This window comes from Mytilus galloprovincialis, chromosome 6, assembly GCF_965363235.1.
Source record: "Mytilus galloprovincialis chromosome 6, xbMytGall1.hap1.1, whole genome shotgun sequence".
Lineage (NCBI taxonomy): Eukaryota > Metazoa > Mollusca > Bivalvia > Mytilida > Mytilidae > Mytilus > Mytilus galloprovincialis.
Genome location: NC_134843.1, coordinates 63,388,401 through 63,519,441, shown reverse-complemented (window position 1 = coordinate 63,519,441; position 131,041 = coordinate 63,388,401). Strand labels below are relative to the sequence as shown.

General features: G+C 32.8%; 3 protein-coding genes across 5 annotated transcripts; 2 read left to right on the top strand and 1 right to left on the bottom strand.

Annotated features, from left to right (window-relative positions):
- Positions 1 to 54,370: 54,370 nt before the first annotated feature.
- LOC143080080 (uncharacterized) lies at positions 54,371 to 69,493 on the top strand. 3 transcript variants are annotated; one of them, XM_076255755.1, is made up of 6 exons: positions 54,371 to 54,449; positions 54,984 to 55,409; positions 57,278 to 57,343; positions 60,162 to 60,248; positions 61,456 to 61,587; positions 69,018 to 69,493. In XM_076255755.1, exons 2-6 carry the CDS (start codon positions 55,053 to 55,055, stop codon positions 69,318 to 69,320), a joined length of 945 nt encoding a protein of 314 aa, XP_076111870.1. In that variant the 5' UTR covers positions 54,371 to 54,449; positions 54,984 to 55,052; the 3' UTR covers positions 69,321 to 69,493. The 3 variants fall into 3 exon arrangements, with proteins under 3 accessions (XP_076111870.1, XP_076111869.1, XP_076111868.1); XM_076255754.1 differs by having other exon boundaries at positions 54,418 to 54,515; XM_076255753.1 differs by having other exon boundaries at positions 54,441 to 54,545.
- Positions 69,494 to 84,313: 14,820 nt separating this feature from the next.
- Positions 84,314 to 96,506, bottom strand: LOC143078253 (uncharacterized). The gene is made up of 6 exons (XM_076253173.1): positions 96,456 to 96,506; positions 87,705 to 88,018; positions 86,600 to 86,665; positions 85,691 to 85,777; positions 85,066 to 85,197; positions 84,314 to 84,784 (listed from the first exon to the last, which is right to left on the bottom strand). The coding sequence occupies exons 2-6, from the start codon at positions 88,008 to 88,010 to the stop codon at positions 84,446 to 84,448; spliced, it is 930 nt and encodes a 309-aa protein (XP_076109288.1). The 5' UTR covers positions 88,011 to 88,018; positions 96,456 to 96,506; the 3' UTR covers positions 84,314 to 84,445.
- Positions 96,507 to 115,990: 19,484 nt separating this feature from the next.
- On the top strand, positions 115,991 to 129,852 carry LOC143078252 (uncharacterized). The gene is made up of 6 exons (XM_076253171.1): positions 115,991 to 116,050; positions 117,539 to 117,838; positions 123,325 to 123,390; positions 123,794 to 123,886; positions 126,261 to 126,389; positions 128,963 to 129,852. Exons 2-6 carry the CDS (start codon positions 117,542 to 117,544, stop codon positions 129,296 to 129,298), a joined length of 921 nt encoding a protein of 306 aa, XP_076109286.1. The 5' UTR covers positions 115,991 to 116,050; positions 117,539 to 117,541; the 3' UTR covers positions 129,299 to 129,852.
- The last annotated feature ends 1,189 nt before the right edge of the window (positions 129,853 to 131,041 follow it).

Genomic DNA, 131,041 nt, shown 5'->3' with positions numbered 1-131,041 from the left:
TTAATACGGAAAATTACGTTAAGGGACACCTTTGAACCTCTGTGGTGGCCAGACGGGCCCGGATCCCAGAAAAATATTTAAGTGGGGAATAGCCTGGGTCAATACCTTTAAAATGAGCTAGGTCCGGTTCGAAACTTTGCCGTTGGTATATGCCGAAAAGTACCGAATGTGTGTTTAATACGGAAAATTACGTTAAGGGACACCTTTGAACCTCTGTGGTGGCCAGACGGGCCCGGATCCCAGAAAAATATTTAAGTGGGGAATAGCCTGGGTCAATACCTTTAAAATGAGCTAGGTCCGGTTCGAAACTTTGCCGTTGGTATATGCCGAAAAGTACCGAATGTGTGTTTAATACGGAAAATTACGTTAAGGGACACCTTTGAACCTCTGTGGTGGCCAGACGGGCCCGGATCCCAGAAAAATATTTAAGTGGGGAATAGCCTGGGTCAATACCTTTAAAATGAGCTAGGTCCGGTTCGAAACTTTGCCGTTGGTATATGCCGAAAAGTACCGAATGTGTGTTTAATACGGAAAATTACGTTAAGGGACACCTTTGAACCTCTGTGGTGGCCAGACGGGCCCGGATCCCAGAAAAATATTTAAGTGGGGAATAGCCTGGGTCAATACCTTTAAAATGAGCTAGGTCCGGTTCGAAACTTTGCCGTTGGTATATGCCGAAAAGTACCGAATGTGTGTTTAATACGGAAAATTACGTTAAGGGACACCTTTGAACCTCTGTGGTGGCCAGACGGGCCCGGATCCCAGAAAAATATTTAAGTGGGGAATAGCCTGGGTCAATACCTTTAAAATGAGCTAGGTCCGGTTCGAAACTTTGCCGTTGGTATATGCCGAAAAGTACCGAATGTGTGTTTAATACGGAAAATTACGTTAAGGGACACCTTTGAACCTCTGTGGTGGCCAGACGGGCCCGGATCCCAGAAAAATATTTAAGTGGGGAATAGCCTGGGTCAATACCTTTAAAATGAGCTAGGTCCGGTTCGAAACTTTGCCGTTGGTATATGCCGAAAAGTACCGAATGTGTGTTTAATACGGAAAATTACGTTAAGGGACACCTTTGAACCTCTGTGGTGGCCAGACGGGCCCGGATCCCAGAAAAATATTTAAGTGGGGAATAGCCTGGGTCAATACCTTTAAAATGAGCTAGGTCCGGTTCGAAACTTTGCCGTTGGTATATGCCGAAAAGTACCGAATGTGTGTTTAATACGGAAAATTACGTTAAGGGACACCTTTGAACCTCTGTGGTGGCCAGACGGGCCCGGATCCCAGAAAAATATTTAAGTGGGGAATAGCCTGGGTCAATACCTTTAAAATGAGCTAGGTCCGGTTCGAAACTTTGCCGTTGGTATATGCCGAAAAGTACCGAATGTGTGTTTAATACGGAAAATTACGTTAAGGGACACCTTTGAACCTCTGTGGTGGCCAGACGGGCCCGGATCCCAGAAAAATATTTAAGTGGCGATCAGCTCGGGTCAATACCTTCAAACTGAGCTAGGTATGGTTCGGAACTTTGCCGTAGAGATAAGCCTAAGAATTCCTAAAGCATGTGTGGTTAATATGAAAAGTACGTTAAGGCACACCTTAGATTCCCTATAGTGGATAATCGCCTTCATTAGTACAACACCTCCAAATATAGATCAATTAAGATGGCTTCTAATAATACTATTAAAAAAGAACACGAATATAAAGTGTACGAAACTTGTATGGTAACCTTCTTTCATTGAAACAGGTTAAATTTAAAGTAGGGGACGGACACAGTTTTAAAACTTTAAAAGAAAAGAATGTTTAAAAAGGTGGACCGAGAAAAGTCTTAACTGTTGTCCTAAGTGCTAAACACTTTAGCCCAAAGGTATCGCATCAAGGATTTTACTGACGAAGAATAACAAGGTTCTTTTTATGAACCTTAATTTAAAAAGACGGTTCAGGATTTGAATCGCATTGGAAAGGTCTTGCGAAAACAAAACAGGTTTGGGGTGAAACAGGTCTTTGTTCGATGAAAAAGGTAACCTAAGTCCCTAAACTCTTGATTCAAACAATCAGATATATATATGGAGTACCAACCTTTTAGCAAGTATAGTCTTTGACAATTTGCCCAAGATTATAAAGGATACTTTCGTTATGCGAGTATTGTGGTGAAGGCTCTTAAACATCTGGGCTACGTCTTTATTAAATAATAAACCACTAACGGCTTTTAATCTCCCATCAGCATGTTTCGATATAATACACATCCTCAGACTCTCTAGATCTTCCTTGTTTTGCTCTTAAGCTTCTATTGACAACTAAAGTTTCAAGAGTTCATTAATGTTTTATGTGTCGAGTTTTTAATCTGATTTACCTCCAGTTCTTGGTGCAGAGTGGTCTTAAACTCATCTTCCTTTTTCTCGAGTTCTTTAATGGTTGTATCATATCCTTTCTCTAGTCATTTTATATCCCTCTACATCTGGTTACACGCGGATTGTAATTGTAATTTTAATTGTTTCCTATAGTATTTCAATTGACGCATGACTCGTCGTTTTGTTGCAGCATCCGTATTATTATTCGGAGATTTAATGTTAGTGATACAATTGTTGTTCATGTTTAATTCTTCAAGCAATTGACTCCTATTTATTTCTCAACTTCCATTAAGTCCAAATTTGTCTGTTCTGGAAACGCAACTTCATCAAGGTTTTCCTTCAGACAACAATTGTGACAAATACAATGTACAAACAAAAGTGTCCACAGATCACTGGTGCTCTTATCTGAAGTTCATCGGTGATGTAGTAGATCTTAAGTTTCAAGTAATTTGCCATTACGTAAGGGGGAATGAAAGTCCGTAAGAATCACAATACACTTTGCTGGTTGTCGTCTTAAACTAACACGTCCAATGGGTTCCAGGTCTCATAATGGAAGGGTTAAAAGGTCACCAAATACGTCTTGTAATTGTTAAATGTAATGTTCTGTCAATTGACTTGTTTCTTCGTTCCTTTGGCTTTCCTGGTGTGTTGACCATCATCCATTCGATATTAGCACATCTTGTAAGAAGCTCTACAAAGTTAACCATCATTTGACCACCACATGCATACCAATCTTTTTTTTTTGTTGACGTTGGTCGGAATTCCAAAAACGGATTGTCCATACAATAGTTTGATGTGTCAATTTTGTTTTGAATGTGAGATATGTCTTTGTAAAAGTCGTCGGTTTGAATTTAATATGCTTAACTATCAGTGTCGGTAAACAGTAGTCGAACTTTGTTCCCGTTGGTTTTACGCACAAAGTCCAAATGAATGTCGTACATTTAAAATCTTTAAAATGTCTAAGATGAATGCTCCTTAGTATACAGGCTTGTCAAACGTTAGTTTGGTTTTCTTTATGTTTACTACTACCATGGACTCGTTATACACCACGAATTGGTCACAGTTGGGTTTAGCTATTAGTTTTAACGGTTGCCTATCAGTAGTCATTAATATTATATTCACCCGTTAACGTGTCTTTTCCAGGGTATTTTCAAACATTGAGTTGTTCATCAGTTTAAAAAAATACTTTTCAGATACGATGCTGGCTATGATTCTAAGGTTAGTGTTCAGGTCAATGAAAATTTTAAGCCAAATTGATTGTTAAAATTTTGACAAACGATGCATTTTGGTTAATACCAACCCGTGGGAACAACACTGTTTCAAATTTCTAAAAAAAATGGTAAACACATGTTGTACATGAGCATAGTCAGCCACACTAATGTGTTCATTGTTAAGTCGGTCAGCAGATATTAGTTGTGTTTTCGTCATGTTGTAATGACCCTTCATGAAATCGTGAGATAAACATTTTTTTATCACTTATTCATTGTACTAACCAAATCACAACTTTCATACCTTAAATTTGGTTCAACTTTACATTCTTAGCTACCTATATAAGGTGTCGAACGAATTTATCATAAACCTACACGAATCAATGAAAAGCATTTCTTACCCATCCACTTTCTTAGAAAAAAAAATGTTCTTTTCATCAGTGTTGGGAATGCAATTCACTTCACCATCGGTAAACCCCAACGCCTTTACGAACAAGTGGGGTCATACCCTGTTAAGTAATGAAACACAATGGGAACAAAGATAGAAAATTGACAGTCTAAGTTACAATTTTTTATGTGCTGCACCACGATACTTACCTGTCAAGTGCTCGTGATCACGTACTTTGTCGTCATCTAATTCATCATCGCACATGTGACAATCTTAACTCGCTGTAAAACATTGGGGATCTTCTTCAGTCATCACCAGGTCTTTTTATCAATGTACATGTCTGCAATCTCCTTCATTATCTCTTCCATGCAAGCCACAAATCTTTTGATAATGTTTTCCACTGAGTACACTTTTGTTTCTTTGTATTCCCCATGAGCATACTTGACACGGTAGTAAAACCAGAGGGTGTATTTTGTTGGTTACCATCCGTGTAAGCTTTTAATTTGTCAGGTTGGCAAGTGTCTATCTGTTCTGAGCTACATTGCATGTCACCATAAATAACATAAGGAAATCGCATTTTACGTTTGTACTATGTTGTAAGATATTGTAAAGGTATCTTCTTCTGGAATCTCGATTTTCACTCCATTCCGATTATCACGATACACTAAATGTTCGTCTAAAAATCCTCACTTCAACAGTGGTTCATACATCTTCGACAAACACACTTTACCATTGTGGAATGACACTTGGGGACTGAACAAATGTGATAAACTTTTTATCCAACATTAATGTTGTTTAGTAGCATTGGTTAAATACAACATGTTTGTGTGAGTTCTATTCTTTCTGATGTTCTTTGAATTCTTAACGGGTACACTACACATTTTTTCTTAATAGTTGTTGTTTATTTCAACACCATACCGAAACACGTAAAGTATACATGGTAGTAATTAGCCTTTAAAATGTGGTCAATATGTTTCAAGGACATAACTAGCCCCTTCCCCTTTTTGTTCAACTCCTTTTCCTATTTTTTGTATTGACTCACTCGAAAAATGTACTTTTCTGATCCACCTCTTCATGATGTGATTTTGAGCTCACGTTAATAATGGCCTTCTTCTGTGCTAGTTTTACTGAAAGGCGTAGGTAAGACTTACACTTCAGGGACACAAATTATCCATATGAAGGTGTACTTCTACAATATGACTTACGTTCACTCACTTCCATCACGCATGCAAGTTACGATGCTTTCTTTTGCCTTTTCTATCATTACTGTTAGCTCAGTGTCTTAGTTGGTTGATTCAGTTATACTAACTTGAGTTGACCTAAAACGTGGACTGTCACCTGTTGCAAGGTTTGTTTTTACCAACTGTACTAGAAGCACCTTCGATGCCTACTTTAAGTTGTGTGCTTCTGAAATTTTACTAATCAAATGTATGTAAAGCACTTCGACTTGCCTTAAAAATAAATTAACAAATGGTCCAATGAGCACTGTAGTTCTTTTCTACCATCTTTCACCTTAATAACAGGTTCCTTAGCTATGTCTTGTTGAAATCTTTTTTCCTTTACCTAGATCTATAAGGTATACCAAGATTCTTTTAGTATTAATTCATTTTTAGTGAACACATCTCTATTGGGTAACACTTGATGCGTTTTGTCTTCAATAAGCTTTACCAACACTTCTTTTTGGGTTTATACTATATCCTTTTAACCCCAAATCCTTTGCCATTCGATGTAGTTAGTTTACCGTTATTTGTAAATGTCCAGTTGGTATTGTCTTTATAAACCTAGCGCAACCTCTTTATTATGTATATTATGTATATTAAATGACAATCTAGGCGGACCCGGTATATTTTTGTTTGTTAATGCCATTGTTCATTTAATAAATTAATACCTTACACACACATGTCTTTTATGATGATTTATTTTTCAATTTTACACCCCTAACCACCACTGGTATTTTTTTTAATATAATGTTTATTAGATGTGAAAAGGAAAACAAGGACACGTACTTCTACGCGGTTTTCTGTCTAATTAGGGTGTAGGCGATCGTACGTCTGATGAACGGTCCTTCCAACGTTCTCGTTTCGTACTACAAGACACTATAAGCCCACATCTTACTTGTTACCAACTTCCTTGACCTCAAGATTAGTAGGTAACTATCACAAAATATTTCATCCACACTTGTAGTGTCAATAATTTGGTTCACCTCGCTTGTTGGCAGGTCCTTCCATTTTTGTTTTTCCTTTTGTGATAAAGGTATTCAGATCAATGAATATAAGATGCCATCATAATCTTAATACTTATAAAAATATTTCTATATTCTGTTTATTTTTCGATTTAAAAAACATCACCCTGTACTCCTATTCAAATTATAACCCTAACACCCCTTACCCTTACACACCTTATCCTAAAACGTTAAACACCTTAGTAAACAGTTTTAAATCAGACTACTTTAACTTTTACACCATGACGCTAATTTACCTGTGTAATGTCATTACTTTTACTTACTGATATGACGTCACTTTCTTTTTCCCTGTCACCTTCTTCCTTTCACGTTCACTGTTAATTACTAAAATTGAAAGTGTGACAGCACTCTCTATTTTACACCACTGGTATGAACCCAGGCTATTCACTACTTTTTTATATAATCCTGAGCCATCTGCATTACAGTGGTTCCGAAATTCATATAACGTACTTTACTTACAAACCATATATTCGGAACTTCTTAGCATATCCTTACGGCAAAGTTCCGAGCTTTAATATTTTTCTGGGATCATGGCAATTCTGACCGCTATTGGGGTTTAAAGTTGTGCCTTAACATAATTTTCATAATAATCATGTCGGAAAATACGCGAAATACAAACATTTCGCTATGGTAACGTTGTAACCATAACGCTATAGTGAGTGACGTTATTGTATTATTCATAAGCTATCATGACGATTAAACGTATATAGAAAACACAACGCATTTATTGAGATTCTGTAACATTTATGGTACCGTGACTGACGTTAAAGGCAATACATGTCGGCAACAGAGCAGGAAGAATGTTCGTATATACAACCACCAGCCCAACTACCAAATGTATTTAGTAATATAAACCATAGATTACCTAAATTAGATTAGCCACATTTTGACGGGTATGTTTTGCAGTGGAGCACATTTTGGGACTTTTACGAATGTACTATACACTAAAATAGTAGCCTTACACCAATACAGAAATTTAGTTATCTGAAAGCCCAGCTTATAAGAACCGCCGCCCAAACCATAGCAGGATTTGCTCTTACATACGCCAATTATGAGACACCCGTTTGTTTGATAAGAGAGAGATTTTGAAACCCACACAAAATTTTTAATGCTTACATGAAATCACTCATGAGCTTACCCGCACCGACAAATGATGCATTTAGCTTGAGGTCTTACGGAGACAAACTTGAATCATATGTGCGAGGATTAGAGTCACTTTGTCAAACACCTGAGATGTATGGTTCGCTTTAGTTTTGGACAAGTTATCGATTGCCATAAGAAAATCTATTGCAAGAAAACGCGGGAGATATAACTTGATACTGAAAAATCTACGAAAAGAAATAACTAAAGAGATTGAAATACTTGAAGCTGGCGATGGAGTCATGAATTTAGACATATTGTACGCCACTGCACTTTTTATGGGTACGTAATCAAATTCATACAAGAGCAAATTCACAGACACACGTAAGAAGGTAAATACACATACATGTATATTTTGTTTAGCTTAGCACTGTCCGACGGAGTGCCCTGAAGTAACAGACGCAAACATAAGAAATCAAATTGTAAAACAGAAACAGTTATGCTTTAACTGTTAAGGGTCACACCAAGTGGCCGCCTGCCAGTCTACTGAACGATGCAAAAAGTGTAACGGAATACATCATACTAGTATATGTAAAGGAAAAGAGGTAATTCCAGGTGTGACACCGCAGCCTACAATACAACAGTCAGCAATCAACGTAGTTGGAACATCAAACGAGACTACAGTAATGTATTTATCATATCAGAGTCACGACATTCTTCTGAAAACAACAACTGCACCAGTTGTAAATAACGACCAAGAAGTAAAATGTAACATCTTATTTGACGAGGGAGCACAGCCTTCTTTTATTTTATAACTCAGAAATTAACTGATAAATTAGAAATAAATCCTACAGAAAGTAAGCATTTATTCGTCTGTGATTTGAGATTTATCCCAGAAGGTTCGCAACTAATTAGACACTGCAACAATACAGTTACAGACCGAAACAGGAGAAAAAGTCCATATCGACACACTCATTGTTACAGAGATTGCCGTTCCGATTTAAAACAAGATTTCACAGACTACAAGGAACTTGACACATTTAAACTTAAGTGCAGAACGTTTTGAAATTGACGACTACTACTGGTAAATTATCGAGGACAGAGTTATAAGAGGAAAAGGACCCATCGTTGTACAGTCAAAGTTCGGATGTGTGTTATCAGGACTAATAGATAGAAACATCAACCATCCGACAACATCTACAGCTATGGTAAACGTCATTAAAGACAAGAACACAGCGAAAAAGGAAAGTCCACGGCAAAGTTGCTATGGAAACATGACCGTTCAGATGATATACCTTCAGGTACGACCGTTGCCAAAAGAAGACCACAAGACAAATCACAATGGCTCGTACAAAGTAGATCATCCATTTGAGAAAATTTCCAAGAAGGTAAATTGCTACCTAGACGAACGAGCACATCCTCAACTGGTAGAGTCAAGACGCTAAATAGATACAGGAAAGAAACTTACTACGCATAAGGAAAATTATGCTGAGTGAAGCTACCGTATGTGGCAGAAAAAAAATCCATGAATGAACTTTAGTTGTGATCAGTTGAGAATAAGGAACTAGATTCTTTAATTTGAGATGGACATTAATTTAAATTTCTTTGATCTATATTGTGAACTTACATTTCCTTGTAATTATTCGTTACATACTTCAGTTTTCTCGGCCCCGAGAACGTCGGAAAAAACTCAAAGTACAAACATTATGCTATGGTAACGTTGTAACTATAACGTTATAGTGAGTGACGTTATTGTATTATTCATTACCTATCACTACAATTTAAACAAATATAGAAAACACAACGCATTAATTGAGATTCTTCAACAATCATACATGCGGAACTCCTAAGAATATCTTTACGGCAAAGTTTCGAACCTGTCCAAGCTCATTTCAAAGGTATTGACCTACTAGGCTATTCCCCATTTGAATATTTTTCTGGGATCCGGGCCCGTCTGGTCACCACAGAGGTTCGAAGTTGCCCATTTACGTATTTTTCATATCGACCACACATTCGGTACTCTTCGGTATATCCCTACGGCAAAGTTCCGAACCGGACCTAGCTCATTTTAAAGGTATTGACCCTAGCTATTCCCCACTTAAATAATTTTCTGGGATCCGGGCCCGTCTGGCCACCACAGAGGTTCAAAGGTGTCCCTTAACGTATTTTTCATATCGACCACACATTCGGTACTCTTCGGTATATCCCTACGGCAAAGTTCCGAACCGGACCTAGCTCATTTTAAAGGTATTGACCCTAGCTATTCCCCACTTAAATATTTTTCTGGGATCCGGGCCCGTCTGGCCACCACAGAGGTTCAAAGTTGCCCATTTACGTATTTTTCATATCGACCACACATTCGGTACTCTTCGGTATATCCCTACGGCAAAGTTCCGAACCGGACCTAGCTCATTTTAAAGGTATTGACCCTAGCTATTCCCCACTTAAATATTTTTCTGGGATCCGGGCCCGTCTGGCCACCACAGAGGTTCAAAGTTGCCCATTTACGTATTTTTCATATCGACCACACATTCGGTACTCTTCGGTATATCCCTACGGCAAAGTTCCGAACCGGACCTAGCTCATTTTAAAGGTATTGACCCTAGCTATTCCCCACTTAAATATTATTCTGGGATCCGGGCCCGTCTGGCCACCACAGAGGTTCAAAGTTGCCCATTTACGTATTTTTCATATCGACCACACATTCGGTACTCTTCGGTATATCCCTACGGCAAAGTTCCGAACCGGACCTAGCTCATTTTAAAGGTATTGACCCTAGCTATTCCCCACTTAAATATTTTTCTGGGATCCGGGCCCGTCTGGCCACCACAGAGGTTCAAAGTTGCCCATTTACGTATTTTTCATATCGACCACACATTCGGTACTCTTCGGTATATCCCTACGGCAAAGTTCCGAACCGGACCTAGCTCATTTTAAAGGTATTGACCCTAGCTATTCCCCACTTAAATATTTTTCTGGGATCCGGGCCCGTCTGGCCACCACAGAGGTTCAAAGTTGCCAATTTACGTATTTTTCATATCGACCACACATTCGGTACTCTTCGGTATATCCCTACGGCAAAGTTCCGAACCGGACCTAGCTCATTTTAAAGGTATTGACCCTAGCTATTCCCCACTTAAATATTTTTCTGGGATCCGGGCCCGTCTGGCCACCACAGAGGTTCAAAGTTGCCCATTTACGTATTTTTCATATCGACCACACATTCGGTACTCTTCGGTATATCCCTACGGCAAAGTTCCGAACCGGACCTAGCTCATTTTAAAGGTATTGACCCTAGCTATTCCCCACTTAAATATTTTTCTGGGATCCGGGCCCGTCTGGCCACCACAGAGGTTCAAAGTTGCCCATTTACGTATTTTTCATATCGACCACACATTCGGTACTCTTCGGTATATCCCTACGGCAAAGTTCCGAACCGGGCCTAGCTCATTTTAAAGGTATTGACCCTAGCTATTCCCCACTTAAATATTTTTCTGGGATCCGGGCCCGTCTGGCCACCACAGAGGTTCAAAGTTGCCCATTTACGTATTTTTCATATCGACCACACATTCGGTACTCTTCGGTATATCCCTACGGCAAAGTTCCGAACCGGACCTAGCTCATTTTAAAGGTATTGACCCGAGCTATTCCCCACTTAAATTTTTTTCTGGGATCCGGGCCCGTCTGGCCACCACAGAGGTTCAAAGTTGCCCATTTACGTATTTTTCATATCGACCACACATTCGGTACTCTTCGGTATATCCCTACGGCAAAGTTCCGAACCGGACCTAGCTCATTTTAAAGGTATTGACCCTAGCTATTCCCCACTTAAATATTTTTCTGGGATCCGGGCCCGTCTGGCCACCACAGAGGTTCAAAGTTGCCCATTTACGTATTTTCAATACCCATAACCCAGATCCTTTTAGTCACGTTTATATCTACACCTAATTTTATATACTACAAAGTCTATAATTTCGTTGAATTTAGGATATTGAAACACCAGGGGTCTCACCGTTATCTGAGTGGTCTCCCGTAGGTTTTCACTATATATTTATTTATTTATTTTTTGGCTTTCCATAGATATTTCTATTTATATTTCTTAATGTTTTTAGAGTGGCTGGCTTTAGTTTTAGTTTTATATATTTTATATTAAATTAAATCTTTGATGAATCTTTGATGTCGTTTTTATATAAAAATTCATATTACATAAAGACAAATATGTAATTAATATAAGGGTTTATATTCGAGGACAACGAGAATTTACGACAGCTTGAAGGGGTCATAAAACTATTTGCGGCGTAATTTTTCACTCCTGTTAACTATGAAAATCATACTTTTTAATGATTTTCAACTAAATTTTAATATTGAACCGACTGCTAGCAACCGGTTTGATATTGAATATCGAATATCGAATAACAAACCGGCAGCTAACTTCACATACATATGTTAAAAGTAATGAAATGCTTTTAAAATCATTACAAGCCGCGAAATTGTCGAATTCCGCTATTAAATTATATTTAACTAAGATTTAGCGATTTTTGGAACGTTGGAGTCTCATGCAATTTTTTGGTTTTTAGACATATCGTCAAAATTGGCTGCTGGAAAAAAGTGGCTGCTATCTTGATTGGCCGATAAAAGTGGCTGCCAGCTTGAGTCTGGTACAAATACCTTAAATAGTAAAACCCAAGACTATATTCAACTGCTATCACAACATAATGAATTACTTATTTCGTTGGTCAGAAACATGAATAGTGCCGATGATGTTAATAATGCGGTAAGGGAGATAAACCGTATTTTATATGACAGTGTTTTTGCTGTTTTTGTTAAAACTGTACAGAAACGTAGCACAACATATGTAAAACGTCATGATAACGATTGTTTTAACTAAAACTGTGCTTCTGCGAGACAAGTCTTTAACTCTGCTAGAAATGTTTACCAACGTCATCCAACTGATGCTAATCGACAGCATTATATGTTAGCCCGAAACAGATACAATCGAACAAAACGGTTGGCGGTAACCAACTATAAGCAAGCTAAAGGTCAGGAACTCTGCGAATTTGCCAAATCTGACCATCGATCATTTTGGTCGGCATTTAAACTAATGAATAAAAATAAATGTCTTGCTGACAGTGACTTACCTATAATCATTTCGAACAGTTACTTGGTGGAAACCCTCCTGATATCTGTGAAGAAGTTATAAATCTGATTGAAACTAACTCGTTTTTAAATGACATTGTTATAGATTCACTGGATACTGAAATATCCGAAGATGAAATTTGTCAGTCTATCTCTAAACTTAAAACTGGAAAAAGTGCGGGAAATGACTGTATTATTAATGAAATGTTTATTGCCGGGCCCAACTTTGTTGCTCCAATTTTGAAAATGCTTTTTAATTTCATATTCAATTGGGCAATTTTCCCTGATTTTTGAACAGAAGGCATCCTTATAACTGTTCCAAAAAGTGGAGACTTATCCGACTCAAATAATTACCGTCCTATAATTCTAGCTATATATACATGTATAGTTAGTGTGATGTAAACAATCTGTACATCTATTTTGACTAACAGATTGATTAATTGGGCCGATGACGAAGAAAAGCTTATTGACAATCAGTTCGGATTTCGACCAGGCCGATCAACTGTTGATGCCATATTCATTTTACATGGAATCATATCACACATATTACACCAGAAGTCTAAAGTTTTTGTGCTTTTGTTGATTTCCAAAAAGCCTTTGATAAGGTAATTCGGAGAATTCTCTGGTACAAGTTGTTACAAAGTGGGGTCAGTGGGAAATTTATAACAATTATTAAAGCAGTATATGAAACCGTGCGTCTACGAATAAAAACGAAAGACGGATTATCTGATGCGTTTGCAAATTTTATTGGGGTGAACCACTCTCTCCTCTCCTGTTCCTATTTTTCATTAACGATAAAATCAGTGATATACAAGTGGATAATAATGCTGACATATTCGAACTTAATGGTTATTTCAAATATTTGATATTATTTGCTGACGATACAGTTCTGCTAGCAGGGTCTCCCGATGCATTGCAAATTTTATTAGATAAACTTTCATTATACTGCAGGAAATGGAATCTAACTGTACATACGGACAAAAGAAAAATTGTTGTATTTCGAAATGGTTGGAAGCCCGTAACTGACCATTGATATTACGAAGGCCATGAACTTGAAATCGTCAAATCATATATATACCTTGGTATGCTGTTACATTTCAATGGTAAATTTGTTCAAACTCAAAAAAGAATCACACAACAAGGAGCTAGAGCTCTATCATCTTTGATCAACTCGATGAAAAGAGTATTCATTGGTCCAAGTCAACAGTGTTTTGTATTCAATAGTATGGTTGGATCCGTTCTGAACTATGCGTCCGAGGTGAGGGGATTTCATCGGGCCAACGATGTAGAATATGTTCATAATCGTTTTTGTCGATATATACTCATCTTACTCAAAATGTGAGAGACCTTTTGTTTAGCTTAGGTTTGAATTATATATGATTTAACCAAGATTTCATAAAAGTGTGATTTTACCTTATTATATCATGTTTCAACGATCAATATTATCAAAGCTGGTATGCTTATATTAATGCTTGTGCAAACCTGTCTATCTATAAATGTTTTCAATTAGATATTTGTATGGAGAATTATTTACAATATGATTTTAATACCAATATACTTACAAAACTACGTAGTGGAATCTTGAAATTATATTTAGAAACAGGTCCTATTACAATATTCCTAGAGACAATCGTATTTGTAGTTGTAAAATGAATAATATTGAAGATGAATGTTATTTTGTTTTGATTTGTCCTGATTATATAGCGCTTAGATGTATTATTTTGCCAAAGTATTATTGTTCATGGCCAAATAAATGAAAGTTATTTTTTCTGTTACAAGCTGGATCAAAAAGCTTAACTAAGAAACTATGTAATTATCCTAAAGCTGCATGGAAACAAAGATCGCAAATTATCAGTTAATATGTTGTACACATTATTATAAGTTATCTCTGCATTATTTAATTTATTTAATTGTTCTCTGTATTCTATCATATTTGTCATACATGTAACTATATGTTAGCGGCAATAAGTGAAATTAGGCATTAAGCTTAAATCCTAGGCAATAAGCTAACGCCTAGGCAGTAAGTATATTGCCTAAATCCTGAAAAATGTGTGCAGGCATTAAGTTTAATGCCAAAAATATAAATGAGAGTAAATAAAAGACATTTATTCATTTAAATAAAAAAATATATTTGTTACATAATATTATTTTGAGAACTGTTTTTCGAAACTGTCCTAAGATCGGTCCTATTAGATATTCTAAGGACAGAAATTAGGATAAAGTTAGGATCGACTTACAACATGGGCATGGACATCGAAGCTTTATCTTAGCTAGAAAGTCCTAAATATTGGCGTAAAAGAAAATAGCAAATGAAAACATTGAAATATTGTATGAAATTTAACCAACAACTTTAATTTAAAAAAAACGATGAATTATTAGAAAATAATTATTAGTTTTAGATTAAAGGGTAATAAATAATTCTGATATTATAATTGTACATTGTAAACTCTTTGAACTTGAACAAAACATAAGTAAAAAAATATAAATACATTTTATATTAGAATTGAACAAACTAACTGTTAATAGTCAAAATTAAAAATGTAATCGGTAAAATCATTATATGCTTTAAGGGGCGTATGACATTTGCGCCGATTTTGAATAAACCATTCTTTCATTTGCGCCGATTTCATTTTTTCATTTGCGCCGATTTCATATTTGCTCCTAATTGCATTTACAGTTTAAACAGATTAACATAGGTAAGTAAATACTGGCCATACAAGTCGGAAGGTCTGTACAAATGATCGCGAGAAAGGTATACTTTTTTCTACACACCTTTATCTTCAAGGTCTTTGCAATGATGTGTTTGCAATGTTTATAGATGACACTTTTAAGTGGTGTCCGAAATACTTTTTTTCCGTTATATAATTGACTACTAATTTAAGCCCTCGTAACAGCGAAAGGTGGACAGTGTCATGAACCAGAAGTGATGTGGAAAATAATTTGAGATTTCTGCCGTCAAGTACAAACTTTTGAATTCCTGTGTGGCCGAGGTTATGCATTTTGACTTTGAACAAGCAATGCATAACGCAATAATTGGTCGTTTTTATCTAGCTCATAACTGGTGGAGGAAAATCCAGTCTGTTGGGCTGAGTACAGAGTATAGAGACACACTAGGTGGCATTGGTAAATTGCTATCCAAATTGATTGACAATTCATAACATTTGTACAATTGGCTAACGGAAGAGGTCAATAATGATAATTGAAAAATAAAATTCACCTGTAGCTTACCTGTTAATTACCTGTAAAAAAAATCGGCGCAAATGAAAAAAATTAATCGGCGCAAATGAAAGAAAAAATCGGCGCAAATGAAATGCAGATCGGTGAAAATGCAAAACGCCGGCTTTAAGGGTACTAATTCGAAGTGTCACGGTTTCATATTTAAGAGTTCAAAGGCAAATCTCGTGCATCTTTCATATAAATACTGAATACTTCAATTATTTTATTTTATTACTGCAATTAACATACGTTTAAATATGAGAAAAAGAAAAACTCTTATTTTACCAATGCAACACTACAGACTTAGTTTCATCCTAAATATAAATAAAGAAGATGTGATATGAATACCAATGACACAACTGTCCACAACAGACCAGAAATAAAATCACTAATAAAATATGTTATTTATATTTAAACGCATCATTTTTATTAATTTAAAAATATGAAAACTTGATAGAAATTTGTGTGAAAATCACTTTGTTATAATAAAAAAGAAAACTTACCTATCCAATAAAAAAAATTAGATTAGTGTGAGCAAAAAATCATATCTTAGTTTTGTCTACTTTCGACCAATTTAAACCAGCTCTCATCCTTTTTTAATTGTATACAATCTCTTTCAAATCGTTTTATTATTTTGTAATATACCACAACAACATGAAAAAGTATGAGTTAATTCTGTTTTTTAACTGTTAAAATTACTAAACATGATAAAAAAAATTAACTAAATTTGAAGATCTGTCAAATGAATGTATATTTATACATGTAATATTAGAAATAATTAAGAAACGACTTTATATCAAGAATAAATCACCAAATATGCATAAATGCGAGAGTTTACTTGTTGCCTAAAATTATGTTCGGAAATAGAATGAATAATCATCATCAGATTTCAGGAAATAAGCTTAATGCCTGAATATTTCAGGCAATAACTTAATGCCTAGGCGTTAGCTTATTGCCTAGGATTTAAGGTTAATGCCTAATTTCACTTATTGCCGCTAACATATATACCGTGTATTATGCTAAAGCAATGTTGTTGCTAATGCAATAAAGATTCATTTATTCAATGAGAGTACTCTTTACATCTTGTGTCATATTGATTAGTTTTTGGTTTTAGTATAAATAGCGTTGTGAAATTTAGGAAAAGCAGTCATCTTTTTGGAAACATAAACTTGAACTACTAAAGTCTATTATACTGGATCTGTAAGACTGTCAATCAGTCTACTAGTTGACTTTGTAGTGTTGAGACAAAATTTATCTCTGACTTACATTTAACTTTAGCTATTACTATTTTTAGAATTATTATATTTTTGAGACTTTTACCTTTTGATTTTGAGATTAAGTTCATTTTATGATTTAGAAGTTTTGGCATTTATTTTATATTTTACATTGTAAGAGAAAATTTTTGTACTGGGACTAGATATCTAGATTTTATACTTAGTACTGTAATTAGATTATTATTATTTGGCATTGTTTACTACTTGATTGTTATCATCATTCATCATTCATCAAATTGTTATCGTTAATTAAATTATGAAAACCTAGTTATGCCAATCTGAACATTAAGTCTAGCGATGGTTCGAATACATAAGAGTTAGCTCCCCCTTATCTGACAGTGCACTCGACCCTTGGTGACAGATGGATAGAAGTTATGAACCGCCATTTGATTTCGGTATTTTTTGTACATTAGGATTGGTTGTTTTTCATAAAATATGCTGAATTTCAAGGAAAAGATACTAAATTTGTGTACGCTATGCTTTAGAATGCAAATATTTTTTTTCTTCATTTAAATCAGAAGTAATGCAACGTCAATTGCAATTCGTCATCATAAATGCCTTTATATAAGTAATTTTGTATGAAGTATGAATATGTATACACTTAAGTTTTTGTTGAATAGGAATGCAATCATTTCTTTATTTTAATGAGACTTATTGATTGCCATTTGATGTTATTACTTTTTTTGCATTATAAATGATTATAATTGGTTGGTTTTCACAAAACAAAATTAATATCAAAGGAAATATACTAAAAGTCTTTCGCATTGTTTAAACATTAACAAATAACAAATACTTCTTTTTATAAAAAAAAAATCCAGTTATGCTATTTGTAAGAAGTTATTTTAAAGCCCTCATGATAAATTTTTTTTTATGAGAATTTTATGATAATTAAGACAAAAATACTGAAAAAAACACCGAAATTTGCAATAAACGATCATTTCATTTCATGTTCCAGAGCATTTTTAGCACTCGATTTTCTGGTTTGAAAATATATAACCTAAATAAAAACTAAAACCACCATTCTTTTATATTAAAATTTAAATTTAGTTTTATCTGCATATTTCTCTCCTTTTCAAATTCTGAAAACTTTGCTGAATAATTATCAAAAACTATATTGAGCTTTTGTATTTTCCATGGCGCCATTTTAATTAAATGAAACGACACCAAGATTCCGTAATTTGTATTAGTTCAAAATTTGACGTAGTAGAGTTCAATCCGTCAAAAAGGTCAATCGGTCAGATCCGTCCTATCAGTCAAAATATCTATACTATAAGTATGACGGATTGGTGACGCGAACTTGACTGATCGGTAACTGATCAATGACCGCTGATTGATCGCTAAAATAGTAACACCTAAGGTTGCAAGTACTGTAGGAACAACAAAATTATTTATTTTGTAAAAAATATTTCCGTTCTTTATTACTGTATACCTTACAACAGAATTATTTTCATTTACCTGTGTACATTATTCTATTTGGCGGCATTTTGTTCAAGGTTATGGTTGTCTTTCCGAAATCGTTTAAAATCTCACCCCTTATTTTTTATTGATTTTGTATTTACATTGTGTCACAGATCAAATTTATTCGTTCGGTGTATCTTCACTTGTTTGTGTTAATATGTCTTTTGATTGAGTTAAGCCATTTCAATTGATATTTTATCGTGTGTCTTTCTATGTTGTGATGGTACACTATTGTTTCAGGTAAGGGTGAAGGTTGGTATCTATTAAAATGTTGAAACCCGCTGCATTTGTTTGCACCTGTTCTAAGTCAGGAACCTGATGTTCAGTGGTTGTTGTTTGTTGATGTGGTTCATACAAGAATACATAGTTTATGTTACTTTTGTACAGTATGCAATAATTAAAGTGTTTAAATAGCTTCTTCGCGCAAAACAGTCATTAATCTGTTCGGAATTTGCACTAATCTGCTCAGAATTTGATGCGACTGTCATACAAGTGAGAGATTTAGCGCTAAAAAACCAGGCTCAATCCACCATTTTCTACATTTGAAAATGTCTGTACCAAGTCAGGAATATGACAGTTGTTGTCCATTAATTTGATGTGTTTTGTCATTTGATTTTGTCATTTGATTAGGGACTTTCAGTTTGAGTTTTCCCGGAGTTCAGTATTTTTGTGATTTTACTTTTTTTCCGGTGACAAGTATTTATTTTATACCCTCAGTTATACAATACGCAACAATGTTTTAAAAAATGACGGTTTACATTGAAACAAGGGAGATAATTTGCTACTACCCATTTACAAAACAAACCTTCCAGTTCCACATGTACCAATGAGAATTCATTGCAATGGTCATAATACAGAATGTTAAATTATCCACAGATCTGACATCTCTGTCAAGATCAAATGTAATGAATCAAAAAAATACCTTGTATGGTTTATGAGTTACATTATCATCTTATTTCAAACATTCCAGGGGAGTTAACTCCTATAAGTATCACTAAGAACTAAATGTATTTTAGTTACGACAGGTAGCAACTAACAATTTGGAATATGAAAAATCTGCTCAGTATTTTTTTACCGTTTCTTGAAAAAGCTAGCTTATAAGTAAGAACATGACTTTGACCTCATTTTCTATTTTATAAACCTTTGTCTCCGAATTGATAGACCCTAGGTCTCTTCATTTTTATAGATTTGTACACGTCATATATATTGAATTCAATACACCACTAAGAGACATAACTCTCACATTTGGTCTAAGGTACACTTTGGTATATTTATTCCGAATATGTTGTGGATATAACAAACAATGAGGCAAAATCAAAATGTCTGTGTTTTCAGGATTGTGAAGATGTAACGATAATTAAAAACGTGTACGGTTACACAACTCTTACAAAAGTCGTCACCTAAAAAGAGTCAGTTTCAAACGCACAATAACTTCTTTAATGATATAGCTTGATAATGTTTTGTTTATGTTGTGCTTTCATATGCACTTTATATATTAAATATACCAACCATCAAACTTTTTTTTATATTTGACGCGACATAAATCGATATTGCACGAAATATTACTTTGTTGTTATATTTGACAGATAAAGACAACATGAAGTATCCTAGTTGCAGTATAATATATTTTTACAGATTATCGTTGATCATCACAACGAGATTGATTTTCTCGCTTCAGCCGGTACGGCGAAAGTGAGAAAAGCAATAGAGTTGGAATGACCAATGATAAAATTGAGAATGGAAATGGGGAATTTGTCAAAGAGACAACAACCCGACCAAATAAAAAACAACAGCAGAGGGTCACCAACAGGTCTTCAATGTAGCGAGAAATTCCCGCACCCGGAGGCGTCCTTCAGCTGGCCCCTAAACAAATATATACTAGTCCAGTGATAATGAACGCCATACTAATTTCCAAATTGATAAACTGTTTATCGCTATTTTACATATGACTACGTTGTCAATTTCAACGCCACGTTCCCCCTTAGTTTCAAGCGATAATTTTTCATATCACTCGACTCCGATGAGAAAGGAAATCATCAGTCAGCAAGACCAAAGGACAATTTCGTAAAATAGCGATAAATATGTACAGTTGTCACTTATTCAGACGTACTTATAAACATAATTATTTCTGTGACTGTATCTTACATTAATTTGTAGGATCCTTTACTATAGATAATTTAGCTGATCTGTAAAAATAAGATCTTCATGCCTTATATATCATGTACTGTAATACGACGCTAGATTAAAACTGACGTGGAAAGGTAACATCCGGCCACCGAAAGCTTCATTTTTATGAAGCCCAGGTTGTCGTGTGGTCTAGCGCACCGGTTGCAGTGCAGGCGATTTAGTGTGACGATATCTCAGTAGCATGAGTTCGAAACCCGGCGAGGGAAGAACACAAAATTTACAAATCTAACATTGTTGGGTTGATGTTTAGACGAGTTGTATATATATATATAATATGAAAAAATGAAGTTTTACTCATCAATTGAAATCTGGTTGAGATTTGCTACTACCTAATTTTTGAATTAGGAGAGTCATAAAAAAATTCAAAGGCTTAAAAGATCTGTGGACCTGGTTGGTCCTAAGGATAAGAAAATAGTTTAATTCGTTTGTATCCGTCCTTGTTGTTTGCCTATAGAAAGCACACATCATATCAATTACCATGGGTACTTTTGAGAGATTTCAAATACATCTTACAAATAACAATACTTTAACAAATAAAAAGATGTGATTTGACGCAACCACCCAGAAGCTGTCTAGGATTAGTACTTTTAAAAGTCTGCATTAACGATACATTAAGTACATGTAGTAGACGATAAAAGTACACATAAAATACCTTTAAATGCCAATGACTTAATCTGAATGTTGTCACGGAAATAACATAGAAAAAAATATGTACAACTGATATTGTTTAATTGATTACATGTTCTGTAACACATTTGTGAATAATAACGTTGTTTACTTTGTCTGCAACTTTTGTTAAAAAGTACAATGTCTGAAGTGTTTTTTTATTTAATAATCTAAATATTGTAGTAATGAAAAGGGACATATTACTTTTATATATTTTGCTATTTGAATCTTTCTCGATGCATGTATAAGTTTGTGATGACGACTAATTGACGTTATCAAATTTGTTTGTGTTGACTGAATTCTTCAATTCAGCTTCACTATAGCCAACACGAACTTGTAGGTGTTACCAATGTCTTAGATTTATTCTGCATAATATCCCATCTACTAGAACAGGGTTTTCTGTCAGTTTGTAAGAAAAGAAATTGAAGATTCATCAAAATAAAAATACTGAATGAACGTTGTAAAAAGTATAGAGTGTTTTGTGCAGAATGAAAATTAATGCTTAGGTTTAAACACATTAATGATCGAGCATTTGCACCATGGATTGAATCGTTTGGTTTTTATTATATATCTCTGTACTAAAATAATAAAAGGCTGTTTTGCTCGCTCGAGAGGTACGGTTGAACAAAAAAAGCAAGGTATTTATATCAAATTTAACTAGAAAATCTGAAATTGGAGTCAGAATTTCCTGTTCTGAATTTGTGTATAATTGAAAGAATAATAGGGAATGAGAGTTTGTTTCCAAGTCACCACAATGACAGTTTGGAGAGTCTACTAAATTCCGAAGAAACAGATGAGAATTTAATGAACTCTAGTTCATTCTTAAGCGAGCTTGAAGAATCAATACATTTCTTACATAGTAATGGTAGGGACTTTACTATATATATTTTGAGTACAAATTTGTTTCTTAAAAATTGAAAGAGTATATAGTAAATATACTAAATATATATAGTAAAGTCCCTACCATTACTATGTAAGAAATGGATTGATTAGGACAAGTTCTTCAAGCTCGCTTAAGAATGAACTAGAGTTCATTAAATTCTCATCTGCTTCTACGGAATTTAGTAGACTCTCCAAACTGTCGTTGTGGTGACTTGGAAACAAATTCTCGTTCCCTATTATTCTTTCAATTATATCATGTATATACAAATTTAAAACAGGAACTTCTGACTCCAATTTCAGATTTTCTAGTTAAATTTGATATGAATACCTTGCTTTTAAATTTTATTTATCCCGGGATGAACAAGGGTGGGGTGTTATTTACACCAGGGTAATTAACCAATCAGATTGCAGTATTTTTGCTGCATTATAAATAATATTTGTTATATCTTTATTCTCATAAAGCCAATGCATTACATCAGTACAGAGATAACAACAATAGCTATTTACAATATATACACAAAAAAGGAGAGAGGTTACAAAAGTCACTAGCCAGAGGACAAACAAAAGTATTAATATTTTTTGATAAATAAACAAAGTTTCTTCAGGACTGGTTTTCGTGTACTCGACATAAGTTCCGAAAATTTAAATGTATAATGTCGTTGTACAAAATAGGAGGATAAATACTCTGTACGTTTTTGATCGAAAAAAGTACATTCAAATATATAGTGATATTCGTCTTCAATTTGTCAATTTTTACATAGATGGCAAACACGGTTTTCTCTCAAAACGTTTTGCCACCTTCCTGTTTCAATCGGCAATTTGTTATTGGTCGTTCGCAATCGACAAAGAACAACGGCATCTTTAAAGTCCAAAATATTTAAATATTCCTCATATTCCCATTTTTTCTTTAAAATTTTGTAGTTTATAGCTTTTGACGAATTTTGAATTAGCGAACTCCAATTCTGAAGAAACTGGTCTAACAATCTTTGCTTTATAATAGTTTTTAACCAATCTTTATCTATAAAATTTTGTGTTTCCCATATATATGAGAAACCACAATCTTGAAATATTTTTTTGACAACAAAATCCATTTAGTCTGCATGTTAAAATGAGCATTCATATGGCGAGAAAATTGATACAATATAAAAGAAAACTTTCCTTGTTTGCAAATTTGCCCAAAATAGTACTGCTCGAACTTTTATATCTATGTCAACCGGATGAAGAATTGAGATCAAACGAACCACACGTTGATTAAATTTGTTTTATACAATGGGTGCAGAAAGGGTTAATTGACGAAGAATAAGAGAAACATGTTTATTGCAACTATATGTAAAATAGTAATTTGCACGTAGCTTGAGGTGTGCAGTTGTAGGCATATACATATAAGTTCTGGGAGTAGTTCTGGCCATTTTCGTGTCCTATTTTGTGGTAAAGTACATATCAAATTATGCAATGTCCTAATTAACCTCTCGCAGACACTATTAATAAGGTAATGTTTTCGTTTTCAGTACACCATACATATCGCATAGTTCGTGTATGACTTTTTTCTCAAAGCTCCTGCCCTGGTCACTGTGTATTCTCTGTGTAATTCCAAATCTTATTATTCACTCTTTTAGCAAAATATTCGCAACAGTTTTAGCTTTCTGATTTCTTGTTGGTATAGCCTGTGTAAATTTGTTATATACATCGGTCAAAACTAAGACATTTTCGAATCAACCAGTTCTTTTTTCCAATAGTGTGAAATCTGTAGCTAATATTTCGAGCGGTTTCTTGGCAATTATTGATGAAAACGTTGTCTGTACCTTTCGCCCTAATTTTCCAACTTTGCATATTTCACAAGTGTCGCAATAATCAACACTGACACTATCGGTGTACATATTTTACGAGGCCAATACATGTAACACCTGGTTTCTAACAGTGAGAAGGATCTTTCAAATCCTTGATGACCCATGTCATTATGCCCGGATTTTAATACTCTTTGTTTCAGTGTTGACGGTAAGAGAAGTTGTCTATTGTCTTTAGTTTCTCTATTGATAACCCCATCTTTTTCTTTGAGATATTTTATATTACTGACAAGTCGATGTACTTCCTTCGATTCTCGTGAAAGTGGTTTCTTTCTAATTTTCATATTTTTCAGAAAAACAATCATAACAAAACAACATCCAATAGAGGACAATATATATACGTTGTTTTAACTAGTTTTCAGTGTCTATTGCTTGTTCTTGTGTAATATAAAAATATGGACTGAGGAGATGTGGTATGACTGCCAATGATACAGCTATCTACCAAAGATCAAATGAAGTGGATGAAAGCAATTATACGCAACCGTACGGCCTTTAGAAATGGTGAAATCCATACCGCATAGTATGCTGTTAAAGGTCCCGACATGAAAAATATGTAACAATTCTATTGCGAAAACTAACGGCCTAATTTATATCAAAACAATTACGAAAACTAACGGCCTCAATCATATCAAAATAATTACGAAAAACAAATATAACAGACATGAACCAGCGACTACCACTGAACTACAGGCTCCTGACTTGGCACAAGCACATACAGAATGCGGTGTGGTTAAACATGTTTGAAGGCGCAAAATATCCCCAAGCCTAGGACAGTGATGTAACAAAACAACACAAGAACGAACTATAAAATTCAGTTGAAAAGGGCTTAACTTATCAGATCGATACAAAGCAGTAAAACATCTAAAAAAAAAACCACAGACCTGACGTGGCAGGATATTTATACATCCCTCACAACAACAAAAACAATGTGAAAGTAAAGAACTGAGAGTACTCGCAGTTACTGACAGCTTATAACAACTAAGAAAAAGTACTGAAGTACTGAACATCGGATGACCGCAAGTTCTGATGGATGGTCACAGGCACTTGTCACAGAAAATAAATCATATCTCTATACCAGAAAGCTAGGTTACCTAAAGGTACATAGACATATTTTGTTTCTGAGACAAGTTCCTGTGTGGATGATGAATAAATGACAGGGAATTCGACCTCACCGTAATAATTATTATATTGAGGTTATATAATCATTTGTTATCAGTATTATCTGGTTTGTTGTTATATATTATATACAAATTTGTATAACAATTATATATATATAGCAGATCTATTCGTCCGCATGCGTTAACACAGCTTTAACACAAATTTTCGGTATTCATGATTTGTTACTGATAGATATATTTCTCACGACAAAACATTTTCATATCATATATCTATGTTTTTAAAAAATATTTTCATGTATATTTATTGATGAAATTAATAAATAACATACGATAAGGAATGTTATTTTGCACTCGATAATGACGGCGCATTTATACGATTTACACGAAGTGATGGGTTTTAAAAAAATGCAAGGGTCATGTGCAGAATTTCTGTGCCAGCATAACACCGGAATGATCTCTCAAGGGCATCCGCTGTAAAATCCCATAACTTAGACACACAGTGTCTTTGTCAAATGAGCTCCCTTTTTCTAAACTAACGCTTGGTTTGTCTACCATTCATTGGATAAGTCAAGAAAATTGTCGAGGTAAACGGACTGCATTACACTAATATACCGATTTTGTTAAATTTTGAAGTAAACTGGCGTCAATGCCTTTTGCGTGTGATGCTGAAGGTCAATTTCAAAATGCAAATATTGAAGAAAACAGATTCTCGTATTATTACCAAACTCTTGTCAATTTTACAGTGTATGTTAATGCATCACATTACGAGGTCCTAGCAGAATACTCCCATAAGATCAGGTTTTAAAAAAGCACCAGTTTGCTTCACTTTCAAGCAAATTTAAGATTCGTTTTTTAAAAGTCGTAGGTTGTTTTAAATGAGCCGCCCACCTAATCCCTAGGTTGGCGGTTCGGATTTGGCCATATTGGATCCACACAATATCCAATATACAGAATAAATTCTGTTTTTTATAAAGCAAACCATATTTAACCCCGCCTAATATATTGAAAATAGTTAAATTTGATGAGAATCTGTATAAATAATATCCTATATAACGTATCCGATTTCTGCATATATTTACGCAATTAAAATTCTGTATAGTCTGTATTTGCGTATGGAAAGAATTGTTACGTCATAATTCTGTATATACAGAATTCGAAGTTAATCCATACGGAAATATTGCTATTTATCTGTTCTTTTTTAATTCTGTATATACATAAACGATTTCTTTATATACGAAAAGCCGCAAAAAGACATAATTGAATAACATACCTCAAAACACAATTTTAATTACGTTAATACAGATTTTGAATTGTGTACCAATATTATTATATATAAACGGAATTATTTCTGTATATATGTAATAACATATACGTTATAATATAGACAGACATATTTATGGCACCCTCAACGAAGTTGGGGTGACGTATTGTTATTCTTTTTTTTTTTTTTTTTTTCTTCCACTTTTTTTGTCAAGATAATTATATCTCTGAATTTTATGAACCAATATTAATGGAACTATACTATAATGTTAACCAGCATATGCAGATTTGCAATCGGGGTATAGCATCTTCAAGATGGCCGCTGTTTCCATGGAACAGCAAAAATGTGAAAATATTCAAACTGTGCCAAACTGGAAGAAACTTTACCGAAATAGTACTTGGCAGACGCAGAGTTGCATTTTGAACTTGAAATTTTCGAATTGGCTGTCGTTACTATGGAAACAGTAAAAATGTGAAAAATTCTAAATCTTTCCTTACAACACCCAACTGGATGAAACTTTATGCAAATGTTACCCAGTACGCCTACATGTGTAGACAATATTTAGATATTCCAAAATGACCGCCGTTGTCATGGAAACAAGGGGGAAGTTTTATATTGACCCTAGGGAAAAATGCATTAAATCTGCATTTTCGTAAAGAGTATAACACCAATGTGAATGAAACTGTATGGATATATAACATGACATGTGGCAAGGAAACGTCTGCTTTTAGAATTTTGGAAACATCTACTGTTACCATGGAAACAACAAAAATGTCAAAAATTTCAAAATTCTCCAAAATTTATTAAACTTTAGAAATATGTTAATTGGCACGAGTAAACATGGTAAATGTGACGTTTGACTGTGGAATTTCATAATGGCTGCCGTTATCCTGGCAATGGGGGCACGAGATTGCAATCCGTTATTGCTAGCATTTACAATTCTAGGTTTTTTTTTACCCTGATATCGCGCAATAATTATTTTTAAGTGTCGGACTAATTTGTTGTCGGAGCAATGGGTTGTCGGATTATTGGGCTGTCCGAATAATTGGTTGTCGAACCAATGGGCTGGGCCGTTCGACTAATGAGCTGTCAGACTAATGGCCTGTCGGAATAATGGCGTGTAACCCAGTAGATGGTAGAATAATTGTTTCTTACAGGTAAATGATAGTCCAATTACTGAAATAAGAACGGATAAAATAATAGAATGACGTCAAATTACTTAAATTATTGAATTGAGCTTCGAGATATTTGTAAACTTTTAAGTTATACACAAGTTTTTACAAAACAGTCGATTATGGTAGGTGCACATTCTCGTGGATCTTTTTTGTGCATAAGCATAAATTCTGCCGAAAAAGATTCCAAAGAAAACAACAATTTGCATCTCTGCTCCCGGTGACAGTTTTTCTGGAAAAAAATCCCCAAAATAGGCAATAATTTCAACGAAAATGGAAAGTCGAGTACACCTTTTTTAGTATCAAGCGTGTTTGAGTGGACAATTCTGTCTTGAAAATGTGTAACAGAAACATATTTGGTACATCATCACTGTGTCTAAACTACACTGGCAAAAAATGTTTGGAATCGATGGTATCTAATATCCGGCACGGTGACGGAAAATTAATAGACAATGAAAAGGAATGTTTCTGTTTATTTATTTGTTATTTTTATGAAATCGACGAACATGTAAACATATATCACTATTTTCTTTTGTGAGGTGGAATATTTTCTACAACCGCTATGTATTAACGGAGAAATAAGTAAAAATGCATGTCAAAATAACGAATTGAGTGAACCTTGACAATTTAACGAGATATTAAACAAATTCGGGACAAGGTTCACTCAATTTTGCCGATGTAGTTTAGACACAGTGATCATCTCGCTTCAGATTCTATTATTTTTGTATATTTAAGCTGTAGGTTGATACAAAAACATTAAAAATGTACAGCACTTAAAGATGAAATATATGGGTCAAGTGAAATGCCTTTCTAATGAGTCATAACAACTGAGTGAGCGTGGTCGAATAACTAGTTTTTTTTACTAAAAGTACTTGACGACAAACTTTTCTGGTGGATCTTAAAAATGCATAACTTTAAAAAATCTTAATTTGTATGTGTGTGTTGTCTAGGGTAATTAGTCTTTATCCTCTGAAAATGTTTAGTCTACCCTTCCACGAAATATTTAATAAGATTTTATTTAAATATTTTTGAATTTTCGAACAATCCCCCCTGACAGCCTATCAGACAATAGTTTTAAGTTGACCAATTACATAAAAGTACATTACATGATGCTCAATAGCTAGTAAATACATTTGTCTTTTAAAATACAACTGGCATATAAGGATCGTAATAATACTAAGTGGATAAATTTATCGGTTTTCGAGAGCTAAATTGACAGCGCGTCATCACTACAATGTCTTCCATTTTTACAATTATTAAAATTGGGTTGCATAATGGGAAGATAATTTTGACGAAGTAGAATCCTGACTGCTGTAATGTTAACAAAAAAAGTATTTTTTTCTCTTTTCAAATTTACCGTGAATTTCACTTTGAGTATTTAAAAGTAATTAAATCGCGTTTCTTACAAATAAATATGTCAATTTTTACATAAATCTTCTACAAATGATTGTCTGTCTGTTTGCATGTATTGTATGGTGTTAGTAATATTTAAACACGCCGGCTAATCAGTTCAAACGCCATTTTTCAAATGAATGAAACTCGTAATGTGACTAAATATATATATCAAATAAACTTTCGCGAAAAAAAGTAAATGTGTGTAACGGTACAAATTAGATCTGTCATAAATACAAACTTAGAACGACTGATGAAGTATAGCAAATTGACACCTAAGTTAAAATAATCAAATCAATTAAGAATGACTAATATTTATTAGATATAATTATACAGGCTTTATTCAAGTTATAATATATATACAAAAGAAATTAAAAAAAAAATTGCCCAAACGAAATGCTACACATGCTGCCCTTGTAACGCATTGAGTATCCCCAAAATTATTCCGAGAGAGTGATTGTGCCAAATTGAATATTGTTACTTATTTACATGTTTTCGACTAAATAGAGCAAACTTTACAAAAATAAGCAGAAATCGATAGTCTACTAAAATACATAAAAAATAATAATAATGAATCATTAATTTTTTTTCATACTAACAAAATTGTTTAAATAAATGTTTGACAGTTTGTATTACTTAGTAAACACTTAAGTTTATGAAACTACGCTATTTTTTAAGTGGTATTCATACAAAATCTGTAACTTAGTATTTTCTTTAGCAAAATCTTAGTTGTTTTAGGTCACGCCACCAAAACATACATGGTATGCATTGTAACCCTTTATACTAAGAAAACGCCTAACATTACACTTAAGTCTAAGGGTACCTTAGACTTAAGTGTAATGTTAGGCGTTTTCTTACATTTTCAAAAATAGTTAAAAATAGTCAAAAGTATGCGTTTTGGCGGAACATCAATAGATTAGCTACCATTCAATAGACCACTTTCGAGTTCATCCGTCACCGAAAAAAAACTCGTCAATTATACGCGCCTTTATGGCGTCATTTACCAGATAGAGGGGATCGCCTGTATCCCTGCACTATTAACGTTCATCAAGCGTCTTAGTGATCATCATTGTGCAGGATAAACTATAAATACTGGTTGTTCTGTAGGTACTTAATGACAATTCCCTGATAACAGCAGTGCTGATTGTCAATTTAGAGAATTCAATTTGCCGAATAATTCGTACAATATAGAATTATAGTTTTCCAACCACTTGCTCAGCATTGGAATGGAAGTGACGACGCCCCTAAACGTACAAATGACATTCACTAAAACCAGAGTTTTTGACGGAAATGCATCGAACTCGAAAGTTGTCTATTGATTTATAATTATTTCAGTAATATTTCGTTTGTTTATTGCTAGATATTCACGATCATTGTAATTTTCTTAAAATCACGTATAGTCAACAAATCAAGAGATTACAGACGGTAGTTATGTAAAGTCATATAACACTTCAAATTTAAAAAAAGAAAGAGTAGAAGATGTTTCATATACTGGAATGGCTAAGTTTTACTCTAAAAGAGGTGAACGTGAACTTTATTTTAGAAGAAAATCCTTTATATTATTAAAATCTTCATAAATGTACCGATATTGAATTTTTGACCTCCCAGACACTTATTCGACGATATTTTTCCGTATGCAATGACCTTAACTACGAGACCTCTCGTGATAATTTCGGCCAGCACACAGCGCAAGTGCGAGGGGGAAACCTTAAAAAAAGAATGTAAACACACGTGCTCTTGAATGAAAATAGAAATAACAGATTCTTAAAGAACAAATTTGATACAATCTGAATACAGTAATTTTTCGTAATGAGTGGAATTTACAGGAGCAATATAAACATGCTAAACAGCACACAAGTATACGTCATATTTTAAGCCAAGAATGTTTTGTCTTGTTTAAGCCATAGTCTGTTTTGTGAATTAGTACAGCTTCTTGAATATGAGAAATCCCTTCGGAATTTTTTTCAAAAGTATACTAGTATCCATCATTATGTCTGTTTGCTTTTGTCTTCTTTCGTCTTATTTAAAAAAAAAACGTATTAAACCAGGAATGTTATATTTTTTACATTCTCCCTTCCAGGTTTCTAATAAGATATTTATGTCACCATTTAAACTATTTAGAAAAAAAGATTATCATTTGATTTGTCATAAAGACCATAAATATTCCAAGCATATACTTAGGATTGTCAGGTGTTCAATTAATGAATTTTGATTCATTAAAAATCAAAAGTGAAATGAATGGCTGAAGACCAGTTATAAAGCTTAGTAATATATCAATAACATTATTACAATCATGTGTTCGTATACATGAACATAAAATGTATCATACATCTGTTAGAATATTTTATTGATTTTATACTAAAATCAATGGAAAAACGTTTTTTAAAACTGTAAAGTACTAGTCACAATGAATTGACTATATATAAGCGACGCTGAATATCACCACCTTGCATTATTTGTTAAAACTAGTTTTAACAGACACGTTGAACAGAACAAGCAACATGAACATGCAAACTCTGATTTATTTGATGTTCTTGATTGTTCAAACAGGTAAGACATTACTTTATTTTATATTGTTCACACATTGTTCTCAATATAATGGAATTTTATGCGACTGTCATACAATAGAGAAGCTTTGGTAGCTATAAAACCAGGTTTAATCAACCATTTTCTACATAAGGAAATGTCTATACCATTTTATACCAAGTCATGCAAATGACAGTTGTTTTCCATTGATTTGATGTGTTTGAGCTTTTGATTTTGACATTTGATAAGGGACTTTCCGTTTGAATTTTCCTTAGAGTTCGGTATTTTTGTTAGTTTACCTTTTAATTGTTAATTATCACATCTTTAATGACTGTTATGAACATACAATGAGAGGGACACATATGATTGATGTAGCCTACAATATATAATTTAAACTCAAACATACATTTATCATAGTAAACCGGAACAATTGTTTGTTTACCTTTAGTGTTGACCTTATCCGCAAAACAGATGAATTGACATGAAAAAGACTTTATAATATACATCTGGTGGGGTAACAGTATTCTGTCAAATTTTATTCCTTGTATAAAAAGTTTGTTGCTCATTACTTTAAGAGGTTGGAATTATAGGTGCATTGTTGATTTGTTGAGTTTTACTGGTATTTTTGTTTGTAGATTTCCCGAATGGTTCTCTGCCCCGTTTAGATTTTGTTCTTGTAACTCTTTCTTTCATCCAGGCAAAAGGCCTCTCTTTCGCTATATTATCAACAGGCATCCTGAAAATAAAGTTTTACTAACAAATGTCACTTTATATTTCAGCTGTATTATTAAATAAAATTATTATTATTAACTTTGATATATTATACAAATATTATAATGTGCCAAATTTATTCTATGCATAGATGACTTTTTTTATTATCATATTTTTTCATATATACATATACAATAACGATTTCGTTAAAGTTTTGCTTTATTTAGTCCGTGCCATGCTGGGTTTGTTATTTCTATTATAATTGACTTTGAAGCATATCCCAGCATCAAATAATAGTAAATTATAATATTAATGTATATACCGTTGGCAAAAATGATTTAAGTTAAGATAAATCACTGAATGTCCATTTAAGAATACATTAGTTACAAAATAGAGATAGCAGTTTAAAAAATAAGTAGTCATTTTAATGCATACTTTATACATTACATATGGAAACAACCTCGACCGAACAGTACCTGACGTGAAACGTAACAAGTGGTAAGGTTAAGCCCTGAAATGAAATACAGCAAGGTACTTCTCATGTCTGTGAACATCATACTCGAGAGAATACACTTATTGCAATCTGCAAGAAACAAAATTGTTGGACAGCTATAGGAAGTAGCAAATTTAAACCTGAATTCTTAAATATCTGAAAAATTAAAAGTGATTTTTATCCCCAGTCAATGGAAACTGGGGACTATGGACTCCTTGGAAATGCCCAGTAACTTGTGGTACTGGAACGCAGTTAAGAACACGAACTTGTTTAAAAAGTAATGCATGTGTTTCTGGATCAACATTTGAAACAGAAAATTGTATCAGGATGGCATGTCCAGGTAAGATGTTATTTATTCCGTAGCATGTTTGATTTTCTTCTTTCTATAATAATTGACTATGAAGAATATCCCACCATCAAATAGTAGTATTTTATATTTAATTAATGTACATACCGTTGGGAAAAATGATTAACGTGAAAACAAATCAATGCATGTCTGTTTGAGAGTACATAATTTACAAAATACAGTTTGCAGTTTAAATAATTTGTATTTGAAACGACCTCGACCGAACAGTTCCTTTACTTCAAATGTAACAACTAGTAATTTTAAGCTTTAAATCAAATACAGGAACGTATTTCACATATTTGTCAACATCATACTCGGGCATGTCGAGAGAAACACTTATTGAAATCTGTAAGAAATGTTTAGTCGGACAATTTTAGGAAGAAGCAAATTTAAACCAAATGTTTTAGACATCTTAAAAAATACAAAGTTATTTTTCCACTAGTCGATGGAAACTGGGGACCATGGAGTCTTTATGGACCATGCTCAGTACCTTGTGGAAAAGGAATGCAGGAAAGAACACGAGTTTGTAATGATCCTGCTCCTGTAGGGAGCGGAAAGCCATGTGATGGTGTAGGTACTAGCTCAAAAAGTTGTAACGTAGAAGCATGTGCAGGTAAGACTTCGTTTAAGTATTGATTTATTTATTCCGTCCCATTCTTGAGTTTCAGTTTTCTATAATGATTGGCGTAGAAGTATATCATACCATCAAATAGTAGTAAATCATAATAAATAATGTATATACCGTTGGCAAAAATGATTAAAGCGAAGACAAATTAATGCATGTCTATTAAAGAAAACATTAGTTACAAGTTTAAACAATTCGTATTTTCTTATCCTTAATTTCCATATTATATATGGATACGTCCTCGACCGAACACTACCTGACTTCAAATGTAACAAGTAGTAGGGTTAAGCTTTAAAAACAAATAAAGCATGGTATTTCACATATTTGTCAAAATCATACTCGAGCATGTCGAGAGAGAACACTTATTGAAATCTGTAAGAAATATTTGTTTTGACAATTTTAGGAAGTAACAAATTTAAACCAAATTTCTTAGATACCTTAAAAATTATAAGTTATTTTTCCCCAGTCAATGGTAACCAATGCAGAAACTTTTAATTGTCTGTTGTATTTAACAAAACAAACAAAACAAACGCAAGACTTCAAAGCTTTTTTGAAACATCGAAGGAAATGTCCATTAATTCGAGGATAATGGGACCAATATATAAATTTCTGTATGAGAACAGGGTGGACGACTGTTTTTTTGTTGTTGCTTAACAGTGATTTCGCAAACAATCGTCATTTCTCGCTTTTCATACTATGAAAAGTATTTCTTCTCATTTTTTGTCACTAAAATATGTAAAAGTTGAAAAATATACTTGACACAGATATGTTAGCATATTAATCTATTGTAATAAAAATTCATAATATTTGATAAAATTTGTAGATTTAGCTAACAAGGTCCTTATATTTGTATAAACTAACATTTGTTTATAGTGGAAAGTTGTTTTAACGTTAAACATGTTAAATAAGCTACAATTAAAAAATGCTTTCTAGTCCCTATCTGTGATTACCTGTAGAGAACTTTGGTTCGTTTCCCAATCAATCTATCATAAGGGAAGATAAATAATACGAATTTCAATCATAGTCTTTTTCAAAAATGATGAACGGTTCTTTATATTGGTATGTAATCATTTTAAACGTTTCAAATTTATGAAATTATATTCGTACATCAATGGTTTTGATACACCAATAACAAAAACTGAAATATATTGAATTGATACATTTTGTAACTATTCAAATTTATATCAGAAACCTTAACATAATTATAAAATGATGAACCTGTTAAAGGGAGACAATACTCGCATAACTTTTTCGAATTGGCACATAATACAACGGAATGTCACTCTTGCATACAAATGGCACATCAATATGATTAATTAACTGTGCAATCGCGCTCCACCTTCAATGATGATTCTAAATTATAAAAATAACCAAAAGTTGTTAATCTATAGATAGTAAAGACAATGAAATCTAACCCACTGTTAAAATATTTCTTTGCATTTTTTTAAAACTTCCTCAGTAAAATGCTAGAGCCACTTGACTTCCATAGCTCATAATTAACGTTTTTACACAATATTTAAATAAAGTAGCTAAAGATTATTCGCTTCTCAAAGTGTAAGACGCAGCAAAAATCGTATGCTTGCACCATCTTACCCAAAAACAGATTTAATTAAGTTCTGAACATTTCGACATTTCTTCGTTAAAACCGGTTTTAAACAAATCACATGTACGTGTTAAGATCCGACTAAATACCCATATCCCGATATCGTCAGGTTAATTTGCTACATGAATAGATGGTACAAAATGTAACAATAAGTTGTTATCCTCGGGTACGTGTATGTATAATTGTTATTGAAATTTAATAGATATTTAACGAGCTGTATACACTTAATGCATAAGCTGCATTGCAAAGCCTTTTCAAGGAAACTTCTGTTTAGATGTGTTATCAATATTATTAAATAAAACAAGAACTAAAGACTCTCCAAGTTCCTCCCCCTCAAAAAAGTAAACTAAAAATATGTGAGTAAAGTAAGTATAATATATGAATGTAGGACAGAAAGTCACAGGACAAAAAGTCAGAGACAAAAGGTCACGGACAAAAAGTCACAGGACAAAAAGTCAATTCATTTTTTCTGACTATTTTCATTGAATAAAAAACGCTTATTTCTACAAAAATATTTTTGTATTTCTCTTGTACTATTATTGTATAAAATCTAACTTTGTAAACAAAATTTATCAAAAAATATCAAAGTAAATCAAATAATTGTTAAAATAACAAAATGTCAAAGTGGCTTGGCACTTTAATGACTTCATTATGCCAATAAATCTTTCTTTTGCATGATTAAAACATTGGGGTATTTTTACATAAAAACCAGAGACATTTCAAACTGAACCTAGATGCTGCTTTAGAACGAAGACGTAAATCCAAGTGCGTTAAATTCGCTCACTTTGCCTTATGTGGTGAGCTATGTGAATTAATATATTTAAACATAATGATTTTTTTAAACATGTCATATTTATTTTTAGTGGATTGGGAAACAAGTTTTGCAACTTATAATGATCTCTTTCCACTTTGCGGGTGCGAGTGCTGCCTCGTAGCGGCATTAGCCTGCTCTTTTTCGAAATCTACAAGGGTGTCTTTAACGTGCAAGAGATATGGCTCTCTCTTAACACGGGTCAGCCATTTATCGTCCCCTTCCGACGGACTATCATCGTTTCCTCGAGACCATACTCGCAAATGGTGTCAAGGGAGAGCCGTAAATTCAGTTCCTGAAATTTTCATCCCAGACGGGAATCGAACCAGGAACCTTTGTGTTAGTAGTCCGATGCACTAACCACTACACCACGGCTCTCTTAAACATAATGAATATTTACAGATGAAGTGCATATTAAGCATTCGTTTTTTTTTAAAGGATTAATTACCGATTTATAAATTCTTTATCATACCAGCAATATAGTTTTCATTATTAGAATGAATATAGCCAGTGTTAATTAATGCGGTGATAACTTTTGTTAAAACCATCCTCAGTAACCACGGAAGTATACTCGAAAGGTCACAATCCGGCCCTCTTTTTGTAACTTAATTTTCAAATTAGGATTTAATTGACATAATAGCTATGTATCATTGTTTAAACACTAGGAACACAATATGCATTTTTGTTTTTATGACCATAAAGTAGCATTGGTCTAATCTTTCCACCAAATTCAAAACTAAAGTGCTAATATTGGATTTGTTTTTGAGACCGGAAAGGTTCAACAAATTTATATTTTACAAACTCTTAAATCACTCTTGAGTTATAAAGTTTACCAACTTAATATGATACAGACATAAACTTTTTTCACTAAAAATTACATATCTTGTTTGCTCATTGATGTGAATATTTTTGTTTTATAGCACATAATTATGTTAAAAATAGAAAAGAAAGGATATGGAGCATCCATCCATGACTCAAACATATACACAGCAAAAACACATTAGGCAAAGAGCAACGTTTTAATTGATGGTTTACATCTCCTACCTAAGAAGGTTGTGTTACGGTACAGTATTTTGAAGAATTGAAGGAAATATTGGCACTGTATAGATTTAATATGATAACGGCATATACTTTCAATTGATCCGGGAACACAGTTATCGTCTTTTGATTTTCGTTGTCAGTCCCTATTGTAGACAGTTTGTTACTTGCAAATGTTTTTTTTTTATACCCCTTCCAAATTAATTTCTTCATGTTTTATGCCACAAATAGCAAGTAGCTATAGAAGGGGATTAAATTAGACTGTAAAAAAAAAATTGGTCATGAATTTTAAAGAAAGTAGTGATTTGGTCCAGCTGAAAAAGGTTAAAAATTAGCATTTCGGAAGCTGTCAAAAGATTTCAAGACCCCCTTAACATACAATTGTCCATATTATGAGTTAGAGCTGATAAAGTTGTCTATAATTTTGAGATAATTTGTCCGAAAAGTAGTACTACACACTGTAAAAATATTGTTAAGAAAGCACAGGTTGGATTTTTTTATTTTCATTTATTGTCTAAAAAGAAATGCACTACGAAATATCTGTGTTCTCGGGCCAAAGAGATAAAATCAGTAAACATAAAATCTGTACTTTGGCAACATCCCTGAATGATTTAATGATGTCAATTTGTCAAATAGCATGAAACTATAGGATTAAAACTTTTATTTGATAGAAATTCTGCAAAAATGACCCATTTTGACATTATATGGTCAAAATAAGCATTTCAAAGCTTTTTCCAATTTTGATGCATAAGTGGCAGTCTGACTTTATATCTGACAGGTTTTCATGTGTCAATATTTGTGTTTCTAGGCTTTAATCAAGTTGTATTATTCTTTTGTGAACTCTGAATCTAAATAAAAGTAGGTTATCTCAGACAAAATGTGCAAAATGTGTTGTATGAATGGTCCTCGTCTAACGCCCTGTTTGGAGCAAGTTCAATGTGAGGAGCTTGATACATAAAAGTTGAAGTCCATAATAAAGATGTCACTAAATTTGTATAAAAAAGGACTTTACAATGTTTTTTCTACCTGTTTCATTTCACATAATATCTTTCTTTTCTTCTGTAGAATAGCAAATGGTTCAAATATGTGCCTGTTGTGACAAAAATTGAATGCAAGTGTTTTCACTTAAAAGTGAAATATCTTTGTATCAGACCATACTGTCTGCCAAAAAAGCTAAATGCAAGAGTCCTTTTGTGCTCAGATTTCTTCTATCGTGTAACCTGAGTATAGAAATGATAAAAAAGAAACAAATGTATATTTCCTATAGCTTCAGTATGCATTTTTAAATGTAAATAATTATGTGGTACGGCCTTAATTGAACCTAAATTATTTTCAGGCTTACTTGGCCAAAGACCATTTTATACTCATATGATATGCTATTGTTAATTTTTCTTTCCATTTAAAGTACATTAAATACATATGTAAGGATTATTTATAACAAAAAAACTTCACAAATTTAAAATTGCTGGAAAATATTACATCTTTATGTAAGACCCTCTTCATTGGAAAACCCCAGTAGCTATTACGTTTCATTGTCTACTGTTACGTTGAAGGCCCACTGACCAGGTTTCGATTAGAGAGCTAATGTAGTTTTTGTTTAATCGTATTCGAAACAAGTTGCAGAATGCGAGGCATACAGCACAAAATGATGGCGTAAACTATTTGTATATCTTTAAATTTCAGAGGGTAGAGGAATCGGATGATTCATACTTTGTATATAGATCTATTGTATTATGAAGTTCCAATTTGTCATATAAACATTTTTATTAACCGCATATTCTTGGTTTAGTGACTGCTAAAAAACTGGGTTTGTACAATATAAATTTGTTGAACCTTTCCGGTCTCAAAAACAAATCCAATATTAGCACTTTAGTTTTGAATTTGGTGGAAAGATTAGACTAATGCTACTTTATGGTCATAAAAACAAAAATACATATTGTGTTCCTAGTGTTTAAACAATGATACATAGCTATTATGTCAATTAAATCCTAATTTGAAAATTAAGTTACAAAGGGAGGGCCGGGTTGTGACCTTTCGAGTATACTTCCTTGGTTACTGAGGATGGTTTTAACACAAGTTATCACCGCATTAATCAACACTGGCTATATTCATTCTAATAATGAAAACTATATTGCTGGTATGATAAAGAATTTATAAATCGGTAATTAATCCATGAAAAAAACGAATGCTTAATATGCACTTCTTCTGTAAATTATCATTATGTTTAGAAATATTAATTCACATAGCTCACCACATAAGGCAAAGTGAGCGAATTTAACGCACTTGGATTTACGTCTTCGTTCTAAAGCAGCATCTAGGTTCAGTTTGAAATGTCTCTGGTTTTTTATGTAAAAATACCCCAATGTCACTGTCGTGAATATAGGCCAAGAGACATTAGAACGTTTTGTAATGTAATTGTTTCCCGTACTTTCGCGCACACTATTGTTAATGTAACGTAACGTTATTGTTACGTATATATATATTTCATCTTACGATCATAAAGCATCTAAACTAGCAAGACGTTATTTTTCTTCCACAACAAAAGTGAATAACCCTCAAGATATTGGTGCCGTGACGAAAACCTCAACTAGAGATGAGTTCGAAACTCAAAACAGTACGAGCCGCACATCGACGAGCAGTAATAAAACTACTGAAAAAAGCAGACCCGACAGAAGAACCGCAACAAGATGTTGTCAACCTCAGATCCATGATGGAGCTTATCAAAACCAAGAAGAAGACATTGTCTGACCTCAATGAGAAGATTCTAGAATCTATTGAAGAAGAAGAAGACCTCGACGAAGAAATTGAAGAAGTTGACAGATACGAGTTAGAGATTCAAATTGGAATAACGAAAATTGAAAAGTTCATAAAAGAAGTAAGTGTTAGTCAGTCTAAAAATCAATCAGCTCTTAACCCTAATGCATCAGATTTTATATGCAATAACCCCAGCGTGCAAGATCATTCTAACCAGATAATTTTCAACTCGGAGCAAACAAGCCTAAACCAGTCAAGAATGCCCACCTCCACAGTGTCAAGTCATTATAACAAATTGCCTAAACTCAACTTGCCAACTTTCGGCGGAAATCTATTGGAATGGTCAGCCTTTTGGGATTCCTATAATAATTCCGTACATGAAAATCCTTCATTGAGTGACGTGCAACGATTTAATTATTTAAAATCGCAACTTTATGGAGATTAGGAACAATAGAAGACGTCATCAAAGGAGGAGATGGACTTATTCGAGCAGCAAAAGTACGGACTTCTAGAGGACTAGTTACCACACGACCAATTGTGAAGTTATATCCATTAGAACTATAGTAACTGTTATAGGATTTTGTGAAGGACAGTTAACGTAAAGTGAAATTACAAAACACTTTCAATGTGATCAATTTAAAGAACTTTAATAGTTTTGATTATTTATCATTTTAAAATAATTTTATTTCTTATGCATTTTGAGGCCCCCAGAATGTCGTGAATATAGGCCAAGAGACATTAGAACGTTTTGTAATGTAATTGTTTCCCGTACTTTCGCGCACACTATTGTTAATGTAACGTAACGTTATTGTTACGTATATATATATTTCATCTTACGATCATAAAGCATCTAAACTAGCAAGACGTTATTTTTCTTCCACAACAAAAGTGAATAACCCTCAAGATAGTCACCTTGTGATTTATAATTTTTTCGATCTTTTCTTAATAAATTTTTTGCTACCTGTCAGCCAAGCAAATTTTAGTGGATTGTTCATCTAACAACATTGACCGAATTGCTACAATTTACAAATTCTGGTTTATAATTTAAAAAATAAATGCTTTGTTGTGTCTACAAACTGTCGACATTTAATTAATAAAAGTAAATAATCATGTGAAATTTTTATAAAAAAAATCTATTTATTTTCGTTTGATTACAACTTCTTTACATTGTGGCAGGACACTAATGGGAAATCCACGTTGCCATCGAACTTGGTTCTTTGTGAATCTATTGTACTATTGCCATGGCGTTGTCAGTTTATTTTCGACTAGGTTTGAATGTACCTTTTGTATATTTCGGCTCTCTTTTGATTATTATTTTAAATTAAAAGACAGCGCTAGTGTTATTATAATATAGTAGGTAAACGGACATAAAGTCACAGGACAAAAAGTCACAGGACATAAAGTCACGAATTTGGTAGGACAAAAAGTCACAGGACAAAAAGTCACAGGACAAAAAGTCACAGGACAAAAAGGTCACAAATAATATATTGACAATTGTTAGAATAAATAAGAGAAATATCTTGAAATATTTACTTTTTAATACATATATTCATATTAAAGTTTAGAAAATGTGTCATTATACTTGATAAATGAAGTTTTATTTAATTTTAATCATGCAAAAGAAAGATTTATTGGTACAATGAAGTCATTAAAGTGCCAAGCCACTTTGACATTTTGTTTTTTTAACAATTATTTGATTAACTTTGATATTTTTTGATAAATTTTGTTTACAAAGTTAGATTTTATACAATAGTTCAAGAGAAATACAAAAATATTTTTGTAGAAATAAGCGTTTTTTATTCAATGAAAATAGTCAGAAAAAATGAATTGACTTTTTTTCCTGTGACTTTTTGTCCGTGACTTTTTGTCCGTGACTTTTTGTCTCTGACTTTTTGTCCTATGACTTTCTGTCCTACATTCATAAATTATACATAATTTACTCACATATTTTTAGTTTACTTTTTTGAGGGGGAGGAACTTGGAGAGTCTTTGGTTCTTGTTTTATTTAATAATATTGATAACACATCTAAACAGAAGTTTCCTTGAAAAGGCTTTGCAATGCAGCTTATGCATTAAGTATATACAGCTCGTTAAATATCTATTAAATTTCAATAACAATTATTCATACACGTACATTTTTGTACCCGAGGATAACAACTTATTGTTACATTTTGTACCACCTATTCATGTTAAAGATATGTGTTATCACACTTTACGTTTAAATGCCATATCTTGAACGGTTAATACGATGGAGAATTTTGCTCAATCCCATGGCTTAGCGGAAGACAATTGTTTAAATATCACCCTATTCTTCAACATTCAAAATATCATCAAGATAACGGTAAGTGTTGTTGGATCAATTAAATGGAATTTAGACCGATCTTTACTGAGTTCGGCTGTAAACTATGATTCATACCAGGAGAGGAACAAGTGGCCATAAACAAGTACACAAAACAAACAGCTGACCGAAGAATAAATTGTGCTAGAGATTAAGTAGGAAGTAGTGAATTTTCGGGTGCAGGTTGTTTCGTAACCTGGTCGTTTCGTAACTAGTCGATTCGTAACTTACTAGGTCGTTTCGTACCTCAGACGTTTTGTAACATTATTTATAATTAAATTAAAAACATTACAATATTGTTATAATTAGATGAACAATTTGATCATTTATAAATAATAACTTTAACTGTTTCATTTAAACTAACACTTTATAACCATATACAATTACACCAGGTACGAAACGTCTCAGTTACAAATCAAAGTAGTTATGAATCGACCAGGTACGAAACGACCAGGTTACGAAACGACATGCATTCGAATTTTCATCATGAAGCATTGAATGTGCGATTATGTTTATGTGTAAATTATACATTTTTAAATCTTAAAATCTTTTTCCAGCTGCATTTACAGCTACATTACCCGGAGGTTATAACCCATATCCGAAAGATGGTGACATCATATACAACAAAATGCTTTGTAAAGATCCTGGTTACAAAAGCACTACGGGTATTTTTACTGTTGGTACAGGAATGGCTGGTAGTTACTTGGTGTCTGTTACCATGATGTCAGGTACTGTAACGGCTCACACTACTCTAAGGAAGAATGGCGATATTTATGTGTGGCTATATACTAGTAACCAATATGATATGGCAACCCAAACTGTCTGCATGCAATTGGAAGTAGGAGACAAGATTTGGGTACAAATGACCAACCAGGCATCTAGTCTCTTTGATGTTTATAACACTTTCAGTGCAGTTCGGATACCTTGATGTAACATTAAGGCTATACAGTTTTACGTTTGGACACCCAAAAAAATCAGAAGTAAATGCTATTGAATAAAGTTTACTCGATGTGTTGTTATCTTTTTCATTTACCTTATACCTGAAACAGAGATTATACAACGTATGTTTTTTTTTCAAATTATAATTCATTTTATACCTACGATTCAGGTGTAACATTAAGATTTTAAAGATGTTGCATTTCGCTCTTCGGTATACTGAATAAATGCACGGCTGCTTAGCTTTTCAAGAGATTTTTCTTATATGACTTACATTAGTAATGTCATATATTACAGGTGAAATTACAAATCAGACGAGTACACTGGTTTTAAAATCTAAAAAAGCGAAATCATACCCCTATTAAGTTCAAACACTCACTCATCGTATCGGTATGTTGTAGTTTTATATAGTGTCTATTTCAGTGGTTCTTTCTCCTGACCCATTTGAAGCATATGTTGTGTAAGGAGCATACCCCAGTTTATGAAGATAGTGTACTGTGAACATGCATCATAATTCGTTCGACTTTTTATTCATTTTACTTAATTACAAGGAAAATACAACTTATGATCTCGTTCTAACCCTGCACCACAGACAAAACTAAGAAGACTTATTTGTTCAGTGGTCTTATCAGTTGACTCCTTACATTTTTTACAAATGTCTGTTAAAATCAAGTTAACACCGGTCGACAGGGAATGCTTACGATTTCAGAACAGCTGATATAACAACCTTTTGAATACACACTTCTACTAATATCAATTGATTAATTGATTAGTGTTTACCGCCACTTCAGCACTAGTGTTCTATTTCGTGGCGGTCAGTTTTTATTTGTACAAGAAGCCGGAGTGCTTTGAGTGAAACGCCGACCTTTTGCGACTTGATGTCACTCCTCCACTAATATAACAGTTGTTATCCATTCGTTTAATGTGTTTCAGCTTTTGATTTTGCCATTTTCTTAGGAAATTTCCGTTTAGAATTTTCTCAGAGTTCAGTATTTTTGTTATTTTACTTTCGATTCAGTTGCTGCAACGTTCAATAACAAGATATCCAACACACGAAGAGGGACTTTCCGTTTAGAATTTTCCTCAGAGTTCAGTATTTTCGTCATTTTACTTTTTATTCAGTTGCTGCAACGTTGAAATACACGAAGAATAAACTTATAACATTTCAATGTATATATAGCATGAATCTACTAAACTTAAACAAAAAAAGGAGTATTTTTTTTTTTTTTGGTTGTTGGTGAAGAAGTCAATTACATTCAATCTATTTTTGAAGAAGAAAAAAATGATATTATCACGCAAAGATATCATGGTATTATGCAGGAAATTGCTACCTCTTTTATGCAGGAAATAAGAAGATATCAAGGGGGAAAACAGTAATCATAAGTCAAACGAAAATAGAAAGTACCCTCTAGTAAATGAATTGTATTTTTAAAAGGTCACATCATACCACATCTACTTCTTTTTACGACACGTGGGACGACGCAAAGACAAACAAGTCTACAAAATACTACATAGAAAACAACAACAACACCACTAAAATCAGGGGGTGAAAGCAGGTGTTAAGGACTGAGTCAGCATTTCTTGTTTCACGTGTGACACCAAAACTGTCATTCATTGCAAGAACATACGTTGAAAAGTCGAATTCGATAATGTCTCAGTTTTGTAATAAATAATTAACTTGCGGTTACAACAGGTTGTGAATGTCCACGATCATCTCTAACAAAGATATTCTATATCAATAAAACAAACCATGAGGGCGTCCTGAAAACTGTGTGTTTGTATATATATTCATCATCTTCGTAGCCATGTTTTACTTTTATCAGCATCATTTAAAACCAATATTTCAAAGCTCACAAGAAGACAATAAAAATGCCAAAGAGGGAATGAAAACGCATAACAGACATACAGACCTACCAAATTATGGCTAAGAAATATAAACGACGAAAAGACAAACAACAGTTCACATTAAAACTAAAGCCGACCTTTCCGAACTGTGCTTCCGAAGTGTTAGCATACCCTAATATACATTTGTAGCACCCCGGTTTTTTTTTATTATTGTAGGTTCATATTCGGTGTAAAATCTCATGTGGTGATGTCTAAGCCTTCATCTTAATGAATCCTCTCACTTATATATTAAACGTTTACTTTTATGAATGAAATATTAGATGTAAGTTTAGGTCAATAACATCAAAAAGGAATTGCAACGTCTAGTAATCTCATTTAGTAACTTTGTGTCCGTAGTGTTTTTTGTTAGTTGGTTTTGTGTTTTGTATCAATCTGATGTGTCAATTGATTTTTATAGTTTTGTTATGTGGAGATGTTTCAGTTCTGTCCGAGGTTAGGAGAAGACTGCGCACCCCAACACGCTTTACTCCGCAACATGTTATATGTAACTGTCACAAGCCAGTACTATATAGGTTAATGGTTGTTATTTGTGGCTGCAAACCATATTCGTTATTTGTTTTCTGGTTTTGTTTGTTAACATAAAGCAAATCAATTATTTTTTGTGTTGTTTTTTTTTCATTTCATTTTGTCATGTCAGGTCCTATTCAAGCTTGTTATGCTGTTTATGTTTTCCTCTTTGTAAAAGGCCTATTTACGTTTCTAACATGTACGTCACCTGGAGTCAGCTGGATAGTTTTCTCATTTGCAAGATTAATATTACACCTTCTCTTTATTTATATTGAAGAAAAAAAGGGAAACTAAAATGTCAAATGCTAAAATATCGTTTTAAAAGAAAGCTTGGTTCTGAATTAATTATACTCGCAATATCAGTTTTATACCATCAATTACAAAACGTACCTACAGGAAACAAAATGTTCAGTTAAAAACAACAACTGACGAGGTTTCTGATAAAGCTTAGTTACCCAAACATGCATGATTGGTAGAGGATAAACTTGTTTTTTATCAGTAAAACCAACAGTTAATCCAATTGTTTCTACAATGCAATCCACTATGTAATGTATCTCCGTTTAAAGAAACAGGTAATTATATATTTTGCTAATTGAACCTCACTGCATAACGCTTTTTTCTAACAAATTAAGGAGTGAATTTAACAGAGCCAACAAAGTATCACAATCGATTAAAGAAAGATTAGAAATTGATTCATTTAAAGAAATTAAAAGAAATGTAAACCTGTTTGTTTTTTAATTTTGTTAAAAACATTACCTTGAGAAATTCTTGAATCTCGAAACAGATATCGCTTCTTTTAAGGGTTTGATTTAGCAAGTCTATGTGCATATTGTAACGATAGATGCACCTCGATTAACAATGACGAGGTTTTAAACGATTTGTTTGGCAAATTGAATGCTTATATTTTGTACAAAACTGTTATAAGTAAACTGCATTCCTGTTTTTACCCATTATATAAATTGTTGCTTTTCATGGAAACCGGTACAAATATAATTATATAATAGTGTTATTAACTGTCAAAAATTAAACTTCGTTACAATCAGTAGATATTAAGCATTCAGTCTGATGGTTTAACATGTTTAGAATACTCTAGCGTGTTTTGCGTGTCCAATTACACCATGCAAGCATACCTATGCGTCACATGCTTTGTTAATTAACATCTGGACGCAGATATACATTGGCAACTCATTAATGACACCATAATTTATTGCGCGCACGTGTCTGCATTAACCTATACAGTTGGGTGCAGACCAAGCATTACATGTAAACGGGCCTAAAAAGTTGACGCGGCGTTTACTCGCGTGCACTTCATGTAAACGCCGCGTTAACTCTGCGTTAACTACGAAATTTTAGTAGACATAAATAGTAAACGGGCGTTTACTTTCGCGTTTACCTCCGCGTTAACGCGAAAGCCGCGTGTCTTCTAATTTTGTAAAGAGTAAACGGGCGTTTACTTTCTCGTTTCGTCGCGTTAACGCGAAAAAGGCGTATCTTCTATTTTTGTAAAAAAAAGTAAACGCCCGTTTACTGTTTGTAGTAAACGCGCGTTAACGTAGATTGTACTCGTATCCTTGATACACTGACCTAATATATCACATGATAAGGTACATCAAAATATCCATCTGTCCATTTTCGATCAACATATTGACGATTGCATTTAATGAAATGACACTTCTTTAATTAATTTATTGAAAAATTTTTTTTTTAAATATGCCAGTTTAATTGTGAGTCGATATTTGTACATGTAAATTTTGAACAGAAAAATAGAAAATCCGCTGTTGAAAGTTTTTGGAACTGACTTTTTTTGCAATTAATAAATGTTTATATTTCTAATAAAAAGTATTTTTGATTGTTAAGGTTCAAAACACATATACGTAAAATATTAAGTCATTTCAACAACGTAAATAAATGTACAAATGCATCCGACAATTATTTTATAATATACATAATTAGTTAACGCGAAAAGTAAACGCGCGTTTACTCTCAAGTGCATGTAAAAATACAATTAAGAAATCTGTAGTAAACGCCCGTTTACTTTTACGTGCACGTAAAATTAAACTAGTGAAATCTGAAGTAAACGGCCGTTTACTACTGACTAAACGGATACAGAGTAAACGCGCGTTTACTCGAGTAGACATTATAAATTTCCATTTTGACCGCGTTAACGTAAATGAAGTAAACGGGCGTTTACTAGTAAACGCGAAATTTAAAGTCAACTAACGAAATATGTGCACGCCGCGTTAACTTGCGTTTACTTTATGTAATGCTTGGTCTGCACCCAACTGTATGCATTTATCCAAGGATTTATTTAGAAACTACATGTAAGATAAAACCTCGAAGAAAAAAGGTTGATTTTGATTGATTTCGCATTTCTGTTGAATTCATTGTTTTGTCATCTAGCTCATCGAGTGTTCAATGTCTTATACATCCTTGGCTTTTCAAGGTTTGAAAGTAGTCTGGGCGTTCCTGATTTAGTTTATATCATGAAAAGCTTTTTGAAAGCACTACATTTGCAAACATTTCCATTTTATTCTGTTTATTATCTTTACATTTTTCATCTTGAAAAAAAAGGAATATATATACATGTATATTCAATTCAGATTGAATGCAGTTTATATTCAATGGTCAAAGGCTGTATGATATTTCCCAATATGTCAACTAAATCTGCTACTTCTATTTCATTGTCATTAAGAGTCGACATTAAATTTGACAATAATTCCTGTATTTGTACAGGAAATAGTTCTGGTCTTAACAAATGTTTTAAAAAAGTTGTATATATATGGTATATATTTCTTTTCGCGTTATATCCCGCACATTTTCCTATTTTGCAACCTCTTTCATAATCACAGAACGTGTTCGATAATTCGTCTATGTTCAGGCGTGTACATGGAAGTTTATATGGACATGCATTTAAAGTAACATTTTGTGAAAACTGACATTGCTTTTCAATGTTGTGCATATAATCTAAATCAATTAGTTTTATCTTGTTCTTTACTAACAGAAAATGTGTTTTCTTGAAATCACCTATTTTCAATGATCCTAATGGGGATTTATGTAGATATAATAAAAGATTAGCAAGATCAAAAGCATGAAAAAGTCGTTCATTCGTTGTTAATTTTACATTTTGGATATCAAACTCTTCACCATACTCGTAAACAGCTTTTATATCATTTAGCGGAAAATCTTTGTATCCTTCTCTGTTTATATATCGAACACAAAATCCTAACATCTGAATAAGACCAGGATGTTCTAATTGGTCTCTAAGTAATATTTCCTTCATGAAAAGAGCCTCTCTGTATTCCTCACTGATAACCTTTGGCTTAATGTCAGAAATCCTCTTCGTAACAACCATTTCTCCCTTAAACATCCCAATATCAACCGTTTTTGATCTACCTCCTCCAACGTTGGACTTCAATATGTGCACTTCATTAATATTGGTACAGTTGAAGATGTATGGGTTTTTCAAAAGCATGTTTTGCTTTCCAATATTTTTTAACAGTAAAAATTGAGTAAAAGTTTCCACGTCTGTCTCAAAAATGAATTCTTTATATCGTTTCGAACTTGACTTGAAAGTACCTTTGAAGTTAGCAACATCTTGTTTCGTTCCAAGGAAAATATTCAGACAAATCAGAAGTTGTGCAAATGCTGCAATGAAGACAAACAATTTGATTTTTGCCATAGTCTGAATTAACGTATGGATATTAATTTTCCTGAATAATTGATCTGATGGTTGAAAATCACTGTTTCAAAATATCTGGTGAAACCTCTCTGTCAAAATAAAATCTGTATTATTTTTCTGCAATTAAACAAATACTAGAAGATGTGTCTACATGTAATTCTTATATTCACAGTAAATTATAATTAAAGTTCATGAAAACATCGATATTGATGTATATGAAAAAAATATTAAGTGCATCGATTAGATATCTCAAGATTTATCTGTTGTTTACCAATAACATGGATAAATCGGGGAAAGACATTTTTAAAATCGTAGCCTGTTTTCGTACGATATAAAAGTGTTATGATAATCACCCGAGGCATACCATCATTGTATGTATTGTATTACTATGACAGTTTTAGGAGTGTGCACATGTTGCTGACGCAGAGTTATGAGGAGGAAAGATTAAAAAGGACACTTTGTAAATATTATGCACACCATCACAAATTGGTTTCTCTATAAATGCAACAGTAGTATACCGTTGTTCAAAATAAATAAATCGATTGAAAGGAAACAAAAACTGCGGGAAACACCATCTAAAAAGAACAACAGAATCATTCAATTACAACAAAAACAACTGCTATATTTTCTGACTTTAGACAGGACATTTCAAAATAAATGGTGGGTTCAACCTTGTTTAATGCCTAGCCAAACCTAATGCGTTATGGCAATGTTAAAACAAATATCGCTTAAAAATAGACTAGAACTAAGTAATGTTTGTCTATTTGTATTATCATCATACTGAATTTACGATTAAAGGTATCATTCAGATTATACCAGTTCAAAAGCACCTACTATATAGTTGATGTTGTCAATCAAGACTTCAATTGACATCGACCGGAAGTAGTTATATAATGGTTCGATATGGATTAAAGTACATATACATAGGTATAGAATCATTATACAACCATAATAAATGTTAAAAAAATTATTATAACTAAACTTGTATAATATGTATTTTAGTACGAAAAATGTCTGAACTAAAAAAAATCATATAGGCGTTAATGAAACTTTGCTTTATTTCGACTATATGAACTGTTTATAATAAAAACAAGTTTTTCAAAGGAGATCTTAATTGGTGCAATAGTTCAAAACAAAAATACGAAAGTTTAATATATCAAGAAAGTTACTAGTTTACAAGTAGGTATTCAAAATGTAAAATCATAAAAAAAAACACTTAATTCCGAGGAATATTCAAATCGAAAAGTCCCTAACAAATGGCAAAATCAAAAGCTCAAACACATCAAACGAATGGATAACAACTGTCATATTCCTAACTTTGAACAAGCATTTTCTTATGTAGAAAATGGGGGATTAAACCTGTTTTTATATCACTTGGTTTACAGTTGCATGAAATTCCATTATTTTAACAAAGATGTGTGAACAAAATTAACAGACACATTAGGTTAAAATGTCAAAAATAGGAGTACAGCATTCAATATTGTGTTATAATATCCATTAATATTAAACAAACAATATGTAAGAGAGAAGCACAAAAAGGCATATATGCTGTTGTAGTTGATAAACTTAAACCATTTAAACATTTATCAGAAATAGAGCAATTCACCTGAATTTAGGTTATTGTGAATCTCGTATGAATTTCTCGTGATTTTCACCAGAAACATAGCTTACACGTGAATTTCAAAATGAACTTTTAAATTTTCACTTTTCATAAAAAAAACCATACAAAAATACCTTTTCTTTTTAATTTTAGATGTGACTTCCATGTCAAAATTTTACATGAGTTTCAGGTGATTCTTTGTACATACCATATATAGCTTCAGATACGTTAATGAAGTGTACAAGTTCAGTTGACTTAGTTTTTTTTTTATTTGGAAAGGGGTTGTCGACAAGGAAACACGTTCTATCCCTATGCATTTGTCATCGGTGTTGAATTACGGTTTTTGAAATTAAAAGGTGATCCTGATATAAAGGAAACAATGTCAATAATTATGTACCTCTTTGAAGCCCGTCTGTAAAAAATGGGATACAGAAAGATGGAATAATTTATTTGAATTAATATCATACCTTGTTTATTCATATTGTAAAAATCAATTGGTCAGAGAAAAAAACTTTGTGCAATATGATCTATATGTAATACAATTTATCATGGTTAGGGTGTAGTATATAGGTAAATGTAAATTCTTGACTAATAGAAAATAAATGAAAAATAAATTTAAATAAACAAACACATACCTGCAGTGTGACAATAAAATTGACACGAACCGTATACAAACTCGAAATATAAATGAAATTATTGATTGTATTATTGTCGTCATGCTATTAATGAATCTTCAATCTTTTTGCTATTGTTAATACACATGTACTAGTCTCATAATCGTATCATAGTTTATTCAAACAATCTATAAACTGGTTGCATAAGTCAGGTACGTGTTAGATTTTTTCAGTATTATTTCTAAGACCTTCAGCAACAGGACGATATCATACAATCAAATTCGAATTATCACAGAAAAAATATATAAATAGACAAAATCATTTTCATTACATATACTCCGTGGCTAATTATCCCTAACACTTAATAACTTATGAGGATCTTGGTGGGGTTTTCATTTCTGAAGGATTTGAATTTTTCAATTATGAGTCTGTGTTCTTGATATTTCGACCCTCGCCTCCCATTATGTATGATCTTTTTGATTTATTGTTCTACCCTTTATTCTGTCTGTTTTATCCAGTATTCTCAATCATGTTAATCCCACTCTTATCCTCAATTTAGTGGCCTAAATTTCTGTTTAATTTACATTTGAAAGGAGAAGAGAAGAGAACAAATGTATACAAATGTATAGTCTCATTGACCTTACATTCATATGACTATAAAGATATGTTTGGTAACGTCAATTACATACAAATTTAAATAAATAAAAGAGTAAATGAAATATTACGAAAAGATATGCTGGCGTCATCATAAGATCATTAACGATTGACGAGCGGCTACAACATATTGCAAGCTATTGTTCGAACCATGTCATAACAAGTTATGAAAGAATTCAACCGCCAACGCAAAAAAGACAAAAAATTGTTGAAAGTTGAAGTATAATGAGCATTTGTGAACTATAAAATTTGTCGGATGACCGTTTCTATCTTACCAACGAAGTAGAAACGTCATACTTTGTTTTTTTTACCATTATTTCAGTAAGAATTTTTCAAGTTATTATAGACTGGTTGAATAAATTAGTTTGGGGTCAAGGTGAAACATATTTAACACTATATTCAAGAATACATTGTTTATGTTACTTTATGTATGCAATAGTTCTTCGCGCTAAACAGTCATTTCCGGTGACAAATACTTGTGTTTGACCTATCTCAACAATTATTTAAAAAAAACGTTTTACATTAAAATAAGGGAGATAGTTTGATACTTGCCATTTACAAAACAAAATTGTAGTTTTTTTTGTACCATTATTTGAATTATTTGCAAAGGTCATTTTACGAAACGTCAAATTATCAACATATCTTGCCTCTTTCTCAAGATCAAATATTATGAATCTAAAAGAAACATACCTTGTATGTTTAATGAGTTATGTTATCGTCTTTTGTCAAACATTCCAAGGGAGTTTACTCCTATAAAATCACAAAGACCTGAATGTATCTTAGTTACGAAGGTAGGAATTAACAATTTAGATAATGCAAACTCTGCTCTATCTTTTTTTTTAATGTTTCTTGAAAAAGCGTGCTTACAATTACATTGTAAGAACATGACTGTGACCTCATTTTTTCTTATGTAAACATTTGTCCCCCAATTAATAGCTCATAGGTACATTGTATCTTTATCTTATTGATGTTGACAAGTCATATATATGTTGAATGCAATACACTAAGAGACATTACTCTCATATATAGTCTCATGGATGTTTTGGTCAATTCTTTTCTGGATATGTTGTGGATAATATAGCAACCTATGAGGAAATAAAAATGTCTGTGTTTTCTACATTTGAGAAAGCCTGTACCAAGTCAGGAAGATGATAGTTGTTGTCCATTCGTTTGATGTGTTTAATCATTTGATTTTGCCATTTGATTAGGGACTTTCCGTTGTAATTTTTTAATTTTATATTTCTTTTCACGGTTTCGAAGTTGTAGCGATATTTAAAAACGTGTTTGGTACAAAAGTCGTCAGTTAAAAAGAGCCAGTTTTAAAAGCACAATATCTGCTTCAATGATTTTTTTATGTTGTGCTTTGTGTATTTTGATGATAAAAAAAATTTGACTGCGGTAACTTTTTTTTTTTTTTTTTTTTTACATTTTTACCTATTGTGTCTGTTCGTTTTGTTCACGCATCGTTGTCAATATAATGCAATGTGATGCGACTTTCATACAAGAGACTAGCTATGAAACCAAAATTTTCTTTATTTAAAAATGCCTGTACCAAGTCAGGAATATAACAGTTGTTCTTCATTCGTTTGATTGTTTTGTCATTTGATTTTGTCATTAATTGATTAGGGACTTTCCGTTTTGAATTGTCCTTGGAGTTTAGTATTTTAGTGATTTTACTTTTTGAAGATAACACAATTTGACTACTATACCCCTTTTTTGACATTTTTACCTATTGCGTCTGTTCGTTTTGATCAGGCATCGTTGTCAATATAATACTGTTTGATGCGACTGTCATACAAGTGAGAGGTATAGCTAGCTATAAAACCAGGTTCAATCCACCATTTTCTACATAAGAAAATTCCTGTACCCATTCAAGAATATGGCAGTTGTTATCTATTCGTTTGATGTGTTTGAGATTTTGTTTTAGCCATTTGGTTTTGGACTTTCCGTTGTGAATTTTCCCAAGAGTTCAGTATTTTTTTGTAATATTTACTTCTTTGTATGCTTTTTAATATATTAAATACTCCAACCATCAAATATTTGTTTTTATATTTCACGTGACAGAAATCGATATTGCACGAAATATTACTTTGTTGTTATGATTGACAGATAAAAAGAACAGGAAGTATCATATGTGCAGTATCACTATATATATATCATAAATATAAGAAAGTGATATCTTGTTAGTTAATATTAGATACAAACGTATTTGTTTATTCAATACACCACTGCCTTCTTGTTTGTTTCATGTATCATACACTGAGAAATTGAAGGTATGTTACACCTGTATCCTTTTCGAAACAGTTAAACGGTACATTTATGACGTAAATATCTAAAAATAAACAGAGCTCTATGATAAGATCCAGTCGTCATGTTTGAATTGTACCTGTAATGGAAATTTTGTTTACTTAATCTTGGTAACGGGGTTTGAAATGTAAGATTTATTGATTAAGAGATAACATATTGTAAACTGTACTTCAACATTTAGATAAAATACAAGGTATAGCGTGTTTCTACACTTTTATTATTGGTAAGAATATTTCAATTAAATATAAATTTAATTTTCTGTTTCGGTTTGACTGCAATTTGAAATGTATCATTAATGTATACGTTTGAACATCAGTGAAATATTCATTGGTGCTATTGTTTTTGACATATTATACGACAGTCATACTTCAAAGAAATAATTTATGAAAAAAAATTTAAATCAAGAAAATCTCGTTACAAATCAGTATGTATTATCACTTATCTATTTGAAATAAAATACCATGAACATATGAAAATTGTTGCTGTTTTGAATTGGTACAGCGATTTGAGAACCAATGTACAATACCTGCTTATTATATAAAGATTAGTTCACAGTGCATGATCAATGAGTCTTCAACAAATCATAATTATTCGCACCAAATGCTTTAACCGAATCATTTCGTATGGACTGTATTATTTTTCTTTCAATGCTTCTTTTCAGCATACCTCCAGTTGATTGGTTATCCTTTCTTCTACTGATTCATTCAACACTAAGGCCAACCCGTGTAATATGAATCCTACTAGCACCAACACTTGCAATATTAATCCTACTAGCACCAACAGTTGTAATATGAATCTTCCATCCGTCGAAACGATTGATGCAGAAACACGAGGTTTCCGTGTTAAGACACTTCGAATACTTGGTGGTACACAGATAGGACTTGGAATTGTATGCGCTATCTTGAGTTTAGTAGGCGTGATTTTTGATGGTGTAAGAATGAACAAAAACTGTCCACATAGCTACTCGTACTCGTACGATCCACAGTACGGCTCTTATCATGGTAATGGATATACTACTGGCTGTCACTATTTGCAATCTTCAACGTTATTCGGATTCAATATAACATGCTTGATTTTTTCAGGATGGGTAAGTTAGTTTCTGGTTCTGCATGCAATGATTATGTGTTTAACATCTATGTACATGTTTTAGATCTAGATATTGCAATCCTTACCTTTCGAATTAATGCATGCATTTATACTATTTTTCGGTCTAGAAATAGTAAAAACATTTTACACTTATATATCTTGCGTTCGCAGCTTTTTTACATGGTGTCGATTACTTTAAAATGCAATTAATTAAATTACGTTGCTAAGTTGATTATATTTATGTTGACCATTAAAGTCTAATTGGAACTAAATGTATTAAGCTTTTTAAGTTCAATGCTGTTATACCAAAATATTCTGTTAACTTAAATTGGAGTTAATATTAGATATGTTCAATCAAAGAACACAATATGCTTTCAAATCATATTCTTTTAAGACAATGAAACATTTGGAAAGGTAGAAATAAATAAATCACACATTTTAACTCTACATGCTTCAACACTGATCCATCATAGCGTTTACTAGTTGGATTTTTTTTTCATTCATGTTTCACATCCTATGTTTTTTTTATTGCCTGCCAAAAACTTTTTCATATGCAAATTTTGTAATCAGCAAGTAATCATATGAATGAAATCTTGAAGTAAACTAAATGTAATCATGATTTCACCAGATTTTCACACTGTTATCGATTACATAACGTTTACGTGTAATCAGAAATTTCATGAAGACTTTGATAACATGGAATTACATTGCAAATTGTAATCTATTAAAGCTGATTAAGATTACTGATTACCATTACCCATGTGTTGCCCATACGTACATATTTTTCTGACTGTGAGGCCGGACAACATTAAATATTAATCTTGAATAATGCGTGCATAGAGATAAAGCGCAAAAACCAAGTTTATAGGAGTTGGTTTTAACATGCCTGAGATCGAGCTTACAAAGATCTCCTCTCGAAATGAGCACAACTAGACCACTTAAGGATGTTTGCTTGTCATGTTTTGGATTTTTTGTCAGATTTTCGGAATCCTCTAGTTTTATCCATTTGAATGCCTTAAAGTTTTTTGCCCATGGACCACCTTTTATAAATCTTTAAAATGCATAATTATATAGATATAGGAAGATGTGGTGTGAGTGCCAATGAGACAACTCTCCATCCAAATAACAATTTATAAAAGTTAACCATTATAGGTCAATATACGGCCTTCAACACGGAGCCTTGACTCACACCGAACAACAAGCTATAAAGGGCTCCAAAATTACTAGTGTAAAACCATTTAAAATGGAAAACCAACGGTCTAATCTATATAAAAAACAAGAAACGAGAAACACATATAAATTACATAAGCAAACGACAACTACTGTGATTCAGATTCCTGACTTAGGACAGGTGCAAACATTTGCAGCTGGATTAAACGTTTTAATGGTACCAAACCTTCTCCCTTTTTCTGAAACAATAGCATAACATCACAACATAGAAAACACACGATAAAATATCGATTGCCATTTGTAAAAGTCGTTTAAAATCTTATTTATATTTTAATAGTTTTTGAGAACTTTAACTTGTCAATAATAAAGCTATGACAAATCAAGAGAGACCATTTTCCTGCCACAATTCCAATGGGTAATATTTCGAAAACAAGCACATTGACCCCTTAATTATTTTGGTTTTTTTTATTCCTCAATTAATCCCCTATCAATATATACTAGTGTTATGGATAGCTATTTATTTTGAAACTGAGTAGCGAACTTCCTTACGACACTATAATACAGATACCTTTCAACTGTCGATTACTTATGTTGACCACTGGATTGTCTTATAATACCATATATAATATAATATATTTTGTATAACAAGAAATCGTACTAGTATCATAATACATTATGTTTGTATTTAAATTTGTTTAGTGCCTGCTCACTGGATTATTTCCCTTCTGCATGAACAAGAAAAGACGAAGTAGTTGGCGATGTTTAGTAAGTCGTACTTTGACTATATATACATGTCATAAAGCGTAATTTATCTTCCAAAGCTGTTTTGTTGTATCTTCCGCGTTCAACAGCCAGCATACTATTACTTATTCTTATTTTGGCATAATTTTTTGTAACTATTTTTATCTAAATTCAATAAAAGGTACTTTTCTAGTTCATACTTTACTTTAAATTTTCTGTAGGTTCTTACATGTACACAAATGTAGTTTATTTCCATTTCTTGAATTATCAGTAATTTCAGAAAATATATAAAATACCGTTTGGATCCTTGACCTTAAATATACTTGCCGTCCTGTGACTTGGTGAACAGTTTTCTACGGTGGCAGAATGCGGCCATGAAAGAAAAAAAAATTATGTTGTTCCCTCAAGATACTATGTCGTTCCCTCAAGATGCTATGTCGTTCCCACAAGATAGTTATCTCGTTCCCTCAAGATACTATGTCGTTCCCTCAAGATAGTTATCTCGTTCCCTCGAGATAGTTACCTCGTTCCCTCAAGATACTATGTCGTTCCCTCAAGATAGTTATCTCGTTCCCTCAAGATACTATGTCGTTCCCTCAAGATGTTATGTTGTTCCCTCAAGATACTATGTCGTTCCCTCAAGATGATATGTCGTTCCCACAAGATAGTTATCTCGTTCCCTCAAGATACTATGTCGTTCCCTCAAGATAGTTATCTCGTTCTCTCAAGATAATTATCTCGTTCCCTCAAGATACTATGTCGTTCCCTCAAGATGTTATGTTGTTCCCTCAAGATACTATGTCGTTCCCTCAAGATGACATGTCGTTCCCACAAGATACTATGTCGTTCCCTCAAGATGTTATCTCGTTCCCTCAAGATACTATGTCGTTCCCTCAAGATAGTTATCTCGTTTCCTCAAGACACTATGTCGTTCCCTCAAGATAGTTATCTCGTTCCCTCAACATAGCAATACAATTATATTGATTTATTCTTTATTTCCAACTTCGAAACGGTGGAGTAAAGACGTGGAGTTACTTCCAATTCACTTTTTAATCAAATGCGGAACAATGCAAGAACGAGAAATTAAGAGCACCGACACGAAACACGGAAAATAAATAAGGGGAAATACGAAGCACGCACATCGAATCAAACACGAGAAAACGAGAAATAAAACACCAAATCACGAAAACACGTAAAATGAAAAGGCCGAAAACGTTGCACGAAAATAACCCTTTACCACCCTCTTAGAAAATAAAATTAAAAATGAGCCAAAAATGTTTTATCATCTCCTATTCCTGTATTTCTAATACATTAACCTTACTGTTTGTGTTGTACATGTGCATATGTATGTAATCAGTATCTTCCTTAGATTTAATTTTCAAATGTTAAAAGGGTGAAAAAATAATTCCTTTCCTGTGTATCCATGGCAACATTCTGCATTTATTTACCATAAAATATTGCAAAAAGGGGGTAAACATGCATGTCACATATCCCCCCAAAATTTGGATCAAACTAGAATTTCAATGCTTTTGCATGAGTGATACCTTTTTAGACACTGTTTTCATAAATCTTCCTAATGATCAAATAAAAAATGGGTGTCTTCGCCTAATTTTTTCGTAAAATCTAACCACAAAGTTCGTGCGACAAAAAGTTGGAAAAAAACATTACAAAAATTACCGGACCAATGTATGGTATGGACATACAAATACGTACTGTCATACAGAAAACAGCCTATATTACATACATTATATGATCTTGATATTCATATAAACCCAATACGAAGGCTATTTTAATACTCAGCTATCCAAAAATGAATTTTATTACACACTAGCTCTTATATTTGAAAAATCATCAGGGGCCAAAATGCGAAACTACACATCTAACATTTTCGGATTACGGGACGTCGGGATTTACTTTATTTAAATTCGGGATTTCGAGATTTCGTGTTTTTAAGCCCGGGATTTCTGGATCAGGACCCCTCCTATCCCCTCTCAGTTATTCTCTTTAAATACAGAACTATTATATCATTATTATTATGCAAATATTCTACTTTTGGGATCTGGCCCCGTCTACAGTTCCGCTTCGAAGGGAGGAATGAATCATATATCAATACAATTTTAAAATCTGGAGGGAACGAGATAACTATCTTGAGGGAACAACATAGTATCTTGAGGGAACGACATAGCATCTTGAGGGAACAACATAACTATCTTGAGGGAACAACATAGTATCTTGAGGGAACGACATAGCATCTTGAGGGAACGAGATAACTATCTTGAGGGAACAACATAACATCTTGAGGGAACGACATAGTATCTTGAGGGAACGACATAGCATCTTGAGGGAACGAGATAACTATCTTGAGGGAACAACATAACATCTTGAGGGAACGACATAGTATCTTGAGGGAACGAGATAACTATCTTGAGGGAACGAGATAACTATCTTGAGGGAACGACATAGTATCTTGAGGGAACGAGATAACTATCTTGAGGGAACGACATAGTATCTTGAGGGAACGAGATAACTATCTTGTGGGAACGACATAGCATCTTGAGGGAACAACATATTTTTTTTTTCTTTCATGGCCGCATTCTGCCACCGTAGTTTTCAGTTTGATTTTTTTTTTGGATTTTCTGAGTAACTATGCTTCAAGATTATTCAGGTACCGATTTCAAAAATAAAGGACTGTTTGTAAAACTGAAGTCGGTAAGTACTAGACTTGCCTGTTAATTCACGGTGGTCATGTGAATGATTACGTCTGAATTTTATTTGCATCAGTTCACATTGACCGCTGCTGTGTCAATATAGACTTATTGCAATAATTCATAAAATGTTGTAGAAAATTACGTTCATGGTGTGCTGTATCATAGGAGCATCTGTATTTATGCCAACGATCTTCAGTCTTGGAGTAATAGGAGCACTAATTGTAAGTTGTGTAAGACAATAGTCAATATTTATCTCTACCTTGAAAACCTTACATATTCGAGTAATTCCAAAGTATATACATGTATATGCACGCATTGAAAATGCAAAATGCAAAAAAAAAACCGAAACGAACGGTTTGGTTAAACAAGGATTATTTGATGGTTACAGCAAAATGACTTTGGTGTTTAGGTACAGTTAAAATCTTTGGTTAGCTTCTTGCTAGCTGAACGTGAAATCATTTTTAGTTTAGGTATGCTATCGTCCTCTCGCAGAAGTCTAGTATTACAGGCAAATAGATTAATTATCAGTCTGACAAGTCTACTCTTGGTAAGCTAGCCAGAAATATTACCTGTACATACACACTCAAGTCATTTTTCTGTAATGGTACTATATAATATGTATTTATTATAATAGTTTAAACTTTCATAGGATTATATTTTTTGTAATGTGTTACTTGGCAAAAACTACATTTATAAATAATCATAGTAAACTAAGTCCCTATTACAATCAAGGCAAGTACAAATGTACATATATATTTTTGAAATAATTAGTGAATAATGATAGTGGTAAAAAAAAATAGCCTAGGCAGCATATATTGGAAAAATATTTCTTTTACGTAAAACTTTACTTTGTAAGTTGTGTAAGACAATAGTCAATATTTAATTATTTAATAAGCTTTCTATTATAAATTTGAGTCCTGGATTCCAGCCGGAGTTGCAATGCTTTATTCCTAATCCTATAAAATATTAGTTTTTTTCAATAAACAAATTTTCTTTAAGATATTTTTAAGGCTACAATATTAACATAGGATTATCTGTTGCTGAAAAAAATGTGAATTAATAAGTTGATTATAATTAAACAGCCAGTGGCAAATGTTACATACTATATTTTCTGGATTGTTAGGTGTAAATGAGATATGGATATACTTTAAAGGTATAGCTATTTACTAAAATGACACAATAAGTCTGATATTGAACGTGCAAGATCAACGTGTAGCAGTCTGAAGTTATAGAGAATATGTTTCATTTTTCTAAGACACATTGAACAATTATACTTCAATACCAATCATTAATTGTACGCTCTAATTTATGGCAAACGTTAGGGTTAGGACTGTTTTAATATGACTGTTTACCATATATAATGCATGTGTTAAAAAGCAGGAAATCGTACGGCACTTTCCATGATAAATGAAGTCCTAATCTTTACAGCATGCTGAAAATGAGAGTAATGGACTTGCCACTTTGCCATCTTTCCTGGCGGTGTTTGCTGTTATAGAGATGGTTGTTGCTATTATTGCCTCCGCTTATTGTTGTTGTTGTTCGTCATGGGGTTCATCTAATGTGAGTAAAATTATATAATAATTTTATATATTGTATATCCCTTGCATAGTATTATACATGTTATAATCATTACACTTAAACGGTCACTTATGAACTTCAACGTTTTTCTTTATAGAATGTTTGAGTTATACATATCAACTTCATTTATCCGCTCAAGCATGTATTGACATCATCTATACTTTTAAACGAAAAGACCTCATTTGATGTGTCGCTCTCTTCCTTCCACAATAATTTAATCATTGTGTCTCTGTGTTCTATAGGTACCATGCATAGTCGCATTTTTCATCTATTCTTATGACTATTTAGTTTGGGTTATTTTTGGAGAAAAACGAAAACAAAGGTGTCCGGATAATGCTCCCGACATCAGACCAACTTATAAGTCATACAAGACTTCCGGTTTTAAACTTGCACATAATTTTCAATTAATGGAAAGACAACACTTTGATACAAATAACTTGTTTTTGACAAAATACAGCCAAAGAAAGGCACTGACAAGGGGAATTTAATTTTTGCCTGTTTTTTTTTAATAAAGAAAGTGTTCATGTGTGTATCAACTGTCGGTGATGTTTACAAATAAAACAGATTTTTTTTCTTCTCAAAACGATATTGTTTTCTCTTTTGAAACCATACAGGATCAGGAGTTTCCTTTCTGAAATATAGTGTATTTTAATACTCAGTAGATACTATTTTTTCCCACTTCCCTTATGATAGTCAACTCGATGAAAGAGTTTTGACTTCGATTCGGAAAGTTTGCGTGTATGCACTAATATTTTAACTCGGAGTCAACCCGAATCGGACGAATCGACGTGGGCCGAGTACTCGGGGCCAGGACAATATTTTTCTCCTTGATAGAGACTCTCTATAAATATAATATATCAGTGATCGCCTCGGAGAAGAAACTTGAAATTGGTAGTTCATAGCAATTATACTTTATTTATAGTATACGTACAATGTATGTTCATAGTTTACAGAAACTCGAAAATAGTGGAATTTAACAGAAAACAAAAAATAACGGACTTTGGAAAAAAGGGAGAGGGCTAAATAAAATTAACCTGTCTCCAAGTATTTTGATACTTTTTCCGAAATTCTCCAGACATAACATCTTTTACAGAAATTCTCCTTACAACAGTTTACATACTTTCAACCTAACTCGAAATGCCCGCGATTTCGCGGGTGTGTTCTAGTTACACTGAAAAGGTCACTTATGAACTTCAACTTTTTTCTTTAGAGAATGTTTGGGTTGTACAACTTGAATTACCCGTTCAAGCATGATGGCATTAGTTCATCGTGTAAAAAGTAAAACATTGTAAATTAAACTCATATTGTTTTTCATGTTCTCAAATCGAATGTGATCAACACCTGAAGAGGTAAGAGATTGGGGGATTCAAACAGAGTAAATTTAATCTTAATTTCATTAGTCGATTTAAAACAGAAAACAGAAAACAAGATGACTAAACATATAAGCCATATAATTATAGATAAACAACATCAAAAACACAACACAGAAATAGCTTACTTTGTACTACAAACAAGAATATATTAACCTTAAATTAAGGGATTCGAGTATGATCCGCAAAATGGGAACAGTTCCTTCTCCATGCACACGTGGTACTCGTAATTGTGTTTATTTTTGAAATGGCAAACAGATGTAAGATGATTGTTTTCATTGAAGACGCACTCTTTGGTCACTTGTATTTACAAAAAGACAGGCAAATACATCTACTATCTCACAATACATTTTAAAATTGTACTACAGTACCTTTTTCTAACAGTAGGAAGAATATCTCATTGTCAGTCCATTAGAATAATAACACTGTTATTGTGTAGAAGTATAAGGAGATCGCTGAATTAAAAGTGGATCACAAATACTATTGCTTTAATTTCATCGAAATTAGACATAGATCGCTACCTAACAAGATTCACAACTAGCAACTGTAATGGCGGTCTGCGTTTAAACTTTGTCGAATTTTTTGAAAAAATTAGAGGCAAAGATTTAAATTTTAACAACTAAAGTTCCAAGTGACGGGTGTCTGAATGATTTCAAGATCTAGCTCTTTTACAGTCTCTTGCCGTTTGAATAATAAAAAGTCGTTTTCATGTAAATTTCAAGAAAAAAATTATAACGGAATCAGGGAACACGAAACCGGTCTGACTACAGCCAGCCCCAACTATCAACTTGCGTTTGTAGACGCAAGTGGATACTCGGGCCTGGCTTTATTCAGACTGTAACAGAACCTGAATTTTGTTATTTTATTTCTGCCGAATCAAGTGCCCATGTATTTCTCAGCCTCCATTAACTATCTAATGCTTCATTCCGATGTTGCTGTCCGTCCTGAGTAGACCTGGTTTATACGATTACAAAACTGGCACTGTACTTTAAAGTATTTCCAAACTATATCGAATTTACTCTATACAGACCAAATAACCACTTTTTTACATTCCATACAAACAAACTATTTTCTGTATGATTTTCAACGTCTGCTTGCATTGTGCTTTTCCCCCTAATTATATCCGTATTCTCATCCAAATAAATTTCAATTTGGTCCGAGCGGTGTTTTTGATGATCATTTTAAAACGGATTAATAGTTATAAAATTCCCCGGTTTTTTTTCACACATCATTCAAGCTTCTATAAATTAGATTTCTACTTTCAAAACAAAATTTCAGGGGGATACGGCGTGAATCATGAATAAGTACTTATTGCAAAAATAAACCAAGGTTTACTTTTGTAAATTGTTATTTGGATGGAGAGTTGTCTCATTGGCACTCACACCACACCTTCCTATATCTATACCAAGAATAAAAATAAAGTGATAAAACTGTGTCTGTTATGCATAAGAACATATATAGATAAAGCGTGCAGATGCTTAAATATCAAAGAAACAGAATATTTAAAAAGTAAAGTAATACTTTTTAAAGGTTAACAATGAGCAGAATGATTGCCGGAAAACGATAAAACAATCTATGTCAAATAACCACTACGTATTGCATCAAAACTCTCGGCACTCTGCATCTAGGGAAAGTTACCGTTAAAAATGTCACACAAAACTCGCTGTATTGGCTTATATGTGTGAACGTTATTCGATAACGTCAGGAACGATAACTCATGGCGTAACGTCATTCGGTATCGTGTTACCTTAATTAAATTCATATGCCTAGTAAGAAGGTTTTATCCAAAGATAGATACCTGGATGAATTCAAATCCGCGGTCACCACCGTATCTAAACCCAGTGGCGTAGCTTGCATGTATGATCAGATGCTCAAGCATCCATATCATTTTGACAACAAACCATTTTTTTTTAATAAATATATATGATGCAAGAGTTGGCAGCATATATACACATGGTGGTATCCGAATGTAACAAGGGTGAGGATATGAGAATAGCGTCCAATCATTTCCGAAGCAGTATGTGTGGTTTTTTCCTTTATGTTTTAAAACAAGATGGATAAATCCTGGGTTACCAGTTTTAAAAAAATCTGAAACATCATATATCCTGATATCGTTTCCTGTGGCACGAAAGACAACATGTAAAAACTCTACTTTATTTTGTAATGCAGTGCTTTTATTCCTGGGCTCATGAATGCCCTTTTCCATCTAGGTACAAATATTACTGTTGTTTTCAATAAAAGATCAGAGTTCCAATGTCCCCCGCATTGGACATATTTTATCTATCCAAGATACAAGGTCAAAAACTAAACAAAAGCACTTTTTTTTTATTATTTATATCTTGAGAGAAATAAAAGCTTCCGAACAAATTCAATGGGATTTGCATTATAATTTATATTTCCAAGGGGCATAATTGGTTTAAAATATTTGATCAGGATTTATACTCTCATGTGTGAAAGACATTGCTGCATAATGATATAAGTTTCACAAAAATCTGGCAAGAATTGTACACATGACAGCGCTAACAAGACCGGACGAACGGACGCCCGGTATTTCCATATCCAAAAGTAATCAAAAACCCCATTGGGAGGCTCAAATTGCAGGAAAGGAGGGGATAACTTCGGTTCCTATATTCCGAAGTTCCATATACAGAAGTGCCGCTGTAATTGTTTTTTTTTTTTAGATGTCAAATAAGGGGGCAGGTCCTTTTTCGGGACGTCGGGATCTGGTGTTTTTAAGCTCGGGATTTCGGGATTGAACCTTTCGGGATCTGGGATTCATTTTTTTTTTTTCGAATTTCGGGATGTCGGGATTTAATTTTTATTTAGATTCGGTACCTCGGGATTTCATGTTTTTAAGCCCGGGATTTCGGGATCAGGACCCCTCCGACCCCCTCTCCAATATAAGATTTGGTGTGAAACTTTTACATCAAATATTTCTGAATTTAATGATGGTAGTCAAGTTCGAGAAAACAATGAAATTCTATTGGAAATATAATGTATACTGGTTGGTATTTTGAACTGAAACAAAAATCTAGTCAGTGTCGAATTCTTGGGAAGTACACATGCATACGGGGACAACGTTCGAAAAATATAATTTTCTGCATAAAAAGTCCCCAAACTTTTTAGCCTCGCTCCGCTCGCCGACAGTTTCGCAAACACATCATTTCAACCCTGGCTACGCCTCTGATTATTATCCTATTGTTGTCTTTACCATTCCAAACGTATAATCTATTTCTTAACAATCCAAAAATCATCTGATTACAAATACTATTGTCCCTAATATTTGCAACTTATTTGAATATTAAAAAGTTGAACGATGAGCATTTTGTATAAAGCGTAGAAACTCTGAAGGCTAATCTTAAACAAAGACACATTTTCGTTCTATTGCATTGTTTCTTATCATCCCATTAATGCTGAGGACGTGAATTTTTAAGTTTTGTCTGATAAATATGTTGTGTAAAAAAACCTGGCAAATTTGGTTTTAGCTTCTACGGGAACTTGTGATTTATGTTTCAGCTCTGAAACTAGTCATGATATGAATATAGATTCCACAACTGTAACAAGTGTGTTACGATATTTCTCCACTCGAGACAGTTCAATTTTAATAATTTTTGTTATTAAAACATAATTAAAATGTTTAAACTGTTGAGAGTGGAGAAATATTGTAATATATACGATATTTGAATATTAAAAAGTTGAACGATGAGCATTTTGTATAAAGCGTAGAAACTCTGAAGGCTAATCTTAAACATAGACACATTTTTCGTTCTATTGCATTGTTTCTTATCACCCCATTAATGCTGAGGACGTAAATTTTTATGTTTTGTCCGATAAATATGTTGTGTAAAAAAAACCTGGCAAATTTGGTTTTAGCTTCTACAGGACCTTGTATTTTATGTTTCAGCTCTGAAACTAGTCATGATATGAATATAGATTCCACAAGTGTAACAAGTGTATAACGATATTTCTCCACTCGAGACAGTTAAATTTTAATAATTTTTGTTATTAAAACATAATTAAAATTTTTAAACTGTTGAGAGTGGAGAAAAATCGTAATATATACGAGTTATAGTGGTGGAATCTGTTTCTCTAATGATTTGTATACTTACATTTTAAAGATTTGAAGAAAGTTGTGTACTTTTTGAGTGACGTCATCAGGCATGGTCGCCTTTTTTCTTGACGTCACAATAGGAAAATTCAAAAAAAAAAAACTAAGAAAAGTTAATGTCACAATTAAATTTAGACCAATCATTTGCCGAGAACAGATTTTTCGATTGTGAAGAGAAATATAGATTCTTACACTTCAACAAGTGTATTACGATATTTCTCCACTCGAGACAGTTAAATTTTATTATTTAAAGCGCGAGGCTTGCCGAGCCCTTTAAATAATAAAATTTAACTGTCGAGAGTGGAGAAATATCGTAATACACGAGTAATAGTGTCGGAATCTGTTTCTCTATTTGCTTTTTATCGTTCTTTTTCAAAGATTTTCAGAAAATTGTGCTCTTTATATGCGACGTCATCAGGCAAGGTCGCCTTTTTTCATGATGTCACAATAGGAAAATTGAGAAGAAAACAAAACATTTTGACGTCATAATCAAATTTCGACTAATCATTTGCCGAGAACAGATTTTTCACTAGTGAGGAGAAATATTTTTCTCACACCGGTCAGGAAATGTGAAAATAGCACAAAAATTAGAGAAATATTTTTCTCAAACGGCATCAATCTCCGGCGCAGAGATCACATATCCGTTCCGTTCAATACTTTGTAACACTCCACTCAATATGACTTTCACTTACATGTACTTTGTACCCACTGGATAATTTTCTCTTCTCAGTAGCGGATCCAGAACTTTTCATAAAAGCGGGGGGGGGGGGGGGGGGATTGAATTCTGACTGACCTAAGGAGAGCCCACTCCAGTCATGCTTCAGCGATTCCCTATATAATCATCCGTTTTTTTCCCAAGAAAAGGGAGGGCATGACCCCCTGAATCCCCCTATGCTTCTATGTCTATCACACTTGAACATGTAAAATGAAGTGTGATTTTGGGGGGTTTCATATGTATATATGAACCCGGCAAATTGTAACAAACACCTGTGGATTACACAGAGCTGCTGAGTGGACAACTACCATCCAGGACCAGGATCAAAAGTGCTAACCGAGTGATAAAAAACTTGAAAGACTCAAGATTGCCGTAGGTAGCCTGACGGCAAAATTCATAGAATTTCTTCTTTTTTCGCTTCAAATGTACTCCTCATAGTTACCAGGATTGAAATTTTGTGTTTGCGTCGCGCGTCAGATGCACGTTTCGTCAAAGTATTTTTAAAACTTTACTTTGGCGACAATCCTAGTTGAAGGAGATGAAGCGAGGAGATGATTCTCATAATTTCCGCCATCGCCACTTTACCTGATTACTCCTAACCTTCCGTATCAAAAATTTCGACAATCCTCGCTAGGTTATGCATCACGCAAGGGACTTTGTAGAGAATACCGAATGCTTGTCGGAAATGTCCTCATGGGGTCGGACAATGTATGGCAGAGGTCATATTAAGTGCAGTATTGCGGAGCATGTATGGAACGGATATGAACTCTGCGCCGGAGATTGAAACGGCACAGGAAATGTGAAAATAGCACATAAATTAGAGAATATGAGTTTCCTTATTACAAAGTTGTTTGAGTATTGAATCAGTAAAAGTTCTAGAGAATTCCGTGTTAATCAACTTTAATAAAGCATTGATTGATGCAATGTATATTTTTTAATTAACTTGCAAACAGTTTGGTAAATAAAGGATACACGCTCGTACTATATGATGGCTATGTTTGTCTGTGTCTTGCTTCTTTAAATCGGTCACAATTCAATACGAATATATATGTTTTTGAATGTGACTGGTATAATTTACATCAAAATAAAAAGCGTACCAAAACAATTGTGAACTAATCATTCAACTGCCGAGATGAACACGATAAAGCACCAACGAATGATCATTGCTGTAAAGTATTGTCTCACGTTTAAAAAAACAAGTGTTATTTTCTATTTTCAGCAATTGAGATATGTTTATGTAGATAATGGTCAAAATGGGATTATACATAATATGCCACTTACACAGCTGAATACTGGTCAACTCCAAGGATTTGCTTTACCAACGCAAATGACGCATGCACAGTCAGGCATGACTCCACAATCTCAAAATCTACAAAACATGCAGGCCTTTCATGCACAGTTGGGACATGCAACTCCTACAGAAGAAACACCACCTGTGTATCCGGCATCTACAGCTATGACAACTCAACAACAGGACCAGGCACTTGGAAACTGTTCATCGCCTCCGCCATACAAACAATGATTGACTCAAAAAACAATTGCTATGAAACTCTGCCTAGTTGTTTGTGCTTGTTTACAGTCGTTGTGTAACATGTAATTAAAATATGATTTATGATCATTTGATATTTAACACAAATAGTAATAACTTTTAATATTAGACAAATCAATGCCAATGAAATAAATGCATTTGAACTGTAGTTATGCTTTTAATAAACTATACATTTTGAATAAAACAAATATGTATATAGTAAGTCGACAATTTAGATTGATATGCTGAACTTATGTTTCACTATGAACGTTAGAACTGCAACGTATATATAGCCGAGCAAAGCTCGAAAGTAACTTCACTCATAATAGTAAAGGATGTTCGCTACTGTGTTTGAAAATAACAATTATTTTAAATGACTGTTATAAATTGATAGTATACAAAGAACGGTCCACAAAAAAGCAGAAAATTAAAAGCTCATATCATTGTTTTAGTGATACATGTACATGTTCAAGAAAAAGAAAATGACAAGTTGACGGGGTGATTATGTATTCTCCCTCTAGATCTTTTTTTTATATATAACATTGCCACTTCTTTTCTTTCAAAAACTATATGACTTGTAATGACAGTATCAAACGAACACTAGGCTTTATGAGGTCCCGCATTTGTTTCTTAGACCATGGATAAAACTAGAGGATTCCGAATATTTGAAAAAAAATCAAAAACAAGATAATCGAACATCTTAACAGAGTGTACCTAGCGAAATTATTGATGCGGGAGGGGGGATTATAAACAAAATTATAAAACATAAACAGAACATGTGGTGTTAGGGTTTAGAGGTCACAGTAACTTAATTTATATATTTAAGTGATACGAACGACACGCTCTCGTAGTTCTTGACGAAGATTACTCAAGAAAACCCTCTTAATGCAGCTAAGTTGGAAACTGTGATTTTGATATTTCCGTGAGAAAGAACCCAAAACTTAGGAATTTCTTTAATGTAGTATTTGAATACGAAATAGTATGATTGTTTTATTTTGTTCAAAGAAATAGCAATTCCTAATTAGTTTTAATTTAATAGGTCATGTCACGTAAACTTTGACTTGACTGTGAACTATATGTGTTTGCCTAATGATAACAAAAATACAAGAAAGGCAACAAAAAATTAACCGATAAAACGCCTTGACCAAATAGAAAACGAAAGGGGACAAACAGGAGAAGTCAAAATGAATCAATGAAAGCTTATGAATATCAATTCAGAACCTTCAAACATACTGTGCATGTACAAAATTAGCTACGGAACCGTACATTGTATCTCTTAGGTACTTATGTTATTTTTTGACTATTTGCGGACCATAGAGCTACGGATTTTCCTATTTCAAAACGTTGGGAATTGCGACCCAGGTTAAGGTCGCACTTATTTCTCAAAAAAATATTGTTTATAATCCATGCAAAACTTGTCAATATATATTATAGTTCGTTTCGTTAGAAATTTTTCTAGGATATGACGTACCTATTTATGTTTGAATATTGATTTCCTTAACACTATTACCTAGCCATTTCCATTTGTATACATTCTCCGCCTATTTTATTCGGTCATATTGAATTTCGTCGTGACGTCACGAGAATCAAGAAAAGACTCCGCAAATAGTCAAAAAATAACATAAGGACCTAAGAGATACGGTTCCGCAGCTAGTACAAAATGTATTAATCATTTTCTACATAAGAACATGCCTGTACCAAGTCAGGAATATGACAGTTGTTGTCTATTCGTTTAATGTGTTTGTTCTTTTGAATTTGCCATTTGGTTAGGGACTTTCCGTTTTGAACTGTCCTCGGAGTTCAGTATTTTTGTGATTGTACTTTTATAGTCATTTCACGAATTGAAAAATGTCCGGCGTAAATCGAACTCCTACTATCCCTAACATGCTTGTCAAAGGAACTGATTGTGTCTATTTCCCTTGTGCTAGTCTAAGAGACTGATTGGATGTATTTCCCTTGTCCTAGTCTAAGAGACTGATTGGATGTATTTCCCTTGTCCTAGTCTAAGGGACTGATTGGATGTATTTCCCTTGTCCTAGTCTAAGAGACTGATTGGATGTATTTCCCTTGTCCTAGTCTAAGGGACTGATTGGATGTATTTCCCTTGTCCTAGTCTAAGAGACTGATTGGATGTATTTCCCTTGTCCTAGTCTAAGGGACTGATTGGATGTATTTCCCTTGTGCTAGTCTAAAGGACTGATTGTGTGTAATTCCCTTGTGCTAGTCTAAGGGACTGATTTGGTGTAATTCCCTTGTGCTAGTCGAAGGGACTGATTGGATTTATTTCCCTTGTGCTAGTCTAAGGGACTAATTGGTTGTAATTCCCTTGTGTTAGTCTAAGGGACTGTTTGGGTGTATTTCCCTTGTGCTACAATGTACATGTAGTCTAAGGGACTGATTGGGTGTCATTCCCTTGTGCTAGTCTAAGGGACTGATTGTGTGTAATTCCTTTGTGCTAGTCTAAGGGACTGATTGGGTGTATTTCGATCCATTGTGCTAGTCTAAGGGACTGATTGTGTGTATTTCCCTTCTGCTAGTCTAAGAGACTGATTGGGTGTATTTCCCTTGTGCTAGTCAAAGGAACTGATTGTGTGTATTTCCCTTGTCCTAGTCTAATGAACTGATTGGGTGTATTTCCCTTGTGCTAGTCAAAGGAACTGATTGTGTGTATTTCCCTTGTGCTAGTCTGAGGGACAGATTGGGTGTAATTCCCTTGTGCTAGTCTAAAGGACTGATTGGGTGTATTTCCCTTGTGCTAGTCTAAGGAACTGATTGTGTGTATTTCCCTTGTGCTAGTCTGAGGGACTGATTGGGTGTATTTCCCTTGTCCTAGTCTAAGAGACTGATTGGATGTATTTCCCTTGTCCTAGTCTAAGGGACTGATTGGATGTATTTCCCTTGTGCTAGTCTAAAGGACTGATTGTGTGTAATTCCCTTGTGCTAGTCTAAGGGACTGATTTGGTGTAATTCCCTTGTGCTAGTCGAAGGGACTGATTGGATTTATTTCCCTTGTGCTAGTCTAAGGGACTAATTGGTTGTAATTCCCTTGTGTTAGTCTAAGGGACTGTTTGGGTGTATTTCCCTTGTGCTACAATGTACATGTAGTCTAAGGGACTGATTGGGTGTCATTCCCTTGTGCTAGTCTAAGGGACTGATTGTGTGTAATTCCTTTGTGCTAGTCTAAGGGACTGATTGGGTGTATTTCGATCCATTGTGCTAGTCTAAGGGACTGATTGTGTGTATTTCCCTTCTGCTAGTCTAAGAGACTGATTGGGTGTATTTCCCTTGTGCTAGTCAAAGGAACTGATTGTGTGTATTTCCCTTGTCCTAGTCTAATGAACTGATTGGGTGTATTTCCCTTGTGCTAGTCAAAGGAACTGATTGTGTGTATTTCCCTTGTGCTAGTCTGAGGGACAGATTGGGTGTAATTCCCTTGTGCTAGTCTAAAGGACTGATTGGGTGTATTTCCCTTGTGCTAGTCTAAGGAACTGATTGTGTGTATTTCCCTTGTGCTAGTCTGAGGGACTGATTGGGTGTATTTCCCTTGTGCTAGTCTAAGTGACTGATTGGGTGTAATTCCCTTATGCTAGTCTAAGGGACTGATTGGGTGTATTTCCCTTGTGCTAGTCTAAGAGACTGATTGGATGTATTTCCCTTGTGCTAGTCTTAGGGACTGATTGTGTGTATTTTCCTTGTGCTAGTCTAATGAACTGATTGGGTGTAATTCCCTTGTGCTAGTCTAAGTGACTGATTGTGTGTATTTGAGGGGCCCGAATTCCCTTGTGCTAGTCTGAGGGACTGATTAAGTGTATTTCCTTTCTGCTAGTCTAAGGGACTGATTGGGTGTATTTCCCTTGTGCTAGTCTAAGGGACTGATTGGGTGTAATTCCCTTGTGCTAGTCTAAAGGACATGAGCTTCAAAAACAATACAGTTGACCAGTGCATGAGGAACCCACATTTATGAGTTATTTGTGATTTGTTTTGTTAACTGTTAATATGGGTATGCTGCTATTTTCTATGTCTCAAACACTTCAATTTTACATTCATTTGTCAAAGTAAAATACATGAAAAATTAATAAGCTATTCCCCAGAGGTTCATAACGTTACAAATGTAACTTCGACTTACTGGATACTTAACACACCTCATATTGTATAGGAATTAAGACATAATTAAATACTGACTTGTGTGTCGTTGTTATATACATACAGAATTGAACTAGCGGAGGCCTTTCTTGTCTCGTTTTCTATTTGAATACAAGTGTTACATGTAAGATGCATGACAACGCTGAATAATAAGTTCCGAATTAGGAGGTTGAAATCATCCCTTCGTAATTTTACGAAAGCCTTCACAAGTTGGTTGACCGTAATTGAATACATGTTTCATAAATAACGATGGATAGTTCAAACTGTCGTAACTACGATCCGGTTCACTTTTTCACAAATGTAACCTACCGAATTATACTTACCACCGGGTTTGAACTTCCTTTGGAAACACGACGGGTGCTACAATTGGAACAGGGTCTGCTTACCCTTCCGTAGCCCCTGAGATCACCCCAGTGTTTTGTGGGTTTCGTGTTGATAACTTTTTATTTTTCTCCGTTGTGTTTTGTATACTAGTATTTTTCTGTTGGTCTTTTTCGTTTTTAGGAATAGCGTTGTCAGTTTATTTTTAACATTTGAACTATGTAATGTATGATAGTGTTATACAGAATCAACTCGATCAAACATGCTTTATTATTGTTATCGGTTACAAACTCAGTTGTAAATATTTACACTTCAAATTGGTTTTATTTTTTAAAAGACGTAGTGATATTCTATTGTTCAGTGTTATTTCTCAAATATACAGATTCTTAATTTTACAGGTAACATTTAATTTGATTTAAAGTCAAGCATGTATTAGTCTTTGCAAAAAATGGAAATTGAAGATATAAATTAATGTGTAACTTTCTTTCTTATCATAATGGTATCGTCCCCTGGTGTCAACTGCATTCGAGTAACCTCTGCTGTAATCTTTAATGCTTTTGATACAAGTAGCATAAAGTTATTTCCTAATATATATATATATACAACTCGTCTAAACATCAACCCAACAATGTCACCCTGTATAACCCCGATACAGATGAAACCGGACGTTGACGCGTTCGAATCGAACACACCATGTAACACTGAGTTCAGACAGTAAGGAATTCATACTTTAAAAGACAATCCAATGTCTATTCTTCGGATATTTTGCTCCAATATATTCTTTGCCATAATACTCATTAGTTACTAAAAGCTTTTTCAAAAATGTGACATTTTTATATACAAACATCAAAAAACGCACGACGATATCAATGATAAAACGTGCTTGGTACTTTTAAACATTCGAAACTTAATGTTTCTCGTACCTCATAGTTTTTAAAACATACATTTTTGAAAACTTTATATTATAAATTAACAAACTTATAAAGATCGTTTGTTTATGTTGTGTCTAGAAACAAAAAAATACACGTTTTAAAGTGTCTTTATTTTCATGTTGTGTACGCTTCGTTGTCATTACACCTTTTTATACTGTACGCTTCGTTGACACAATATTGCGTTTGTCAATGAATTTTGCATGTACTAAATTATGCTTTGATATGATTATAACCAATATGCATGTTTGAAAATAATAATTTACCACAATAACATGCAGACCGCAACCCATAATGTCCGTTGTATTGTCGAAAAACTCTTGGAGGAAATTTTTACATGTATACGAAAGTGTGAATTGGTAGGAAAATACAATAACTCGACAGATGCAACTATGACTAAGCATACAGATACACACGTCCGATTTCTAATTTGATAGCATTTTTTAAAGTGTTTACCATACAACAGTCAATGTAGGTTAGGTGGTGGGTTGGGTGCCCGCTAACATGTTTAATCCCGCCATATTCTGTATGTGCCTGTCCGAAGCCAGGAGCGTGTAACTCAGTAGTTATATATATTTTTTTGTTCACTATCTTTTGCATAAATTGTGCCGTTAGTTTTGTCGTATGAATTGTACTACATTTCTCATTTCGGTGTGTTTTATAGCGGTGTGGGCTTTGTTCATTGTTAAACTGGCCGTACGGTGACCTATAGTTGTTTATTTTTGTTTCGTGTTGTCTCTTGAGAAGACCACATCATATTTTTGATACAGAAAGCAATCAAAAACAATCAATGGATTATAGGTTAAGCCTTTTGGCCTGAATCTAAGAGGCGGGTCCTAGGGGATCATAGATTACCATAGAGTTACATTAAGGCTAAAGAATAGGTGTATACAAGGATCATGTAACTGATAGCCCTCAATAGTAATACAGTTACTTTAATGTGAAGATATAAAGATGAAGAATGATTCTTAATATTAACTGGTTTGCTTTCTTCAATTATGTTTTTGTGTTTGTTTAATTTTTAAGGTATAAAGATTATACTTAAATTCCTCGAACATTACAGTAATTCAACTGTGGTGCAAAAATCTAAATGATTGGTCAGGTCATTCTGGTTATTATATTAAGCACCTTAAAGTATATACCCACCCAAATGCAATTCATTCAAATTTTGATTTATTTCGCAGAAGACCACAGGGACCATATTTATATTCCCCAGTTACCCTTTGCGTCATTGGTAAATTATGGGTTGAGCAAATCATCAATCACCAACCTAACCTTAGACATTTGGTGTGTTTTTTCTTTACTGTTGGTACTTAACAATTTATGGACCCTTTTTATTTGTTTATGACACGCGTACGTAATGGCTGATTGTTGGTTGCTTAACGTTCACTTGCAAATATGTCATGCATGTTTAGGATAAGCACAAAGTAGCAACACATACTACATGTAAGTCCTGGAAGGAGGCCCTCCACAATTACGTCAGGGACGTTTGGACTGCCACTGGATAAAATGATGTATATTTTATAAGGACACAAATGTTGCCTTTCAACAGCCTATTTATGGACCTCTCTTGAAGTTTTTGCAGGGCTTCGTACAGTGGAGTTAGCGTTGTACTCTCTTTACACGAGACATTTGATTTTATATTCCCACTCGGACTGGACGTGACTGTATACTTTTGCATCCCACACAATTGAACGGGTGGCCAACTTCGGTCAGTTTTTACTACCGGTCGGAATAAGACCAAAATGATCATATCTTATAGTATATTTCCCAGTCACCCTTCACCAAATTCTTTCATAAAAAAAATGGCCACAATAAGTTTTGCTGTACCTGTTAAATCAAAACATCACTTAACATTATTACAATTTATTCACACTTATGAGAAGTCATAATACCGTACATCCTCTCGATACCGTTTATATTTGGCATTGCACAAGTTCATGCGTTTTATTACGTCTTTACCTAAAAGCGTAGGATATACTGATTAACACTTTAGATACATGATTTACTTCTTTGTTGTAATTCGCTTTGAAATAACTATCAGTTACTACAATTACTCCGTTGTCGATATTTTATGTATATGGTTTTTGTGCCTTGTACCGACATTTTGAGTTTAGCCAATTGCAACTGAACTTTTTTATCATGTTGTGCTGTTACACCAGTGTTCTAGGTTAAGGAGAGGGTTGGGGGCTCACATGTATAATCCCGCCGCACTTTTTTTTTGTCGGTCCAACGTCAGGATCCTGTTGTAAATTGGTTATATAGATCTGTCATTTTTTTCTTCTTTAATACATAATTCATAAGTTATAAATTAATAACCGTTAGTTTTATCGTTTTAATTTTTCATATTTTTTTTTATATCGGGACCTTTTTTAGCCGACTTATATAGGTTTTCCTCATTGTTTAATGTTGTATATTGGACTATAATAGTTGCTTTATACACCCACTTCATTAAACTTTGGTGGAAAGTTGTCTCACTGGCCATCACACCACATCTGCAAAGCTTTATATGTAAAAAAAAATAAAGCAGTTGGAATGTCATCTATGGCATTCGGCAAATTAAGTTCAACGAGCTCCTACATGTATGTCTGCTTTAGTCTAGGCGAATTTGGACCAACATCGGCATTTGGAAGGGTCTCAAATTGTGAAAAGGAAGTCATTAAAGTTTTAATGACTGTACTATACTTTTGGAAACTTTATTTCCTCTGGAATATATTTATTAACTGTTCATTTCATCTGGAATAACATTGAAAGTCTCAATTTTCAATAGAAACATTCCAAGCAGATGTACGCTGGTTAAATATTTCAATTTTGGCTTTGTATGAAAGATATTTTAAGTTCAACCACTTTGACTAAGTTAACAGATAAACATTTACAATAAAATATAGAAAAAGGGTCGCCGACACCATCTCGAAAACCTTGACAAGAAAGTGATTTCTGACGGTTTTTGTCAACGAACTGTACAGTGATTATTATAAAACGCACAACGAACGCGACACATTTGGTGGAACGAACAATACAGTAAGAGAAAATTTGTTTTGTATGATATTGCGTTTATTCGAAGTTCTAGGGCACATTTGAAGGCACGTAGTTATTCAATGTATAGTTATTTAGTATTGCTTAAGGTATAAATACGTAAAGGTGTATGCACGAAAAGATATTCAGCATTGTTTATATCATAAACCGTATGAAATTGCACCATGTCTGTGCGTTTTTGCATCTAGTAGTTTTATCAAACGTGTTATACAATATCTAAAACTTACAACAACTGTATAATTGAATAAATAAACTAACATGCACATTGACATATTTATCAATACTCAAATAAGTTCTAGAGAGGCATTCGAAATTGTTGTCATCCCAAATGATATCCTAATTATCGCTTCGAACGCGTCAACGTCCGGATTCATTTGTATCGGGGTTATACGGGGTGAATGTTAGATCTGTAAATTTGCTTTCGCAAATTTTTGGTTCTTCCCTCGCCGGGATTCGAACCCATGCTACTGTGATATCGTGACACCAAATCGCCTGCACTGCAGCCGTCCCGCTAGACCACACGACCACCTGGGCTCTCATAAAAAGAGCTTTCGGTGGGCATGTGTTACCTTTCCACGTCAGTTTTAATCTAGCGGCGTACTACAGTACATGATATATAAGGCATGAAGATGTTATTGTTACAGATCAGCTAAATTATCTATAGTAAAGGATCCTACAAATTAATGTAAGATACAGTCACAGAAAATAATTATATTCATAAGTACGTCTGAGTCAGTGACAACCCTACAACAGATGTATCCATCGGATCGCCATCAATGATGGTTATACATGGCTGTGTACATAATGTATATACAACTCGTCTAAACATCAACCCAACAATGTTAGATCTGTAAATTTGCTTTCGCAAATTTTTGGTTCTTCCCTCGCCGGGATTCGAACCCATGCTACTGTGATATCGTGACACCAAATCGCCTGCACTGCAGCCGTCCCGCTAGACCACACGACCACCTGGGCTCTCATAAAAAGAGCTTTCGGTGGGCATGTGTTACCTTTCCACGTCAGTTTTAATATATATATATATATATATCAGGAAAGCCATGGCCAGGTAGATTTTAATGTATCATCCCCTATTGCCAGCTGTATATGGGATACCACACTGACCCACACTGCTATCCTACATTGTACTTGCTGTTGATACGGTAAGGACTGTCAACATGCTGAACCGTTTGGGCTAGACATCTTTATTTATTACTTCATATATAAAAGAATATCTGGTATGATTTTCAATGAGACAACTCTTCACAAGAGACCAAAATGACTCAGAAATTAAAAACTAAAGTTCACCGTATGGTCTTCAACAATTAGGAAAGCCCATACTGCATAGTCATCTATAAAAGGCCTATGTATTATATTCATTTTTTCCTTATATATAATCAGTCATTCTTTAGTAGTAGCATAGTGCAGCCATGAAAGAAAATAACTATGTCATTCATACAAGACATTAACAGTTGTCTCATTCCCTCAAGATACTATGTCGTTCTCTCAAGATAATTTGCTTTCCATCAAGATAGTATGCCTGTCTTTCAAGATGCTATGACGTTTTCAAAAAATAGTTAGCTTGTTCCCTATGCTGTTATCTTGTGAAAATAACATACAATATTGATAACGAGATTAAATATCTTGTAAGAACGACACAGTTTCTTGAGGGAATGAGATAACTACCTTTAGGGAACAACATATCATATTGCGGGAATGCGATCATAACTATCTTGTTGAAATGATATATTCATCTTGAAGGCATGAGAACAGTTTCTTGTGGAAACGACATAGCAACTTTTATAAGCTTGAACGCTTGAGGTGTTCTTTGAAATCGTCCAAATCGCTTTAATTTAAAGAACGTCGTGTAACACTCACTAGTTCTTACATTGTGCGCATTGTATCCGCATCTTGCGGAAATGAGAAAACTTTCTTGTGGGACCGACATAGCAACTTTAGGGAACGATATAGTATATTGAAGGAACAACATATATGTTTTCTTTCATTGCCGCTTTCAGCCACCTTACATTATTTATTTCTGCAATCATTACTTCATCACCTAATTATGTTATTGTTAAATATATTAGGTAACTAAAACAACATAAGATTTCCGCTGCATTATGCTCTAAACGGGTTCAATTTGGATCATAATATGTTAGAAACCCTTCAGTCTATGTTTGCAGTAAAAAAAACGTTGTAATCTTTTGTTACAATAACAAGATTAGTGTCTTTGATCCACTTTATCATTCTATTCACAAGCTTGCTTTCCTCTAACACACTCTGTCTCCTCTCTCACACTATGTCTCCTCTCTCCTCTCACACACTCTGTCCTCTCTCTCACACTCTGTCTTCTCTCTCTTCTCACACAATCTGTCTCCTACCACACACTGTCCTTCTCTACTATTACACACACACACACAGTCTCAACCTGTAGCCCATTCCTTAACTATAGCTTGAGCTGTCACTGTACTCTAAGCATCCCTCCACCTTATCATACTTAACCATATCTACCTGTAACCACCTAACCCATAACCCTAACTACCCCTACTACCAAATTTACACCCCGTCATTTCCCCTACCGTAATCGACACTTAACCCTTACTCCTCCTATTCATGACCCCAACTCCTCTCCCAGTGAATGCTCTGTATATCATTGTTTCCCATCCACATGATATATATATATATATATTAATATGACAAAATTTCAAACTGGTGTACAGGAGTTCTACACCTTCGGGGCTATGGATAACACAGTCCATCGGGGAGGACGCCACTGTCTACCCTTCTACCTATCTATATGTTTTACAATGTGTATTTGTTAAATAGTTATATACATGTGTATTTGTATATATAGTGTCTCATAACCCTATTTTGGCTGGGTATTTGTCTTATTTCATTATTGTTCAGTGTATATTATATAACAACTGTATAAAAATCTGTAGACAAGTATGTGATACTTTAATAAAATAAATCATTATTATTAATATATAATTATATTATATAACGTAACAAATATACGGCTTATTAACAGATTACACAATGTATGCAAAATCAGTTTGTAATCATAGTAATCACTTAACTTTAGAAATATCAATTAAACATAAATATCTTAAATTTATATTATAAAGATTGTTTTAATTAATTAAAAATGGTTATCTGACTCTCAAAAACTCTAGCATTTATTGTTTACAAAAAGTCCTAAACAACCTTTAAATTTCAAATAACACCGTGATGAGTAACTAAAGTCGATCGCGCACCCGAGAAGGTATACTTGAATTGGTCCATATTTATATTTATTTTCATCAATAAGTTTCTATCATGCCATTGGTATTTTAGTTAGTTAAAACGAGGTTTGTGTCATCCGTAGTTTTAATGAATTTCAATATTTGGCAATTCGGTGCTTGGTATATATAGGATTATTGCATGAAGTGTTAGCAATGATTTTCTTACAAACTGTTAAACATAAATTACTCACTTGTTTTTTATGATCAGCTAGATATAAACAATTCACCAAAGTTTTATAGGAAATCGTTAGCAGGTTGAAAAGTAGTTAATGTACGACATGTTGACGACAGACAAACGGTCAGACAACGGTATACCTTTAAAATTCGTCCCGTCTAAAACTCAGGTTGTAGTTATTATACGAGATGTTGACGACAGACAGACGGTCAGACAACGGTATACCATAATTCGTCCTGTCTAAAACGCATGCGTTTAAAAAAAGATAAAGCTGAAATCTATCAATTCCCTCCAACCTAACTCCCACTCATTTCCAGGCTTCGATTCCAGAACCGTGTCAACCTAGTGGCATCTTTGAGGAAATGTGGTTTCGGGGGTTGAAAACCCACTTTTTTTTACGATCAATGCATTCAAATGGGACAGATAGTTGGACCCCCCCCCCCCCCTCTAAGTCGTAAATTTACATATCTTTTTTTATGAATTTAAACGCTAATTTAAATTGAATTAATATCATTATAGAGGCTAAAATGTATAACCACAACAGCTGGGTTTTTTTTCTCTCAGAATTTCAGGTTTGTATTTTATGTGAGTCATATTTCATTGATACAAATTATTTGTCTTGTATGGGGGAAAAACACATTTTAAAGTAACATATTAAATATTGTAAAACGTGCCGATTTCACGTGTCATAAAGATAAAAATGCTTACAAAATAAAGGGGACCAAACTAGCAAGAAAAAATGCATTCTCTACAATTCCAATACCACTACACGTATTATCTCCCAACATTTTATATAGTCAAATGCAATATAGAGACAAACACATCTCAAAGTGTGTGTGGGGGGGGGGGGGGAGAGAGGGTGGTGTAAACTCCATAAACTATAGAAAATTGCAGGCCATACCATAAAATGATCGACAGCTAAAAAAACAAAATTAAAACTGTGATACAAAAGGAAATAAGTATCAAATCATATATAAGATGGGAAAAGATCATGTAAATATGTAAAATTAAAACAATCTTTCAGAAATTATTTATAGTAGAACAGAATATATGATGATTGTTTGGTTCTGGTAAAGATTCCAATATACGTTTTCGGGTCCAAAAAACGTACAGTATTGGAATATTAACAAGAAACTGCATAAAAAACGAATTCTAAAGATTGTCTTGAACAAATGGAAATGGAATGATAAATGAATAAAATATTCCTATTTGAATGACAATTATTATTGGTGTTCATTTGTCGACAACATGTAATAATTTATGGCAAGCCGTTTAACTATAATTTATTATAAGTACAAGATTTATCATATACATATAAGATATCTCATATAATAAACAAGATAGCACATTCAATAATTATAGATTATTACATGGCATTTTTCATATTGCCCTGGTATCAGCCCTAGACTCCCATATCAAGCCAGAGGGCTTTAGCCCGAGGGCTTGATATGGGTCGTGGGCTGATACCAGGGACCATATGAAAAATGACATGTAATAATCTATTTATCACATATTTTTAAGCAAGAGAAAACAAATAGCTTACACCAAATTATGTTTGATATTTCATCAAAAATCAAAAAGATATTTAACGAAAATAAAATAAAAAATGTATCACTGTGAGTTTTAAAAAGTTCGTATCACAGTAGGTAAACAACGTTTTGTGAAAAGTTTCAGAAATGATTAACAATAAATATCATTAATTCTAAGAATTGCAAATATTAAACGACTTTAAAATGTTACATTACAAATGTTAAAAATGCTTAAGAAGAATCCTGTATCGCTACTCATTCCAGTGTGGCTTCATATATTTTATAAATTCTTTATGACGTCAAAATTTTACGGGAACTTTTGTGATTTTCACTGTTGATTTCTACTTTTTTCTTCTACAGCAGATTCGTAACTTTCTAAATTTCTTTTCATTGTGTTCAACTTGTTTACAAATAGTCTTTGATTGACAGTTTACCGGAAGTTAAACTCGGGGGCTTGATATGGATTTTGAGGGCTGATATCGATATCGGCCCCGAGGGCTGATAACCAAATTTGACTTCCGGCTATTATTGGCCATGCAAAAACGTACATATCAGTACAAAATATGTGATAAAGTATATTATTGAATGTGCTATCTTGTTTATTATATACTTTATCACATATTTGTTACGAATACGTTGGGTTTTGCATATGCAATAACCTCAAAATTGCCCGGGGCAAAAAAGCGATATTGATATTGTGCCCTGATTCCAAATGACGTCACGTCATTGCGTCCTTAACGACACTTTTGTGATACAAAATTTAAAATTTTACCCGTTATGTTTCATTAAATTGTAATAATTGAACTTTGTGTCTCTATTCTGCAGAACTTAGATATGTGATAAATAGATTATAACATGGCCTTTTCCATATTGCCCCTGGTATCATCCCAAGACTCCCATATCGGCCTCGAGACTTTCGTCCTTAACGACACTTTTGTGATACAAAATTAAAAATTTTACCTGTTATGTTTCATTAAATTGTAATAATTGAACTTTGTGTCTCTATTCTGCAGAACTTACATGTAGATATGTGATAAATAGATTATAACATGTCTTTTCCATATTGGCCCTGGTATCATCCCTCGACCCATATCGGCCCTCGGCTAAAGCCTCGAGGCCGATATGGGAGTCTTGGGATGATACCAGGGGCAATATGGAAAAGGCCATGTTATAATCTATACTTATCACATATTTGATAAAGCCTCGATGCCGATATGGGAGTCTCGGGATGATACCAGGGCCAATATGGAAAAAGGCATGTTATAATCTATAACAAATATCTCATATAATATATAAATATCTGATATAATCTAGATATATATATATAACTTATAAAATATCTTATAGATAATTTTATATCAGATATTTTACTTACTTTATAAGATATTTTCCTAAGTTAATATATATATATATAAGCTATCTAATAAATACGTTATTCCATTTAGTTGATAAGATATGCCGTATAATATATAAGATATTTTATAAAGAAAATTATATGAGATATCTGAAAAAGTATATGAGATATATTATAAAGTTTATTAGATAACTAAAATTAAGAACAAATAGTACAACGGCTGGCCATAATGATTACTTATAGAGAATAATAAAAAAAAAGCGTAAAACAAGGTAAAAGGAACATATGATACCAGGTTAGCAAATCTTATACATAAATGCTCTACTCGTTGAATTTAGTTTCGTCTTCTGTCTACTGATTTTCTTGATTCCTTTCTATTATTGGATTCTCAGGTTGTGGTTCTTGTAAATTTGGTGCATGCACACCAGGATAGGCCCATGGCTGCTGCTGATTTACAGCAATAAAATAACCAGCAATAGGTTGTTGATGCATTCCCTGTACCGATGGCTGGTTGTTGCCCTGCTGTTGTCCTATTTGTTGATGGATGTTGGGCATTATTGGCTGGTGGTATCCAGGAACTGGCGGTATCCACATTTGGTTATTTCCTTGGTAGCCATTCATGATTTGGGTATTTGGCATATTATACATCATTCCAGGTTGAGAAGGGTTGACCATGACAAAACCTTGGCGCTGGAATAATTGAAGATATTTATTTTACTGGTTTAATAAATACAATCGTAATATAATACTTTTCATGGTTGGCTAATGAAAATAATTGACTCTCAATATCTAGGATTTTTCTCTATCTCTGACTCTGATTCTCTCTCTATCTCTCTGTGACGATAACAATAATAAACATATAATTTGGCGTTTATTTATACATTTAGCTAAACCAAGCTCTTATCTCACGGTTTATGTGATATTTATACATAGAAAGTTATATAACTATATCTTTGTCAATCAATACTAACGTCATTCGTAGATAGTTGTCCACAACAGCAACTATATGAGGCTGCAGCAATGGACAAAGCAAACTGAACAAAGGAAAACACAGAGAGGACAGCTGAAATGGCAAGAACTGCATCATTGTTTGCGGATTCAGACTGAAAAAAAAATATTGACACTTTTATCATCTTTCACTTACAATTATTTTCATAATTACTATCAACTTAAAAAAGAAGGGGGAAAAAAGAAACTCTCGTATTACATAAACAAAATTATACATCAGTTATTTGTATTGTTGTCAAATCGAACAGTTTTGACTAACAGATTACTCGGATAAACGTTCGACCGATGATTTCTATACACATTTATATCAAATCTATTAACATAAAAAAAAAGTCCAGTTAACCGGTTTGCGCTTTAGGTATTCGATAGTTGGTCCTTCCGACGGTTAACCAGTTATTCGTGGCCAACGCTAAGTTAATTTTTTTTCTTTAATTACATTAATAGGATTCAAGTTGAAACAACATTATATATACTTCAGTGTTATCTTGTTTTATTATCGATATTTATTGTCAGATAAAAGCTCAATGGGTCAGCTTATTTTAACAAAAAGAACACTTGCGCTACTTCAATGTTAAACACTTAACTTACAAAAATTGTTCCCAGAATTCCCAAGCTAAAGACTGTCGACGAAAATATAGTAGCTGAGAAGATGTTGCAAACTAAAAATGTTATTTTCTGAAGAAGAAAACAAAACATTGCTTTTGTTTATAATTGATAACAGTAATCAAATATGGTGTCGACAATAACGTGATCTGTTTCTACAGATTTATAGTAGCAGCTTTAAACGATAATTTTTTGTAACATCTACTACAGTATGGGATAAACCTTTTGTTACGAGCAGTCCTGATCATGATTATTCAAGAAACACGTGTTTTATAAAGGTTTGTTTTGTTTGTTTACTTCATCTTGCTTTTATAAACTTTCCAGCGGTGGCTAGCGGAGTGTATACGGTTTCCCAAGAGTCGTTTTTATATTTCATAGTCCAAGAAAGTGATTATCGTGTTTGTAGTTTTTAACTGAACAGGTGTTTTTTTTAATTGTGGGTTTTACTATTACGACTCACTGTCTAGATATGCACATGGAAAGATTTGTGTGAAACTGGTTTAAATAATCGTTACACATTTTAGGACTGTACCAATCCAGGTGGTACAGTGTACCAGATTCGTTATTGTATTTATATGAATTTAGGATTCAGGTTAATGTTGGATGATGAGGTCTGTTTAACTGTCCTATATTTTTTTATTATCATTCCTGTTATTACTGGTATCCGTTTTATGTATTATTAAACAATTAAGGACTCAAAGTGAACATTGTGTGGACAAAACATGTTAGTAAACTGTATATTTTAGTGTCTTTATGTCTGACAGAATGAAAGCAAATACTCTTAAAATAAGAAGATCGTCTATGTAAATATGGACATTGAAGTTGGGGTTTTTTTTTTGGTGGTTTTACGTTCTTTCAAAATTTGAGATGAGATAAACTGTATTTATAACTTACCAAACACTTCCAGCTGGATACACGTTTTTCTGTCATGCAGAATGGAAAACAACCAGTCAATATGAACTAAAAGTAAATTGGAAAATATTATCCTGCCAAATTTCAGAAACATAAATCGAGAGTGGGATTTTTGTTTCATTACCATTTGTCAGGGTCACAAGGTCCTCGGTGGTCGACTGACCTTTGCAATCTATTGAAATGGAAACAAAAGTAGCCCGACTATTGAATCGTTAGGCTGTCAACACTGACACAGGTGTGTATGACTTCAATCTTCATAACGATTGTCAGCTTTCCTGTCAAATGATTGGTAGTCCTCTCTGGGCACTCCGGATTTTTACGCCAATTAAAATTTACCATAACCAAATACTCATTTGTGTCGTAAAAACTTCAAATTAGACAAGCAATTGCCAGTATAACTTGAAATCTTGATTATAAGTCTGTATTTTGTTATTGATGTGATGTTGCTGTCTCGTTGACGTTAAACTTTACTCAACATCTCCTTTATGCAAATGAATTAAATCTTCGTTTGTTGTTAAAACATGCGTCTTCCATAATTTGTGCAAATGTACAATGCCTCTTTGACAGTTCTTGAGGGTATTTTAAGAAAGCAAATTCATTTATAAGATTTAGGCTTGTACTTGTAACTATTTACAGAAACCTTAACCAGTTGATTGTAACCAAAATGTTTGTATCGCAATCTTAAGTTATCTATTTTGTGTTTCGTGTCTTGTTGTTCGTATTTATACATCACTAAACAGGCGTCCTCTTTATTAATGTTTTTACTACCGGATGTTTAAAGTTCATGCAGATCTTTTTCTTTATGACAGTAGACCCTTGAGTATAATATAGAATTGAGAAAGGAAATGGGGAAGCGACAACAACCCGACCATAGAGCAGACAACAGCCGAAGGCCACCAATGGGTCTTCAATGTAGCGAGAAACTCCCGCATCCGGAGGCGTCCTTCAGGTGGCCCCTTAAAAAATATGTATACTAGTTCAGTGATAATGAACGTCATACAAAACTCCGAATTATACACAAGAAACTAAAAATTAAAAATCATGATTGTTTACAAAAATTATAATTTGATTTTATATTCATAATTACCCAGCCTGAAAATGCCATACAAATCAAATCCATAATAAATATAGCTGTTGCTTCGCTTGAATCATTACAGTTAGTATAATACGGATAATAGTATCCTCCATATATATAATAGTAGTAGTCATAGTTACAATCATCCTGCATTGTTGTGTTACTCAGAACAGCCCCAATTGTACCAAGAATACTACAGACAATCCCTAGACATATCTGTAGTCCGCCAAACACCTTAAGAGTTCTGTTGGGTGATGTCCGTGTGTCAGTCTGCATTGGATGAATAGGAGCAGGACCAATGCGCATGTTTGTATTCATTTTTTTTTCTTAAAAGATAAATTCGATATTTGTGAATGGTATTCAAATATAGTAGTAAATAGGTAGCATATACAGGAGACAAATTACTCATGAAGAAAGGGGATTTCGAATCGAACTCCAAAAGAAACAGTTGGATTGAAGGATAAAATAATCAAGATGTATAAAAAAAAAACACCAAAAAAGCCACTAAAACAAAGCGTTACGGTGAAATTCATTAGTTAAAACCAGTTCATTAGTTAAAACCTATTTGGCCTTTTAAACATTTTTTTAATTCGAGCGTCACTTATGAGTCTTTTTTTAGACAAAACGCGCGTCTACTAGCGTAAATATAAAATTTTGATCCTGGTATCTATGAAGAGTTTATTTGCAACCACTGGGTCGAAGCCACTGCTGGTGGAGATTTATTTCCCCGAGGGTATCACCAACCCAGTAGTCATCACTTCTGTGTTGACTTGAGTTATCATTGATATGTTCATAATTATAAATTATCTGTTTACAAAACTTTGAATTTTTGAAAAAAAATTAGGCTTTTCTACCTCAGGAATAGATTACCTTAGCTGTATTTGGCAGAACTTTGGGGGAATTTTAGGTCCTCAATGCTCTTCAACTGTACATGTGTACTGTATTTGGCCTTTTGCAAATTTTTTGATTCGAGCGTCAGTGATGAGTCTTTTTTAGACGAAACGCGCGTCTGCGTAAATATAAAATTTTGATCCTGGTATATATGATGAGTTTATTTGCAACCACTGGGTCGATGCCACTGCTGGTGGAGATTTATTTCCCCGAGGGTATCACCAACCCAGTAGTCATCACTTCTGTGTTGACTTGAGTTATCATTGATATGTTCACAATTATAAATTATCTGTTAACAAAACTTTGAATTTTTGGAAACTAAGGTTTTTCTACCTCATGAATAAATTACCTAGCTGTATTTGGCATAACTTTTAGGAATTTTTGGTCCTCAATGCTCTTCAACTTTGTACTCTATTTGGCCTTTTAAACATTTTTTGATTCGAGCGTCACTGATGAGTCTTTTTTGACGAAACGCGCGTCTGGCGTAAATATAAAAGTTTGATCCTGGTATCTATGATGAGTTTCTTTGCTATGGAGAAGTAAGTATATCAATCTATGAGTAATCTCAGTTTTTCTTAAAAAAAATAAGCATATGTCCGTGGGGGATGATTGTCCTGAAGGGTGACAATATCCTGCGACGGTCGATTATACAAGTTGTGCTTAAAGAGTAATCGCATCTTGCGATGATTGATACATGTACCAGTTTCTCTCATAGGGTAAGCATGTCATGAATACAGTAATAAAAAAAAGTAAAATAACAAAGTACCGAATTCCACGAAAATCTTAAAGCTGAAAGTCATTCATCAAATTGGAAAATCAAACTAGAGGCTCTAAAGAGCCTGTGTCGCTGACCTTGGTTTATGTGAATATTAAACAAAGGACACAGATGGATTCATGACAAAATTGTGTTTTGGTAATGGTGATGTGTTTGTAGATCTTACTTTACTAAACATTCTTGCTGCTTACAATTATCTTTATCTATAATGAACTTGGCCCAGTAGTTTCAGTGGAAAATGTTAGTGAAAATCTACAAATTTTATCGGAAAATTGATAAAAATTGACTATGAAGGGCAATAATTCCTTAGGGGGTCAATTGACCATTTTGGTCATGTTGACTTATTTGTAGATCTTACTTTGCGAAACATTATTGCTGTTTACAGTTAATCTCTATCTATAATAATATTCAAGATAATAACAAAAAACTGCAAAATTTCCTTAAAATTACCAATTCAGGGGCAGTAACCTAACAACCGGTTATCTAATTCATCTGAAAATTCCAGGGCAGATAAATCTTGACCTGATCAACAGTTTCACTGCCTGTCAGATTTGCTCTAAATGCTTTGGTTTTTGAGACATAAGCCAAAAACTGCATTTTACCCATATGTTCTATTTTTAGCCATGGCGGCCATCTTGGTTGGTTGGCCTAGTACTGGACACATTTTTAAACTAAATAATCCAATAATGATTGTGGCCAAGTTTGGTTTTATTTGGCCTAGTAGTTTTAGAGAAGATTTGTCTAAAAGATTACTAAGATTTACGAAAAATGGTTAAAAATTGACTATAAAGGGCAAAACTCCTTAAGGGGTCAACTGACCATTTCGGTCATGTTTACTTATTTGTAGATCTTACTTTGCGAAACATTATTGCTGTTTACAGTTTATCTCTATCTATAATAATATTCAAGATAATAACCAAAAACAGCAAAATTTCCTTCATATTACCAATTCAGGGGCGGCAACCTAACAACGGGTTGTCCGATTCATCTGAAAATTTCAGGGCAGATAGATCTTGACCTGATAAACAATTTTACCCCCATGTCAGATTTGCTCTAAATGCTTTGGTTTTTGAGTTATAAGCCAAAAATTGCATTTTACCCTTATGTTCTATTTCTAGTCATGGCGGCTATCTTGATTTGTCGGCCGGGTCACTGGACACATTTTTTAAACTTGATACCCAATGATGATTGTGGCCAAGTTTGGTTAAATTTGGCCCAGTAGTTTCAGAGGAGAAGATTTTTGTAAAAGTTAACGACGACGGACGACGGACGACGACGGACGCCGGACGCCGGACGACAAGTGATGAGAAAAACACAAACACATCTAACGAAGGGAAACGACTTTTATATTTCTGACTTGGTACAGACTTTCCATAATATGTTGAAAATAGTAGATTACACCTGTATACCAAGCTAAACCTCTCACTTATATGCCAGTTGCATAGATGTCCATTACATTGACAACAATGTGAAAGCAAAACAAATAGACGTTATAGGAAAATAATGTCGAAAATTGGGATACATCAGTCAAAATTGTGTCATAGTCGTAATCGCCATAAATGCACAACTATGGACACAACGACAATGAAATGGTGTAGACACTCAATAGACACGTAAGCAAAAACTGAAAGCCAAAAATACATAAAATGAACAGTTTAAAAGCACAATAGCACACAGGCTGGGTGTATAAATAACGAATTACGACAAAAAGAATTTAAGAAAAATAGACCAAATAGTGAGGATATACTAAAACAAATAAAAGTAACACTATAACATTCAACTATCATAATAAACAATATAAGTACCTAGCATATTTACTTCGAGACCATAATGTAGTATTTGTAAAATTGATAGGGAGTATCTATCAACAAAGTCTTTGTATCTTTTGATGAGCCTATTTTAGAAAAAGGAGGAAACGTACGCGTTCTTTGACATGATCCTGGTTTAATAACGTTCTGCTCAGACGTTGGTGACGGTCTATAAAGTATGAGTTGAAAGAAATTTGAAACTATATATCCCATATGCAGGTAATTTGAATTTATCTTCTTTTTAATTCACAGGAACTTTACGTTAATAAAAATTCCTGTGATTTTCAAGTGAATTTCGCGTGAATATCTTCACTTTAGTTTCACATATAAGCTCGTTTGAGGTGAAATCGACGTTAATTTTGCCAAGTGTAAATCAATGGAAATAAAATGAGATATAATTGTTAAGTACTAGTTTTCTTAAAATAATCGTACATGTGTACCATATATAAGATAACATTACATCTCAATAGGGATATTTTCTATTGTTTTGTAATTTATGGCATCAATTTACAAACGCAATATAAATTCACTTGTCATACAAAGATATATTTTAACGACATTCATAATCAGTAAGATTTAGTTTAATAGATTTCATAAATCTAAAATGCATTCATAGTTGCACAATTGGCCCGTTTTCTCACAGGTATAGAATCAAAATGAATGCTACTACTAATAAATTAACATATCTACTGATTTATAATGTACTTAGTCTAGTAGTTCATTAGATACATGTTGTTTTTACTGTATTAAACGTTTAATATAACACTGTACATATCTATATATCTTGTAGAAAAAAACCACTAATAATATAAGTGAATAGTATGGGTGCAACAGGTAAAGACCTTCAAACATAAAATAGTCGCTTTATTTATGTTTGGAATATTTTATTTTGAGTAAGGGGAGATGAGGAAAGTTGTGGTTATTTGTATTTTTATGTTTTTTATTACATGCAAGCATCAAGTTATTTTTTTTATAATTTTAGAGTCGCACGGGGAAAAATAAACCATACATCAATTTCGATTGCGTTTTCATTGATCATAAACTCTTTACCTTATCCTTTTAATAAAAAGAAATCAATTTTCAGAATACGAGCTAATTTTGATAACCAATCCACTCTTTCCTCAGTAATATGGTCAACCGTAAGTTTTATGAAAATATGTATTTAGTTATTTTTGAAACATTCATTAAAAAAATATTTTCCCAATAAAAATTAGAGAACAATGAGGTTGATGTCAATGTGTCTGTTTTGGAGAAACCAGCTGTTTGGTGAGGAACATATGTTTCTGGATCTTTGAGGAAAATGAATGTAGGGATGTTTCAAAATATTTGTGAAAGTAATAATCATTTCTGCAAGATCATAAAAATTAGAGGAGTTTTTTCAATAAGACGAATGGAAAATTGTGTATTTGAAATGTTAGTTTCTTAATTCAATAAATAGAGTCACCGGCAATATGTTTGATTTAAAACCTAGAAAAATAAAGAGAGTAAAACAGTTAGCATTTAGCAAATTGCTGTCTCTACCTGTACGGAGAATAAATGTAATCTCAAAGATTAAATGGTATAGTTATAGGAACGATTTGTTTTTCTTCTTTTTAAAAATACAAACTATTCAGTCTGACCCAAAGCTCCGTGTTGAAGACCGGACCTTGGCCTATAATGGTTTACTTTTATAATTGTGACTTGGTGGAGAGTTGTCTCATTGGCACTCATACCACATCGTCCTATATCTATATATACTAAAAAGGTTTCGCACAATTGCAAAGCAACTAAACATAAATATTTATAAAAGGTGATAAACAGATTAGTTCGTTCTTATGTTGTACTGCTACACCACTGTCCCAGTTAAGGGGAAGGGTTTGAATCCCGCTAGCATGTTTAACCCCGCCACATTCTATATGTATGTGCCTGTCCCAAGTAAGGAGCCTGTAATTCAGTGGTTACATAAAATGAACAGTTTAAAAGCACAATAGAACACAGGCTGGGTGTATAAATAACAAATTACGCCAAAAAGAATTTAAGAAAAATAGACCAAATAGTGAGGATATACTAAAACAAATAAAAGTAACACTATAACATTCAACTATCATAATAAACAATATAAGTACCTAGCATATTTACTTCGAGACCATAATGTAGTATTTGTAAAATTGATAGGGAGTATCTATCAACAAAGTCTTTGTATCTTTTGATGAGCCTATTTTAGAAAAAGGAGGAAACGTACGCGTTCTTTGACATGATCCTGGTTTAATAACGTTCTGCTCAGACGTTGGTGACGGTCTATAAAGTATGAGTTGAAAGAAATTTGAAACTATATATCCCATATGCAGGTAATTTGAATTTATCTTTTTTTTAATTCACAGGAACTTTACGTTAATAAAAATTCCTGTGATTTTCAAGTGAATTTCGCGTGAATATCTTCACTTTAGTTTCACATATAAGCTCGTTTGAGGTGAAATCGACGTTAATTTTGCCAAGTGTAAATCAATGGAAATAAAATGAGATATAATTGTTAAGTACTAGTTTTCTTAAAATAATCGTACATGTGTACCATATATAAGATAGCATTACTTCTCAATTGGGATATTTTCTATTGTTTTGTAATTTATGGCATCAATTTACAAACGCAATATAAATTCACTTGTCATATAAAGATATATTTTAACGACATTCATAATCAGTAAGATTTAGTTTAATAGATTTCATAAATCTAAAATGCATTCATAGTTGCACAATTGGCCCGTTTTCTCACAGGTATAGAATCAAAATGAATGCTAATAAATTAACATATCTACTGATTTATAATGTACTTAGTCTAGTAGTTCATTAGATACATGTTGCTTTTACTGTATTAAACGTTTAATATAACACTGTACATATCTATATATCTTGTAGAAAAAAACACTAATAATATAAGTGAATAGTATGGGTGCAACAGGTAAAGACCTTCAAACATAAAATAGTCGCTTTATTTATGTTTGGAATATTTTATTTTGAGTAAGGGGAGATGAGGAAAGTTGTGGTTATTTGTATTTTTATGTTTTTTTTTATTCCATGCAAGCATCAAGTTATTTTTTTTATAATTTTAGAGTCGCATGGGGAAAAATAAACCATACATCAATTTCGATTGCGTTTTCATTGATCATAAACTCTTTACCTTATCTTTTTAATAAAAAGAAATCAATTTTCAGAATACGAGCTAATTTTGATAACCAATCCACTCTTTCCTCAGTAATATGGTCAACCGTAAGTTTTATGAAAATATGTATTTAGTTATTTTTGAAACATTCATTAAAAAAATATTTTCCCAATAAAAATTAGAGAACAATGAGGTTGATTTCAATGTGTCTGTTTTGGAGAAACCAGCTGTTTGGTGAGGAACACATGTTTCTGGATCTTTGGGGAAAATGAATGTAGGGATGTTTCAAAATATTTGTGAAAGTAATAATCATTTCTGCAAGATCATAAAAATTAGAGGAGTTTTTTCAATAAGACGAATGGAAAATTGTGTATTTGAAATGTTAGTTTCTTAATTCAATAAATAGAGTCACCGGCAATATGTTTGATTTAAAACCTAGAAAAATAAAGAGAGTATGCGAAATAATAAAACAAAGTTAAAAATGATAAAATCAACTACCCTCAAGGCATCGCAATGATAAACAGTTAGCATTTATCAAATTGCTGTCTCTACCTGTACGGAGAATAAATGTAATCTCAAAGATTAAATGGTATAGTTATAGGAACGATTTGTTTTTCTTCTTTTTAAAAATACAAACTATTCAGTCTGACCCAAAGCTCCGTGTTGAAGACCGGACCTTGGCCTATAATGGTTTACTTTTATAATTGTGACTTGGTGGAGAATTGTCTCATTGGCACTCATACCACATCGTCCTATATCTATATATACTAAAAAGGTTTCACACAATTGCAGAGCAACTAAACATAAATATTTATAAAAGGTGATAAACAGATTAGTTCGTTCTTATGTTGTACTGCTACACCACTGTCCCAGTTAAGGGGAAGGGTTTGAATCCCGCTAGCATGTTTAACCCCGCCACATTCTATATGTATGTGCCTGTCGCAAGTAAGGAGCCTGTAATTCAGTGGTTGTCGTTTGTTGATGTGTTACATAAAAAAATATTTGTTTTTCAATCATTTTGTGTACATAGATTAGGCCGTTAGTTTTCTCGTTTGAAATGTTTTACATTGTCATTTCGGGGTCTTTTATAGCTGACTATGCGGTATTGGCTTTGCTCATTTTTGAAGGTCGCACAGTGACCTTTTAGTTGTTAATTTCTGTGTCATTTTGACATATTGTGGAGAGTTGTCTCATTAGCAATCATACCACATCTGCTTTTTGTTATATAAAACCGTGACTATCGTTGAAAAAAATATTACATTAATTGTAATCCCAATGTTTAACAATCCCAGTTACATTACCTTTAAAGATATTGAGGCTGATACTTAATACGATATATATGCCGTGGCGGTCGGTTTTTACAAAACTCACAGGTCAGACGGACAATTTTACGAAAATATTTACGAGTAAATCGATTAATCTCTTGTTTAACATAATTCCGATCTAGGCGAATAATTACATGATATACGGTTTACAAAATATATGATTTGAAGGTTCACATAGAAAATTATTAGACAATCAGGCACTCACGGTACTTCACTTTCACAAGTTACCATACTAGTCGGGTTATTAATTGGCAGGACCATATGTGTATTAAGACTATATAGATTTTTTAGTAGAATAATTATAACTTCCTTTGCTAGAACACCCAGCTCAATATCTAAACAAAAACGTCACAAGTTCAACTATCGGAATATCATTACCTTTTACAAAAAGTGTCAGAATTTTGGAGTATCTGTTTTTTTCATTCGCTGAGGTCCATTTAAATCGCTTTTAGATACTGCCGATATTCGTTCGTACGTGGAACCGTTTTGTGTCATTGCGTCTTTCTTTCTTTCTTATTTGATTGTGTGTTTGTGTTTTTTTTAAATTTATTATGTTTATTTTGTTTTGTTTCAAATAACTTATAATAATATAAAAATGAGCTAACCTCGAAAGAATAAATATATCTTAAAAATGGTTCGACAAGTGTTCAAAGACATAGTTTAGCTGTTCATAATACGAAACATTTAATTTATTCTAAATTACGAGAAGATAACTTTAGGCATAGTTAACTATCTGTATTAATTACATATCATAGTGATTACAAAAATCAGTTCAAATAATTGAATTAAGATGAATAAATCATAAAATTAACACAAAACTTCTCTAACCTTTTGTTCTAATGTTCTACCAATCCAATCTGGGAAGAAATTTCCTTTCCGTTATCTAAGTCTAAGTAGACTTCGTATTTATTGAGCAATAAATCTGTATATATATCGTTGTATACGGCGTCTTTGAATAAGTTCTTACATAATCAAATGATGTCTATTTAAAATTAAAGATGTATTACGGACAAAGAGATTTTTTTTCATACACCTGAGTATCCAAAATTTATGTTCTTACTTTGTACTGCTTTGCCCTTTTTCATATTAGTTTATTTAAACCAAGGTATTTATGTATGATTGCAAAGAGAGAATTCTCCACCAAAAGCCAAATTGACGCTCGATTTTCGCATTTTTAGGAGTAATAACATCATTGATTTCCCATTATGCTTTTAGTTCGTTAAGTTGTTACTTTTCAAAATATGTGTCAAATTTATCTTTGTGTTCACGAATACTAAGCGTGAGTAAAGATAAACCTCTCTAGGTTGCATTTCTGTAAATATTGACAATGCCCCATAGGAACTCTTTTTACAGCTAAAACTGTACCAATTTTACAATGAAGTTTTGAAAAATATCTTATCCTAGAATTGAAAGTTCGTATGCACTACAATTTTTTTCAAAGGTCAAAATATAGGGCTGTGCGGCATATTTTCAACGTTTATATGCCCTGAACTTTTCAGAGTTTAAACTAACACTAATTTTCTTAACTACCCCTACCTCGAATGAAGGGTTACCACGGATTTCAATGTAAACAATATGCACATGTATATTTACTGGTAACATTCCCAAGTTATGTCTCTATGAGATGGACCACAGAGAGTATAACTGGGAACCAGTATGTAAACAAAATAAGTTTATGAATATTCTCAATCTCCCCAAAAGAGGCGTGGTTTGAGAAACAGCTGTATTTACGAAGTGCAACCTATTTAAACATTTATTCAAATAGAAAACTCTAAAATCAGTTTTTCTCACATTAACACTCATTTATCAGAATTATAGCCTAAAAGAAATCAATGTGTATACTCTAATAAAATTGAGAAAGGAAATGGTGAATATGTCAAAGCGACAACCACCCGACCATAGAGCAAACAACAGCCGAAGGCAACCAATGGGTCTTCAATGTAGCGAGAATTCCCGCACCCGTAGGTGTCCTTCAGCTGGCCCCTAAAATATGCATAATAGTACAGTGATAATGGACGTCATACTAAACTCCGAATTATACACAAGAAACTAAAATTTAAAATCATACAAGACTAACAAAGGCCAGAGGCTCCTGACTTGGGACAGGCGCAAAATTGCGGCGGGGTTAAACATGTTTATGAGATCTCAACCCTCCCCCTATACCTCTAGCCAATGTAGAAAAGTAAAACAATAACAATACGCACATTAAAATTCAGTTCAAGAGAAGTCCGAGTCTGATGTCAAAAGATGTAACAAAAGAAAATAAATAAAATGACAATAATACATAAATAACAACAGACTACTAGCAGTTAACTGACATGCCAGCTCCAGACCTCAATTAAACTGATTGAAAGATTATGTCTTCATCATATGAATATCAGGTACAATCCCTCCCGTTAGGGGTTTAGTATCATACTATCATAAAATATATGAGAAGAACATAACCCGTGTCATGCCAACAACTGTTTTTTTAGAAATAAATGTGTTTAGTTCCGATGCAAAGACCCTATCAGTGAATCAATGTTAAAGCCAAAATATGCAATCTTTAATGACCTGACAACAGTATCGTAACTATATCCCCTTTTAATAAGTCTATTTAAAGGTTTTGTTAGTTTCTGAGGAGAATACTGACATTTTTGTGCTTTATAAAGAATATTTCCATAAAATTTTGGATGTGAAATACCTGAACGTATAAGATGTCTGCATGTTGAGTTATATTTACGAATTATTTCCTTATATCTAAGTTTTTTTTACTGAACATTTTATACCCCCTCCCCTGTTTCAATTTTTAAAAGAATTTGAAAACAAGACTTTAATTATTGCCAACTTACCCTATTTGCATATTTTCTGATATAAAATGCATAGAACCTGTTTAAAACTGTTTTGATAACATATTGAAAGCATATCAGAATGCTATTAATGTAAAGTTTAGAAGTCAACTCTTACAACATTCAAGATTATATAAAGTATTCAATTCTGCCTCTGTCTCCAGTCCACATCTTACTGTATGCCTATTTGTCAATTAAAGTTATCTTTTTCTACCTCAAATGGTCAATTTAGAATTCTTGTTACAACAGTATCATCTGTAACCATATATCTGACACAATTTACCTAATAAATATACTAGAAGTGTTCAAACAAAGCTTTTGCATAACTATGACCCAGGGGGTAGGCAATTTTCTATGTTTTTTGCCCCTGGGACCTCAAATTTCCTAAATTATTCGACTGTTTTTAGCAATTTGGAATATTTAGTACATATTCAGGATAGGACATACTATTGTAAGTTTTGTTGAGCTCTTTTTGTATTTCTTGCTTGTATTTGTTATGCCGTGGTAACAAAATAGCAGATTCAGGTGTTACGGCTTACTTTTGGGTTATCGACAGGAAATAAAAAAAAACATAAATAATATCCAGGAAGGACCGATGAGTTTCAATGACTGCGAAAAGTAAATATCAGCACTTCTTAACAATTTTTCCAAGTTTGTATTTAGGATTTCAAGTAAACTATGCATACTGTAAACTGTGAATTTATGCTGAGTCATCATATCTAAGTCCCAGGATTCTATCTATCTTCATGAAATATTTATAAAACTTCATATTTGAGTTGATTTTTATAAAATCTGTGAGATAAAGTAAATTTGGTTAAATTCTGAATGTTCTCTTTTTTCACCCTACATAGGTTGCATTTCTGTAAATATTGACATTGCAATTTCCCATAGAAACTCCTTTTACAGCTAAAACTGTACTACTTTTACAATGAAGTTTTGAAAAATATCTTATCCTAGAATTGAAAGTTCGTATGCACTACAATTTTTTTCAAAGATCAAAATATAGGGCTGTGTGGCATATTTTCAACGTTTATATGCCCTGAACTTTTCAGAGGTTAAACTAACACTAATTTTCTTAACTACCCCTACCTCGAATGAAGGGTTACCACAGATTTCAATGTAAACAATATGCATCTGTATATTTATTGGTAACATTCCCAAGTTATGTCTATATGAGATAGAACACAGAGAGTATAACTGGGAACCAGTATGTAAACAAAATTAATTTTCTATGAATATTCTAAATATCCCCAAAAGAGGCGTGGTTTGAGAAACAGCTGTATTTACAAAGTGCAACCTCTAGTACTACAATCAAAATTTCAAATAGTATTCGATTGCATTTAAGAAAATAACCATCACTGGAAGATAACTAATCACATGTCCACCCTTTATTTTCCTATTCACCAAGCAACCATGTAACCTCAAGTTTCCAACATATTTATAGAGCACCAAATAAAAAAGAATGGTGATTTGAATCACCCAAGATATATGTTAAACTTTATGACTCCTATTTTTTTCTTTCTGCAATGCAATTCAGGATTACATGTAATAATGTTGACTGCAGTACCCCTATTTTACGTTTTGTGTCTGTTTGTTTTGCTGACACATTTATGTCAATAATAATGGAATTATATGCGACCGTCATGCCTGTGATTGAGATGTTCAGCTAGCTATAAAACCCTGTTTAATCCATACTTTTCTACAAAAAGAAATCCCTGTACAAAGTGAGGAATATTTCAGTTGTTTTCAAGGACAGTTTGAAAATAAACAGTCAACAAAAACGGAAAATGAACAACACGAACTACATAAAAAAAAAGGATGAACACCTTAATGAAACTATCATTCAACCACGGGTTGACTTTCATATGCAAATATAGTAGCTTATCTCACCTACTGTCCATTTCTAACAATGCCATTGGTTGAATGCGACTGCGTGGAAACCATGGGTTGGTAGGCATGGTATATTTTAAAACACGATTAGTAGTTGTGTTACTTGTACGTCCTTTGTAAAAACAACTCAATGATGACAAAAATATCCTTAAATGTTTCATTGGACAACAGACGAAGAATTAATGATGAACGAGGAAAACAAATGCCCAGAACATATTCAGAGCTAATTATTCATTATTGGTCACATTTGTTTTTATATAAACCAAGGTAAGTATGATACAAGTGCGTGGTTTAACTAGCAATAATATTACTTTTAATCCACCATTTTATACATAAGGAAATGCCTATACCCAGTCAGGAGTATGCCAGTTTTTTCCGTTCGTAAGATCTTCTTGCAAAATATCTGTTTTCAAACTTTTACGCTTCGAGTTGACTTTTGTGTTAACAGAAAAGTACAAAGGACCTATTTAAGTTTAATCTAATGTTAAGTAAGAAATGAACTGATAACACTCTGAAATAGTAACAAAAGATCGTAAACCCCCGATGATCACCGAATATGTTGCAAATTATTTATCATTTTACACGTCACTAACTAAGCATACTGAACATCTTTTTACTTCTATCGCCTTAATTAACTATAACACACTGTATTTTTGTAATTTGATTACTATAGCTAATATCATTACCTCTGGTGGGAAAACCAGCAACACGAACAACCACCGTAAATCCTATAGACTCGTAATATTCAATTATCTTCGTTGCATCCTTATTTAGTTCAAATGTATACGATACTGTCATTTCAACTCCAATTAGCCGTTGAACTTCAAACCATTCTAGTAGCAGTTCAGCAGATAAATTCCCATACAGAACAGTACCACATACAGCAAATTCACCTTGCAATGGCGTTTGCACCTCAATAAAATATTTGGACGCTGTATGACATGTTCTGTTATAATCAGTTATAATTGATACTCCTTCGATCGATTTTGATTCCATTGTTATTGGGCAACTGAATTGTACTCGTTGCAGGAGACTAGTCATACGAAACAAATTACCACATTGAAATGACTCTAATAAAAAAGTGAAACATGTACTAGTTTATAATATGCATGCATGGTTGAAAGATATGTTTGGTATACACAAAACAGCTGTAAATCTTATTATCGCTATTTTACGAATTTTTCCTTTCTCAGCGGAGTCGAGAGATATGAAAACGGAGTCTAGTGATATGAAAATTATCGCTAGAAACTAAGGAAACGTTTGTCGTTGTCAAGGAAATTAACAACGTCTTTATAGGTAAAAATAGCGATATCGCGAAATCAATCTCTTTGAGATAACCAACGACAATCTATAAGTACATAAATAAGAAAATGGCATTATCATAAATATACATTATAAAATAAGTACAATACCTATGTTTTCTAAAAGCTTTCGACAAAACTCATATACTAGCTTGACCATTAGTTGTAATAATACTAATATTAAAAACAATTGTCATCCAGAGTTGCCCGGTAAACGAACCTTTTTTGAAAACGTTAGTTGAGATCTCCCTCGCAAGGAGAACAAATTACGTATGACTTCGGAATATTCATGCGTAAATAACATTTTATATTGACAGGTTTTTTTACACATAAATATATATCGATATGCATCGAGTCGATTGTGGAATAATTGCTTTGATTGATATACAAAAACAGATACCACTTGTGAGATACAAAACAGAGACCACATGTGAAGTAGGATCTGCTCACCATTCCGGAGCACCTGAGATCACCCACAGTTTTTGGTGGGGTTCGTGTTCCTTAGTCTTTAGTTTTCTATGTTGTGTTATGTGTACTATTATTTATCTGTTTGTCTTTTTCATTTTTAGTCATTGTGTCGTCAGTTTATTTTTGATCTATTGGTCTGACTGTCCCTCTGGTATATTCCGTCCCTCTTTTATGAACATTGTAGTATATGACATACGAACAAGACACAACCTTATAAAGTGACCCGTGTGCTGCTTCCACTATGTTATAAGGTCAACGCTGTTATTCTACAAATACCAACTGTGCACATATTCAATTTTGACAAGTAACCACATGAAGTTTTTAAAATGAACTGGACTATCACTTCACTGAAACCGGTTTTTTTAAGACACCTTATGTTCCTCACCAAGATGTACATTTAACAGAAAAAACAAGTTGGGGTTTTCTTCATAAAGTCATCGGTAAATGCCCATATATTTATAAGATATATCAATTCCAATAACATTTTGGGATGTGTTGAAAATCACACAAGCAATGGGTCAAACAAACTCATCATAGATACCAGGATTGAACTTTTATATTTGAGCCAGACGCTAGTTTCGTCTACAAAAGATGCATCAGTGACGCTCGAAACAAAAAATGTTAAAGGCCAAATAAAATACGAAGGTGGAGAGCATTGAGGATAAAAAAAACTAAATGTTTTGCCAAATACAGCTAAGGTAAATCTATTCCTGAGGTAGAAAAGCCTTAGTATTTTCAAAAATTCAAATAAAAGGTACATAACTAAAGAATGTTTCATTTCAAAACTAAACTCATGATATTTTTTTTCAGTTTATTTTAGTTTTGAATTTTGTGTGTTCTGTGATAATGATAAGTTTATACAAAAAGTATCATTTATATTATATCATTTTGAAAACAAATCGAAATTTCTCCTCTATAAAAAAACAACTGTTTGTCGGAAGTTTCTTGTTAACGTTGAGAAACGTCGACTTCTTTTTCAATTCTTTACCAATGATAAAAAAGACCACCATGAAATAGAGAGAAATGCTATAAGTGACGTTTAACACCAACAATATATGATATAATCAATCAATCAATCGAAAGTTAACAAAAAGTATATGCAATCAACTTGTCCAATTGATGCTGCTAGGCGACTAGTTTTGGATTTTTTGGAAAAAAGATATAACCTAGCGTATATTTTGTAACTGTTTCTTAACTTATGCATAGAAAACATTAACTCAAATCACATTATGATTTTATTACTTTTAAAAAGTGTACCAAAAACATTCACATATATCTCATTTCATATTAGTTGGGTTTCGCAGATAACAGCGAAATATAAACAGTAATACAAAGTTTGTTCGAATGTTTAAATGCATGTACATCCCTAAAAGTCACATGCTTCTTCATTATAGATACATGTATAAAAATGTGGTTATTTTCAACCAACAAGAAATATCAGAGAGATAATTTTCAAAATATATCGGTCACTTTCACATTAGTCTCTGCTGGTAAATTTATTGTTTTATGTTAAACTTCTGTCGTAGTTTCAATACTCTGGGTTCTATAAGTTGGCCAATTATTTCAATGTCCTCCTGTTGGTACTGTTGGAAATATGTGCATGTGCTGACCGCATGACTGTCTTCGTTGAGTATACTACGACTTTCATATACTACATTTGTATTAGATTTAAATTTTTTCCACCAATTTTTCTGACATGATCTGTAATGGTGGAGAGTTATGTCAGCAGGTGCTGCTGTATACCTTAAAATTAAAAAGAAACTTTTTACAATGTTAATCGACAAAACATAAAAATTAATTTGTCATTCGTTAAGATAAGAGTGAAATTACGCATGTCACTAGTACAATTCGAACAAGATCGTATTTTAATTATTTTTTTTCGATGATATTCGTGTTTTTATATCATCTATTTTTGTCCTATTTTTCGATTTGACGATGATGTTTGTATTAAAAAAAATTTTTAGTCCATAACAATGAATTGTTCCTTTCTATCACGAAGACTCTGCAATAAATGAACCACTGGAACCGTTGCAAGTGGTTTACGGCAATCAAATAAAATTCACTATGCAAGCCCTTATCAGATATTCTAAACACAAATCTCATTAACTACCAAATATGTCAATACTTTATGGTTTAAAAACTTTCATCTTACATTTATTCTACTGTTTTTAATTCTTGCAAACGTGTGTCATACTTTATAAAACAAACCTATGTAAAACAAATAAACGAAAATAAAAATGTTAATTCTTTCTGTTTCCGTTTTCAATTAACGTTGCGTATTCTGTTACGGTTCTGCTATTTAGCAGCATCCATTAATATCACTACGACTAAGATGTATCTAATATTTACCATCTAAATCCTTTCTTTGGTACAAAATCATGGACACCAGGTGATCCTATATGTGTACGATTTGGCATATTTGCATATTTGACTCGGTCCCAGACGGGATTTGTACTATTCAGGTATTGCCTCAAAAATAATGAGCTTGATTTGTTGGAAGGTTCCCATGTTGTCACATGAATATTTGGTTTCAATATAATACCTGCAGTTGAATTATCTAACAGTTTGTCCTGCAATAAAAAGGCATTAAAGTTATTAAGCATCACTGAACAGACATTTATAGTCGAACTATGCAGAAACTTTTATTTTTTCAAAATGCGTAATGAAAATTGTAATGTTTAATCTACCATCTGGTCGATTCCACTGATGCTTGCCTTCGAGTCACTGCGGATAACACCAGCCTAGTAGCCAGCACTTCGGTATTGGCATGACTGAAGAAACATTTATTTTCGGAAATTGAAACTGTCATAACTACCATTGGTCGACAATGACAACCTTAAAATGTTGGACCAATTATATTGTTCTGTTTATTTTTGTATCTAGATTTTATATCATATTAATCTGTTCAATACAATAACAAAAAAATCTAAAACAATGAACGACAAGCAATTATTGGAGTCAGACTCTCGCTGGATTACACAATCCTTAATAAGAGACATGTATATATAGTACAGCTAAGTCGTGCATATATTTAGAAGTTTTGTGGATTTGATGATAAAGACACAGGAAAAGTAAAAAAATGAAATATAAAGGGACGTAACACCATTACTAACCATGTATTAAATAAGCCCCGCCTCCCTACTAACCTACTATGAAATATACACGGTCTCCACGCGGACGCTTTTAACCAATCATATTCCTAGCAACGTATAGGAGGTAAGATAAAAAAAAAACACATTGACCTACTTCTGCTTTCTAACCAATTACATGAAGTTCGCAACGATGCCATTTATATATGAAAACCCACAACAAAAGTATTCTTTGTTAATCTAAAACTAGGATTGCCAAGTTTCAGTGTTCCGATTTTATAATTTAGCAATAAACGATTGATCAAAAGTGATAATTGTTACATGTCTCAGAAAAATTGACATATTGCTTGATTATGTTTTAGAAAGTCGAATCGTTGTGATAAATATCTTCCTGAGACTTTGGTTAATGCAAACTGATACATTCATTAAGATTGATGACCATTTGTTTTAGCTCTTCATTCATAAAACGCTATCCAGACATATCCGTCATTCCATTATCATCTGCTTCAAGCCATATATTTTTTATCATTTTTTCAACTTATTTGTACTATGTGGGGATAGCGTTACATATTTGATTAGGTACCAGGATAAAATAAGTACATGTAACCATGAATTTCTAGTTTGACAGAGTATATGTCGATATTAGCATCATACAGCAGTTATAATTATTTGTAAGTATGTTTTTTGCTTAGTAATAATGATATATCTTATTCCGAAAAAAAATATATGTAAGCCTCACATCTTTGTCCGGCCTAAAATATATGTCCTTTTTAAAATTGCGTCATACACGTTCCAAATCTATGTCCTTTATTGTCTCAAATCTCAAGAAGATGTTGTACGTTGATGTTGCAAACACATATTCGTTCTTTACTGTCTTTTAAGTAAAATGAATATGTGCAGTTTCATTCAAAAAGACGGCGTACAATAATAATACACGCATGTAAAGATTTTAAACACACACATGGATAAATGACTTAATAAAACAAAAGTCATATAAGACCTTACTTTAAACAATATTATAAGTACCAGCGACATAATTTAGCAAGATTTACTTAAATATATACTATACTTGAGCCCTTGCACACACATGGAGAACACATACCAACTTAATATTGCATTATGGGAAATGACTTATTAGAGGTTTCTCAACATCTTACGAACGAACGAAAATTGCCCTAACTTACCGTTACTTGCCGTAACGAGAAAAGAGGGAGCATCAATTTATTTAATAATATTGGACTATCGGCTGTGTTCTTCTTCCCTTTGAAATGTCTTTTATTAAAAAAAAAAGAATATATACATTGTGTATTTTTTAAGACCATTTTGAGTCGTAGAAATATTATATTGACTTGATGGTTCAATCAATGCGGTTGAAAATCTAATTGATCGAAAAAATATGTGGAATTAAGAATATAAAATATTTAGACCAAGGACATTTATAGAAATATGTAACTATTAGTGCTGTAGCACTCATACTTTCAACAAGAATACACAAAACTCTATTACTTTATGATTGGTCGAGTGATTCTTTATATTTCTGTAAACTTTTTCTTATAGATAATTTTCTTTTACATAAATAGTGGTGTTTACGACATATTTATCCAAGATACTCCATATCCGTAAATGACGCTCATGCGTATCAACAAGTCGGACCACTTGGACCTAGTGCACCTTAAGACTATCCTGTTGGGTGCTTTATTCTAGGAGACAGTATATACCCAAACAATCCTCCTTTATTCGTTCCATATTTATAAAGTATGTGTCGATATAATAAAAGAAAATTACTAAACTTGTGTCATCTTAATCACTTGTCAATCCGTTATCAAACGCTAATTAATCTCGTCGTGAAATTCATGGAACACTTGCCATTGAACGATTAACATCAAACAATCAATTAAATACAAAACAGACGCGCCAATTGTTTTTAACATTAACATTACATAACAATATTCTTTTAAAATGGATAAGGGAGATAAATGAAAAGCATATACGACATATAAACAAACGAAACTCAACGTAAGAATACGTAACGTTCAACAACAGAAAAAATATTGGAACACTAATGTTAAACCACAAAAATAAAATGCAAGGTTGCAAAAAGACTAAGAAATTGATAACTGTTGTCTTAAAACACACTGCAATATCGGACGAAATTTTTCGTGGATTTTATTTTTACAAAATTACTGTAATCATTTTTTACGGACATAGATTAGTATTTAACGTCACGATGGGGCATATATTTGAGAAACGGACACAGATTTGAGGCCGTACACAAATCTGAGATTTACATATATACTAGGTTTTAGTAGTAATTCGAACAGTTGTGCTTGTGCGTAACATATTGATTAAAGATAATATAATCGAAATGTATATATTTAGAAGCAGCAAGGTATGACGATCTGGCTTGTAAGCACTACGTAAATGCTGAAATATTAAAACTGTCGTACTATGTGACGATTTTATAGCCGTATTTAAACTCTCGATATCGTCAATATTTTACACGGCTATTGTTTTAAAACCACAAGGTTTCGCGTGAAGAACCAATTCTATTTTCAATTTATTTTATTCTGTATTCGAATGTGAACTTAATAGAAACATTTATGTTGTCCTATCTAAATGTATCATTATGAAAGACGTATTATATAATGAAGACATGTATAACTGATAAAAGTATGGATCCATAAACTTACAAGAACTTTTATCAAAGACATTCCATGTTTTCGTATATTTGGTAAAACGAATTCGTCTCTATCAATTCCAAGTACATACTTATAACCATACATACGGGTATGACAATCAAGAGCAAAAACGTCCTGGTCAGTAAACACGTTAACACTTCGGTCATCTATAGAATTAACATGCTTTACTGAAGAAAAAGAAAAAGAGAGAATTTAAATCATATTTTTATTTGGTCGCATGTTTAAATTTAAATCAATTCGACACAGTTTTTCCATTACAAGACGACTTATACAATAACATAGATGATAACAAACAACAGTCAACAAAACAAAAACGAATTAAGCAACACGAAATACAAAACAATGAGAAGAAGAAAGCCATTTTATGAAAATATCATTAAAAGAAGGAAGAAAGATTTCAGAGGGACAGTCAATTGCATTGATTGAAAACAAATTGACAATGCCATGGCCAAAAATGAAAAAGACAAACTGACAAATGATAGTACACAAAACACAATATCGAAAACTAAAGGCAAAGCAACACGAACCTCGACACTGGGGGTGATATCGATTTCAGGTGTTCATTGAATGTTTAGACATTCATGCAAATAAATTATACGTCCTGATTGTCTGACATAATCTACTTTTTTATAAATACGTATAAATACAACACCCGTTGACCAATTCAAACATTTAAGTCACTGATCATGATTGTTCTAACAGTATAAGCCTCATTTCCCTTTTCGTCGAGTCATCTTTTAAATTCTATTTTACCGACCGTTATTCACCTGAACTGTAATTGTAAAAATCTTAATGTATTTATAGAGGAAATCAAAAATGGCGATCAAACTAGGGAACAAATAGGTAAAAAAACTAATTATTTCCTAGTATATCATGTATATCTATATAAGAGGCGTGGTTGATACTCAAATTTGTTTACATAGTGCAACCAATAGTAAGACAAAAATAGTGTATAATTCTTTAATTCATATGTGTTGTATGAACGTCGAAGCTACATATACTCTGTAACAACATAGAAGGTTCAAACATGACCAAAAAAAACCTGTGTGATAGATACATTTCGACTGTCATCGTTAAGTAAATAACAAAACATTACCTTTGCAAGCAACCACACTTTCGTAATAACTCAAAGATTTCCAAGCCTCCTTCGATAATATTTTAAGTCTCAAGCTGGTTGATCTGTTGTATAAACTAGAAACCCAGTCCATCTTACTGTAACAACTACTGAGCTTATTTGTTTTCTTAGCATAAAGTAAAAGAACCGATGTGAGTTGCGGATAAAACTTAATCATAAAGTGTATAACATATTATAACTTGTTAGAAAAAAAGAAAAACATATGATGACGACTGAATATATTAAATATTCATTTAACCTGAAACACGTCACATGGTCTAACAATAAGGAGATGGATTATGATTACTAAATGTTTTACAGTCAACTATCAACCAAGTTCAAATAAAGTGGATGTTAGCAATTATATATTATCGTATGAATGAGAAAAAGCACACTGAACAAAAGTGAATACTTTTACCTTATTCAAATATAGTATTGTACGTTTTAATCTTATTGCTATAGGAAAAAGTGTTACCTCTATAGGGGAAATCAGCAATACGAACCAAAACTGTCAATCCTATCGACTCATAATATTCACATATCTTCATTGCTTCCTTATTTAGTTCAAATGTATACGTTACAATTTTTTCAACTCCAATCATCCGTTGAACTTCAAACCATTCTAGTAGCAGATTGGCACTGAGGGATCCATAGATAAAGGTACCACATACAGCTAATTCACCTTGCAATGGCATATGGACAGGAATATAAAATTTGGCATCCTTGTGACAAGTTCTGGTAAAATGAGTTATAATTGATACTCCTTCAATCGATCTTGATTCTAATGATATTGGACATGAAAATTGCACTCGATTAAGATAGCTGTCTGCATCCGAATGATAGACAAATTTTTGTGTTGACTGAATGGCAACTCGTTTGCCTTCTAGTAGACGAACACAACATGTATAGTATTTATATTTAGATATGTTTTCTTCCCAACCAATAACAGTTATGATACGATCCTTTTGTTCTTCTATATTTGTGATTAAATAAGCAGATAGCATATAAACTGTCGAGTCAGATGTTTTCACAAATTGCAGTTTTTGAAAAGATTGTAATCGTTCTCTGCTAGATATATTTTGTTTACTGTTTACACTGATATTTCTGCGTGTGTCATTTACACAATGTTTAAACCATTTACATTTGATAAATGGCTTAGAATAGAAATCTAACACACTTCTTTTATCAAAACTCCACGATACACATTTAAAAGCGACGTATATTGAACAAAGTAGATATAGCAAAGAAAGGCATCTGTTTCGACTATATCTCATCTTAACCATATTTAATATTCTCTCTCCCTTATAACATCAGTGTTTTAAAAGTAGATACTATTCTCAACAACTAAAAAAAGGCACCAATTTAGTTGTCCGTAGTCATTTTACTTATTCTCTTTATCGTATTGTTGAGTTTTTAAAATTTTCCGTTGGTCATTTAAGCTTTGTCTCTAATATTTTCTGCTGAGTTTGTAAGACATATATTTGTTTCAAAGGTTTGATTATGCTAACAAATATATATCATATGTCTTTTATTTAAGTAATACAATCCTGATCTTATAATAAGTTTAGCAATCTTACCATCGTTAGCGATATCGTTAATATCAAACATGTCTGGTAAAGACTTTTACATTTTTAAATTGTATCGCCGCGGCAAGGAAAACATGTCATTGTGATAACATAGGTAAAGAAATGCCGTTTTAGATGGCACGGACTTGTTTTGAACACGCCAATTTTTCGAAGACCAACAATGGCTTTTAGATGTACACAAACAACAATGAGAAACATCTGGCCGTCTTCTCACCACCTACAAGAAAAAAATTGTTTTCTCGCGAGCTACAAAATATATGCTTCATCGTAGGTAGGGCTGAAAGATTAGCTTGTTGCAAAGTAGCTGCGAAAACGTAGCTCCATTGTCCTTTGAAGTTTTTATGGTCTGCAAATATCAAAATCATTAAAAGGACCTTAAGAGATACGTTTTCGCAGCTAGTTGCAAAGTGAAGGTAAAATGAAGAAGTTTATGTCTCATTTTGGGTTTAAAGAGGATAAATAAGGCAACGTAAAGTAAAACAACGTTATTCAGCAATATTTGACACCACAAGACATTGTGTATTGTTTCGAATATGTAACAAGCAGCTTTTGAGTAGTTAAAACAAATAAAAACTGGCAGCAAGTAAATTGTTCTGCAGTTCATAATTTACCCCAATGACTTCCTTTGTAGTCGTAAAAGAAGATATTCACTGAATCAAACAGTTTATTATCGATCTGAAGCAAAGGATACATGCATGTTTAAGCTATTGAGCAAACAACAACCGCACTACATAGATCAACAAACGACGTTATAAATAGTCGTTCGTGAGACGTTAATTTAGAATTGGGCGTTTTGATTTAAAGCGATTTGCTTAATGCATTAATCGCTGAAAAACTATGCTATAATACACAATTTGATTAAAATCAAAACATATACCCTTTAACATCTCCCCCTTTTCTTACTGGAAAACTTACCACAACATTGGAATATTTCAATAGAAATGTTAATTGACAACGAAACAATTATAATTCTTGTATACACTAATTAATCGTAGATTAATTTCAGTTTTCTTCAAAATTCGAATGTCATCTTCAGATATTAAATAAAAGTGTGTTTTTTTTTGTGTTATGATATATGTTGCCGAGTATATTTTCTTTCGTTTAATGCAAATATAAGCAAGCTGTTGAACACTAACATAACACATGTTCAACAATTGTCATGAATGTCTATGAATATTATCGACTATGCAGCTGGTTAAGATTTTTAAATCAATTTTGTCACATTTTATCATCTACTTTATTTGAAAGAAATCAGTGAATTCTGATTTCCTTCTTGGGGTTATTTAAACGGACATATGCAATGTGAAATGACCCTCCAAAATAAGAAAATAATGAACACTTGAAATCGAATTTAGAAGATAGCAGATATTAAACAATAATTTTATCTGATTTTTCTATTTATTTACATATAGTCAATTGTATTGCTGTCATCTGAGCACATTGGTTCATTTCACGACAGCTCTTTGAGAGGTTTGTGTACTCAAACTTTTTTGTGTAGGGTAATGTAGACTGTATCATATCTTTTCGGCATGATGTCGACTTTGCCTGGAAGGATGTCTATATATAGGTGCAATATCGCATTGGTATTTTTGGTCGTTTTCTATTACAGATCACGTGAATATATCTGTATTTTTTAAAACAAGAGTTCCAAATGGTAAAGTTGAAATCATCACTTCGTAAATTTTACGGACGCCATCACGAGTTGGTTGACCGTTATAACACAAATGTTATTTCCGACAGTAGAAACTATCATATTTATACATATATCTTCAATAATTAACTTAGTTTTAAATTTTTGTCATTTTAGTCCAGTCAAACTAAGATTTATCCTCAAACTAATTGCAACAGAAAATGTTTTAGTTCTTATTTACAGCATTATGCCCTTTATATACACAGAAAAAAAGTCCCATACAATCTAACTTGAGGAAAACTCAAAATCAGCATTTTTAATTTCCTATGGAAATTAACATTGGTAGGGGAGATAACTCCGCAAAAATTAGTCTTTTTTGGTCAGTTTTTGGTTGATTTTCTTGAAATTTATTTAAAGTATGATACTTTGATGGGGTAATAAGTTTGTATTTGACTAAATTATATAATCTTCTACTCATGAAATGTACAAAATCGAAGTGTTATGGGTAGTTTTATTTTTTTCGTTCATTTTTCATTAAAGAAATTGCAAATTTGAAGCTTTGTGACCATTTTGAAAAACTAATGTGAAAATTTGGTATTGTTTATATCTGTATATTATATTTTTTCAGCATCTTACTTATCTAAAGAAACTTTAAACTACAAAAAGAAGAATACATGGTTAATTATTTGGATAAAATTTGAGATTTTTTACCTTGACATGTTGAAAAATTCAATAAATGGTCAACTAATGAAATTACGAAATCTAGATTATAACTTGATAAAAGATATGAATACACCTTTAGAGTTGTTTTGTTATACTCTAAAGACCGCTAAAAATCAAGAATCAATACATTCTAATGAATAAAAGCAGTAAAGATTTAATTTTGTATCAATTTTTAATGATATTTCTGCCTTTTTTGAAAGAATTATCTCCCTTTTCAATGCAAATCTCCATAGGAATTTTAAATGGTGATTTTTTTAGTCTTCCTCAAGTAAGATTTTATGGGTATTTTTTCTGTGTATATTTTAGGTATAATGCTATAGATTAAAACTTAAAAATATTCTGTTGCAATTACTTTCAGGTTAGGGTCAAATTAATGCTAGATTGACTGGACTAAAAAAACTACCTCATTACGCTAAAGTTTCTAAATTTCGTTCACGTTAATTCAAAAGCAAATATCTGTTTTGCCTCCCGAATTAATTAACAATTAAATTTCACACTATTTCTGTTCATGTAACAACTGTTTAGCCTTTAAAAAAAACTTTGAATTTTTATTCATTTTTCAAGTAGCTGATATTATATATTGTAAATATAATGTAACCACATGTATTAAACTACTTTAATATCGACATCGTCATTATAGAATTGACAATTTTTATATGTATGAAATATAATTGACGATGATGATGCTTTAGCATATTATTTTATCAAACAATGCCTGTCGGAATCTCGTGTTTACAAAGATTTACGTTTTAATTAAATGAGTTAGAATAAAATATAATTTACCGATCTGAAATTTTAAAGATCCGTATAGAAGATACAAATCATTTTTTTGTTGACAATCAGTTCAAAGATTGGTATTGTCTAACTATTGACATAATTCTATATCAACAGTCTTATAATTGTTATACAAACATCAAATACTAACATTAATATAATATTTTATGATATATTCTCCTTGGATGTATAATAATTGATATACAGGGATACTTAGCCTTATGCTGTAAGCTAGGTAAATTGTTAAACAGCATTTAGTGCAATAAAGATGATTTAATTGTTTCCAAAAAAAAACAACATCAAATACCATATTACAAACCTGATCTTGAACTACATCATTCTGTTAGAAATTTACTTGTGACGTCACTTTTGTGGCGTCGATCAAGTCGTATGGACGCTACTGCGTAGTTCAGTTATGCTGTTTGTGCATTTCTATGTTGTTTTACGTGTTTGTTTTTATTTTGTGGTTAATCAGCACTTTGGTGTTGACATTAATATCAATTTTATGGTCATTTTTATAAATTTACTGCATACAAAAGCATGAATTATTCTAAAAACTAAGGATTTTTATTTTTCCAGACAAAGATAACCTTAGCCTTATTTGTCACAAATTTTGGATATCTGGATCACTAATACTCTTCAACTTTGTAGTTGTTTATCTTTTTAACATTTTTGATCTGATCGTCACTGCCGAGTCTTATGTACACGCAACACGCGTTTGGCGTATTAAATTATAAGCCTGGTACCTTTGATAATTATTAGCATGTCGATATGTATTTTTGATTTGTTCATTCATTCCAATTTCAAAATATTAAACTGAGATTGTAGTTTGGTGACCATGCATATTTGTTATTGTCACTTGTCTCTCTCTCAGTTAGAAGATGTATTGAAGCCTTTTTAAAATTTCATCTTATTATTAGCTCTAATCCAGTTCAAATTCATCACCAACACATAATGAGTTGTTATAATATAAGGACAACTTAAATTATGTTTTATCTTGATTTATTCATCAATTTGTCTGTTGACAGTTTCTCTCAATTATTAATATGATACAATGTTACGAAAACACCAAAAGTTCCTTTATATAGTAAAAACGGCTCTAAACAAATAAAAAATATCAAAAGACTTTGGGGAATTTACTTTATGTTTTATATTTATTCCACATTAACACAATATGTTATCAGACTTTGTCCATACAATTAAATTGCCTTCCGAAAAATTAAAATACTAGAATATGTCGAACATCAAATGCAGTCCCCAGAACACCTTTGAAATAATTTCTTGATTTACATCTAGATATTGACAAGGGAGGTAGGTTGAAAACAGAAGTTTGAACAGAACTCAATTGTAAACTTTCCATTTCAAATTTTTTAAGCCATATTCCTGGACCACCTGCATAAGGAGTACATATCTCTCAGTTAATACAATATTCCATTGCTTTTATTTACTATCAGTATTTCCTTGGTAGAGGAATACTCCTCGATAGTTAGCAATTCAACCGATATAACCAAGGGGTGAAATTGAAATCATCACGAGTTATGGAATAGTTGTGTCATAGATTACGACGAATATGTTCCAAATATTGCAACTACAATCCTATTACTTTTCGCCGAGTATAATCTACCGAATTAGATATATCACTGTGTTTATACGTATATGAGCAAAAATGAGTTTTTCGTGTTTTTGTGAACTGGTGTTTGTCTTTTTCTTTCAATCATGACATTGTCCGTTTTTGTATCTTTCTCTTTTTTTTTAAATCAACGATCCTTTTCTGTAAAATTAAAGGGTTTTGTTCCCCAAGCAAGTTGTAGAACGTATCAATTTTTTATCCAAAATATGCATATTTCGCATTATGCTGCATAAATTTTAATTTTCTATATTAACTTATTTATGCTGTTGGCTCAATTAATATGATTATCGTTATAAGTATTTCCCTTTCAACACATTATTTTTTGTGATTGTAAATATTTTCTTCCTTGCCATACACGTTTGTAACTCATGTTTTCCTTAGTCATAGCTACATGTTCAGTATCACTTTCATATAATTTATGAACTAAAACAGAAAAAAGATAATGCCTAGCTACTTATAGGTTATTGTTTTTGTTCAATTATTTGTTCAATCCTAGTTACCGACCGTGCAAGGGCTGTATAGCCAGTCAAGGTCGTTAAAAACTTCAATTTGTTGTATCCTATCAGATATATGTGACAGCTTATAAATTTACACATTATTTGCTTAATATAACTAATACAACCATAAACATTTGATAAGAATTTCTCTTTACTTTTATTTTCACTGACTAAGGAATATCAAGAAAGAAAAGGTAATTGAAATTATTTTGTTTACAAGTGCTTTAGAATCGATATATGATTATGCTGTATTGCTGAACACTATTTGATAGACTTATTAAAATTAATGTCTCTTAAAAAAAATCACTCTTATCCCTAAAAAGCCAGTATCATAAGCATAGCGTTATAATTTTTTTTTTTATAAAATAACTTACTCAAAATAAAATTATGATGAAGATCACATTAATAATCAAAAACAGGGCAGTACTAAAAAAGATAAACCGACGTGATTGGACAAATTTATAGAAAAACAGCCGAAGGCAAAATACTCAAACTGTCGTTTGTTCAGTGAATCAGTGTAAGCAACATCAGAACAAGTTTAAAATGCAAACATGTCTCACCAAAAGATCAATTTAATCAATTTACACTTTTATACAGCGTTATTCACAAAAAACCAAATATTAGTTAGATCTAAATTTCTACATAATGTAATGAAAGTTGATACTGTAAAATGTATACCAACCATCTTACAGCAAATTTTATTAGACTCGCAGCCTAATATGCATATGGGTATATAAATAGTCGTAACTGAAGTTCTGAACAGCTGACTGATGAGTCAATGCAATTCCAACTGTTAGTGGTTTGCTTTTATTGTGTGGTGGTTTTTTAACTCCTCAGGACTAGTAGCAAGAATGAAAACTCTCAAACATTTTTAACAAGCAATAATCTTAAGTGTCTGTCATTAGTCACATGTCGATAAATCAGTTGGATGCTTTTTGGCTGTCTTGCATTCCTGTTTTCCGTTATTAATTCTAGCATAAGAAGCCTATTTGAATTAGTCTATATGTGGTCATTCGATGCGTTTTACAGCTCTAAGTATAGTATTTAAAAATTATTCAAGGCCGTAACCTTTCCTATAACTGTTCACATCCACTTCCTTTTGGTGTTGGAAATAACAATACCTGTCACTATAAGCAATTACACCACATGTTAACACAAAGACCATACTGTTAAGGAGGGAGATGTAGTTGTGTCAAATATGTTAAAATTTACGTTTTACATGAGGACGGTAACCTCAATAATTCATGTTAAAAATGTGCCAGACTTACCATTTTTGAAAGTAGCATATCATTATCACTTCGCATGTAATGAACGTGACCCATGAATTGGTTAATTGTTTGCTCATATAAAAACCAGAAATATTGTCATTAGAGTTACACAATCATCGAACACTTATAAGTCATAATTCTTTTCTTAATGTTTCTTTTATGGAATATGCTGGACAAATGTAGTGGTAACCCAGACGAACGTAATTACTTTTGCTAAATGTTTTTCAAGGCAAATTACTCTTGGCGGAGTTATCAAATATTTTAAATTTCGCAACTAGACACACGATTCGTACTCAATTAACCCAGTCATGTACCGATTGGTCTCATCGGTTCTTTGTGTAGGGTAACCACATGACACAGACAAAACAGATTCATTGATATGTTTTGTAATTTCTACATGATTTTTTTTTATAGATAATGATCACCAATGCTCCAATTGTTGCAAATCAAACACAACCGGTGCAAACAGATTTCCGAATGTCACGGATGAGAGCTCTCCGGATCCTTGGTGGAGCACAGATTGGTCTAGGTGTAATATGTGTTATCCTTGGTATTGTTGGAGTTATTCTTAGTAACACAGAAAAAAACAAACGTTGTCAAAGTAATAACAGCGGCTATGATTACATGGATTATGTGTATTATTATTACTATCGTTGCAGTGATGCAACCGGTATCGTAATACTGTATTCGATTTGCATTGCTTGTTCGGGATGGGTAAGTTACACAGATTATGAAATCATATTGCTTCTTTCATCTTATGTCTAAACTTTTTTCCATGCATTTCTAAGATGTTAGAGTAACAGTCATGTATAATGTAACTAACTTAATCAAATAATTTTGCAAAGGTTAAAAATTAGATGTTTTCAAATGTCATTATAATGCTTGTAAAAGTTAAAACAATCCTGTGTAAAAACTGATTATTAAGATTATCATGTATACAATATTATAATATTGTTTGTATCGGAACTATCATTGAGTTTGTTTTTTGTCAAAACAAAAACATAGTTAAATATATATTGCTATTTTAAAACCGTCATAAGAACTCATGATAATACATAGTTGTATTACTATTTACTTATTTGTTGCCATTGCACAATGTATTTTTTTATACTTCACGTTAAAATGCCATATTTTGATTGGCTCATACGAAGGTGCTAATTTACTATATCACATAGCTGAGCGGGTGACAATTATTTTGAATGTCACCCTCTCGTCCGGACCAATAAAAATCGATAATTAAAAGGACAATGAATTGATTTTACATCAAGTTATTAAATACAATGCGTTAAGTTCTACGTTTTGGCCCAGAATCTATTATTTGACTGTCAAAATTAAAAAATAAATCATCTTGATTCACTTCTGTTGATTTTTCTAAAATCCGTTGTAATGTACGTGACGTCATAGAAAATACTTTTAAATAAAATGCATCTGTAAAAGACAAAAATGATAGGACATTTAGTATAATAAATTAAATAACACATAGCTGAGAGGATGATAGAGCAGATTGGTACCCCTCGAAAAAGCATTGTCAACCTTGGCTTTGCCGCGGTTGACAATGTTTTCTCGGGGTATGGCTTATTTGCACTAAATACGTTGTATGTGAACTCAGTGATACTTTAGTCTGTGCAAAAATGATTAACATACCTCATCGAAATTTATTTGAATGAGCCAATATATGATTCGGCTTTCAATTGTTTTCTTACGATCGCCACTAATGGGTCTAATATCTATGACTCGGGCGTCTGGCACAAACATTATAAAGTTTGTATCTTACAACAAAATGTAGATGAGTTTTTGAGATGTGTCTTTTTAATAAACCTCATAAGGTCTGATACATTTTTCAGTTGCTAATGATATAAAGAACAAAGTTTTCAATATCAATTCTGAGTCAACCACTATTATGTATGTTGTGACAAGGAATCTATTAAACCAAGAGTTCCAAATAGTGAAGTTGAAATCTTCAAATTTTACGGACGCCATCACGAGTTGGTTGACCGTAATGGAATAACCGTTTCACAAATGATATCGGATATGTTCCTTACGTCGTAACTACAAACCCCTTCCCTTTCATGAATGTGACCTACCGAGTAAGACTATTTACCGGATTTGTTATCACATAAGCAACACGACGGGTGCCACATGTGGAGCAGGATCTGCTTACTCTTCCGGAGCACCTGAGATCACCCCTAGTTTTTGGTGGGGTTCGTGTTGTTTATTCTTTGGTTTTCTATGTTGTGTCATATGTACCTTTGTTTGTCTGTTTGTCTTTTTCATTTTTTAGCCATGGTGTTGTCAGTTTATTTTAGATTTATGAGTTTGACTGTCCCTTTGGTATCTTTCGTCGCTCTTTTGTGACCTTTTTGAAAATCTTTCATATATATAAGTTCAAAAAAGAGAATATTACATAACAGATAATTGTATTGATTCAATATTGCTATTAAATCAGGATTAAAATAAAAATTTCTTTAAAAAAAGCATGGCATTGAATGCTACTACATTGTACGTAAGAATATCATAACACATATCAACACATCATGTATTTTTAATGAACAGCACTTTTCCAACAATATATCTGGTTACTATGAAGTTAAACTTTAAAAAAAGATAAAGAATTCAGAAAGCATCTATACAAAATTATTTTCGCGGACATAATTTTCCTGACGGTATGTTCAATTCACAATGTAGTTACGATATCGACGATATCAAGGATATTAACTTTATCACTATATACCCCTTCCATCTGTTCATCAGATGTCCTGTTTTTTTTTTTTTTTACATATGTGGATATCGACGATATCGACGATATAGACTCGATATTGGCATTACAATTTCCATCGTCATTTGTTGCTTTAATCTTAAACGTTGTATGTATCGTAAATAAGTGTCAATATTGACGATATCAACGATATTGAATCGATATCGACCATTTAATTTTCCCTCGTAATGTGAAGCATTAATTTTGAATTTTACATACATTTCAAACAAGTGTCGAATAAAGGCAACAGTAGTATACCGCTGTTCAAACTCATAAATCCATGGACAAAAAACAAAATCGGGGTAACAAACTAAAACTGAGGGAAACGCATTAAATATAAGAAGAGAACAACGAAACAACACTACAATGTAACACACACAGAAACGGACCAAGCAACAGACAAAATCCCACGAGAATAACAAATATAACATCAAAACTAAATACATGAATTTGGAATAGACAAGTACCGTGACACTTCTTATCGCAATGTGAATTTACACTCAAAAATAAGAGAAAACAAACGACGCAACGTTAAAATGTAACACACACAGAAACGAACTATAATATAACAATGACCATATTCCTGACTTGGTACAGTATATTTTTAAAATAAAAAATGGCGGGTTGAACCTGGTTTTGTGGCATGCCAAACCTCCCCTTTTATAGCCATGTGAAATATAACATTAAGATGACAACTCAACACCACAGGACTATTCCATTGATTACGATGATGATTCAACGATATCGATTCGATATCAACATTTAAGATTTCCTTGTAAAGTTTAACATTCATTTTTTTCTTTGAATAGATTTTACGTTGTATTCATCTGAAACAAGAGTCGATATCGACATTTTAATTTTTTTTCCCTTGAAACGGGATGTTTTGAATAATAACCAATTTTGTTTGCTAATTGAGAATTAAGCTGAATAAAATAATTTAAGACAGCAGGGAAGATAGTTCTGTTTTAATTGGTCATTACTAAGAGAGCTATTTAAACTGTAAATTTAAGTTGTCTTTAGTCTGGTCTAAATGTCAGAGTGTCCTACTTAATTACACAATAAGTTGTTGAAATTAGATAACATATTTTCCGGTACAGAAAAATTTCACTTATGACCAATGCATGATTAGATTGTATCTTTCTTATTGGTCAATGATCTTGCGGGATCAGCACGAGTTCACGTTCATTTTATCATCAGCATTTGATGTGTTTACTTGTGATTCTTATCAAACAATTTGTTAAAAATTCAGTCTCACCCACATACTTCCCTTTATGTTATCTTTTGAAGTAGATATGTATATATGTTTATTTATGGGACATATTTTTCTTCCTACCTCTGCTATTCTTTGTCATTTATTCAATTGATATGATATTAGTTGATGTAATTTCGTATTAATTATGTATTATTATTTATATTAAAAATATGAACTTTTATGTCAAATGTTTTATTTACAAAATGTATTTTTTGAATTTTATGATTTTGAATAAATGACCTTTTTTCGTCAGTTTAGTTTTTATATCATATAGCAAATCAAGCTCAGACTCTGGCCTGTGTATACATAGGATGTTTATGGTATCTAGCTGTCTATCTTAAAATGTGTATTCATTTCAAATAAATGTTAATTTCAACATCTTCAACAATATTGATTCAAAATCAGAATTTTTGTTTCGCTCAGTTCATATATTTATGTTAAAAGTTTTTCGTCAAAATCCGAATATGCTTACTTTGCGAACATTGTATGCAAGCGTAGATTTTGCCTAGTTCATCTCGTGCTACTGAATGTGATAGCAATGGTTTAAAGGTAATTCAAACTTTTGCTTAGGTAATTGACGAGGAAAATTCACAGTATACTCATAAAGATGGGTTTTTTTCTTTTTATGCCAAATTTCCTTCTACATTCAATCTCCACGTATATGTGTAAGATGATCAAATTAACAGTTAAAATTTATCAAATGTTTTACCAGTAACCGTTTTACGTGTCTTGGTATATTTATCGTACTCAGGTATTGATATATTAACACTCTTAACCTTAGTTCAAATTACATCAAAGTTGAAATTTATAGTCACCGATTCGAACGGCTTTTATCTCTGAATAAACGTTATACCGCATAGAAGACTATAAAAGCAATGAAACTACAAATTGGAAACATTTCGAACGTGAAAACAAATGGCCTAATTTATGTCTAAATTAAAAACAAAAAACAAACAACAATCACTAAATTACAGGCACTGACTTGCAACAGTCACGTACGGAATGCAAGGGGTTGTCAAATTATGTTTGTAGGCACCGAACCATGCCCCCTTTTTCACAAAAAACGGCGCGTCAGTGGTGTTACAGTACGACATATATACGATCAGTTAAAAAAAGGGCTAACTCAATACCAAGCGGATAAACACAAAAAAAACAAGGTACAGATAGCAGTTACTGATAGCTAGTTCAAAGTAATTACAACTAGTAATATTAATGTTTCTCGGGTTAAAGGCTCTTTTCTGTTGTAATCTCTATTAAAATTGACAGAAGTAAATTTATTTACTTTTATCAATAAATATTTTGAGAGAAAGTAATACTTGGTATTATATTTTTCTTAAACATTTTTTTCCCAAATGGATTTAATAATATATCAAGGAACATATTTACATTTTCTGTTTTTTAATTAAATACTTTTATTTCGTGTCATGTTTATATATTTTGAGTATATATAGTGATAAAAATATTAATACAAATCCAATGTACAAATGATAATGATTGTTATAACATATTTACTCCTCTTAAATATCACTTTAAATTGTTTTCTGTTTCTTTGAAGTGCACAAACTATTTTCAGATTCCCCTTAGCGTTCTCCCATACTTCTCAAGTATACTCAACATATGTAAAAATTTCTGTAAACTCCATTGCAATGTCCATTGTCACATTCGACATATCAGTCTTTATAAAAACGACTGTAACCAAGCCTCCGACATGGTATGGCTAGGTTTGACATGGCTGACTTAAGCAAACAATGATATCCATTTGATATCGTGTCGATATTGCTGATATTGACTATATCGACATCTGGGTAAATATAAGACATTATGGGCTCTCTCTAGTGTACCTTGTGTAGAATAATCCACAATTTATAACAGTAAAACACAAAACTTTACAATTAGAAAAGATATAAAAGAAAGCAAGGCCTTGAAAATTCAGTACATTTAAATGCACAATTGAATATACAGATATCATATAATCTGTGTGATACATGTATTCATAATATGTAACAAACATATCTATGTGTGTTGGTTGCTATGAACAATTTAATGCTATAAAGATATAATACTTCATTTTTAGTTTTGTACATTTAAATGGACAAATTTGTTATTATTAAAAACAAAACAACAAATGTGCAGATTTTCTTAACTTTAATTTTTCATTCACCTTTGTTAATATCTATAATTATTCATTTTCAGTTTATACTGACAGGTTGTTTACCTTTATGTATGACAGAAAAACGGCAAACAAGCTGGAAATGTTTAGTAAGTACTTATATATTTTTTAATTATTAAATTGTAAACGACTTTTACTGAAATCATAAACCTGTATAATATTGACATAACATAAGGACATGAATACAAATAAGACATCTATCCGACAGAGTGCAAATGACGGGTGTTTAAACAATTAAACGCGTACAATACTGTACGGCATTCGAAAAAATGCAATCAAGTTACTCCATTCCGTATTCATTGAGCTAAAGAAGATAAATATGGTGAAAAATTTAAGACGGACAAAACTTTTTACATGATTTATAACAGACTTCAACGATACCACATATTTACTAAAACACTTAAGTTATCAGTATATGTCAATATAGCTCGTAATTTATGTGTCTGATTTAGAAATGTTGAGCAGTTTATTATGTACATTTTTTATTTGTAGACCGTAGCATTTCTGGTTTGTAATATACTATCAACGGTTGTGTTTTCATCCACTGTGTTTATTTTAGCAATTATGGGGGCTCTTATTGTATCTGTAAGTATTATCAACGAAATTAAGAAGTACATTAAATAGCAAGGTAGAAACTGAATTAAAACAATAATGAATGACATGCAGTGGTATATTAACTAGAGGCTCTTAAGAGCCTGTGTCGCTCACCTTGGTCTATGACTCTATGTGCATATTAAACAAAGGACACAGATGGATTCATTACACAATTGTGTTTTGGTGATGGTGATGTGTTTGTAGATCTTAATTGACTGACCATTCTTGCTACTTACATTTTCTCTATCTGTAATGAACTTGGCCCTTTTGTTACAGAGGAAAATATTTTGTAAAAACTTGAAAATTATTAAAAATTGACTATTAAGAGCAAAAACTCCTTAAGGTGTCAACTGATCATTTTGGTCATGTTGACTTATTTTGAGATCTTACTTTGCTGAACATTATTGTTGTTTACAGGTTATCTCTATCTATAATAGTATTCAAGATAATAACCAAAAAACGGCAAAATTTCCCTAAAAAGTACCAATTGGGGGCAGCAACCCAACAACAAGTTGTCAAATTCATCTGAAATGTCAGAGCAGATAGATATTGACTTGATGAACAATTTAACCCCTTGTAAGATTTGCTCTAAATGCTTTTGTTTCAGAATTATAGGCCAAAATCTACATTAAACCAATATGTTCTATTTTTAGCAATGGCGGCCATTTTAGTTGGTTGGCTGGGTCACCGCACACATTTTTTAAACGAAATACTCTAATAATGATTGTGGCTAAGTTTGGTAAAATTGAGCTCATTAGTTTCAGAAGAGAAAAATTGGTAAAAAATGACTATAAAGGGCAATAAATCCTTGAGGGGTCAACTGACCATTTTAGTCATTTGACTTATTTGTAGATATTACTTTGTTGAACATTATTGCTGTTTGCAGCTTATCTCTATCTATTATAACATTGAAGATAATAACCGAAAACGGCAAAATTTCCTTAAAATTACAAATTCAGGGGCAGCAACCCAACAACCGGTTGTCTGATTCATCTGTAAATATCCGAGCAAATATATCTTGACTTGATAAATAATTTACTCCTAGTCAGATTTGCTCTAAATGCTTTGGTTTCAGAGTTATAAGCCAAAATCTACATTTTGGCGGGTAACCGGACACATTTTTAAAACTAGATACCCTAATGATAATTGTTGCCAAGTATGGTTTAATTTGGCCCAGTAGTTTCAGAGAAGTAGAATTTTGTAAAAGTTAACGACGATGGACGCCAAGTGATGAGAAAAGCTCACTTGGCCCTGTGGGCCGGATGAGCTAATAATTCTAACATGAAATCATTCAAACGTTTTGAGTACATACCCGTGGTAAAATATGAATATATTGCATGGGCTGTTCCGATCGTACTCACACGTAATATGCATTTTTATGAATGAATTACTCAATGTCATAGGACGATTACGTAAGAATTTAAGCTTTTTACGGGGAACACATGCTTGTGAAAACGTTAAACATCACAAGAAAACGTAAACAAACGATGCAAATTATTGTATGTGTCAATTTTTTATACCTATGCATATAAGACATATATAAGTAAGTTGTCATTTAAATTTGTCCAAAACTATCTAAATACGTTACCAATAGGTACCAATCTGTTATATCGCCCTCTCAGCTATGTTATTTATATAATGTACTATCATTTATGTGTTCCTTTGTCCTGAGTGTTCTTACGTTTATGTGTACTGTATTCCTGTCACGCAATGAAGTGATTTCAGCATTGCAATATAAGCTAGAGGTTTGGCTAGTCGTGACACATAGTTCAACCCACCATTTTTCTCAAATTGTCCTGTACCAATTCAGAAAAATGACAGTTTTATCTACAGTCCGTTTCTATGTTTGTTCGCGTTTGCTTTGATTGTATTTCAGTCTTTCCGTTGTTCAATTATTTTTCTCTTATTTTTGATGTGTTTCGCTAGGTTTATTATTTTTATCCAGATTTGTTTTTGCGTAATCGAATTTTGACTGTTGAAGAGGGATATTTTTATAGGCTTTATTTAAAAACTACTACACTTAATTGTATACTAAGACAATACTTTCTACATATTATAAATCAACCTTTTGCATTAAGGTAAATAAAACACTTTGTTTTGCCACACAAATATTATGTGTGGGCGTGTAAACGAAACTCGCATCCGGTGTATTTAATTATAAAATAAACCTGGTACCTTTTGATAGCTATTATTTGTGTTTTTCTCTCTCCTATATATTCTCCGATATAGTTGTATTGAAGTCCACTTATGCTTTTACAATAACACAAAATAAAAATACTTCCTGAAATTACGGTCAAGTAATAATGGTTGAAACTGTTTTATTGCATATTTTCATATTTTTTATTATTTTGGGATTAATTTTCAGAATAAATTTCATAATGAAGGTGTTGTTACAGTATTTGCCATTCTAGCTATTTTTGCTTTCATCGAATTCATCATTTCTATTGTTGCTGCATCACACTGCTGCTGTTGTTCACAGCTCAATATTGGAAATGTAAGTATATTCAGTGTTTTCTCTTAGTTATATATTTAAGGTAGATTCATGGTATACCACCATCTTTGATTGTACAATGATAGTACATAATCGGTCTAGTTTCTTGTCCAAATCTGCAAAGTTGGAGACAGATTTGTAATTTATTGGTTAAACTGTTAATCTATATAGAGAAGACTTTGTGATTCATTTCATTATTGACGATTTTTCAACAAATACCAAATTAAATATTTGTGGTTTTAGAATCAATTTTTCAAATTACCCATTTGAGGGACATAACACTTTAAATACAAAATTTATATTGGACAGATAGGGACATTTTTATGTTGTTACTTCATTTACTTGTAGCATGAAAACAAGTTCGGTGACACGATGTTTTATTTTTATTTTCTTAAAACGTATTATACAACCTATCTTCTCATATTTTATTTCATAAACAATCTAAGCTTTTGGCAATTTGAACGACTCGTAGCTTGGATAGTAGCACTATGACCCATACTATTTATTATATTATTAAAAAATCATAGTAAAATCTTCACTTTTCAGAGTATAAGAAAACTATATCTGAGAAAATATATACCGATCATCTAATTTAAACGTAGAGTGTTTAAATATGTAATATTTTCATATAACTTTTTTCTTTTGCTTTGGAAATAAAGCCATTTTCTAAATCTTGTATAACATAAGCTGAACGTTATTCACGTCACAGTTACAATTGTAACGTAAGTGGTATTTTGGACATTGCTGGAAAACAAATGTACATTGTTGTCGGTGCTGCTTCCTAGAAATTTGAATAAAACAATTCTTAAATTAAAGTAACATTTATCTGCTTATCACTTGGCGTCCGTCGTCGTCCGTCGTCGTTAACTTTTACAAAAATCTTCTCCTCTGAAACTACTGGACCAAATTAAACCAAACTTGGCAACAATCACCATTGGGGTATGTGCAATGAACTTTAAAAAAAAAAATGTGTCCAGTGACCCGGTCAACCAACCAAGATGGCAGCCATTGCTTAAAATAGAGCATAGGTGTAGAATGTAGATTTTGGCTAACATCTATGAAACCAAAGCATTTAAAGAAAATCTGCCATTGGATAAAACTGTTAATCAGGACAAGATCTACAAAGTATCTGCCCTGAAATTTTCAGATGAATCGGAGAACCCATTGTTGGGTTGCTGCCCATAAATTGGTAGTTTTAACGAATTTTTGCCCTTTTTTGTTATTATCTTGAATATTATTATAGATAGAGAAAACTGTAAACAGCAGTAATGTTCAACAAAGTAAGATCTACAAATAAGTCAACATTACAAAAATTGTGAGTTGGCCCCTTAAGGAGTAATTGTCCTTTATAGTAAATTTTCAAGGTTTTTTTGTAAATTTTGTAATCTTTTACAAATATCTTCTCCTCTGAAACTACTGAGACAAATTTAACCAATCTTGTCCACAATTATCATTAGTGTAACTTGTTTTAAAAATGTATCCGATGACCCGTCCGCGAACCAAGATGGCCGACTTTGCTAAAAATAGTACATAGGGTAAATTGCAGTTTTTGGCTCATATTTCTTAAACCAAAGCATTTAGAGCAAATCTGCTGCGGATAAAATTTCTCATTAGGTCAAGATCTATCTGCCCTGAAAATTTAAGACCAATCGGGAAATTTGTTGTTGGATTGCTGCCCCTGAATTGAAAGTTTTAAGAAAATTTTGCAGCTTTTGGTTATTATCTTTAATATTATTATAGATCATGTACATAGAGATAAACTATAAACAGCAATAATGTAGAGCAAAGTAAGATCTACAAATTATTCAACATGACTAGAGTGGTCAATTTACCCCTTAAGGAGTAGTTGCCCTTTATAGGCAATTTTTTACAATTTTCATAAATCTTTTTTTAAATGTTTTCTTCTGTCACTTCTGGGCAAGTTCATTATAGATAGAGATAATTGTAAGCCGCAGGATTGTTCAGAAAAGTAAGATCTACAAACACATTACCATCACTAAAACACAATTTTGTCATGAATCCATCTGTGTCCATTGTTTACTATGCACATAAACCCAGGTGAACGACACAGACTCTTTAGTTTTTTTTTTTTGAGATTCTTTTGAATGTGCATTTTATGTCCGTCTCGATGTACAAAAGTTGTAAATTGTTTGCTATTAAAATCGGGAAAGATCTATCTTGCCATGTTATATGCTCATTTTAACATTAGTGGGCAATCCAAGTACAAATGTATATTTGAGAACTTTTCCACTTTTCGAACACTCGGTATAAACATATTGACAATTATATTAACTTAGAACGATCAGAGAGCATGGCATGGCAACACTTTTTCATAAATACATCAACATTTAAGTTGATGAAATAATACTAGTATATAAAAATAAATTGGTCACACAAACAAACAATCATGTTTCTTAATATAAAGTCATGTTGAAGAATTTAAAGTGACATATCCCAATTATGCAATCACTTAACCGCGTGTTAAACATAACAAATCGTATTTAATACAATAAATAGTCTTTTCACTAGATATATCTGTTACATGCAATACAATGTATGCATTTATCATTTTCCAGCAACAAAGTGTCATATATATCCACACAGTACAACCTGGAATGATGCATAACATGCCTAACACTAGAATACTTACAGAGAACCAACACGAATACGATCAACTATGGAATCCCGGAATGGCGGGATATAATGGTCAACAGCCGGCTAATATAACAATTAACCAACAACAACCAAATCATTTACAAGGAAATAGGATGCCAATACAAGACTACCATCGGCAGCAATCACAACCATTTACAATGCCTACCCAACAACAGAACATAAACACGCAGCAATTGGTATACTCACCTGAAGCTGCTGGTTATACGACAATTCACGAAGTTAATAACACTATTTAGCAATTATTTTAAGTAACTCAAATATTCCAAGTAACATGTTATACATTATTGGAAGGAGATGAAAATGTATGACTGTTATGAATTCAAGAACACTTAAATGTCGAATAAACTTAATGTAATTGTTTTCCCTCCAATTGCAAGGTTTTTCAAGCATAACTGTCAAGTTTTGTCTCAGTCAGAGCTATTGTTTTAGAGAAAATCACTATAATGTAAGGCCATATCCTACGGTGATTTCAGTCTAATTTCTTCGAAAAATCCTAATTTCAGTGTATCATTATAAAATGCAGTGTTGACTTATATCTGATCATATACTCATGATGTATGCATTCAACCAATTCAATATGATACAAAAGTCAACTTTAAGATGATTGCACCTTTTATAGTTCATTTAAGGTCTGTTTTGGTCTGTTTTGGTCCATTTTTCCTTCTTCCTTCTTTTTTCAACAAAACTTGATATCTTTAGTCTAAAAAATAAAACAAATGTGATTATTTTCCCCAAACAATGAAATAAATGTAATGTTAAATCAATAATTAAAGTGTTTTAGCTGAAAGAACTGTCCCTATAAATGTTAACAGTCTCCACGGAAGTTTCTATAAGCCCTTATGCGTAACTTATGTTTTTGGTATGTTCCCCTAGTGTGACAAATAACGGTTCCCTTTCAGTCAATCTTTTATTGTTACTAGTATCAAAGTCTTTTTATTTACTTATAATAGTATATTTCTAATAGATTTACACAAAAAATGCTCTTTCTTGTATTTTATATTAGAAAATGGGGAGAAAGAGTAATAAAAAAATACCTCAAAATGTTTTTTAAAAGGGTTATGTCCTTTGGAATGCTGGTAAAACAAAAATTGGTAAGAATTATAAAGTTAAAGTATGTGAGACTGGATTCTGATGTGTATAAATCCAGGGCAAATAAGTGTTTAGATGATGTTTTGTCACTGCAAAATGCAGACGGCACAATGGCAAATTGTAAACTTTTGCGACCAAAACACAAAAAAACATGACATTAGTTGATACATACTTTAATGCTGAAGTGTCATCTGCAGACCAATTCACATATAAAAATTTTCATCAGACTGCTCTTCAGAACATGGTTAATATTGAAATGAAAATTCACATGTTGTATAAATAAAACTGTAATGGTGATTTAAAATTTGACACAAATTTTAAAATTTAAACTGAATACAGCTTTGTCTGTCCACCCTTTTGACTTAGCAAACACCCGTAAACCCCCATTTCAATGCAATTTTACCTCAAACGTGCTTTCTGTGTCTCAATCTATTCCGAATAGTCCATGTTTATAATGTATGAACTGGTTTAGTAATAATTTTTAAAAATGAAAGTACAATAAGGTCACGAGTGCACATGTAGTTTCCCTAAATAGGTGTAATACCACCATTGATTTTCCCCTATTAGTCTTTGTTAAATTGGCACTTTTAAAAAAAATTGTACAGTATTTACCTTTATTTCAACCAAAGAAATACTTTGCATATATAAAGTTTAATCCTTTGCAGTGCTACAGTGAAAATTTCACACTACATTTCATTGCATATAAGAAAGTAACCATCACCGGAAGTAGACAACCCAATTTTTACACTGTTATTTACTGGTTACCTGCTTAGGTACCTATGTAACCTTAACTTTCCAAAATATTTTATAAGACCATCAAATAAAAAAGGAATGATGCTTTCAGATACCCAGCATAAATGTTTATGACTAAGAAAAATTTAAGTGCATTG

Excerpts from the sequence above, each read along its gene's own strand:
- LOC143080080 (XM_076255755.1), top strand. The coding sequence starts at position 55,053 with ATGAATCCTACTAGCACCAACACTTGCAATATTAATCCTACTAGCACC. Across the intron at positions 57,344-60,161 it reads GAAGTAGTTGGCGATGTTTA|AAAATTACGTTCATGGTGTG; the intron begins GTAAGTCGTACT and ends AAAATGTTGTAG. Across the intron at positions 61,588-69,017 it reads CGTCATGGGGTTCATCTAAT|CAATTGAGATATGTTTATGT; the intron begins GTGAGTAAAATT and ends TTCTATTTTCAG.
- LOC143078253 (XM_076253173.1), bottom strand. The coding sequence starts at position 88,010 with ATGAATACAAACATGCGCATTGGTCCTGCTCCTATTCATCCAATGCAG. Across the intron at positions 85,198-85,690 it reads GAATTCTGGGAACAATTTTT|TCTGAATCCGCAAACAATGA; the intron begins GTAAGTTAAGTG and ends TTTTTTTTTCAG. Across the intron at positions 84,785-85,065 it reads GACAACTATCTACGAATGAC|CGCCAAGGTTTTGTCATGGT; the intron begins GTTAGTATTGAT and ends CAATTATTCCAG.
- LOC143078252 (XM_076253171.1), top strand. The coding sequence starts at position 117,542 with ATGATCACCAATGCTCCAATTGTTGCAAATCAAACACAACCGGTGCAA. Across the intron at positions 123,887-126,260 it reads TGGGGGCTCTTATTGTATCT|AATAAATTTCATAATGAAGG; the intron begins GTAAGTATTATC and ends ATTAATTTTCAG. Across the intron at positions 126,390-128,962 it reads CACAGCTCAATATTGGAAAT|CAACAAAGTGTCATATATAT; the intron begins GTAAGTATATTC and ends ATCATTTTCCAG.